This window comes from Hippopotamus amphibius, chromosome 1 (assembly GCF_030028045.1).
Source record: "Hippopotamus amphibius kiboko isolate mHipAmp2 chromosome 1, mHipAmp2.hap2, whole genome shotgun sequence".
Lineage (NCBI taxonomy): Eukaryota > Metazoa > Chordata > Mammalia > Artiodactyla > Hippopotamidae > Hippopotamus > Hippopotamus amphibius.
This window is the reverse complement of record NC_080186.1, coordinates 56,326,843-56,471,021: the sequence shown is the minus strand read 5'-3', so window position 1 is coordinate 56,471,021 and position 144,179 is coordinate 56,326,843. Positions and strand designations below refer to the sequence as shown.

The 144,179-nt window shown below is 38.7% G+C and overlaps 2 protein-coding genes across 15 annotated transcripts; both read left to right on the top strand.

Annotated features, from left to right (window-relative positions):
• The first annotated feature begins 6,876 nt into the window (after window positions 1-6,876).
• On the top strand, window positions 6,877-9,303 carry LOC130839486 (proline-rich nuclear receptor coactivator 2-like). The gene has a single exon (XM_057713697.1). It carries the CDS (start codon window positions 7,249-7,251, stop codon window positions 7,666-7,668), a length of 420 nt encoding a protein of 139 aa, XP_057569680.1. The 5' UTR covers window positions 6,877-7,248; the 3' UTR covers window positions 7,669-9,303.
• Window positions 9,304-72,680: 63,377 nt separating this feature from the next.
• Window positions 72,681-139,138, top strand: LRRC8B (leucine rich repeat containing 8 VRAC subunit B). 14 transcript variants are annotated; one of them, XM_057713665.1, is made up of 8 exons: window positions 72,681-72,823; window positions 99,579-99,779; window positions 107,157-107,265; window positions 112,104-112,158; window positions 117,239-118,451; window positions 122,137-122,239; window positions 124,766-126,930; window positions 134,288-139,138. In XM_057713665.1, exons 7-8 carry the CDS (start codon window positions 124,792-124,794, stop codon window positions 134,558-134,560), a joined length of 2,412 nt encoding a protein of 803 aa, XP_057569648.1. In that variant the 5' UTR covers window positions 72,681-72,823; window positions 99,579-99,779; window positions 107,157-107,265; window positions 112,104-112,158; window positions 117,239-118,451; window positions 122,137-122,239; window positions 124,766-124,791; the 3' UTR covers window positions 134,561-139,138. The 14 variants fall into 14 exon arrangements, with proteins under 14 accessions (XP_057569648.1, XP_057569639.1, XP_057569611.1 ...); XM_057713656.1 differs by lacking the exon at window positions 107,157-107,265; XM_057713628.1 differs by lacking the exon at window positions 117,239-118,451 and having other exon boundaries at window positions 107,157-107,252.
• Window positions 139,139-144,179: the final 5,041 nt, after the last annotated feature.

Here is a 144,179-nt window from a genome sequence, read left to right as displayed (position 1 = left end):
TATGCATGGCCACACAGGAAAGCATGAAGGTCAGTCAGGAGCACAGGGAGCAAGGTGAAACATAGGCAAGAACTTTATTGTGATTTTTGCAGGAAGGAATAGGTACGGCAAGCAGGGTTAGGATTGGCTAGTTGGAATAATATCAGTGAGCTCTAGCGTATGGGGGTATCTACAGTTATTTGATATCTGACCTTCAGGAGATTAGGGCTGTTTGATACTGGCCAGAGTGCAAGGGCTGATAGAGGAGATGGTTGGAATATGGGCTATGGATTGGTTGGTTTGTATGTAAAAGTTACACTTGCAAGGGAGTCAGGTCCTTTCTAGCTCTAAGAATTGGCTACTCTGGGATGGTCAGTCTCTCTAGGAACAGCAAATTCCCAAGACGCCAAATCATTAAATACAGAAGCTAGAAAATGTAGTTATTATAGGGTTTCATCTCTTCAATTGTCCAGAAACTCAAGCCAAGATCCTGGTTTAAGACAATTCTGAACTAGTAATATTCACAGGGACCTAAAAATAAAACTTAAATCCACCACAAATGAAGATAACTTTACCCTATTCATTATACAATCCTGACAAGGAATTTTAAAAGAAATTAAACATAAGTAAAGAGAAAAATAATCAAAAAGAAACAATGAGCAAGCACTCCACTCCCTCCTCAAAAACCTGCAAAGAATAAAAGGAGATTAGAAAATTTTAAATATTGGAAATATTGAATACAGATTACAAACTCATAGGGTTTCCCTATTTATGCAAATAAAAGACAACCTTTAAAATATTTACAGGTAATAGGAAACTATAGAAAGTGACATCAAAGATTTCAAAAGGAATGGAAGTTTATTTAAATGAAAAATGGAATAGTTGAAATTTAAAACCCAAAATATATCATTTAAAGCAGATTAGAGACATGTGAAGAAAGAATTGGTGCACTGGAAAACAGGTCAGAATAAAATATCCTGAGTGCAGCACCAAGAATAAGGAAGAGGAAGCAGAACAGAAGGAAGAGGAGGGGGAGGGGAGGAGACAGAGAAGAAGAGGAGGAGCAGGAGAAGAAAGAAGAAGGAGAAGGAGAAGGAGAAGAAGAAGGAGGAGGATGAGGAAGAGGAGGAGGGGGAGAAGGAGAAAGAGGAGAAGGAGAAGGGAAAGAGGAAGAGGGAGAAGGAGAAGGAAAAGAAGGAGAAGAAGCAGAGGGAGAAGTGAAAGGACAAGGAAAAGGAAAAGGAGAAAAAATATAGAAGAAAAGAATAGAAGTGAGGAGTCTTGGAGGATAAGGCAAGAAAACCTAAACTATATTAAATGGGTGTTCCAGAACAAAAGCAAAGTAATGCAGAGGCAATATTAAACAAATATTAACAAACAGAAAACAAATAACAAGTAGCAATAACTACATACCTATCAATAATTACTTTAAATGTAAATGAACTAAATGCTCCAAACAGAAGACATAGGGCAACTGAATGTATAAAAAACAAGATCTGTCACTTTGGCTCAAGACACACACATACTGAAAGTGAAGGGATAGGAAAAGATATTCCATGCAAATGGAAACAAAAGATACCTGGGTGGCAGCACTTGTATCACACAAAATAGATTTAAAACAAAGACTGTAAAAAGAGACAAAAAAGTAAACTTCATAATTATAAAGGGATCAATTCAATGAGAGGATTTAACATTTGCAAATATCTATGTACCCAACATAGGAGCACATAAATACATATAGCAAATATTAACAAATATAAAGGCAGATATTTACGATAATACAAAAATAGTCAAGTATTTTAACACCTCACTTTCATTAATGGATAGATCATCTAAGCAAAAAATCAATAAGGAAACATTGGCCTTAAACAACACTTTAGACTAGATGAACACATTAAACCAGATGTACATAGAACATTCCACTCCAAAACAGAAGAATACATACTCTTTTGAAGTGCACATGGAGCATTCTCCAGGATAGATCATGTTAGGTCACAAAACAAATCACAATAAATTTAAGAAACTTGAAATTATATCAAGCATCTTTTATGACCACAATGGTACGAGACTAGAAATCAATTACAAAAAGAAAAATGGAAAAAAATACAAACACGTGGAATTTAAATAGCATGCTTCTAAAAACTCAAAGGCTTAACAAAGAAATCAAAGAGAAAATTAAAAAGTACCTGAGACAAATGAAAATGGAAGCACATTCCAAAATCTATGGGCTATGGCAAAAGCAGTTCTAAGAGAAAAGTTTATACTGATACAGGTCTACCTCAGGAAACAAAAAAATCTCAAATAAACAATCTAACCTCACACCTAAAGGAACTCTAAAAAGTAGAGAACAACAAAGCCCAAAGTTAGTAGAAGGGAGGAAATAACATTACATGATGATATATATAGAAAACTCTAGACTCCACAAAAAAATATTAGAATTGATAAATGAACTCAGTGAAGTTGCAGGATACAAACTCAATATACAGAAATCTCTTGTGTTTCTCTACACTAACAACAAACTAGAAGAAAGAAAATTTAAGAAATACAACCCTATTTACAACTGCACCCAAAAGAATAATATACTTAGGGATAAATCTAACTAAGGAGGTAAAAGATCTGTACTCTGAAAAATGTAAGATATTGATGAAAAAATTGAAGACAATATAAATAAATGGAAAGATATACCATGATCATGGATTGGAAGAATTAATATTGTTGAAATATCCATACTACCCAAAGCAATCTACAAATTCAATGTAATCCTTATCAAAGTGCCTATAGCATTTTTCATAGATCTGGAACAAATAATCCTAAAATTTGCATGGAACCACAAAAGACATCAATAGCCAAAGCAATCTTAAGAAAAAACAAAACTGAGGTATCACATATCCTGTTATCAAACTATACTAACAAGATATAGTAATCAAAACTGTATGGTACTGGCACAAAAACATACATATATGTCAATGGAACAGAATAGAAAGCCCAGAAATAAACACACATATATGGTCAATTGATTTACAACCAAGGAATCAAGAATATACAGTAGGGAAAAGAGTTTCTTCAATAAATGTCATTGAGAAAACTGAACAGCTACATGCAAAAAAAATTAAAATGGACCACTTTTCTTTTAAAATATATAAAAATAAACTCAAAATGTATTAAATACTTAAATGTAAAACCTGAAAGCGTAAAATTCCTAGAAGAAAATGTCAGGAGTGTGCTCTCTGACATTAGTGTTAGAGATTTGGGGGGGCAGGGGAGAGTCTGTCTTCTCAGGTGAGGGAAACAAAAGCAAAAAAAAAATGAGACTACATCAAACTAAAAAGCTTTTGCACAGCAAAGGAAAGGAAACCATCAACAAAAGGAAAAAGCAATCTGCTCAAGGGGAGAAAATATTTACAGATTATATATTTAATTAGTGGTTAATATCAAAAATATATAAAGAACTCATGCAACTCAATACCAAAAAAATAAACAATCCAATTGAAAAATGATCAGAGGATCAAATACGCATTTTTCATAGGAAGACATAGAGATAGCTAACAGACATATGAGAAGATGCTCAAAATCACTAATCATCAGGGAAATGCAAATCAAAACCATGATGAGATATTACCTCACAACTGTCAGAGTGGCTCTTCATGACTATTATCAAAAAGACAACAAATAACAAGTGTTAGTGAGGATGTGGAAAAAAGGAACATTCATGCACTGTTGATGGGAATGTAAATTGGTGCAGCTATTGTGGAAAACAGAATGGAGTTTTCTCAAAAAAATTAAAAATAGAACTACCATACTATCTAGAAATTCCATTTCTGGGTATCTACCCAAATAAGACAAAAACACTAATTTGAAAAGATATGTGCACCCCTATGTTCATTTCAGCATTATTTACAGCAGCCAAGATATGGAAGCAACAGAAGTGTCCATCAACAGATGAATGGACAAAGAAGATGTGGTACACATATACAATGCAATATTTCCCAACCATTAAAAAAGAATGAAATGTTACATTTGAGACAACATGGATGGACTAAAGCCTATGATGCTCAGTGAAATAAGTCAGGTGGAGAAAGACAAATGCCATATGATTTCACTTATATGTGAAATCTAAAACGTAAATGAACACATAAAACAAAACTGAAACAGACTCATAGATACAATGAACAAACTGCTGGTCACTAGAGGTGAGGGAAGTATGGGTTGGGCCAAATAGGTGAAGGGGATTAACAGGTACAAACTTCCAGTTATAAAATAAATGTCACAGGGATGTAACATGCAGCATAGTGAATATAGCCAATAATATTGTAATCACTTTGTATGGTGACAAATGATTAATAGACATCCTAGTGATTAACCTGTAATGTATATAAATGTTGTATTACGATGTTGTGCAACTGAAACTAATAAAATATTTTATGTAAATTATACTTGTTTTTTTTAATAAAAAAAAAAGTACTAGTGGATATTTTCCAGAAATATTGAAAGAAAACCAAACCACAGATGAAAGACCAATTAATCAAAGAATATTATTTCCAAAAATATCCATATAGACACAACATGGTGAAACTGCAGAACCACAAGGACAAAAGTAAATCTTTAAATTAGGTGGTAGAACAACTAAACATAAAATCAACAAGGATGTAAAGGACTCGGCATCACTATCAAACCTACCAGACATTTGTAGAGCACTCTTCCCAACAACAGCACAACATACACTCTTCTAAAACACACCTGAAACATTTTTCAAGACAGACCATATACAAGGCCATAAAACAAACCTCAATAAATTTTAAAGCATTGAAATCATGTAAACTATATTCCCCAAACACAGTAGAATTAAATTAGAAATCAATAACAGAAAGAAATTTGGGGATTTACAAATATGTGGAAATTAAACAACATACACCTAAATAATGAATTTGTCAAAGAAGAAATCACAAAAGAAATTAGAAAATACTTTGAAATGAATAAAAACATAAACACAACACATCAGAATGTACAAATGTGGCAAAAACAGAGCTTAGCAGGAAATTTACAGCTGTAACACCTCCATCAATGACTAACTAGCATAGAGGAATTTTTAAAGACTCCCTTATTTCAAATGAGAAGTAAATATGAGGGCAGCACAAAAAGGGGGGGAGGGGTTGCTCTCAGCCATTGGCATGGCTCTGTAAGATTGGGAGATGACACACAACTCTGAGACTTCTACTTCATGAGGCAAAGAGAGAACGGGAGCTTGCACTCAATGACCAGGCTTTTCAATGCATTGCCCTAGTAAAAGGGACAGGTGGTTTATGGAAGTCACACACCTCTGTGAGTTTGGGAAAAGAAACACAACCTTGAGAATTCTCCATCAAATGAGAGGGAGAGGAATGGGGCTTGAATCCAATATCCTGGCCTTTCATTACACCACCCTCAATAAAAGGAGATGGCAGCTCACGGTGGGCAGCACAACTCTGCAAGATTAGAGGAAGACACACAACCCTGAAACCTCTCGCCTAGGAGGAAGATGAGGAGTGGATTGTGCACGTTAATAGAAAATGTTTGAGAGTCTAGCCAAGCCAATTGCTGAAAGTCTTTTCCTGCCACAGCCAGTCCATAAAGACTGGAAGAGGTAGTTACTTCTGTGAATCACAGACTCCAAAGCAAAGCTACGGGATCACTAGTTTCAGGGAAATATGACACAAAGTAAATCTCCAGTAACTTATCCTAAAGAATTTGAGATTTGTGGATCACCTGACAAAGAATTCAAAATAATCATTTTAAAGAAGCTCAGTGAGCTACAAGAGAACAGACAGAAAGCTAAAAATCAGGAAAATGATACATGAAAAAATGAAAAAGAAAACATAACAAAAAGCTGAAGAATAAAATACTGAACTGAAAAATTCAGTAGAGAGCTTCAACAACAAATTTGATCAAGTAAAAAAAAAAAAAGAATCAATGAACTCAAAGACACTCATTTGAAATACTCCCACCAGAGGAGCAAAAAGAAAATAGAATGAAAAAGAGTTAAGAAAGCCTATGAGATTTATGAGAGAGCATCAAGAAAACCAATGTACACAGAATAAGAGGAGAAGTGAGAAAGGGACAGAAAGCTTATTTAAAGAAATAATGGTTTAAAACTTCCCAAATCTGGGGAGGGAAATGAACATCCAGATTCACTGAGCCTAAAGAACCCAATGAGGATGAATTTAAAGACGTCTACACTGAGATACATTATAATCAAATTGTCACATCAAAGACAGAGAAAGTTTTGAATGCTGCAGGAAAAAACTAGCATACAAGGGAACCCATAAGACCATGAGTGAATTTCTCAGCAGAAATTTTACAGGCTAGAAGGGAACAGGATGATACACTCAAAGAGTTGATAGAACTAAGAATACTACACCAACAAAACTGCTATTCAAAAATGAAAGAGCAATAAAGACTTTCTCAGACAAACAAAAGCTGAGGGAGTTCATCACCAGTAGACCCACCCTACAAGAAACACTAAAGGGAGTTTTTCAAGCTGAATTGAAGACACTAAACAGCAACAGGAAAGTATATCAAAGTGTAAAACTCGCGGCTCAATGTAAATATATAGACAAATACAGAATATTGTAACACTGTGAGAATGGTATATAAATCACTGTTAACTTTGGTATAAGAATTAAAAGACAAGTTTTATGAATAAAAACTACAAAACGTTATTAGTGGATTTACAATATAAAAAATATAAAGGGTGACATCAAACATAAAGTGTGGAGGGAGTTTTTGTATGCGATTGATGTTAAGTTATTGTCAGCTTAAAAAGAGACTTACAATTATAAGATATTATGTCTTATGTGAGCCTCATGGTAACCACAAAGCAAATGCCAGCAGAGGATACAAAACGAAGAAGAGGGAAGGAGGAGGTCAGTCGGGACGCTGAGGTGGCCAGCATCTGGCTCTTCGGTGCTCGGGGGCTTCGCTCATTCCTTGCCACATCTTTCCCTGGAAGGGGAGGGGGCTTCGACCCGGAGCAGGAGCCACCGCGGCCATAGTCCCGGGCTTGAAGCCGCTAAGACTTCTCTCAAACTTGTGTGCTGAGGAGACTCAGATGTTGGCCTCAGCTCTCAGGCTCAACTCAGCAGATCAGCCCATGAAAACTTCTGTATCGAGACAAAGGAAAGGATCTGTCAGGAAGCAACATCTGTTATCCCAGGCGTGGCAGTAAGGAAGAGGACAGGTAACGGAAATCCTGCAATCTGAAAAGCAGACTGAAAGGTGACAAAGAAGCTGAAGATGGGTGGTGGAGAGAGGTATAACATTCCAGCCCCTCAATCTAGAAGCGTTAGTAAGAACCAACCGCAGCTCGGTAGACAGGAGACCAAGGATCAGAATTCCCAGATGAAGACTGTTCATAAGAAAAAGGAAAGAGGAGATACTTATAATTCATCAGCAGCTGCATGGCATGCCATGCAGAATGGGGGGAAGAACAAAAGTTTTCTAAATAATCAAAACTGGAACTCTAGCTTCTCAAGTCCCACCTTACTTTTTAAGTCTCAAACGGATCAGAACTATGCTGGAGCCAAGTTTAGTGAGCCGCCATCACCAAGTGTTCTTCCTAAACCACCAAGCCACTGGGTTCCTGCTTCCTTTAATCCTTCTGATAAAGAAATAATGGCATTTCAACTTAAAACCTTACTTAAAGTACAGGTGTAAAATGAGATAAACTACTAATGTTTAAATTTAGTCATAGTTAAGGATAATTGGCAATTGTTTCAGACCAAATTGACTAGGGAATTAATCTGTAAAACTGCTAATTAACCTAGAAAATATAATTAGACTTCATGTTGTTTTATGTTATGTGCACTGTGATGGTAGAATCAGCGCAAGTTAACTAAATTATTGATAATTGTACTTGATATTGATACAAAGTGTTCTCAATTGAGTAACCATTCAAGTGAAACCTTTCAAGTTTAGATTTGGGGAATGGTAAAGGAATCAACTTTTTCTGTTGCCTGTTAGGGGAAAATAAGAACTTAAGATTGTCATTCATGGATCAGCAGGTTGACTTGTTGAGATCTGGTAAATGTTATTATAAGCATCCAGCTAAGACATACAGGGTTGAAAACTGGTTGAATATTTGAAAGTGTAGTGTCCTAGTAAAGTAATATGCCAACAACCTGATGCACTGCCAAAAGGAAATGTGAATTTTTAGAGAATAGTTGTCTTTTAGTGAACTGTATGGTGGTGAACATGGAAAGGGCACTACGGGCTATTTAGAATGAAACCGTATACCCCATTGGCCCTGTTACGTGCAGTGGATAGGTGTCTACCAACAAGTGCACCAAAACCATTTTTTATAGAAACAGTATTTGGTGTTCACCAAGTAGCTTTCAAAATACATTCTTGTATTATGGCACTGCATAAGCTATTCTGACCGTGATCTGGCTTCAAATCATCCCTGCAAAGCTCGTTTAAAGTGGGGAGCTGTATAATGTGAAAGTTCTATGTACCTAGGAAAGAGCCATGGAAATATATGTAATAAACTTGTAGCATATGTAAAGTTTTGTTGGCATTTATCCTACAAAAATAGAGTATTTTAGTATGAATTTGCTGAATGTAAGACATGGACTCTTTTTTTTATACTATGGCCTGATTTTAAAGGTCCAAGAAAACCTTGTTTTTAAAGTTTGCCCTTGTGCTAAAGTGCCAGTGTTTGTATGTTAGAATTGATCTTGCTGTAAACTGTATTTCAAAGTAAATCCTAGTGTAAGAAGTTTTATATAACTGAAAAGGTTTTAAGCTGCTAAAACACTTTCCTATTTTTGAGAGATGTGAAATGCAGTATGGGATTATTTTTTCTTTCTTAAATGCAAAAATTAACTATTAAGGGGTCCCTCCAACCTTAGTTTCATTTTGGCTTTCAAGAATTCATGTAACCTAAGAGTACAGTGTACGATGGCAGTGTATTTTATTTTTTTTGTCAACAGGTGCAACCCAAGGAACCACTTATTGCAAAAGATGTAATTTCTTGCATAATACAACGATAACATGTTTTGCTTACCTTAAAGATAAGTGCTAATTATAGCAGCCAACCCAGTAGTAAATTAAAAGAAAATGTGTGTAGGGGGGAGGTCTATTTAAAATTTGATTGTAGGTGCCCTATTTTCTAATTTGGCAGCTTTTTTGATACCTTTAAGCAGAATGGCTAAGTTGTATTTCTCCAAATAAATGCAGATGAGATAATATTGCCCAAGTCAAATAATGATATCCTAAAGACAAGTTTACAAAGTACTTAATGTACATATATGAATTTGAAGCATGAAATTAAAAAATAAAATTGTTTCCCCCTCCCCCCAAAAAAAAGAAGAAGAAGAGAAAACAGGGAGTTCCCTGGTGGCCTAGTGGTTAGTTAGGATTCCAAGCTTTCACTGACATGGCCCAGGTTCAGTCCCTTGCTGGGAAACTGAGATCCCACAAGCCACGTGGCGTGGCCAAAAAAAAGAGAGGGAGAGAGACAGAAAAAGAAAACAATCAAAGAATATTGAAACCATTCACAAGCCTCTGTGTTCTTGTCTTTTGAAGTAAACGGCTGACTCAAGAGTTGATGATTGGGAAATGTGAAGATGTAGAAACAAAGAATAGCTGTTGGGCTGGGGAACTGATAAAAATTTAGCCTATAAATCTGCCACATAGTAGGATCACTGAACTCACAGTTCCCTGAAAGGTATAAAGGCCTCACACACATTCCTAAGTTGTTTTTACAAGAATCAGATCCCCACCAGATGCAAACTGCCGAGCATAAGAACATAGACCCTAGACTGGTTGAAACTAGAAGGTTGATGATGCTTGAAACTTCACCTTGTTGCCAACTAATCCGAGAATGGTCCACAAGTGGATCACATCCTGCTCCTTGAGCATGACAAAACTCCTCACTACCCCCTCCAGGGTGGGTCACACAGTCTTGAGGGCATTAGCCTGCTGGGCCTCCTCTGTCTGGCAAAGCAATAAAAGCTACTCTTTTCTAATTCACCCAAAACTCTATCTCCACATTTCTATACAGCAACCAGTGAACAGAGGCCGAGTTTCAGCAACAATATCACAACAACAAAAAATCAACAAAAAGTCAACAAAACACAAAGGAGGACAGTAAGAGAGGAAAAGAGGAACAAAATAACTACAAAGCAGATCAAGCCAACAATAACAATGTCCAAAGACTGATGAATAGATTAAGAAAATGTGATATATTCATACAACAAAATATTACTCAGCCTTAAAAAGGAAGGAAATCCTACTATTTGTGACATGAATGAACTTGGAAGACATTATGTAAGTGAAGTAAGCCAGTCATGGGAGGACAAATACTACATGATTCCACTTATATGAAGTACCTAAAATAGTCAAACTCATAGAAGCTGTGAATCAAGTGGTGGTTGTGGGGCGCCACAGGGAGGAGGCAATGGACACTGGTTGTTTAATGGGTTTAAAATTTTACTTATGCAAGATGAACAAGTTCTGCTGTACAACATAGAACCTATAGTCAACAATACTGTATTGTGCACTTAAAATTCTGTTGAGTGTAAATCCCTTGTTAAGTGTTCTCACCAAAAAACAAAAAAACAAAACAAAACAACAAAAAAAAGCAGCACAAGGAAACTTTTGGAGGCAATGAATATGTCTATCATCTTGACCATGGTGATGGTTTTGTAGTTGTCTGCACATGTCCAAACTCATCACTTGTAGACACTGCATAGGTACAGTTTTCATACATCAACTCTACTTCAATAAAACTGTTTTTGAAAATATAACCCTGATGGCAGCTAGGTCAAGAGGAGGGAACTGGTAATTGAAACAAAAACTACAACTTAGATAACCACGCTATAGCTCACAAAATATATAAAATATACCAAATCATAATATGCAAGACAAACTGTCTAAGCTCAAGTACTACCTGATTCAGCCCATAGTCCTTTTTTAGAAGATACCATATTCTTTTTTTTTTTTTTTAGGCTCTTTATTGGAATATAATTGCTTTACACTCTTCTACCAGTTTTTGAGGTACACCAAAGTCAATCAGCTATATTTATACACATATCCCCATATTCCCTCCCTCCCGCGACTCCCCCGCACCCTCCCCATCCCAGTCCTCTAAGGCATCACCCATCATCAAGTTGATCTCCCTTTGTTATACAGCAACTTCCCACTGGCTGTCTATTTTACAGTTGGTAGTATATATATGTCTATACTACTCTCTCACTTCATCCCAGCTTCCCCTTCGCCCCCCGCCCCACAACCTTGTGTCCTCCAGTCCATTCTCTGCATCTACATCTTTATTTTTGTCTTGTCACTGGGTTCATCAGCACCATTTTTTTTTTTAGATTCCATATATATGAGTTATCATATAAAAATTTTTTTTCTCTTTCTGGCTTACTTTACTCTGTATGACAGACTCTAGGTCTATCCACCTCATTATACATAGCTCCATTTCATTCCTTTTTATAGCTGAGTAATATTCCATCGTATATATAAGAAGAGACCATATTCTTAACAATAACTCATAGGGACCTCTGTGTTCTAAAAATAAAACTACAAAAGATAGCAGCAACTCAGACTTTACAAATTCTAAATAATTCCTGCTGAGACTATCATATGTTTAACTCCCATCCCCTGCACCCTTCTTTTTTTTTAAGCTCTTTATTGCAATATAATTGCTTTACACTGTTGTGCCAGTTTTTGCTGTACAACAAAGTGAATCAGCTGTATTTATACATATATCCTCAAATCCCCTCCATCCCTCGACTCCTTCCCACTCTCCCTATCCCAGCCCTCTAAGTCCTCACCCATCCTCGAGTTGATCTCCCTGTTTTATGCAGCAGCTTCCCACTAGCTATCTATTTTACATTTGGTAGTGTATGTATGTCAGTGCTACTCTCTCACTTCTTCCTAGCTTCCCCTTCACCCCCCACCCCGTGTCCTTAAGTCCATTCTCTACATCTGCATCTTTATTCTTGCCCTGTCACTGGGTTCATCAGTACCATTTTTTTAGATTCTATATATATGAGTTAGCATACAGTATTTGTTTTTCTTTTTTTGGCTTACTTCACTCTGTATGACAGACTCTAGGTCCATCCACCTCACTAAAAATATCTCAATTTCATTCCTTTTTTATGGCTAAGTAGTTGTATATATGTGCCACATCTTCTTTATCCATTCACCTGTTGATGGGCATTTCAGGTGCTTCCATGTCCTGGCTATTGTGAATAGTGCTGCAATGAACATTGTGGTACATGTTTCTTTTTGGAATCTTGTTTTCTCAGGGCATATGCCCAGGAGTGGGATTGCTGGGTCATATGGTAGTTCTATTTTTAGTTTTTTAAGGAACCTCCATAGTATTTTCCATTTCCATGCTGTACTAATTTACATTCCCACCAACAGCTACAACCTTCTTAATTTCCCAAATTTAAGATGCCCCCTGTTTCGCTATGGTGTGCATTTTCCCTTGCTACAACAAGCTAAATAAATCTAACTTTTTACTTGGTGAGCTTTGGTTGGTGAGTGTTTAGAATAAAAATATAAAATAAAAGAAGTTAAAAATCTTTATAATATAAATTTAAACTGAAAAATTAAAAAGTACATATATAACAGTTTGGCCCACTAAAAGATTCTTGAATCAGTAGAAACACCCAGATTTTTGTTTTTAATTAACTCTTGTTCATTTTTTACAAAATAACAGTAAACAGTGCTCCTTGGAGAAATCACAGATTGCAGGTGTAGGGGAAAAACACAGTGTGTGGCTATGACATCTTTCTATGCCAGAATGCAAAAGCACATTCAAAGATTAATGTGGTCATATCAAGGATAGAGATGCTGGCCAAATGGACATCTCATGGACAAATCTGGGACAGTTTTAACATCAAAAAGAGTCATGACTGGGCTTCCTAGGTGGCGCAGTGGTTAAGAATCTGCCTGCCAATGCAGGGGACATGGGTTTGATCCCTGCTCCAGGAAGATCCCACATGCCGTGGAGTAACTGAGCCCGTGTGCCACAGCTATTGAGCCTGTGCTTTAGAGCCCATAAGCCACAACTATTGAGCCCATTTGCTGCACCTACTGAAGCCCATGCACCTAGAGCCTGTGCTCTGCAACAAGAGAAGCCACAACAATGAGGAGCCCATGCACCACAACAAAGAGTAGCCCCCACTCACTGCAACTAAAAGAAAGCCTGCACACATCAAAAAAGACCCAACACAGCCAATAAAATAAATAAATAAATTTATTTAAAAAAAAAAGGAATCATGACTATGAGTGATTATAATCATATGATCCAAGCCAGTATCCAGAGCTAACTTCAGTGATAGTAAATACGGGGGAAAGAAAAACAAGATAAATGACACTGAGAAAATAGGCAGATTATCTGGGATAGTCTGTAAGAAAATTAACCTAGTTCTTTAATAATTCAATGTCATTTAAAAAGTGAATAATGAATTGAAAACACAAGATGACACTTCTAGATTGATCTAAACAGATATAATGTAAATAAATATAGGGAATGAAATTTAGTTTACCATGATTCAAAAATATAAATAAATAAATAAAACAGCTATAAAAGTATTTTTAGACACAGTTGGGTAGATTTGAATATAGGATGACTATCAGGTTATGTTAGAGAATTATTAATTATTATTGGGAGTGACCAAGATGGCAGAGGAGTAGGAGGAAGGGGAAGGACACTGAAAGCTGAGACCCCAGGAAAACATAATTATTACTGTTTTTTTTTATGTTTTGTTTGCTCTGTTGTTTTTTATTATTTGTTTTTATTTTTATTTAGTTATTTTTTAAATCTTTTTAATATATTTTTATTTGTATATATTTCTATCTCTACACTACTTTTTTGTTATTCTGTGTTTTTTCCTTTTTTTCTTTTTTCTTTCCTTCGTTCAATTTTGTTTTTATCTTTTTTTTTCTTTGTTCTATTTGTTCTTAGCTTTTTTGTCTTTTTTTTTATCACTTTTGTGTGTTTGGTTTGGTTTGATTTTTCCTTCAGTCTACATTCTGCTTTTGTTTTGTTTTTTATTTTTTGTTTTTGTTACTTTTGTTTTTAATTGTTTGAGTTCATTTTGGGGTTCTTCTGATTGCCTGCTTGTTCTTTTGGTTTTTGTTTTTGTTTCTTTCTTGTATGTGTTTCTGTTACCTTGTTCTTTCTTGGTTTTGTTTGGCTTTGTTTCTATCATTTGTCTGGGTTTTGTTTGTTTGCCTGTTTATTTCTTTTGAATTGTTGTTGCTGTTCTTTGTTTGTTTCTGTCTTTGCTATTCGTTGTGGGGTTTTTTGTCAGTTTCTTTTCATTTATTTTTTCCCACCCTTTATTTTGTTTATTCAATTTGCTTTGTTTCTCTTTTCTTTTTTTCCCTTTTTTTTCACTAGCCATGTGGCTTGTGGGATCTTGGTTCCTAGGCTGGAGGTCAGGCCTGAGCATCTGGGGTAGGAGTGCCAAGTCCAGGACACTGAAACACCAGAGAATTCCCAGCACCAGGGCATATTTAATAGCAAGAGCTCTCCTGGAGGTCTCCACCTCAACTCCAAGACCTGGCTCCACCCAACAGCCTGTGGGCTCCAGTGCTGCACACCCCATGCCAAACAACAGCAAGACATGAACACAAACCCACCCATCAGCAGACAGGCTGCCTAAAGTCTACTAAGCCCACAGACACCCTAAAGCAAACCACATGATGTTGCCCTGCCCATCAAATGGATAAGATCCAGCTCCACCCACCAGAACACAGGCACTAATGCCTCCTACCAGAAAGCCTACACAAGCCACTGGACGAACATCACCCATCAGGGGCAGACAACAGAAGCAAGAGGAACTAAGACCCTACACTCTGTGGAAAGGAGACCAAACACAGTAAGTTAGACAATGTGAGAAGAAAGAGAAATATGTTGCAGATGAAGGAGCAAGATAAAAACCCACAAGACCAACTAAATGAAGAGGAAATAGGCAAACTACCTGAAAAAGCATTCAGAGTAATGATAGTAAAGATGATACAAAATCTTGGAAAATACAAGAATGGAGAAAATACAAGAAACATTTAACAAGGAGCTAGAAGAACTAAAGAACAAACAAATGGTGATGAACAACACAATAACTGAAATGAAAAATACACTAGAAGGAACCAATAGCAGATTAACTGAGGCAGAAGGGCAAATAAGTGACCTGGAAGACAGAATGGTGATAATCACTGATGTGGAAAAGAAAAAAGAATGAAAAGAACTGAAGACGGCCTAAGAGACCTCTGGGACAATGTTAAACGCACCAACATTCACATTATAGGGGTCCCAGAAGGAGACGAGAGAGAGAAAGGACCTGAGAAAATATTGGAAGAAATTCTAGTTGAAAACTTCCCTAACATGGGAAAGGAAATAGCCATCCAAGTCCAGGAAGTGAAGAGAGTCCCAGGCAGGAAAAATCCAAGGAGAAACACGCCAAGACATATAGTAGTCAAACTGACAAAAATTAAAGACAGAAATATTATTAAAAGCAACAAGGGAAAAATGACAAATAACATTCAAGGAACTTGCATAAGGTTAACAGCTGATTTCTCAGCAGAAACTCTGCAAGCCAGAAGGGAGTGGCATGATATATTTCAAGTGATGAAAGGGAAGAACCTACAACCAAGAATACTCTACCCAGCAAGGATCTCATTCAGATTCAATGGGGGAATCAAAAGCTTTACAGACAAGCAACAGCTAAGAGAATTCAGCACCACCAAACCAGCCCTACAACAGATGCTAAAGGAACTTCTCTAAGCGGGAAACATAAGAGAAGAAAAGGACCTACAAAAACAAACCCAAAACAATTAAGAAAATGGTACTAGGAACATACATATCAATAATTACCTTGAATGTAAATGGACTAAATGCACCAACCAGAAGACACAGACTGACTGAATGGATACAAAAACAGGACCCATATATATGCTGTCTACAAGAGACCCACTTCAGACCTAGGGACACATACAGACTGAAAGTGAGGGGATGGAAAAAGATATTTCACGCAAATGAAAACCAAAAGAAAGCTGGAGTAGCAATACTCATATCAGATAAAATAGACTTTAAAATAAAGAATGTTGGAAGAGACAAGAAAGGACATTACATAAAGATCAAGGGATCCATCCAAGAAGAGGAGATAACAATTATAAATATATATGCACCCAATATAGGAGCACCTCAGTACATAAGGCAAATGCTAGCAACTATGAAAGAGGAAATGCAAGGCAGAAATAGAGACACAGGTGTAGAGAACAAACACATGGACACCAAGTGGGGAAAGCAGGAGGGTTGGGGGGGAATGAATTGGGAGATTGGGATACCAAATTGTACACTCTAAATATATGCTGTTTACTGTCTGTTAACTGTATCTCAATAAAAGTTCTTTAAAAAAAATCATATGATCATCTCAATAGATGTGGAAAAAGATTTTCACAAAATTCAACACCCATTTATGATATAAAAAACTCTCCAGAAAGTGGGCATAGAGGAAACCTACCTCAGCATAATAAAGGCCATATATGACAAACCCACAACAAACATTCTCAATGGTGAAAAAAATGAAGGCGTTTCCTCTAAGACCAGGAACAAGACAAGGATATCCACTCTTGACACTATTATTCAACACAGTTTTGGAAGTCCTATCACAGCAATCAGAGAAGAAAAAGAAATAAAAAGAATCCAAATTGGAAAAGAAGTAAAACTGTCACTGTTTGCAGATGCCATGATAGTATACACAGAAAATCCTAAAGATGCCACCAGAAAACTACTAGAGCTAATCAATAAACTTAGTAAAGTCACAAGATACAATATTAACACACAGAAATCTCTTGCATTCCTATATGCTAACAACAAAGGATCAGAAAGAGAAATTAAGGAAACAATCCCATTTATCATTGCAACAAAAAGAATACAATATCTAGAAATAAACCTACCTAAGGAGGCAAAAGACCTGTACGCAGAAAACTATAAGGTGCTGATGAAAGAAATCAAAAATGACACAGATGAAGAGATATACCATGTTCTTGGATTGGAAGAATCAATATTGTCAAAATGAGTGTGCTACCCAAAACAATCTACAGATTCAATGCAATCCCTATCAAATTACCAATGGCATTTTTCACAGGACTAGAGAAAAAATTTTTACAATTTGTATGGAAACACAAAAGACCCCAAATAGCCAAAGCAATCTTGAGAAAAAAGAAAAAAGCTGGAGGAATCAGACTCCCTGACTTCAGACTATACTACAAAGCTATAGTAATCAAGACAATATGGTACTGGCACAAAAATAGAAATATAGATCAATGGAACAGGATAGAAAGCCCAGAGATAAACTATGTCAACTACTCTATGACAAAGGAGGCAAGGATATACAATGGAGACAAGACAGCCTCTTCAATAAGCGGTTCTGGGCAAAGTGGACAGCTACATGTAAAAGAATGAAATTAGAACACTCCCAAACACCACACACAAAAATAAACTCAAAATGGATTAAAGACCTAAACTTAAGGCTGGACACTATAAAACTCATAGAGGAAAACATAGGCAGCACACTCTTTGATATAAATAGCAGCAAGATTTTTTTTGACACACCTCCTAGAGTAATGAGAATAAAAACAAAAATAAACAAATGGAATCTAATTAAACAAAAGCTTTTGCACAGCAAAAGAAACCATAAACAAGAAGAAAAGACAACCCTCAGAATGGGAAAAAACATTTGCAAATGAAGAGACTGACAAAGGATTAATCTCCAAAATATACAAACAGCTCATGAAGCTCAATATCAAAAAACCAGAAACAAACAAACAACCTAATCAAAAAGTGGGAAGAAGACCTAAATAGACATTTCTTAAAAGAAGACATGCAGAGGGCCAACAAACACAGGAAAAAATGCTTAACATCACTAATTATTAGAGAAATGCAAAACAAAATCACAATGATGTATCACTTCACACCAGTCAGAATGACCATTATCAAAAAATCCACAAACAATAAATGCTGGAGAGGGCGTGGAGAAAAGGGAACCCCCATGTGTTGTTGGTGGGATTGTAGATTGATACAGCCACTATGGAAAACAGTATGGAGGTTCCTTGAAAAACTAAAAATAGAACTATCATATGACCCAGCAATCCCACTACTAGGCATATACCCAGAGAAAACCATAATTCAAAAAGACACATGCACCCCAATGTTCATTGCAGCACTGTTTACAATAGCCAGGACATGGAAGCAACCTAAATGTCAATCAACAGATGAATGGATAAAGAAGATGTGGTACCTATATACAATGGAATATTACTTAGCCATAGAAAGGAACAAAATTGGGTCATTTGTAGAGACATGGATGGACCTAGAGACTGTCATACAGAGTGAAGTAAATCAGAAAGAGAAAAACAAATATATTAACACATGTATGTAGAATCTGAAAAAAATGGTATAGACGATTTTATTTACAAAGCAGCAATAGAGACACAGACATACAGAACAAACCTGTGGATACGAAGGGGGAAAGGGGGAGAGGGGATGAATTGAAAGATTAGAATTGATGTACATACACTATTGATACTTTGTATAAAATAAGTAACTGATGAGAACATACTTTATAGTACAGGAAACTCTACTGAATGCTCTGTGGTGACCTAAATGGGAAGGAAATCAAAAAAAGAGGGGATATATGTATATGGATTGCTGATTTACTTTGCTGTACAGTAGGAATTAATACAATATTGTAAAACAACTATACTCCAATAAAAATTTTTAAAAATTATTATTAACTCTCCTAGGTGTGCTGATAGCATGTGTTTATTTGGGAGAAGAAACTTATTCTTGGGAGGTGTATGCTTGGGTATGAAGTGTTTAGGGGTGAAGTATCATAAAATCTGTAACTTAAAATGTTCATCAAAAAAAAGTATGCAGAGATAGAAAATAAATGTGGCAAAATATTAGGAAATTTTTAATCTTGAGGAAGGTATATGGTTGTTTGTTGCATCATTCTTTCTACTTTTCTGTATGTTTAAAATGTTTCAATTTAATGTTAAGAGGGAGAAAAGAAGTGTCCAAGTACACAAGGACATTCTTGCAGTGCTGTTAAAAATATTAAAACACAGGGTACCATCTAAATGCTCTGCAAGAAGAAATCACTTAAATGCATTTGGTATAGTCGGTCCAGCCATAGAATGAATTCACAGGTCACTCAGCAATTATTGACTAAGGAAATTCTTTGCATCAAATACTACCCTAAGCCCTGAGAATAGAGTGATATAAAAGATAGAAAAGGCCTCGGCTCTTGGGAAAAGTCAAAAATAAGCAAATAAATGAAGTATACCCTTCCCTATACTGAAGGGTAGGGAAGACCACATGGGGGTGGCAGTATTTGAACTGAGGCTTGAGTGAAAAGAAGGAACTGACAAGGGGGACACCTTGTAAATCTTTCATCCTCACAAGGGAAAGCCTAGTGCAAAGGCACTAATGCAAGTATGAGCAGAGCTACACAGTGTGAAAAGAATGATGTAAATTACATAGCACAGCAGAGAAAAATGACTGCAATATGGTGTTATGTGAGAAGAGGGATATCGAACCACTTCTATAATAGGATACAACTCTTCAGAGAGATACATACACACATAGGATGATGCAATGAAAATCGCCAACAGCTTCTCAGTGTGTGGACATTACAGGTGACTTCTACTGTCTTTCTTTCACTATCTGATTTTTCTAATGTATAAATGAACACATTACTTTTATTTAAAAAAAAAAAAAAAAAGACATGTCCCTCCCTGGAGATAAAGGAAAACAGCGACATAAGTAGCCCATGGTAACACGCTGGTGCCCAGAATGAAGATCAGTCTGGACACCTGAGAAGGACCATTCTGATCACTCTTAGTAACAACCCAGGGAATGTCAGGCTGCCCGTCCAAAGGAGGCATCCACTCTCCACAGGGGGCAGCTTCAAACATTTTTGAAATGCTTTGCTTTCTTCCTTGACTGCAAACCTTGGAACTGAGACAGAAAATTAGGGGAAACTACTCATAAGCTGCCAATAACAGGAAACTGAGTCCACCCTATTTAATTAAAAAAAAAAAAAAAAAAAAAACGAGTGTAGCTGTGACCTGGCTGCTGCCAGAGAGGAAAGCAACGTACAAAAAGCTGATTGGTGGGAAGCCAAGTGATTGTCCCCCGCCCCATTTCCTTAGCCAGTTAGCCAGCCATAGCAGCCTTGGGGAGCATGCCTGCTTGTCTGCAGATGTCCACAAGAGGGCAGCAGAGGGGTTTTTTTTCCAAAAGCGCTGGCACGCACTAGGACTTGAGACAGGACAGAGGGAGAAGGCAAGGAAGAGGGAGAAAGATGAGGAGACTTTAAATAAGTTTTGTAAAGAATCAAGTTTGTAAGAAATTTAAGAGCTTTAAGTAAAGTCTGTAAAATTTCTTAGAAGGGATTCAGGGGAAATAAGCTTAAATCCCTGAATCCCTGAAATTTGGTAGAAGGAAAACGTAAGGAAATCTGACCCACCAGAACCTGCCAATAGTAAAACAAAAAAGGGAAGAAGTCAAGAAAAAAGAGACCAACTTTTTGGGAGATGGCAGGAAATATTAGTCAGCAAACCAGATATTCCAGGATATTGTACTCAGGGGAGTTTTATATTCACTTGGGGGAAACTGCATAATGTAGTGGCATTTGTGGGGACCCCATAGGTCCTATCTGTCTATAAATATCTCCTCTTCAAGTATGGAAAGGTTTGTTTCTTTATGTTGTTATGATTATTTGGGATCAGAGCACCTACAAATACTTGAATATTCTTAAAATATAATTGAAAAATATGTTTTAAGACTTTAGGAATTTCTCCCCCCCCCCCCCCCACCACCACCCCACCACCACATATTTTCTCCCTTCTTCTTCCTCTTTCAAACAAGTAGCTGGCTCTGTGTTTCATTGCTTTTGGAGAGGTCTGTAGCAGAGCCAACAGCAACAATTTCCAGGTTATATTTCACAAAGCCTAAACTAAACCCATGGGAGAATTTAGAAGGTTTATGGAGGAGATAAAAAAAGGAAAAGAGAATTTACAAGTTATTCATCTCCACAATCAACCTTCTGAGATGTTCACCATAAGCAAGCAGTGCATGTCCAGAATCTGCTGTGAAGTATGGTCATTCTTCTCTTGACCCATGGTTGAGAAATTCATTCTGGTCAATTAGGGCATTTTTGAAATGGCTGACTGTGTCCCCAATACACAAACAATTTTGTTAATCATTTTGCCCTGCTTAATCCGTGTTCAGCCTGGAAAGGCAGAGTTTGGGAAAGCACGTCCCAGATCCTGAGCTATCTCAGCATGACCCTTGCTTCTTTTTTCCCATTGGTTCTTTCCAACCCCAGCACAACTTTGGAAAATTCATTCCGCGTTTGGCAGAAACTAGGTGATGACTAATTGTTGACCTAAGCTTTTTTCAAAGGTTAAGTTAGATCCTTTTGAGTAAAATTCAGCCAAAACAACCATCATATTCCTTACAGATGAACTGCTATAGTAGTCAAGTGATATTTCTTTTGAATTTACTAACCTGGCTGGAAGGAGCCTCTTCTGTGACAGGTTACTTCTCAGGAAGGCTGACTAAGACTATATTTTCCTTCAAGAATGCTAAACACCTTCCAGATGAAGTATCTTTGTAGGCAGTTGTAATTGTCTAGAACAAATCCAAGGACATGACCCTTGGAGTCCCATATCTTAGATGCACTTTGAGCCAATAAAGGAAGGCTGTATAGGGGAGGGTCATGCAGCCTTCCTGGAACTCCCCTCTGTGCTGGATTGCCCCCTCACTCTCCTACAGAAGGCCCAGAGGAGAGGAGAGTGGAGGCAAGTGACAACCTTTACACCCTTCGCCAAGAGGCTCACAGCAAATCTAGCTCTTTGGGGCTGGAGGAACAGGATAGCAATTGCATGGAGTTTTATAGTCACTACAGGTGACCTGGTAATGGTACATGTTAAAAAAATGAATGACAAGTCTAAGTTTTTGTTTTTGCTGGCATCCTTTCCTTAGTTCTAAAGGTGAGATTGTGCATAAATGGATTGATTGCCAACTATAATATCAGGAGCTTCAGAAGGGATTACTGCCTACCTTGCAGACCCATATCTTTAGTTTGAGACTGAGATTTCTGTTCTAATGCAGATATAACTGGGAGAGCAGGACATTATGTCTTCGGGACCATTTTATGCCTTGATCTGGATGAGCTTCAGATTACTTCCTAAGAACGAACTGACAAGGGCAAGAAAAACCAAGAATATAAGGAGTGGGAGAATGAGCACCTAAATGGGAAATGGACACAGATCTATACATAAGATGGGTAATGAAGCAAATGGGGCTATTGCCAGGCCAACTCTATTTACAATAGAGCAAAATATTTTCTGGCCAGCACCTCTCCAATTGTCACATTTTTCAGAATTTTTGCTTCTGAAGACAGAGATCTGGTTTTGTGTTATAGTCAGAGAGCTTATGTACCATGGTAATATTTAAATAACTGTGCTTCCAGAGTAAAATAAATGTTTAGATAATTGTAGATACACCACCCCAAAAGTGTACATTTAATCTCTTGCTCCAGAATTAAGGCCTTGTACTAAAAGCACAACAGAAGGAACTTGATAGCCCACAGGGTTCACGTTATGTACAAATGATCAGTGACCACAGAATCTCTTAAGTTGGGAGATTCTGTTTGCAATTGTGTCTGTACATGTAAGGACTTCATAAAATGTTATTCAAGTGCTATAATTATATGACTATAGAAACATTCTCACAACACTGCACCTTTTGCTGTAATTGCAAGTTAAACAAAAAGCCACAGTTTATATTTCAAAGATACTCCCCAGTCCCTATGCGTAAATGCACTTTTTATCCCTCAAAAATTTGTAGTAAATGTTAGAAATAGCTCTCTAGTATAAATAGACATTTCTCTCCATGTCTCATCCAGTGCCAAAAATCAAAAATTATACTTGTCATTTTAATTAAATTCCCATCAAAATTTCAGTAGAAATTTTAGGGGACCTCAGCACATTTAGGATGTGGAAGAATAAAAATTCATGAATACCAAAAATTGTTCTTCACGTATAGAAAAAGGGAGGAACTCTGCCTACCAGAAATTAGGACACACTACATATCCATAGTAATTTTTTAAAACACATGATATTCACATAGGGACAAACAGACCATGGAGTTAAGTGTTGAGTTCAGAAATAGGTCCATGTGCATATGGAAACTTGCCATATGATGGATACAGTACTAAAGACAAGAGGAGAAAGGATGTGTTGTATGTGTGATGGTATTTATTAAGAAACTGGTCATAACCTGGGAGACAATTAAGTTGGATCTCTACCACATTCCATACACAAAAGTGAGTCTTGAAGGTTTAAGGAACCAAAAGTATGAAGGAATATATAAAGCTAGAAGAAAATATAAGAGAGCATCTTTGTTATCTTGAGGTGGGGAGGAAATTTTTAATAAGACCCCAAAATCATGCATCATATCATAAGGGAGAAAATAGTTGAGTTTCTTTTCATCAAAGAAACCCTCCCAATCTTAAAATATGTGTGATTGGGCAAAGTTAGTTACAACATTTATAACTGACACAATACCTGTGTCTGTGTATATCTAAAATATATATTATGGATAGAGTTAACAGAAGAATGAAGATTTGGGCAAGAAATTTGAAATGTCTAACCCCAACAAAGAAGTAGCATCTAGAACATTCAAGTGATACCAATAAATTAACAAACAAGAACAACAAAAAGCTAGTTAAGCCAAGAAAGAAATGAGCAAAGAATTAATATCCACATAAATTATGTATACTATTTGCATCCATAGAACAAAGAAACCTGTAAAACCAGCAAGTATATAAAACTTTGCTTAAGTCCAATAGTGCTTAAAGGAATTAAAAAACAAATAATAGTTTTTTATACCCCTCAGATGGCAAAAATTAAAGTCACAAAACACCAAGTGAACAGGAAAACTTGTTCAAGTGGTAGAAGAAGAAATGGTATAGCCTTTCTATAGGGCAATCTGTCTATACTTATCCCATAACCTTTCTTCTAATTATCATGTGTATATCCCAGAGAAACTTTTGCACTAGTCTGTAAAGATGCATATAAACAGATATTCACCTGTAATGGGGGTAGATGCCCATCAATATGGAGTAGATAAATAACATGGGCTGGGACAGACAAATCCTGAACAATGCAACTGTAAGTGAAAAAAAAGTAAGAAATAAACATACTCTAGAGTACAATACATAACATTTACTTAAAAACATGTACATGTATTATACCATACTGTATATTTTAAAAGAATATATGAATCCGAAGATGCATTGCTAGCACATTAGAGAGGGTTTATTGAGAAGGCAGTGGTGGAAATGGGAATAAGAACCAGAGGAAGAAATAAGAGTATTGAAACCTGACTAAATGAAAATTAAACAAAAGTGATACCTTACCCAGACGAACATTGAGGAGCAGAATGATCTCAACTCTGCACCCAAGGTCCAAATTAAAAAAAAAAAAAATGGAGAATTTTCCTGAGGTCACACACTGAATTAGAAGCAAGACCTGGGCTTTAGTAGTGTTGACAGCCTCATTTGCTGAGACCTTGACCTGTACTAATTATTATCTAATAGCTTGACGTTCTGTGCATTATCTCATTCAACACTCAGTTTTTTAAAAATCCATATTATTATTCCCATTTTACAGATGAGGAGGCAGAGACTCAGAGAGGCTATGTTATTTGCCAAAGGTCACACAGCAAGTAAGTGGCACAGCTGGAATTTGAATCTAGGTCTCAGTGACTCTGAAGTTCATATACTATATTTCCTGCCATAGCTCACAATTTTAAGAAATAAATAAAGTTACCAAAACCAAGTTCATTCTTTCCTGCTCCATTCCCCAGTCCTCTATCATTGACTACTTTGGTTACTGTGGTAAACTGAATAATACCCCCAACCCAGATATGCCCACATCCTAATATCTAAAACCTCTGAATGTTTCCTTATGTGGCAAAAGGGATTTTGTGTATATGACCAGTCAAGGATTTTGAGATAGGAAGAGTATCCTGGATTATTCAGGTGAGCCCAGTGTAATCACAGGGCTACTTATAAGGACACTGGAGGAGTCAGAGAGAGGATAGAGGAGGAGAAGATATGGTCATGGAAGCAGGAGATAGAAGTGATGCCAGGAAGGGGCCATGAGCCAGGGAATATAGGCAGCCTCTAGAAGCTGAAAACAGCAAAGAAATGGATTCTCCTGTTAAACTTCAGAAAGAATCAACATCTTGATTTTAGCCCCATAAGACCCATTTCCAACTTCTGACCTCCAGAACTATAAGAATATAAACCTATGTTGTTTAAAGCCACTGTTTGTGGTAATTTGTTACAACAACAATAGAAATATTCCAGACTCACTTCAGGACGTTTAGAGCCATCAGAGAGATAGTAAACATATTACCAACAAGGTTTAACAACTAGTTAATACCAAGTGTGGAACTAGAATAAGAGTTTCTTGATGCATCCATTCTGGGCTCTTTCTACTACATCTTTCATTGGACACACACAAGTCTCTGGAGTAATAGCAACAGGGAATTTGAAATAGAATAAGTAGGCATTGAAAGCGTGTGACTTGTTTCCAAGGTGGCACAGGTTTAAACACCAGGCACAGAGACCAAATAATCCCTGTGGTCTGTTACAGAGAATATTTCAAGATATGAAAGGAAACATTTCTATGCTTAAAGTCCTGCGCCTGGCTATTTGTGAAGTAGAACAATTCAGGTTTGATTCAACTGCTCTAGCAGTGCTATCTACACATGTTAATTAGTTCTTAATAAAAATCACTTTCACAAGGCAAGGGAGGTATAAGTAATGCTATTATTATATTACTGTAATATTTTAAAAAGAAAAAAAAAGACTACTGGAGTTGAAATCAGAATTGGGTTTTAACTTCCAACTCTGACATTAGCTCTGAAATCTTGGTAAGTCAGTTTGCCCCTCCAGGTCTCAGATTCCTCACCCATGGGATGACCTGCATAGCCCACCATGGCTCATCCATGCTAGATGAAATCATTCAGTGCTCTTTATGGAGCCAGTGCTGTCCTGACACCAGCACTGGGCTGGGAGCCAGAGAGAGAAGCCCTGATGTTCACTGAGTGCCTCCTGAGAGCCTGGTGCTGTGCTCTGAGCTTCACCTGTGTCACATTGATCAATGCTCACAGCTCTATAGGATTATATTATGATACATATTTCACAACAAAAGACACAGAGACCCAGAGAGTTTCAAATAACACACTCAAGTTCATGCAGCACATGTTAGTTAGAACTAGTTCTGACTTTGAACTGTTGTGGTCTAGACTCCCTCATGCAAGCACTGGAATCACAGCTAACTGCTGAACAGTCATCAACAGGAAGACACTGAAACTCACCAAAAAAGATACCCCACATCCAAAGACAAAGGAAAAGATGCAATGAGATGGTTGGAGGGGCACAATCATGATAAAATCAAATCCCATAACCACTGGGTAGGCAATTCATAAACTGGAGAACAATTATACCACAGAACTCCATCCACTGGAGTGAGGGTTTTGAGCCCCATGCCAGACTTCCCAACCTGGGGGCCTGGTAACAGGAGGAGGAGTCCCCAGAGAATCAGATTTTGAAGGTCAGCAGGATTTGATTGCAAGATTTCCACAGGACTGGGGGAAACAGAGACTCCACTCTTGGAATGCACATACACAGTAGTGTGCACACCAGGACCCAGAATGAAGATGTGGTGACCCCATAGAAGAGGGAACCAGACCTACCTGCTAGGTTGGAGGGTCTCCTTCAGAAGCAGGGGGTGCCTGTGGCTCACTATGGGGACAAGGACACTGGCAGCAGAAGTTCTGGGAAGTACTCATTGATGTGAGCCCTCTTGGAGTCCTCCATTAGCCCCACCAAAGAGCCTGTAAGCCCCAGTGCTGGGTCACCTCAGGCCAAACAACCAACAGGGAGGGAACTCAGCCCCATCCATCAGCAGACAAGCAGATTAAAGTTTTACTGAGCTCTACCCACCAGAGCAACACCCAGCTCTACCCACCACCAGTTCCTCCCATCACAAAGTGTGCACAAGCCTCTTAGATAGCTTCATCCACCAAAGGGCAGACAACAGTAGTAAGAAGAACTATAATCCTGCAGCCTGCAGAATGAAAACCACAGCCACAGAAAGACAGACAGAATGAAAAGGCAGAGGATTTGTACCAGATGAAGGAACAAGATAAAACCCCAGAAAAAAAACTAAATGAAGTGGAGATAGGCAACCTTCCAGAAAAACAATTCAGAATAATGATCGTGAAGATGATCCAGGACCTTAGAAAAAGAATGGAGAAAATGCAAGAAATGATTGACAAAGACCTGGAAGAATTAGAGAACACACAAACAGAGATGAACAATACAATAACTGAAATGAAAACACACTAGAAGGAATCAATAGCAGAATTACTGAGGCATAAGAACAGATAAATGACCTGGAAGACAGAATGGTAGAAATCACTGTTGTGGAAAAGAATAAAGAAAAAAGAATGAAAAGAAATGAGGACAGTCTAAGGGATCTCTTAAACAACATTAAATGCACAAACATTCACATTATAACAGTCCCAGAAAAAGGAGAGAGACAGAAAGAACCCAAGAAAATACTTGAAGAGATTATAGCCAAAAACTTCTCCAACATGGAAAAGGAAATAGCCACCCAAGTCCAGGAAGTGCAGAGTCCCAGGCAGGATAAACCCAAGGAGAAGCATGCCACGTAACATAGTAATCAAATCGACAAAAATTAAAGACAAAGAAAAATTATTAAAAGAAACAAATGAAAAACGACAAATAACATTCAAGGAACTTGCATAAGGTTAACAGCTGATTTCTCAGCAGAAACTCTGCAAGCCAGAAGGGAGTGGCATGATATATTTCAAGTGATGAAAGGGAAGAACCTACAACCAAGAATACTCTACCCAGCAAGGATCTCATTCAGATTCAATGGGGGAATCAAAAGCTTTACAGACAAGCAACAGCTAAGAGAATTCAGCACCACCAAACCAGCCCTACAACAAATGCTAAAGGAATTTCCCTAAGTGGGAAACACAAGAGAAGAAAAGGACCTACAACAACAAACCCAAAACAATTAAGAAAATGCTAATAGGAACATACATATCTATAATTACCTTGAATGTAAATGGATTAAATGCACCAACCAAAAGACACAGACTGACTGAATGGATACAAAAACAAGACCCATATATATGCTGTTTACAAGAGACCACTTCAGACCTAGGGACACAAACAGACTGAAAGTAAGGGGATGGAAAAAGATATTTCACGCAAATGAAAATCAAAAGAAAGCTGGAGTAGCAATACTCATATTAGATAAAATAGACTTTAAAATAAAGAATGTTGGAAGAGACAAGGAAGGGCACTATACAATGATCAAGGGATCAAACCAAGAAGATATAACAATTATAAATATATATGCACCCAATATAGGAACACCTCAATGCATAAGGCAAATGCTAACAGCTATAAAAGAGGAAATTGACAGGTACACAATAACAGTGAGGGACACTAACACCACACTTACACCAAAGGACAAATCATCCAGGCATAAAATTAAGGAAACACAAGATTTAAGTGACACAACAGACCATATGGGTTTAATTGATATTTATAGGACATTCCATCTGAAAACAGCAGAATACACTTTCTTCTCAAGTGCACATGGAACATTCTCCAGGATAGATCACATCTTGGGTCAAAAATCAAGCCTCTGTAAATTGAAGAAAACTGAAATCATATCAAGCATCTTTTCTGACCACAACACTATGAGATTAGAAATAAGTTACAGGGGAAAAAAACTAAAAAACACAAACACACAGAAGCTAAATAATACACTACTAAATAACCAAGAGGTCATTGAAGACATCAAAGAGGAAAACAAAAAGTACCTAGAGACAAATGACAATGAAAACGCAATGACCCAAATCCTATGGGATGCAGCAAAGGCAGTTCTAAGAGGGAAGTTTATAGCAATACAATCCTACCTCAAGAAACAAGAAAAATCCCAAATAAATAATCTAACCTTACACCTAAAGAAACTAGAGAAAGAAGAGCAAACAAAACCCAAAGTTAGTAGAAGGAAAGAAGTCATAAAGATCAGAGCAGAAATAAATGAAATAGAAACAAAGAAAACAATAACAAAAATCAATAAAGCTAAAAGCTGGTTCTTTGAGAAGATAAACAAAGTGCATAAACCTTTAGCCAGACTCATCAAGAAAAAGAGGGAGAGGACTCAAATCAATAAAATTAGAAATGAAACAGAAGTTACAATGGACACTGCAGAAATACAAAGCATCATAAGAGACTACTACAAGCAACTATATGCCAATAAAATGGACAACCTGGAAGAAATGAACAAATTCTTAGAAAGGTATAATCTTCCAAGACTGAACCAGGAAGGAATAGAAAATATGAACAGACCAATCACAAGTAAGGGAATTGAAACTGTGATTAAAAATATTCCAACAAACAAAAGTCCAGGACCTGATGGATTCACAGGTGAATTTTATCAAACATTTAGAGAGGCACTAACACCCATCCTTCTCAAACTCTTCCAAAAAATTGCAGAGGAAGGAACACTCCCATACTCATTTCATGAGGCCACCATCACCCTGATACCAAAACCAGACAAAGATACTACAAAAAAATAAAATTACAGGCCAATATCACTGATGAATTTAGATGCAAAAATCCTCAACAAAATACTGGCCAACAGAATCCAACAACACATTTAAAGGATCATACACCATGATCAGGTGGGGTTTGTCCCAGGGATGCAAGGATTATTCAATATATGCAAATCAATCAATGTGATTGATTAACACATACTAACAAATTGAAGGATAAAAACCATATGATAATCTCAATAGATGCAGGGAAAGCTTTTGACAAAATTCAACCCCCTTTTATGATAAATACTCTCCAGAAGGTGGACATAGAGGGAACCTACTTCAACATAATAAAGGCCATATATGAGAAACCCATAGCAAACATCATTCTCAATGGTGAAAAACTGAAAGCACTTCCTCTAAGATCAAGAACAAGACAAGGATGTCCACTCTCACCACTACTCTTCAACATAGTTTTGGAAGTCCCTGCCACAGCAATCAGAGAAGAAAAATAAATAAAAGTATCCAAATTGGAAAAGAAGTAAAACTGTCACTGTCTGCAGATGGTATGATACTATATATAGAAAATCCTAAAGATGTCACCACAAAACTACTAGAGCTAATCAATGAATTTGGCCAAGTTTCAGGATACAAAATTAACACACAGAAATCTCTTGCATTCCTATACACTAACAACAAAAGATTAGAAAGAGAAGTTAAGGAAACAATCCCATTCACCACTGCAACAAAAAGAATAAAATACCTAGGAATAAATCTACATAACAAGGTAAAAGACCTATACTCAGAAAACTATAAGGTACTGATGAGAGAAATCAAATATGACACAAACAGAGGGAGAGATATACCATGTTCTTGAATTGGAAGAATCAATATTGTGAAAGCAATCTACAGATTCAATGCAATCCCTATCAAATTACCAATGGCATTTTTTACAGAACTAGAACAAAAAATCTTAAATTTGTATGAAGACACAAAAGACCCTGAATAGCCAAAGCAATCTTGAGGAAAAAGAACAGAGCTGGAGGATTCAGACTCCCTGACTCCAGACTATAGTACAAAGCTACAGTAATCAAGGCAATATGGTACTGTCACAAAAACAGAAATATAGATCAAGGGAACAGGATAGAAAGCCCAGAGATAAACTATAGTCAACTAATCTATAACAAAGAGGAAAAGGATATACAATGGAGAAAAGACAGCTTCTTCAATAAATGGTGCTGGGAAAACTGGACAGCTACATGTAAAAGAATGAAATTAGAACAGTCCCTCACACCATACACAAAAATAAACTCAAAATGGATTAAAGACCTAAATGGAAGGCCAGACACTATAAAACTCTTAGAGTAAAACAAAGGAAGAACACTCTTTGACATAAATGACAGAAAAATCTTTTTTGACCCACCTCCTGGAGTAATGGAAATAAAAACAAAAATAAACAAGTGGGACCTAATGAAACTTAAAAGCTTTTGCATAGCAAAGGAAACTATAAATAAGATGAGAAGACAACCCTCAGAGTGGGAGAAAATATTTGCAAACAAATCAGCAAAGGATTAATCTCCAAAATATACAAACAGCTCGTGCAGCTCAATATCAAAAGAACAAACAACCTAACCAAAACATGGGATGAAGATCTAAATAGGCATTTCTCCAACAAAAAAATACAGATGGCCAAGAGGCACATGAAAAGCTGCTAAACATCACTAATTATTAGAGAAATGCAAAACAAAACCACAATGAGGTATCACCTCACACCAGTTAGAATGGGCATCATGAGAAAATCTACAAACAATAAATGCTGGAGAGGGTGTGGAGAAAAGGGAACCCTCTTGCATTGTTGGTGGGATTGTAAATTGATATAGCCACTATGGAAAACAGTATGGAGGTTCCTTGAAAAACTAAAAATGGAATTACCATATGACCCAGCAATCCCACTACTGGGCATGTACTCAGAGAACACCATAATTCAAAAAGACACATGCACCCCAGTGTTCATTGCAGCACTATTTACAATAGCCAGGTCATGGAAGCAACCTAAATGTCCATCAACAGAGGAATGGGTAAAAAAGATGTGGTACATATATACAATGGAATATTACTCACCCATAAAAAGGAACAAAATTGGGTCATTTATAGAGACATGGATGGACCTAGAGTCTGTTATACAGACTGAAGTAAGTCAGAAGAGGAAAAACAAATATCCTATGTTAACACATATATGTGCAATCTAGAAAAATGGTACAAATCAACAAGTTTGCAAGAAAGAAATAGACACACAGATGTAGAGAACAAACATATAGACACCAAGGGGGTAAAGTGGGGGTGGAGTGTTGGGGGTTGGGGTGGGAAGAATTGGCATATTGGGATTACCATATAGACATTACTAACAAGAAAAAAAAAATCAAATTATACACTTTAAATATATGCAGTTTATTGTATGTCGATTATATCTCAATAAAATTCTTTTTAAAAATTTTTTTAAAAAGTAGGGAATCAGCTGACGTGTTGTGGTCTACAGTGCTGTGTCATCTCCCATCTCCTCCCCAAGGGTTAGATAATGTAATTAACACACACTCACTTTTCAAGTGTCAGACACTTCCACATTCATCAGTTCACTCAGTCCTATCAGCAATCCTCTGGCAAAGCCCAGGCAGATAAGGAAACTAGCTCAGATATTTTTAAGGAACGTGTCCAAGATTACAGAGCTAAGAAATGGCAAAGATGGTGGAACTTGGATTCAAGTCTCTCGGACTTCTTGCTCTTTCCATGATGCCCAGGACTCTCTGCCACCACCAAAGGCGTCTTGGATAAGTCAGTGAACCTCTCTAAACTTCAATTCCTTCTACTGTAAGATTTCAACTATAATATCTGCCCCTGAAGCCATCTTGAGGATTAGAGAAGTCTAAGAAAGTGTTTTGCAAGTTTTTAAGAATATACAAACGACAAGAGTGTTTCAGCTTCCCTTGGGCACTGGCTATTTGTGTCATCTAATTTAGCTCTTTTCTTGACAGCTTAGACAAAACTATCCTAACATGTCAGGAACTAAATAACTCTATGAAATATAATTCTACAATGCCTGGCACAGGCTGAAGGCTCATGTGTTTGCTATTGTAAGAGAAGAGACTTAATCAGTAGCTGTTCAAAAAGGCAATCCTAGTAAATGCTCAGATCATCAATAACAGCATCTAGGGCAGTAGGCAGTCCATAAACAGAATCCATTTGCTGTGGATTCTGCCCTAGTAGAATAATATATACCATATATTATTATATATAATGTAATATAATATAATATAATATAATATAATATAATACTGAACCTGCTGTGGGATGGAAAAACCTAGAATGAGTAACAGTTTGCTATAACTGGAATAATTTTAATTTCAAAAACCTTACTCATAACTAACCAAAAAAACAGCTTTTTAAAATCCTTTTTAATGATAGATTTATCATCATTTCTGGTGAATTTCTTTGGCTAGCCTTGTGTTCACTTTAATTATGAATTAATAACCTACATATTTAAAATAAACCACAGATCCACCATGAAACGCTGCTGAAGAATCACAGATGGTGCATTTTAAAAAGATGTTACTATAATTTAATTAGAAATTTTGAAATACAAAATATCATTTCAAATTAGTGATAGTAATAGGAATCAGGAATAATTTAAACTCATATACATCCCCAAAGATGATTCTTCTACCCAAACTTTTATTGTTGCATAGATTCTGGAGTTGAAAGACATGGACTTGAGTCTTAGCTCTGCCACTCACTGGCTCACTCTTAAACTCTCTGAGCATTTCCTTATCTGTCATATGGGCAAAACAATGATACCCCAAGGGTTTATTTCATCAAGTTCTGTAATGACTGTGAAAACGTTATATGAATCTTAAATGTTAATTAGTATTGACTGTTAATAAATTGCAAGACATATATTTTGTTCAAATTATAGTAGAAGTTATCGGCCTTAGAAAACAAAGAGAATACTAACATTTTAAGTTCTTCCTTGTTCTATTACAATATTGAGAAAGCAAAGAAAGGTATTTCAAAGACCCAGCAAATCAAAGACATAACTGGGTATAACTGAATCTGTGGAATACTGAGGAGCTCTAAAAATTGTTGCCAGATTATTTCTCAAGCTAACTCTATAAGGAATGTGTTAATACAATTCAGAGAAAAATTGTATGAATACTAAACCACATGGAGGTGATAGGTAGTGGTATGTGTTATAGAAACTGGAAAGATGAATAAGGTAAAATCTCTGCCTTTGAGAGCAAAGAGTAATAAATAGTCCTTAGTCATTCATCCTCATTTGGGATCATTGTTTCCAAAATTTATTATTTTCTTTCTCTCTCTCTCTCTTCCTCCTTCTCTTCCTCCCCCAGCCCCTCTCTGGGTCTGCATATCTTGCTGTGTGTCTGCATACATTTACATGTACGCATTTATATAAGAATATATGTGCACAATTGAGTATATGCTCATATATTATCTAATAGCCTCTGGGATAATTTCTTATCAAGAAAATTACTTATCCCAAAACATACTCTTGTCTCAGTCTTTCCCAGCTCAGTAAATGGCACTACCATTCCCCTGGTTACTCAAACTACAGAGATCCTTGAAAAATAAGAGTGAAAATAAACAATTTTATAAATGGTCTTAAAGTCATAAGAGAAGATATAATAGTTGATAATGACTGAAGGCTTATGTATTGGAAATTTCCCATCTCATTCAAATCTCAGAACTATGCTATAAAATAGGTGTTTCTATCAATCTGATTTGCAGGTGAGGAAACTGAGAATCATAGAGTATAAGTAACTTGTCCAAGGCCATACAGTTAATGTGTGGTAAAACCTGGGACTAAAACCTAAATCTGTCTTATTGTAGAAATCATTTTTTTGCATGTTTTCTGTGTATGTGTATGAGTGTGTGTATTTCATAAAAGTCTGTGTAGTTGTTACCAAAAAAAAGGAATAAGGAAGGCAAATTTACACATCTAATCTGTAATGTGAAAAGTACAAAAAACCTTCTGTGCGTATTGATGATAATCAGATAAAGATTAAAAGACTAGATTCCATAAAAGGACACATTTTAGGGAAATGAACTAATTCTTTTTAGGAGTAAAGGGACTCATCAAAGAGATATTTTAATAGACTGATCTTACTGTCTTGACATGCTAAATTGTTTCCAAAGATGGCCACCTTCCTCTCATTTCTGTATACCCATGACACTTCATCCTGAGGAGGTAGAGTCTATATTCCTCCCTTTGAATCTGGGTTGTCCTTGTGACTTGTTTTGTTAAAAAGTATATGGCAGAAGTGATGTTTTAACAGTTCCAGGCCTAGGCCTTAAGAAATATGGTAGGTCCTGGTTTAATTCCCTTAGAAGGCAGCAGTCATATAAAGAAGTTCAACTGCCATGTTAGAGAGAGAAGCCGCTTGGATGGATGGATGGATGCGTGCATGGATGAATGGGTGGGTGGGTGGATGAATACACAAGTAAATAGATAGTGATTGATAGATGGATAGATGCTGGCTGGCTAGATAAATAGAGATGATAGATAGATAGATAGATGATAGATAGATAGATAGATAGATAGATAGATAGATAGATAGATAATAGATAGATGATAGATAGATAGATAGATAGATAGATAGATAGATAGATAGATAGATAGATAGATGATAGGTAGGTAGATGATAGATAGATAATCATGTATGTAGAGAGAAGCCCTGGATAATAAGACAGTTTGAAAGAAAAGAGAGAAGACCAGCCAGCCCGCAGCTGATCCAGCCACCGCAGGTGAGGCACCAGACATGTAAGTAAAGCCTGAACTCCCCCAGCCAACACCACATGGCCCAAAGACAATACAGCCCCACCAAGCCCTCCTCAAATCACAGAATAAGGAGAAAAAAAGTAGTTGTTATTACCTGTTGTTTTGGTTACCTGTAGCTCCAAAACAAACCACCTTAAATCATAAGCAATACATAAGTGAAACACCTAGAAAACTGGTTCATACTACACTTCATGTTGAGCAACAGAACCAAAAATCATGACCGTATAATGACTTCCTCAATTTTTTAATCAATGGTTGATTAAGGTGATTGAGGGCCCCATCCCCTCTCATCCCCTTGTTGTTGAAGCCAAACAAGCTCTTATTACTTGCAGATTAGTGGTGACTGTAAAAAAATTGTTAATATAATGCCAGTAGTGACTTATTTTTGATGTTCAAATTTGGAAATTACAAGGCTCTTGGCAAACATCTCACTTACCCCTCAAGGGAAATGTAACAGCTTTTAAAAGATAAAAATCCTGAGTCTTTTTGAAAGATTGAAAAAAAAAACCCTGAGTCTTTTGATAGATATGATTAAGATCTGGGATACCGATACAAATTACAAATAGAAAATATTCCTCTCAAAGTCTTTTTCATTTTATTTAGTTTAAAAACATCCTAAACTGAATTTAGTGAAGCTAGAGAGTTTGAAAAGGAGGATAATAAAAGTTTTTAATAAATCAGAAATCATTTTACAATAGCTGCAGACAGAGTGAGGTCAAGTGTTTCTTTATTCCCCAGCCTGGGAGACAGAGGTGAACAAGCTCCAGAGCCAACCTTATCCTCAGACTAGACATTAGTTTCAACCCCCTCCTCCACTGAAGTTCAACAAGAACTGTTTCAGGAAAACAGTATTTCCTTAGATTGGATTTCATATCCCTAGTCATCTAGTGCAATTGAAAATGGCCGGATCATAGACAAATCCAAATGTTAGGAAGGGTTCCTGGACATCAAAAAATATTTTAAATGACTGAAAAGTTGACTCAGAAAACCTCTGCAGAAATTCGGAAGGTAAAGGCATTAGTCTGCCACAGGTGTCACTCCATTTATCACTAAGGTTGGTGGTTGATTAAGGTGATTGAGGGCCCCATCCCCTCTCATTAAGTCACATGTATCCCTACCCATGCTGCCAGGTCAGCCCATAAGGACAATATTCATCACCAAGTATACATGAGTAGGTATACTTCTGTGCTCGATGCCCTAAAAAGTTCTCTTTATTTGTGGCAGGGTATTCAGGAAACATTTCTAAATTATACTAAATGACAAGGAAACTCACATTCCAGAAATCTCTAGTTTTTTGACCTTTCCAAATTTAGTTATGTGATAATGTAACAAACCTAAAGTACATAATGAATTTAAGAAATAATAAATATATGCTTCAGCCTCTGAGCTAAAGTACGAATATCAAAAGCAAGAACTTCCTAATAATAAAAGCAAAGTAGTTAATTCACAAATTCTTTAAACTTCTATCTATAAAGTTCATTTGTTTACATAATGATCTCAATTTTGGCTATTACTATTGGCACAAAAATTATTTTTTGCTGAGCCAAGTTCTCTGACACAAAATGCAATAACAACACATTATATTTTTCTTAAATTCTATTTGTTTTTTTCTTAGTAGTTAAAATATTCCTATGGAATATTAAAAAGAATGTATATATGTTAAAAAAAAATCATATGGTCCAAAATTCAAATGCTAAAAGTCAAATTCCTATCCTGTCTCCTCACCACCGAGTTCCCCTGCCTAGAGTTTCTTGTGTATCTGTCTAAAGATGTTTTATGCTTTTGCAGGCATATATTTTCCCCTTCCCACGTTTTTAAAATACAAATGGCCACCTTATATTTGTATATTGTTCCACAATACACATTAAGATAAATTATGTTAAGCATCAAAACTCCTTGAGGTAAGCATTTGTTCCGATTTTACAAATGAGGACATTGAGAAAGCATTTGAAACACTTGCCCAAGGGAGAGTTGGCACATAAACCTAAATCTGCTTGTTTCCATCCACATTCCTTTCGCTGCAATCCAGCATTCTTGTTTATTCATTCATCCTTCCAGTTATTTTGCAAATATATATTAAGCTTCCATTACATTCAAAATATGTGTTAGACAGTTTGGAGTGTATATATTTTGGTAAGACACAATTTCTTCTTCCCAATAGCTTTAATTGTACAGTAGAAATAAAATCAACTTAGATAAGATAGAATGTTGCAGTGTAATTTTACAACTGTACAGTTAATATGAGGTCCTAAAGAGGAAGAATATTTTACCTGGAGGTATCAAAAATGGTTTCATGGTAGAAATGGCATTTGTGTCAAGCCTTGAACTACAAGTAGAATAGAAATAATTCAAACATATCTGTACAATTAAAATACATGTATTTTAAAAGTGTAATGAACAAGTTATGAGGCATTTAGTTAAGCAAGTAAAGAATTTTCCATAGTAATAAATGTGGAACCCCTCCAATCTATTAATTTATTTCTTTTATAGCATTTCTATAGGTAAAGAGAGCTATTTAATGATGAAATTTCAATTCACCAAGAAATTATAATCCTAAATCTGTATGCATCTAATAATAATAGAGTCTCAAATGATATAGAGCAAAAATTGACCAAACTTCAAGGAAAAATACATAAATCCAATATGCATAGTGGTAAATTTTGCCATGCCTCTCTCAACTAGAGCAAAGGGACAAAAATATTAATAAGTCTAGAACAGTTTTAACAACATAGCAATAATGACTTCACTGATATATGAAACACTGCACCAAACAACTAAGTTATCCTTTTTTTGAACACTTTCTGGGTCATAAAACAAGTCAGAAATTTAAAAAATTGCACTCATACAGAGCATATTATCTTATTACAATGGAATTAAGCTAGAAATCAACAATGCAAAGATAAAATAAAAATCCTCACACATTTTGAATTTTTAAAATACACTTTGTAAATTACTCATGAGCCAATAAGGAAATTGCAATGAAAATCATAAAATATTTTGAACTAAATGATAATGAAAACTCAACACCAAAACTTTTAGGATGTGGTTAAAGCCAAACTTTTATAGTCTTAAAATACATATGTTAGGGGAAGAAAAAGGTCAAAAATCAATGAGTTAAGCTCAATTACAAAACTGAAAAAAAGAATAGCAAATTAAACCCAAAGAAAGAACAAAGAAATGTAAAAGCAACTAACAAAGTGGAAAAATAAACATAGAATAAAGAAGATCAACAATGCCTAAAACTTATTATTTGAAATGCATAAAAATACTGATTGATCACTGGCAATCAAGAAAAGAGAGAAAGAAGTTACAAAATAAATAATATTGGGAATTTACAAAGTGACATCAGTAGGAATCATAAAGACATTGGATACATCATAAGAGGATACCATGAAAAACAGTATTCAAATACATTTGAAAATTTAGGTGCAAATCAATAAATTTCTTTAGAAAAACATTAACTTTCTAGAACTCACACAAAAAGAAATAAAAAATCTAAATATTGCTACAGTAATTAAAGAATCAAGTGTGTAATTTAAACATTTACCATAAAGAAATCTCCAGGCCCAAAGGATTATGTGAGAAAAAAGTTAAACATTTTGTAGACTTAAATGTGAACAGTGAAACAATAAAGCTTCCAGAAGATATCATGGGTGATATCAGGATTTGGGGCTAGGAAAAGATATCTAGAATAGGACTCAAAAATCATAAAGGAAAAGATTAAGTAATTAGACTAAATTGAAACTATAAATTTAAGTTTATAAAAAGACTCTATTAAGGTAAAAACAAGTGAGAGAAGAAATTTTCATCCCAGACAATCTACGAGTGCATGTCCAGAATATATGAAGAATCCTACTAATTGATACAAAAAGGACGAATAAAGCAGTTAGAAAATGGTTCTCTTTAAAAGATTCTTTACAAAAGACAAGGACCAAATGGCCAATAAACAAATGAAAAGGCTCTCAATCTCACTGATCATCAGAGAAATACAACATGCCCATCAGAATATTAAATCTAAATATCAAGTGCTGACAAACTTATCACACAACAGGAACTTTTGTCCCCCTTTAGGTGGAGTGTAAATTAGCACACCACTTTGAAAAACCATTTTCTGAAATGGTCATGCACATCCTATGGCCCTATGTAGCAGGTCTGGCTGCATAATTTTTGGATCCAGTACAAATTAAAAATATAGGACCTGTTGTTCAAACAGTGGGGGGAAAGTACTGCAAAAGGTACTAAAACATAAAAAATTTTCCTTTCTTGGACAGTCTCTCTGGCAACATGTCATGATGTTGTTTATTTGCTCTTTAATGCCATTCTAAATAAAGAAAAATTAAAAATTTAAATTATTAGCCTGAATTTTACAACTAATCTCTGTATTGTGCAATGCCAGCTTTAAGTGCACATATAAAGGCATTTGACTCAGATGTGGAATCACCAATATTACACAATTTGTATTTTATAGCCCATACATGCAGATGTACTTTTCTGCAAAAACAGTGGAAACTGCACAAAACTAACTCTGCTATTTTTATTTCACCTCTTGGTATGCTCACATTCTATTTACATTCTCTACCTTTGGCTTACTTTAGCCCTTACTAAGAAAGGACTAAAAGGAAATGAAAATAGGGTTTGTTCTATCTTTCCCTTTCTTTCTCTGTCATCAGAGTTCAGTGGTTGGCTAATAAAGGGAAGTCGTTTTTCTTAGAATGCATTAACTTCTCCCTGCATTTGATGCAAATTCTGATTCGAACGATAGAACAGCCTCTCAAGGCTGTCAGTGCCCTACTTACTTAGTCCAATCTGTAGATGTAACACAGTTATCTTTTTTTTATTTTAAAAAAATTATTTATTTATTTTTATGACTATATTTTGGCTGTGTTGGGTCTTCATTGCTCTGCGTGGGCTTTCTCTAGTTGTGGAGAGCAGAGGCTACTCTTTGTTGCAGTGTGCGGGCTTCTCATTGAGATGGCTTCTCTTGTTGCAGAGCATGAGCTCTAGGCACTTGGGCTTCAGTAGTTGTGGCATGCCGGCTCAGTGTTTGGCTCACGGGCTTCGTGGAATCTTCCTGGACCAGGGATTGAACCCGTGTCCCCTGTATTGGCAGGTGGATTCTAAACCACTGCACTACTAGGGAAGTCCCTAACACAGTTCTCTTAAATTTGTTTTGAATCTTGTTGAACTTCCACGAATAGTAGCTCCACCAGAATTCTATGCTTGCAGGCATTCGGTCACAGGCAAATGAAATCACCAGGAACTGCATACATGGACTTTGTGCCTTTCTCCTCTGCTATGAATATGCTCATTATTCCATCAGGCTTCAATTACAAAACACAGATTTCAAGATGAAATAACTAAGAATTTCAAGACAGGAAAAGATGAAAGCTCTAATTCAAAAAGATACATGAACCCCAATGTTTATAGCATCATTATTTACAATAGCTAAGACATGAAAGCAACATAGATGAATGGATAAAGAAGATTTGGTGTATATATATATATATATACAATCGAATATTAGCCATAAAAAAGAATGAAATAAGGACATTTGCAGCACCATGGATGGACCTCGAGAATATCATACTAAGTGAAGTCAGACAAATATTATATGATATCACTTATATGTGGAATCGTAAAAACACTACAAATGAACTTATTTATAAAACATAAACATAGAAAATAAACTGATGGTTACTAAAGGGGAAGGGGGGGAAGGCTAAATTAGGAATATGAGATTAACAGATACACACTACCATATATAAAAATAAACAGCAAGGGCCTACTGTATAGCATAGGTAACTATATTCAGTATCTTATAATAAACTATAATAGAAAAGAATCAAAACAATAGATATATACCTATATATGTATAACTGAATCACTTTGCTGCACACATGAAATTAACACAATATTGTAAATCAAATATACTTCAATAATGAAAAAGAATTTCCAGGCAGCAATAACAGAGCATTAAACCAAGTACCGAGCTCTTGTGAGCACAAGTTGCACACCCATGAAGCCAACCCTGCCCAGCAGACCCACTCCTAGATTTATAGCCAACAGAAATGCTGCATGTGCACCAAAAGACATGCTCAAGAATATTCCTAATATCATTATTTCTAGTAGCCCTAAGGTGGAAATAATTCAATTGTCTGCCAACATTAAGTGAATAATTGCATAGTAATATTTATAAAATGGGATACTATATAACAAGCAAAGCTGAAGAACTCTAGCTCACCACAATATTGATGATTCTTGCAAATATAATATTGAGCAAAAGCAATCAAACACTGAAGAATACATTCTTTGTGATTACTTTCATGTAAAGTCTTAAAACAGCCAAAGTGATGCTAGAAGTCAGGATAATGTACGCTCCTGGGAAAGAAGGAATGAGGCATTGATTGAGAGAGGAATGAAGACAATATTCAGTCTCTTGGCCTGGATGGTGATTACCCAGTGAGTTTACTTCGTGATAGTTTATTGAGCTGAACACTTATAATTTGTTCATTTTTCTGAATTATCGTACTTAATTCTATTTTTTAATTTAAAAATGGAAAATGTATTCCTTTACTTTTGTTTATTATAGTTCTACAGTGGAACGTATGAGTTCATTTTAAAAAATTTTTATCTGATGAAACATTAATGATGATACGAAGCACCTGCTATGATAATCACAGAAATCTATTAGAAAATGAGCACACTACAGCCTTTTAAGCCTGATGCTTAGGAAGTTACTCTTTCATTACTATTACAGATTGCCATCAGATGTCTGTGCTAATGATTTTCTAATTTACTTTTCTAATGACATTATCTATTTCTGGTAGCTGTAGTTTGTTCCATATACCCAAATATCATAATCATGGGGATTATTGATTTTATTCATTCATTTATTTATTTATTTGGCAGCGCCATGTGATCAGGGGTGGAACCCACACCCCCTGCATTAGCAGCGGGGAGTCTTAACCACTGGACCGCCAGGGAAGTCCCGAGATTTTATACATTTTATTATTCCCTATAAGATTATGACTCTGTCAATGTACATAGAGGGATTTCTTAAATTTCTGCTTATAATTATCATGCATTGAGGAAACAAAAACAGAACAAGCCTTGAAGTCTTGTATGAACTCCAGGTACAAGAGGGCAACAGTAACAATCCAACCAGTCAGTGTTGACAAGGATGTCTTGATTTCTACAACTGTTGAACACATAAAGCAGGTGAATTCATAATAATTATGTTCCCACTTTTAATGAGTTGGCTGTAGAAGAAAGTAAACAGTAAGAAATAATCCTCTGTTTTTGATGTAACTCTGGGAGAGGGATGCGTGAGGAAGGAGAGAAATTATACTAGAAGATTAAGCTTTGGCCACAAGAGGGAGCTGCGAGGTGCAGAATGCGCTGATTCCAAGTCTTTGCGATGCACGGCCATTCCGGGCTACAAGAGAAATCACTAACATCGTCTTAATCACTAGCTCCAGCCATTCCAAATCCTGGACAGTTTTCTGTCCACTCCCAAGGAGGGTAAATTAAGAAAAAGAGGTAATGAATAGTAGTATTTCTCCTGTTTGCCAACTCTACTTAATATTTAGGCCTCTTGTCCATTTTCAGGACCTGATGTTGAATACTTAATTAACTCAGACAGCTCATGTGGTTATATTCAGGAAGAGTGCAATAAGTTTCTTTCTCCTGTCTTCAGTTCTCCTAGTGAACTCCAGTTCCTACCAGAACAATGTATGAAAATATAACTGTTCGAGAACCGTTCCAACCTTTTATAAACATTGAATGTGACCTATATTTATTGAATTGACACTACCCTGGTCTGCATCTATGTAAGACAAAGTAAAAGGTGAATGAAAATTACAATTAGCAAAGTTCTATACCTCTCTAAGAGGTACGACTATCCTATATCTATTCCATATCTGTAATAATATTTAATTGTTGCTTTTATATCATTTATTATATATTTTTTCAAAGTCATGAATTTTCTCTAAAAAAGACATTTAGATTGGAATGGATTGATTGTTCAGAGTTAACTAGAAGTCAACAAAGAGGAAGTATAGGTAACGACAAGATAGGCGCTGAAAACCCTCTGACCATGTATTACATAACCACAAAGCTGAACCACAAGATAAAGCCATCAGAAGGAGTTGCCCATTTTTTTCACTGCTAATACAAGAATATGCTCAATTCATTGATGTCAGTGCTTTATAAACTAGCCACACATGCAAGATTTCTTTCTCCTTCTCTTTTTGCCTCAACTAGGTCGTGAAATTTAATGACCGATTCCTTTAATGCCTTTGTATAGCTAATATTACTTGTCTTCTTTTTTTAGGGAATGGGGCTATTTTAAGATATTTTATACCTTAAAATCAGACTACTGGGAATCAAAGAAATTAAAACCATCTAAAACTGTCTTCCCCAGTAGAATGTTGCCTGTAGTGGTTTTGAAAGTATGCTCACAAATTCTTTGAACCCTCTCCCTTCAGGAGGTAAAACTTAATTCCCTTCTCCTTGAGGGTAGGTTAGCTTTAATGACTAATTTCTAATGATTCGGATACAGCATACATGATAGTATTCACTTCTGAGATTAGAGTATAGGAAATCTGCAGCCTCCTCCTTGTGAATGTGCTTGTTCTCCCTGGATCACTTACTCTGCGAGAAGCCGTGTTACCAGGAGCCCTGTGAAGAGGCCCATGTAAGAAGGAACGGAAGCGTCTTGCTGAAAGCCTTTGGAATGAGCTTAGAAATGGAACCCCAATCCCACCCAAGCCTCCATAGGCTGCAGGCCAGTCGATAGCTCAACTACAACAACTTGAGAGATCCTGAGTCAGAACCATCCAGCTAAGCTGCTCCAAGCTTCCTTTGAAAACTGTGAGATAATAAATATTTGTTGTTTAAAGTTGTTGTGTTTGAGAGTAATTTATTACATGATAGAGAAATAGTATAGATTTTGGTATCTGGAAATGGGATGCTGCAATAACAAAAATCTAAAATGTGGGAGAGGCTTAGGAACTGGGCAATGGGCATTGAAGAGAGCATTAACAAAAGCCTAAAGTGCCTTAAAGTAGCTACTATAGGTGACTTGCAGTGTTTGACAAGGTAGTGAGTGAAGGCTTACAAAAGAGTGAAGCAACTGTTACTGGAACCCAGAATCAAGAAGAGATTTGCATTTTAATAGCAGAAAGCTCAGCAACAGTGTTGCATGTAGTTGTATGAAAAATATAAAATGTAACTAATGAACTGGGTGACATAGAGATTTCCAACAACAGTGTTAAAAGTACTACCTGCCTTCTTTTTGCTGCTTACAGTAGAATGCAAGAGGAGAGAAATAAACTTAAGGAAGAATTATTAAACAAGAAGGAGCCAGGAATCAATATTTTGAAAATTCTTAGCTTTTCAGGATGGCAAGTGATTCTAAAATTAAAAAATGGCTTCTACACAAAGAACAAATCAGGGCACTGCTGGAAGGAGGGTGGGGGATGGTTAGAAATGGGTCAAATATCACAATAAATCAGCTTGACTTAATACATATCTAAGGGACATTACATCCAAAAACAGCAGATTACACTTTCTTCTCAAGTGCACATGGAACATTCTCCAGGATAGATCACATTTTAGGTCATAAATCAAGTCTTGGTAAATTCAAAAAATTGAAATCATATGAAGCATCTTTTCTGACCACAACACTATGGGATTAGAAATCAATTACAGGAAAAAAACTGTAAAAAACACAAACACATGGAGGCCAAACAATATATTACTAAATAACCAAGAGATCACTGAAGAAATCAAAGAGGAAATCAAAAAGTACCTAGAGACAAATGACAATGAAAACACAATGATCCAAAACCTATGGTATGCAGCAAAGGCAGTTCTAAGAGGGAAGTTTATAGCAATACAATCCTACCTCAAGAAACAAGAAAAATCCCAAATAAACAATTTAACCTTACACCTAAAGAAACTAGAGAAAGAAGAGCAAACAAAACCCAAAGTTAGTAGACAGAGAGAAATCATAAAGATCAGAGCAGAAATAAGTGAAGTAGAAACAAAGAAAACAATAGCAAAAATCAATAAAACTAAAAGCTGGTTCTTTGTGAAGATAAATAAAATTGATAAACTTCTAGCAAGACTCATCAAGAAAAAGAGGGAGAGGACTCAAATCAATAAAATTAGAAATGAAACAGGAGAAGTTACAACAGACACCACAGAAATAAAAAGCACCATAAGAGATTACTACAAGCAACTATATGCCAATAAAATAGACAATCTGGATGAAATGGACAGATTCTTAGAAAGGTATAATCTTCCAAGACTGAACCAGGAGACATAGAAAATATGAACAGACCAATCACAGTAATGAAATTGAAACTGTGATTAAAAATCTTCCAACAAATAAAAGTCCAGGGCCAGATGGATTCACAGGTGAATTTTATCAAACATTTAGAGAGGCACTAACACCCATCCTTCTCAAACTCTTCCAAAAAATTGCAGAGGAAGGAACACTTCCAAATTCATTCTATGAGGCCACCATCACCCTGATACCAAAACTAGACAAAGATACTGCAAAAAAGGAAAATACAGACCAATATCACTGATGACTTTAGATGCAAAAATCCTCAACAAAATACTAGCCAACAGAATCCAACAACACATTAAAAGGCTCACACACCATGGTCAAATGGGGTTTATCCCTGGAATGCAAGGATTCTTCAATATTCGCAAATCAATCAATGTGATATGCCATATTAACTAACTGAAGGATAAAAACCACATGATCATCTCAATAGATGCAGAAAAAGCTTTTGACAAAATTCAACACCCATTTATGATAAAAACTCTCCGGAAGGTGGGCATAATAAAGGCCATATCTGACAAACCCACAGCAAACATTATTCTCAATGGTGAAAAACTGAAAGCATTCCCTCTAAGATCAGGAACAAGACAAGGATATCTACTCCCTCCCCTACTATTCAACATAGTTTTGGAAGTCCTTGCCACAGCAATCAGAGAAGAAAAAGAAATAAAAGGAATCCAAATTGGAAAAGAAGTCAGACTGTCACTGTTTGCAGATGACATGATACTATACATAGAAAATCCTAAAGATGTCACTAGAAAACTACTTGAGCTGATCAATGAATTTGGTAAATTTGCAGGATACAAAATTAACACACAGAAATCTCTTGCATTTTTATACACTAACAATGAAAGATCAGGAGGAGAAGTTAAGGAAACTCTCCCATTCACCATTGCAACAAAAAGAATAAAATACCTAGAAATAAACCAAACCAAGGAGGTAAAAGACCTGTACTCAGAAAACTATAAGACACTGATGAAAGAAATCAAAGATGATACAAACAGATGGAGGGACATACCATGTTCTTGGATTGGAAGAATCAACACTGTGAAAATGACTATAGTACCCAAAGCAATTTACAGATTCAATGCAATCCCTATGAAATTACCAATGAAATTTTTCACAGAATAGAACAAGAAATTTTACGATTTGTGTAGAAACACAAAGACCCCGAATAGCAAAAGCAATCTCGAGAAGGAAAGACAGAGTTGGTAGAATCAGGCTTCCTGACTTCAGGCTATACTACAAGGCTACAGTGATCAAGACAGTATGGTACTGGCACAAAAACAGAAATATAGATCAGTGGAACAGGATAGAAAGCCCAGAGATAAACTACGGTCAACTAATCTATGACAAAGGAGGCAACGATATACAATGGAGAAAAGGCAGCCTGTTCAATAAGTGGTGCTGGGAAAATTGGACAGATACATGTACAAGAATGAAATTAGAACACTCCTTAACACCATACACAAAAATAGATTCCAAATGGATTAAAGGCCTAAATGTAAGGGCAGACACTATAAAACCCCTAGAGGAAAACATAGGAAGAATATTCTTTGACGTAAATTACAGCAAGATCTTTTTTGATCCACCCCCTAGAGTAATGGAAATGAAAACAAAAATAAATAAGTGGGACCTAATGAAACTTCAAAGCTTCTGCACAGCAAAGGAAACTATAAGCGAGATGAAAAGACAACCCTCAGAATGGGAGAAAATATTTGCAAACGAATCAACAGACAAAGGATTCATCTCCAAAATATATAAACAGTTCCTCCAGCTCAATATCAAAAAAACAAACAAGCCAATAAAAAAATGGGCAGAACACCTAAATAGACATTTCTCCAAAGAAGACATACAGATGGCCAAGAGGCACATGAAAAGCTGCTCAACATCACTAGTTATTAGAGAAATGCAAATCAAAACTACAATGAGGTATCACCTCACACTGGTGAGAATGGGCATCATCAGAAAATCTACAAACAGTAAATGCTGGAGAGGGTGTGGAGAAAAGGGAACCCTCTTGCACTGTTGGTGGGAATGTAAATTGATACAGCCACTATGGAGAACAGTATGGAGGTTCCTTGCAAAACTAAGAATAGAACTACCATATGACCCAGCAATCCCACTGCTGAACGTACACCGCGAGAACACCATAATTCAAAAAGACACATGCACCCCAGTGTTCATTGCAGCACTATTTACAATAGCCAGGACATGGAAGCAACCTAAATGTCCATCAACAGATGAGTGGATAAAAAAGATGTGGTACATATATACAACGGAATATTACTCAGGTGTAAAAAGCAACAAAACTGGGACATTTGTAGAGACATGGATGGACCTAGAGACTGTCATACAGAGTGAAGTGAGTCAGAAAGAGAAAAGCAAATATCATATATTAACATGTATATGCAGACTAGAGAAAAATGGCACAAATCAACCAGTTTGCAAGGCAGAAACAGAGACCCAGATGTAGAGAACATACATATGGACACCAAGTGGGGAAAGCAGGGAGGGTTGGGGGTGGAATGAATTGGGAGATTGGGATACCAAACTGTACACTCTAGATATATGCAGTTTATTGTATGTTAACTGTATCTCAATAAAAGTTCTTTAAAAAAAAAAGAAAAGGGTCAAATATGAAACTAAGGACTAAACAGTCTTTTGTTTAGACCTCAGGATCATCAAGGTAGTTCCTCAGAGTGTGATCTAATCAGAAAGACTGAGGAGATTTATAATGTGCATCACAGATGCTCTCAAACAATAGGAGTAACAGTAACAGAAACATCAGCTTGGCCTGAGAGCGACAGAAAGAGTACAATATGAAAAATGTCCTTTGGACTACAAAATTTTACTGGAAGGAAGCAGACTGAGAAAACTGCTCAATTGTAAATACATGCTATCTTTTATGAAAACGGAAGGATTATTTAGAGGCCCAGGCATGGAGAGCAGTGACGATGTATTTCCTGGCCTGGAGACCTAATCAAGGAACTTCCTACATATCTGACTGGGTTTTATCATCGCTCTGAGCAGTGCCTCCCAGTTCCCCTCTTTGTATAGGAATGCCTAGAACAGTTATGCTATGCTTTCACGCCAGTGATCACTGGGTGTTTTGAGAGGTACAGATTCCTTTTTTTTTCCTTTTTTTAATTTTTATTGGAGTATAGTTGATTTACAATGTTGTATTACTTTCTTCTGTACAGCAAAGTGAATCAGTTACACATATACATATATCCCCTCTTCTTTAGATTCTTTTCCATATAGGTCATTACAGAGTATTGAGTAGAGACCCCTGTGCTACATAGTAGGTTCTTAGTAGTTATCTATTTGATATATAGTAGTGTATAAATGTCAATCCAAATCTCCCAATTTATCCCCGCCCCCCAAGCCCCTTTTACCCCTGGTAACCATAAGATTGTTTTCTACATCTGTAACTCTATTTCTGTTTTGTAAATAAGTTCATTTGTACCATTTTTTTAGATTCCACATATAAGTGATATCATAGTTGTCTTTGTCTGATTTACTTCACTCAGTATGACAACCTCGAGGTCCATTCAAGTTACTGCAAATAGCATTATTTCATTCTTTTTTTATGGCTGAGTAATATTCAGAGGGACAGATCCTTGTCTCTTTAGTTCACAAATGTACAGATCTCAGTTACTATACCTAAGAAAATATACCCAAGGAGCCTCATCCACACCTGGACCTGATTTGAATGATAAGGTTCTGGATGCTGCAATGGGGGCCATAGGAGGAGGTAAGAGTAGGAGAAGAGGTGAATCAGTGGCGGCCAGAGGACACATTGCCTTAACCAGCTTCCTAGAATCCCAGTGATGCCCACCTCCTGGTATCAAACCTTTGTGTAGTCCACTCCCACTCTGTGCCAGGGTTGGTCTGTGTGACCAAGAGCATGTGGCAGAAGTGATGGTATGTTACCTCCAAAATTAGATTATAAAGAATTAAAGCTTCTGTTTTGGGAGTTGTTTTCTGTCCTCCGTCTCCCTGCCCCACCCCCACTCCCTGCCTCTCTTAGACCACTCACTGTGGGGGAAGCCGTGTCGTGAGCAATCCTGTGGAGGACCCACAAGGAGAGTAGCTGAAGCCTTTTGCCGACAGCTGCAGCTGTCAGCCGAGCACATTCTCCAGACCCAGTTAAGACGCAGATGACGCCAGCCCTGGCAGACACCTAAACTGAAGCCACCTGAGAGACTTTGAATACCACCACCCAACCTAAGCCTTCCACGGACTTCTGACCCACAGAACCTGAGAAACAATAAATATGTTTGCTGTTTTAGGCTGGTAAGTTTTGAGGTGGCTTTTTATATAACACTAAATGAGAAACACATTGACGTATGCTAAATTGGATGGGCCTATTTCACAGAAGTGTAAGTGAACAACAGACTGCGACTCTCTTGGTTTTCCAGGTTTGTTTTTTTCTTTCTTTTTCTCTTTTTTCTAAAAAAGATGTTTCAAAAAATGACTATGTGCTTTTCCTACCACTTCTGATGTAACTCTATTACCTTTCATGGTTAGTGAAACAAAAAGTATAATTCAGTTCAAAAGTCCCCTTAGCTTCTTTCATTTTATTCACAATAAATAAAGATGTATCAAGGACTGTGAAATAAGAAACCCTATAGAGGAACACAGAGTTCATCCCTTTGATCAACAGGCTGGGCAAAATCTGTGACTCTAGGTCATTTTTTTTTTCTAGGTCATTTTGAAAGCACTTATGTGGCAATGGTGCAGCAAGCGATGGGCATAATAGAAGTAATTACTAGCATTTGTAAATCACTTTTTCAGAATGGTTTTTAAGTCATTTTTAATAGCTTTCATCTTTATTAATTAGTATAACAGCAGTTTCCCCATTTTACTGATAAGGAGCCTGGGAAACAGGAATACTGCATTCCTATGCCAGTCACCCACTTAGCATCAGAACCCAAGTAGAAATCCATGTCTCTGTAAGTTAGTTTAATAAATATTTATTGAGCTTCCTCAAAATTCCAAATACTATGCTAGGCACCAAAAATACATGGAAAAATAGGTACATGTCCTTATTCTCCAGGATCTTAAAATCTAATAAGTGTAAAAGTAAAATGGTGAGAACAAGGATAGTGGTGATATACCAAGTACAGTGGAAGCAAAGGGAAAGGGTACTAACCCTGTGGTCTTATGATCAGGAGATACTTGGACTTGGAACTCTAAGAATAAGTAAGGATTCTTATTTTTCCCAGTGATTCTATAGCCCAATGAACTCTAAATTCCCTGTACCCTAAACATAACTAGTTAAGAAGCTTTTTTGACTGATACATTTTTGTTTATATAATAGGATATCAAATTGGAAATTTTGTCTTATGCATCACAACACAATAGATATTGAATTCCAAAGTAAGATGCCAGACCATGTATACATTTTCACACAAAGTTATGAAAACCAGTTTTGGCACCTTTAAAACCCCTAACTCACTTATATGATATAAAAGGTTGAGAGCAGACTGAGAGGGTGGAATTATAAAGGAGTTTTATCTATTGAAAAGAACTTTGTCCTTCTTCAAATGAGGAAGGAAATCCTGAAGGAGACTCTGGGAGACTGAATCTGTGTTCACCACAGTTGTGGGAGCAAGCTGGGCTGGGGTGTGATGAGTCTGAGGACTGTGGCTGGGTGTTATGGCTACTGGTAATCAGGACAGAGACATCCAAGAGACTGGCTGCTGTTGGCTCACCAACAGAGACTGACTGCTGGTAGACTCTCATCCTGGAATCATTTTAAAAGTGGTCCCATCTGTTCAAACATGGCTTTGACCTGATGGCAAGAGATCCCAACAGAATCTGGGCTTGGGCGGACTGCTGCAAACCTAGAAGCTAAAAGGGGGCCAGTGGTCAGCAAACAGCAGGGCACGGCCCGCATTGTGGGAGTTGAGGTCAGAGGGGCCCGGCAGGTAAGCTGTCAAATAATCCAGAATGGCCCTAGAGAGAGAAAGTCAGCTTTAAACATCAACCAGGCCCAGAACGTAGAGAGACAGAATGAAAATACCAGTTAGGTAACTTTCTGGTACTTTTCTCCTTGTCCATCCCTGCGGCTGCTTAGGTGGGACAAGCAACCCATAGTCCCTCCCTGACAAGGTTGCGAGGAGACAGCTAGGGATGGGAGGGGGGAAGAAGAGGGGAAGGAAGCCTTACCTATAAATGAAAACTAAAATGTAGCCTAGACATTCTAATTTCTGAATCAAGCTCTGTTTTGCAAGTTAAAGCAACCATGAGACTTTCTGTCATTAAGTCCCCTTGAGCTGTTATCCAGCAGCAGGAAAAACATTTATCTTGCTGAATATACTTTAAAGTGTCAGTGGGAGGCAAAACTAAAATTGCTTTTCTTACTATATCCCTCAAACCATGCTTATCCACTATACCGGTTGTATTTATTTTAATGGCAATATTTTTCAGGCAAGATTATGAAGAAGACAAGAATTTAAATAGGAAGTTGCATTGCTATCATGAAAAAGTATGATTATAAATACAGCCACAATACCTTACATTTAAAACACTTTAAAAAAAAAAAAAAAACTTAGGAATCACCTTTGCAGCTTCCTTGGTGGCGCGGTGGTTAAGAATCCGACGGCCAATGCAAAGAACACAGTTTGATCCCTGGTCCGGGAAGATCCCACATGCCGTGGAGCAACTAAGCCCATGTGCCACAACTGCTGAAGCCCACATGCCTAGAGCCTGTGCTCTGCAACAAGAGAAGCCACCACAGAAGCCTATGCACCACAATAAGGAGTAGCCCCTGTTCTCCGCAAATACAGAAAGCCAGCATGCAGCAACGAAGATCCAACGCAGCCAATAAATAAAAAATAAATAAAATAAGTAAATAAATTTTAAAGAAAAGAATCACCTTTACATCTTTGTTCATTATCTCTACTATACTTTGCAGTAGTAGCACAATAAGATATTAATTAACACCACATCAAGATACCTATATATACATAGCTATATAAACTATCAGAGTTTATAAATCTAATATAGACTGATAAAATATTAGATTTACAAAGAATCCAGCTCAGCCTGGTTTCTCATCACTACATCTTTCCCCACCCAGAATCATAGGGTCTGGATCTAAGTCCTCACTAGCTGGCTGAATCCCTAGTTCTGGCCTGAGACTGCCCCAGTCCCATGTCCCAGAACTCCATGTTGCTCTATTCTGTTCTATCCTATCCTATCCTATCCTATCCTATCCTATCCTATCCTATCCTATCCTATCCTATCCTATCCTATCCTATCCTATTCTGAATCTGACTCTGGCACAAGGCCCTACTTCTGATATCTGGACCTTCACTGCATTCCCAAGTTTTGGCATCTACCCTTGCAGCTTACAGTTGGCTTCTGCCCATCTCCAAGTTCTTGATTACTCGCCTATAGTCCAGTTCCTTACCAGGACTTCTTCCAAAGGTCCCTTCCAAAGGATTGGAAGCCTGCCCTGGAAATCAGCCTAGGGAACCAAGTCTTCATATCCTTTGACAAATCCTCAAGTCTTCACAGCTGTATTTTGCTCAAATGCCAGAACTCCCTGCTACATCATTGTCAATTCTGTTACCAACTGTTTGCCTGACTGACTCTGACTGAGCCCTTAGAAAGTCAGAAAGCATGCTTACCCCACTGTCTAAACCTTTAGCCCAGCACATGAATCAGGTGCCAGCTCCCCTGTGGGTGGGTTTATTGCCAGGTCTTAGCCCCTCCTATGGGCCTATTCTGATGAAAAGAATTGACATGCTCTACTAAATCTCAATAATAATAACAGTTAACATTTATGAGTAAGTCACAGTCATTGTGTGAAGTATTATATTATTTAATTTATTTCTTACAACAACTCTATGAGGTAGGTATTATTGCCTTGTACAAATCAGGAAATTGAGGCACATACTAGTAAGACAACTTGACCAGTTAAGTAAGATTGCAAGGAAGCAGCATGGGTTAGGAGGGGGAAGAATTGATAATTGGATGCATACACATTCACCAGGAAATACAGCATTAAATACATCTAGAAAATGACACAGAAAAACTCTAACCACGTGTAGGAGAAGACAAAGTGCATTTTAGAAAAAGGAAAGACTAGTGAGAACAAATGACTTTAACTTTGTTGATACACAGGTGAGAAGAGCTATAAAGAGGAAAATAAAAGTTGAATCTGCTAACTGGGCAACTGGACAACCATTGGCAAGAGACACAAAAGAAAAAGACTGGTTTCGGGAGAAGAACCCCTGGCTGCCAAAACCCTGGAAAGGGAAGGAAGCCTGAACTTAGTCCTGGTTGGACAAGAGCTGGAACTGCTCCAAAGTGCTGCGGGAACTGTCGGGGCTGGCACACTGAGCACTTTAACTCTCAGTCCAGGAGGGTTTTCTACTGCCTATTGGGAAAAAGAGCTGTAGTACAGCTGTTTGGAGTCCAACCAAACTAGGGTTCTTGGATCCTAGGCTCCACCACTTACTTTGAGAAGATAACTAGTCTTTCTGAGTCTCAGTTTCCTTAGTTATAAAATGGGAATATTACTATCTGCCATGAAAGATCATGACGATAATGAGAGATACCACATAAATCACCACACAGTGCCTAGCACAGAACAGATGCTTGGCAAATACTTAACAATGGTACCATTGTGATTTGTGGGGAGAGGAGTGAAAATACCACCACGATGCCAAGAAAAGCACTGTGAGTTGTATTCCTAGCAGAGTTCTGGCACATAGTAGGCAATCAATAAACATTTGTGTGAATAAAAGGGTAAAACAAGGAACAAATGAATCTTAGAGTTTCCATCTCAAGACCCAGAATACAGTTGCTTGCATAGATAGGGCAGCATAGGTACTGACATCTGATATGTCATCAAACTTCTGTCATTCTCTGTATCTCATAGGGCTTCTAGGTCTTGCAGGCTCTGAGGCAGGGTCCAGTATGCTGCCACACTGGTGTGCTATAGGATACTCTGATGCTTTTAATATATATGATTCATTCAAAGTAATAGATGCCACTTCAGAATTTTCATGAATCTAATTTGAGTATTTTTCCAGGCTTTACTCTTACTCTGGAGGTAGGGTGGGTCAAGAAACAGATAAATCAGTCACTTCATAGCCTAGATCCCTCAGTTGCCTGAGTAACTTCTTGGTCCGTATTCATATAGTAGCATAAAGGTGATGAAGGGCATTACTTGAATATGGATACATGAAAGTTCCGAAGTAGCATAGATGTGACATCTATCACTTTGAAAAAGAATAGAAAGTTGGAGAGAGGCAATAGGAGTTCCAAGAGTAGGCAGGGTGGGTTAAAGGAAAGTCAGTATGGAATGAGATCATACAAGAAAAATGTTTTTGTTGTGCAGCAAAAATCTTTCACCACATTCTGAGAGATTGGCTATGCTCACTCCATATCAAGAATGAAATAAAATACAGCATCATAATGGGCCAGAGATTTTGAACCCTGTGATTTTTTTTCACAAAGAAGGAACAAGGGATTATTTATACTGATGGCATTTGAAGAGTATTTCAAACTAGTAAATCATGCCAACTCGCACTGCAATTAATAAAATATCCAAAGCCAGTGATATGGGAGGGGGAAACCAGATGCTTTTAGGGACCCACCCTTAGTGTGAGAGCCGAATCCCCAGAGCAAAAATGAACACTAGTGAAGAGAACTGACTATCAAAATAGATGACTGGAGTTGTCATATGGTAGTTGGTTCAGTTCCAACTCAAACAGCAGACCAATCTGTGGTACTCTAAGATCTCTCTACAGCCTGGCACAAAGCAACAAATAGTCCATCTGTATTGCTGGGATGGCACCAATGAGAGCAGACATCTATTTACATGAAGACAGACTTCAAAAGCTAAAATTACCCTATATTTGGCATGGCTTGCTCATAAAAACTGAGCATTTAATATGCCAGTAGGCTATAATTGGTCCAATGAATTGTTATCTTCATGCATGGTAAATTTTCAGTATTTTTCAAGAGGCTAAATCCACAATTTGCAAGGGCCTAAATTGTTTTACCTTAAAAGCAAGCTAACTAGAAAAGTTATTTTACATGTTTTTGGAGTATAACAATGTGGCCCTTTGTACTCAAAAAATATTTATTTACTGTTTCCTTCCAAAATCAATGATATTTTTTAAGTTGCTTTTTTTATGACTGACGAACTGGTCTTTTTGGTTTTGTTTTTAAGGCATGCACTATGGAGTCCTGTAGAGCTGGATTATAAATTTCTTTTCAGTCCTTACTAGCTGTGTTACTGTGGTTATCTGTGGGCCTCTCTTTCTGATTTACAAAGTAAGAGTAGGAACACTCACCTCAAAAACTGTTGGTGCTAAATAGGACACAGAGCAGTTTGTAAAGAGTTTGGAAAAAATAATATTAAATAAATATTAGTTACCTCTGCTGCTTCTCTACCCTCAATGTTCCAACACAATCAAATACAATGGTTTTAAATTTTAAAAAGTAATCTGACTTAAATTTAGGTCTCTGTCCAGATGGATGTAATTTTTAGGAAGTAGCTCAGAGAGGTAAATCTATGCAGCTGTAATGATTACGGGTAAAGCTAGTACACAAATCAAATTTTGTATATTGAATTATTAACAATGATTTTTAAATTAGAGTTCACACTTTAAAAGAATCATGTGAGGTGGTATCCTTGCTTGGAAAAAATAACCACCCCTAATTAATCTGTTTTATAATTCTGGGTTTCTGCTTCCTATATGAAGACCTTGCCTAAAATGGGATATGTCTCTTCTTAGTTCTTTGTAAGCCTAAAATTACATATTTGCTCATCAATGTCAATAGACTTTGAAAAAGAGTATTGCATAATGTATATTATATTTTGTATATTTATTTTGTATTTAAAAATATATTCTTGTCAGGAATAATGTTTGATCTTTTTTTTTTTTGAATAATAGGGCCATTGTTACATTTCAGCCTTCCATGGAAAGGGCCTGCCTGATGTGTGTATTTGTGGGTGCATGTGCGTGTGTGTTATAACATGGAATATAAGCATATACTTCACTTAGTACCTAGTAGATGCTTAATGACTTTTTGTGACTGTTGATTTTAGCAAATATTAAGCTATTGTCAGCCACTGACACTTCTTGAATTGATTTAACTGGAGCAGAGTTTTAAGGGTTAGCAAAAGGAGAAATAAGATTGAAAGCATAGAGAAGGTCTTATCCCCTCCACTCAGAGTCTGGAGTTGTGGGACATTGAAGGGGAATATATGACCATTGAAGATAGAAATTCACTGCAAATGGAATACATCTGTGAGAAAACACCTAGAAATATTAAAAATTGGTATATGCAGAGTACAGGTTATTTTCCTCTTGGATTATATATTAAAGTACTGTCCATTGTTCTAGTTGCATCATAAAATCAAAATAACAATAAAAAATAATAGTGAATCACAGATCAGTCTGATTTTGTAAGGAATTAAACATCAGAAGTGGTCATCTAGCAACAGATATCAATCATTAGTATCTTTGCTTCACTTGTTCTGTCTAATCCAGCTGTGAATTCTGAATCTATATCTACTGGTAAGGATAAGGAATCATTTTTCCTAAGGAAAATTTAGTTTTAAGCTCTCTTAGAAACTGCTGTAAGAAACCTTAAAAAATATTGAAATGCCATATGCTAAAAAATATTCTTGCATGACAAATTTAAATGATGTGAAACCCAAGAGGTTAGAAATATGGTTCAATCATGTTACCAATCTTGGCTGGCATTGAAAAAGCAGATGTTAGACCAAACTTTAGAAAAGTATTTTGTTCGAATATAATAGATCTAAATTTTTCTCAAATGTCTTTGTTATAACTTCCACACTATTCATATGCCAATGAAGTCTTTGTAATTTTGTTGTTGGAGTTATTAACTTGTCAGATTGCATTGGTATTTCTAGGTCTGAAAGCATAACTTCTGTTTTAGGAGATGAGGAGAGTTTTGTGATAAAAATCATCACTTTCAAATACTTCTGTGATATTCAAATGGCACACCATTTGGAGTCACAGGTGCTATTGAGAGAGTTACTTATATGCTAATATGTTTTAAATTAGCAAGACAAAGTGAGAAAATGATTTCTAACTTCAACTGCAGTTCACTGGCATAGATCACTTTAGTTAGGTGTCTAACTTATCATTTAAGTAGAATTGTACTCTTGCTGAATGGCAATTTTTCTTTAACCTAATCTAAAAAAGCAAATGCTTTGAAATGATCTCTACGATCTACTTCACAAAACATTTTCATTGTAAAAACAAAGCATTTATTGCAACTAACAAGTATGGCTCAATCCATAAGTCCTTCTTTACATTACTCTTATTAAGTATCACATTGTCACTTATTGAAGAGAGACCAGGTGCACATATCCTCTATTTACAAAAATCTGGCTCCTTCAGAATAAATCGCTGCAGGATGCTCTTTAAGTAGATGTTCATGGAGCACCTAAATGTTTAGCACTTGAACCACAATGAGGCTTAGGGGGTATGTAGCGTCACTTGAAGGCTCTCCACTGCCAATTAATTTGAAGGAAAATATTGCCATGTGGGGTTCTTGCTTTGGAAAAATAGCTCTGCTCCTTGCTAAACCAAATAATTTAAGCATGTTGGGTGGGAATTGGGCCCACGAGCATTTTCCCCCAAATTCTCACTCCTTGGATGATATGAACCAAGAGATTTCAGCATTGTTGAGCCCTGACAAGGCTGACCCCAGAAGGCTTAGGCCAAAACCAAGGGTATTTGTGCTAATGAATAGCTACTGAGGCAAGTGTTGGTATGCACTCCCATGCATGCCTCTGCTTTTTTGCTTGTTATTTTATTCCCTTCTCTGCTTTTTCCCCTTTATTTTTCTTTCATTTCTCATTTCTTTACCTCTTCTTGGACAGTTTTGTGTAGATAATGGACAGAGGACAGGCTTAGTGACCTAGAACAGGTCAGGTCTAATCTCTTCATCTGTAGAAATGAAAAAGTAATATCTAATTTACTCTCTTGTTATGAGAATTAGAGATAGTAAGTGTAAAGTTATTTAAAAGATAGAAAGTGGTCAATAAAAGTAGCTGTTGTATTATTTTTATTACTATTACTACAATTATTTTTACAAGGTTGATTTAGATTCTTATAGCTGCTGCTATTGAACTCTACTCTGAGTCTCTTTACTACAGAGTATCCATCCCTAGATGCCATGAGGTTGGCTGCTAAAGAGGCTCACAACACCTCCCTTGAGAGATGCCTGGGAATTAACATCCTCCCATGTCATCACTTCTCTAAAGATTTCTTCTAAGAGGACTCAATTAACCAATCATCTACAGGAACTTCTATCTTAGGCTTTGCCTCTGGGATACTAACTTAAGAAAAGTAGTAGTAGTGGTAGTAGTAGTAGTACTTCAATAGCAACCACAAATACTTCAAGCGCTCAGCTAAAGACAATGCTAATCTATACTTAATCAGTTTCTCCTTCCCAGTTCTACTTCTAGCATGACAGTGTGCAACTCAGACTCACTCCTCAGCAAAACTGATGAAAATTATTTTTTAAAAATAGCCGATCATATGAGCATACAAAAATAGAAATGGCCTTATAGGCATACAGCAAACGAGGAAATATTTTCTCAAGAATATTTACTAAAACTCCGTAAAACTACAAAAGTCTGTGGTATTTGAATCAAGACCCATACTGTCCCTCCCCATTCCCAGCTCAATGAGATGGGAACTCCACCCTGACTGGTACAGCCAAGAACACAAGGTTCTGACTCCCCCCAGCTCCCAGTTGGAGGGCTATCTTCCTGGGGGGGACAAGACATCAGCATTTCTCATGCTGCCCCCAGCTACTTGTTGCTGAGGCAAAGTTCTGGGTAAGTACAGCCTAGATGTGGGAGCTCCATTCTCCCAAACATGAGACAAAGGTTCTACGTTGGGCATGGTAGGACACCAAGGTCCCAACTGCTCTTGCCTCAGCTCAAAGGACAGGGGATTTAAGCCGAGGGATTCAAGCCAAGGACATCTGGGGCTATGCCACCACATAAAATGAGCGCTTAGTTCTTCAGGCTGGGGTGTCACTTAGAGACAATTGAGCTATTGTTCCTTAGTCCAGCACCAGAGTTGTCGCTCAGAGATTTTGCCTAGGAGGAAAGGCAGGCCATAGAACAAAGAGCTCAAATTCTCTCCCCAAAGGAGTCAACTTTATTTGAAACAGCACGTGAAGTTCAAGCCTAAGGGTGCTTTCAAAAACAACAGAAGTGTTGGTTAGAGGCAATTGGGAGGATACTGATAAATTAATTGAGTATATAGGCTAAATGATAAGACAACTAGTTGCTGGAGAAAAATGAGAAAACAGTTGCAAGAACTCTCCTAGAATCTGAAGAAACCTCAAACACTGACTATCAGGAACTATCACTTCAAAGGAGCCTGAATTTGATTGGATTAATGTGTAAAGCAATTTATTCACCAGGGCATTGTTACAAACAATAGAGTAATTAACCAGCGATTAGTTGTTTCATAGACGGGTGTGGTCAAGTAATTTGACAAACAGTCCTGCTAAAACCCTGTTATCCCAGAGTGACTGGGCATATCCAAGGACAAACCCCTGAGGAAAAACATCAGAGACTATGCGTGTTTAGGGGGCAGAGGAGAAGGGGCAGGGAATAGACTTCACTAAAATAACCCAGTCAGTCCCTAAACAACTAAACAAGCTAATAACAACAACAAACCCCAGAGGAGGAGAGAGGTGGAGCCAGTATCCAAAATTGCTACAATATGTTATCTACAATGTTCATTTTCTAAAACATACTATGACACATGAAAAATAAGCAGGAAAATATGACCCATATACCAGAAGAAAAGCAGGCAATAAAACTGCCTGTAAGAGTGACGAGATGTCAGATTTATCAGAAAAAGACTTCAAAGAAGCCATTATAAATATAATCAAAGAGCTAAAGGAAACAATTTTAGAAGAAAGGAAAGCATGATGACAATGTCACATTACATACAGAACATTAATAAAGATATAGCAATTATTTAAAAGAACCTAATGGAAATTTTGGAGTTGAAAAGTAACATAATTGAAATTTAAAAATTCACTACTTGGGCTCAGTAGTAAATTTAAACTGGCAGAAGACAAAATTAAAGAACTTGAAAACAGATCACTAGGGACTTCCCTGGTGGTGCAGTGGTTAAGAATCCGCCTGCCAATGTAGGGGACATGGGTTCTATCCCTGGTCCGGGAAGATCCCACATGCCACAGAGCAACTAAGCCTGTGCACCGCAACCACTGAGGCTGCTCTAGAGTCCACAAGCCACAAATACTGAGCCCATGTGCCGCAGTTACTGAAGCCCGCTCGCCTAGAGCCCATGCTCCACAAGAGAAGCCACCACAATGAGAAGCCCATACACGGAACAAAGAGTAGCTCCCACTCGCCCCCACTAGAGAAAGCCGGCATGCAGCAGTGAAGACCCAACGCAGCCAATAAACTAATTTTTTTAAAAAGGTTTAAAAATCATTTTTTAAAAAAAGAAAATAGATCAATCGAAGTTATGTAATTCAAAGAACAGAGTGGAAAAAAATAAAGAAAATCAACAAAACCTCAGAGGAATGTGGTTCACTATTAAGTATACCAACAGACATGTAATGATAGTACCAGAAAAAGAAGAGAGAAAGGAGCAAAATTAATGGCTGAAATTAATGGTTGGGTTTATAACATGTTCAGTACAAACTGAAAACTTCCCAAATTTACTGAAAAAAATACAAACCTACATACACAGGAAGTTCAAAAAACTACAAATAGGATAAACTAAAAAAGACCCATGGATAGACACGTCATAGTAAAAATGCCAAAGAAAATGTTGAAAGCAGCAACAGAAAAATGACTCCTCACTTATAAGGAAACTCCAATAAGATTAACAGTTGACTTATCAGAAACAATAGAGGGCCGAAGGCAATGGGATCACATATTCTAAAAGAGCTCATATTTAAAAAACTGTTAATCAAGAATCTCAGAGCCAGTGAATTTCTCATTCGAAAAAATGAAGATGAAATAAAGACATTAGGATAAACAACAACTGAAAGAATCTGTTGCTAGCAGACCTGCCTTACAAGAAATACTAAAGCAAGTTCTTCAAGCTGAAAGGTAGTGACCTCAGACACTTATTTGAATACACACACACATAACAAAAAGCACTGATAAAGGTAATGATGTAATTATAAAAGAGTACAAACACATGTATCTTATCATTTCTTCTCTTAACTTATTTAAAAAGTATGAAGCAATGTATATTTAATTGTATTATTGGGTCTATAACATACAGAAATTTAATATATTTGCCAATAACAGCACAAGGAGATTGGTGAGAATAAAGTCATATTGGGTTAAGAACTGACATCAGATGTTCAACTTGAATCCACAGGAACAAATGCAGAGAACCTAAAAATGATAAATAAGAAGGCTAATCAATATAACAAAAGCTATACATATATACTTGCTCTCCTTTCTTCTCTCAGCTTCTTTAAAAGACATAAAATTATGTAAAGTAATAATAATTATAATAATGTATTGTTGGGTTTATAACATGTTTGGAGTTAACACCTATAACAGTAATACCACAGTAAGAGAGAAAAGAGAATAGAGCTATATGGGAATGATGTTTCTACATTGCCCTAGAATTGCTGGTATAATTCTGAAGCTTTTTTTTTTTGATAAGTTAAGGTGTATATGGTAAGCCCTAAAGGAAATAACTAAAAATACATAGCAATACAATCATTAAACAAATTAAAATGCAATATTAGAAGATATTCAATTAATGAAAAAGAAGGCAATAATGCAAAAAAAAAAAAAAAACAGTGAGGCACAGAAAAACAAGAACTTAAATGGGAAGGGTAAATTCAATTGTATTAATAAAAAATGTGAATGGACAAAACAATCCAACCAAAAGACAGAGAAAAAAAAGGATCCAAATATATGCTGTCTACAGGAGACACAGGTTATTGTCAAAATTACAAATAGATTGAAAGTAAAGTAATGGAAAAAGATGCATCATGCAAACCACAACGGTAAAGCTGGAGGGACATTTGATGATGCTAAAACTATCAATACATCAGGAAGATATAACAACTGTAAACATATCTGTACCTCAACAGATCACCAAATATATGAAACAAAAACTGACAGAAATGAAAAGAGAAATATATAGTCGTCCTTCAGCATCCACAGGGTATTGGTTCCAGGACTCCCCGTGAGTACCAAAATCTACGGATGCTCAAGTCCCTTATATAAAATGGTATAGTACACTCGATCCTCTATATCTGCAGGTTCTGCATTTGTAAATTCAATCAATGGCCAATTGAAACTCAATCCACAGATGTAGAACCTGTGGATACGGAGGGTGACTGTGCTTACATAAAGCTCACCCTATAGTATCATCCTTAAGCCCTGGTTAGCATTTATTATAAGACCCCAAATGCACAGTTTGGGAATACTTGATAGAGGATTCATTCTTTTATGTTTTTAATTTGAATAATTAATATACCTAATAGTTTGCCTAATAAAAGGCAAAAAGTTTTAATTTGATAAAACCAAAATAACCTGCTAGATTGCTTTTATCACTTCTTAATCAGTCCTTTGGGGCATTAAAAAGACACAATCTCAGATTATTTCTTTCGCTAAAAAAAGCAAACAAACAAAATAGAAATTACTTGACAGGCGTAACTCTACAGGAAAACTTTATAGGGCAATGTCCAGATTCAAAAGATCCACCGAAGCCTGAAACTTTGTCCTATGGTTATTAGAATTGGGTATATTTGGAGGACATTGATTTTGTTTAATAGCAGCTATACTATGCTATAGAGATGCAATTCACAAAATTCACCTTTTAAAGTGTACAATTCACTGTTTTTTAGCATAGTCACAGAGTTATGCAACAATCATAACTGTCTAATGTCAGACCATTTTTATCACCCCCAAAAGAAACCCTGTACCCATTAGCAGTCACTCTCTGTCCCTTTTCCCTCAACCTCTGGCAACTACTAATCTACCTTTGTGTGTGTGTGGATTTACCTATACTGAATATTTCATATAAATGAATCACATATTATGTAACATTTCATGACTGCTTTCTTTCATTTAGCACAATGTTTCCAAGGTTCATTTATGTTGTAGCAGATATCAATATTTCATTATTTTTATGGCCACAAAATATTCCATTATATGGATATACCACAATTTGTTTATCAGTTCATCGGATAGTAGACATTCGGGCTGTTTCTACCTTTTGGTTATTATGAATAATGCTACTATGAACATTCATGTACAGGTTTTTGTGTGGCCATGTGTTTTCAGTTCTCTTGAATTATATTCCTAGCAGTAGAATTGCTGGGTCATGTAGTAATTCTGTGTTCAACACTTTGAGAAACTGCCAGGATGTTTTTCAAAGTGGATACACCAATTTACAATTCCGCCAGTAATGTTATAAGGGTTGCCATATCTCTACATCCTTACTGAGATTTGTCCTTTTCTTTTTATTTTAGTCATCCTGATGAATTTGAAGTAGTACCGCCTTGTGATTTTAATTTGCATTCCCCTAACAATGAATGATATTGAGCGTCTTTTCATGTGCTTATTGTCCATCAGTTTCTCTTTTTTTTCCCAAGAAACATTGATTCAAATACTTTGCCATTTTAAAATTGGGTTATTTTTCTTTTTATTGTTGCTTTGCTTTTATATACTCTGAATACAATCGCCTATCAAATATATGGTTTGTGAATATTTTCTACCATTCTGTGGGTTGTCTTTTCACTTTCTTAATATTAATATTTTATTTAATGCTACCCCTCTCTCTTTATTTAAAAATGAATGAGAAAGAACACAACATTTGTACAAATGTGTAGATACAAGTACTCTGGAGGAAGGGCAGAAATACAAGGCAAGGAAATGAGACTTGGATTTTAGGGCAAATCATGCCATTCTGAATGCCATAACACCAAATCTGTACTTGCAACACAGCAAAGTACATCTATCTGCCATATTCCTTTTCTAAAACCCAAGACTTTTGAACTCAAATCAGAATCTGCCATCAAAAAACTAATCTATCATGAATTTCTGCACTGTGAATATCTCCAGTAGAGAGCACTAATGTTTCTTGAATATTTTCTGTAAGTAGCTTTAAGCTAGAAAAGGCATGGGAAGCAGTTATGACTCTTTTCCATTCCCACACACCTGAGAATATAAGACACAGGCATTTATTCCACATTCCTTAACAGTTTATAGAGCTCTCACTATCGAGCCTCAGGTACAATTTAGGCCTTGGGATCCTGAAGAAGAAAAGATATACTTCCTTACCCTTAAGGAATTTAAAATCTGGTGAAGAAGCTTATCTCAATCTCTCAATAGCCTCCTTTCCATCAATCAAGGAGAGCATTTACTAACTAATCATGCACTTCCCTATTTCTAACTACATACATATATGTTAGAAAAATGCATGGACTAACTGTCTTTGCTTGAAAACAGTAGGTCCAGGGGGGCCTCAGAGATAATCTAGTCAAAGCCTCTCACTTTATACACGCAAACTCTAAACCCAGTAAGCGACTTACCCAAGATCATGTTAATATGGGACTTACTATGTGCTTGGAGCTACTCTAACCACACTATTCATTTAATCCTCACAATCCATTTTCCAAATCGAAAACTAAGGCGCAGAGAAATTAAATAATGACAAAAATCAAGCAGTTCGTAAGTCCAAAGCCAGGATTTGAATCCAAGTAGTCTTGCTCCAGAATCCATGCTTTTACACTATGCTATACTCAAGTAGCTATTTCTAAAGGTAGGCACGATTTTATGACTCGTGTCTTTACACTGTCTTGTTACTTTATGCTAACAAGATGGTTTCCAGCATCTCTAAAGCCAATCCTTTGGTCAAATATTATCTAAGAAATCTCAAGATATTATGGCACTTCAAAGTCACAAGACACTCAAGTTGGAAAAAACAGCCCAATCCAATGTATATGTTGCCGAAGAGATGAAGACATACGTAGCCATGAGAGAAATGATAAGTAATCTTATAATAAGTAAGTTTTTTAGCTAACTTTGACAAATGTGGCAACCTGTATATCATTCCCTTGACTTCTTGACTCACCCCTGTGTACTCCTTCCCACTTCCAAATCCCAGTCTTTTAAATCTGTTGTTCCTTCAATCAAGTAAGAACATGTTAAACTATGAGAACTAAAGTGCACAGAGCTAGGGGTTAATTCCTGAGATGACCCTAGAATACACAAGATAGAGAAGATGTGCATTTCAGAAGTCTCAGACTTCATTTCATTTCACTCTTTTATCATCCAACAAATATTTGTTTTGTGCCTACTACATGCAAAACACTGCACTTGTTTCTGAGGATGCACTAGTCCATGTGATGGATGTGACCTTTGCCAATCTAAGGTCCACAGTCTCGCAGAATTCCTCCAGAAGATGTTCGGGATCTGTAGTTAAAGAGCTGTCAACTTTCAATCTATTGGGCCTCTGAATGATGGCTGAGCTGCAGGAGGATTAACAGAGTGACTCAGCAAGGCTAGAGACTGCTAATAGATGACATCACTCTTAGGTATACAGACTGTAGACATAAGAGCATATTGTTCAGAAATGCCTATAATACATTACTTGAGTGATTTGTGTAAAGTATAAAATAGTCCATGAATAGAAATTAGGAGACCCTAGAGAACAAGATACTATATCTGTTTATTGAATTGGTAAGTAAATTAAGTAAATCCAGGAATTTTATTTAACAGTCATGTTCACTCAAAGAAGATAGAATTATAAATTTCCACCCACGTATATATCTGTTTTCATCCTTCAGTTTGCTTTTGCCTCATCGTTACTTGTAATCAAGCTGTCTGTAACTCCCCCACCCACACAGAGGCCTTTGTCAGCCACCAAAAGCTGTTCAGTTCACCAAAACAAGAGGCTTCCTTTAAGCCCTAAATAATTTACCCATTAGGTCTGAAGTTCTCTGAGAAGTCTTCTCTACTTTAACGCACTCTTTCCTCTACCAGTGTAAGACCTGACTACATTTGCCCTTCGAATTTTGTAATGAGATAAAGGACACCTAGTTCATTATCATACTGTTCTTTTTCATAAGGTAACCTGGTTATATACAGCTATCGTAAAGTGTATTTGAGTTGTAGGTTCTGAACCATAATATCCTGTGTTAGGAGATTCCACTTGGCCCCATATCCACTAATATAACCAGCTACAAGTTTGCCTTTATTTTTTAAGTTTTAAAAATATTAAGCTTCTTGAAAGCACATGTCTTATTGCACTATTATGTTCCAAAAACAACAATTTCGTGCAGATCGTGAATTGGATGTAAAGAAGTCTGCAGAGATAAGTTAGTAGTAGAATAAGCAGATCATTCAAAGGTGTGTCTGCATTTGGCTACACAGAATTCAGCAGACAAAGCCAGAGTATGGTGTTGTGGAGAAACACTAGAGTTTGGTTACTTAGTCCTCACTGATTTGTCACGTCCAGCCCGACATTCCCTGGAGAAATGCTGGGAGACTATAGACACCAGGAGGGCAAAGGTCAATCTATCACATAAACCAGTATATCCGCCAAAACCAGTATAGTGTTTTGCATGTAGCAGTTACAGAATAAATATTGGTTGAATGGTAAATGATTAAAATGAAATGAAATCTGGGATATCTGAAACATGAACTATACCTATTTTCTTTTCTTATATAGTCCAGGATAGATATATTAAAAGCATTGGAAATTAGAAACTCCTGCCTAGACTGTTAGTGGCTTGCCCTAGGTCTCATGACCAGAAGAACCACCAGTAGAACCCAAGACACCAGGTCCTGTGCTCTTTCTGGCATATATCTCTTTCTCCTCCATCTCTAAAATGTCCTGAATCTTGTTTTTTTACAATTTATTTTCATTTTTAAAAATTCTTATTAAACCACAGATATATATATATATATATATATATATATATATATACACACATTAGCTCCTACTCCCAGAGAATCACTTTATATGAGAATCAAAGTCTAGTATTTGATGTGTATTATAATTAACAGATGGCCTTATATTAGGCCAAGAAGTACACACACACGGAAGTACATACACAGACAGCTGTCGAGAAAAAAGAGGCGGGGTTGGTGCAGAGATTCACGGTCTGGCTGGAGTTAGACCTCTATTACTTCAAACCAAAGAAATGGAAGTGTCTACTATGAGAACCCTCAGAAACCAGCTGCTTTTACAGTACCAGGAAACTTTTTGTCCAGATTTCAACACGGTGCAGGGAACACAGATTGAATCCTCACAGGGATCTCAGCAAGTGCTGTCTCAGTCACTAGCAGAACTCATCAGGGCTTTTTTTTAGACCACTTTTCAGGAGCTGAAGGGTACCAGCTTTGCTTTAACTCTAAACTTTCAATCTGGCTTCACTTGCAAATACTTTCTTAGAAGTCTTCTTTTTGTGGATGGGAAAGGGACAAGAGTCAATAATTGGCTGGCTGCTGCATGGTGAATTCCAATATGTGACCCAGATGACAGTATGTAGTTTTTAAATGGGATGCATGGGAAACTTTCAAAGAAATATTTGGACATCTTCCCAGAAGACAGATCAACTGGGAATGTCGGGCATCCTGCTGCAGGAATTCATGTTTTTCCTTTGGAGAAGAGGCTGGAGGGTCACCTTCCTAGCACCTGTCTCATAAGGAAAGGGCAATCAGCACAATCAGTGGGTGGTGAGAAAACAGAGTAACTAGTCATGAATATTCCATACTGGGACCATGATAAAAGATCAACTCACACAGAAGTGCAGAGCTGGCCCTGCACAATTAGTTTCTAGCCAAGCTACCTTATTCCAAAAACATGCGTAATGCTCCATTCATCCTATCTACCTTATTCCAAAAACATGTGTAATGCTCCATTCATCCTATCTACCTTATTCCAAAAACATGTGTAATGCTCCATTCATCCTATCTTTGAATTCTCACCATTGAGCTCACTCTCAGGGGTCATTTTCAGAATTTTTCCCAGGCCCAAGGAAAGATCATGTTAAACCTCTGCAACCAGGAGGTTGAAAAGGTCAGGAAAACAATATGCCCAGTCACACATAGCTGAACCAGGGGGATTCTGGAAAACTTTCTCAGAATGCAAAACCATGAATGCCTTCTAGCTCCTGTACTTTTCTTCTGACTTGATGTCTTGGTGGAACTAACAAACTTGAACTATGATGCTCAGACAATATTTAAAAGTACTATTTCAATTTAGAACCTTAAAGCTAGCCAAAGTTCTTCAGACCCATGTTCATATGATTCTTCTCCAGCTCTGCATAGCCCACCAACCTCATCTCCCCTTTAAGATGTTATATGCTATCTGGATAACCCTTCTCCACTACAGTAAATAGCTTTAAGAAAAGGAATTATTGTATTTATCTTGGTATTCTCCCTCACCTCTGTCAGATCACCAGTGCTTTCTTTTCTGTACTGTAGACATTCAATGTTCAATTAATTCAAAGAAATAGAGGATTTTTCATTATCATAAATAATTTTAGAATTAGAGAAGAACTGTTAATACTGGATAATATTCTGTCTTCCATTAATCATAAAAATTCTCAAGACACAGAGAAAACTGAACTCTTATCAAGGCAGCCACATGGAGCATAGCTTAATGCTGAGGTCACAGATTTTTTTTTCAGGGAATCAGCTCAAAAGGGACCCACCAAACCCAGGAATTAGTTGATCACTTCATGTGGTTCACGCAATTCAACAACTAGATGACCAAATTGTAGTGATCCTTTTATTTCTATTATTTGTGTCATTGGGCAGAGGAATCGGCCACACTTGCTGTCCATAGTCGTCCCCTTTGTCATATGAATGTGATGAACCTACCATTAGGTATTCTACTCAATGGGATGTTGTACAAAACAGAGTATTTCTATTTCTGCTTCTTCTAGAGAGTCTCAGTTTACCAGAAAAAGATTGACTGAGCCCTGAAAGTGGATTGGTCATTTTAATACAATATTTGGGGTAGATAAGACAAAGATATAGGATTTAGTCTTTCTAAATTTGGCTTCTCTTTCAATATTTAAAGTTCCCCTTTCTTCATGAGACTTTGTCTATTACCATGTGCACTGATCCATCTCTTCATTGGAGTGTAGTACTTGATTGTTTCCTATGTGTTCATTTAGGTTATGAGCTGCTGAGGTCAGGGACCAAGTTTGATGTTTTTTTGGTATTGCTCACGATGTCTAGCATACCGATGGGCGTATAATAAGTGCTTACTATCTATACTGGGACTTTTAAACACTATTTTAGACTTCGATGAATTTGGCTGTGGAAATGGTGACCGAGTCTTTTAGGATTTTCTTTGATCAGAATAATTGATTGAGTTTCTTTGATCAAAATAATTGATCAGAGTCCCTTAGAAAATTTCAGATACTCCTCTAAGGACTGAGCATACTTCAAGCCTCCACCGTCCTGTTGTCAAAGAGATTACAATATAGTAGAAAAACGGCACAGGCATAAAAAGTCAAACAGTGTTTGTATTTCTCATTATTAGGCCTACCCTAGGATGCCAATAATTTCTAGTTACTACTAAATACTCTTTTTTATGAGCTTGAATCACGTGCATAGTATTAAAGTTCTTTGAGAACAGCATTTGAGGTCATTCATTTTTCTCCTGTGATGTAAGCAGGAGCTTTATGAAGTAAAACAAAAGGAAGAAGAAACAAGAGAAACATGTTTGATGCTACAGCGTCAGAGGATTCCCAGAAGCAATATTGCAAATTCAGAAGCCCAGTTTCTTCAGTGTCAGTAATAAATGTTGTCACCATGGAGGGTGATTTTGTTAATGAGAATTGGAATAAATACATTCATAAGCCACATATCTGAGATGAACCCAGAGCTAATATAGTTTTAATGATCTTGAGCACTTTAACTTCCTGATAACAGTGACTTGGGTTACCAAGCATGGGAGTTACTATTTTATTCATACCCTCATTGGAATTTGAATCTTAACAGATCATCTAGTTTATAATCTCTTATTTTATGGATAAAGAGGTTGACTCCCAAGGATGTTAAGTAACTACTCCAAGTCACACAAGTAGCGATATTGCTGTGATAGAAGAATGGATTTTCTGTTCGTGGTTTTGGAAGGGGAGAGAATAATCCTTTACAAACATTCAAAGACACATATGGAAAATTAGACATTTAAAATTTTTAATGTCATGACTTTACATAATCAGTATTTCTTATAACACTCATTTTTTTCCTTGTTTCACATTTAATTCTGAATACTTTTTATCTTCCTTTCCAGGTTGTAAGCAGTCTGATCCAAATTTAAATTAGCTTAACACATCTGTACGTACACAATATTTCACTCTCATAAGCTTGATTAAAAACTCTATCAATGACTGAAGGAATGCTCTTTCGGCCTTTCCTTCAAGACAGCTGCCAACTCAGAATGGAGTAGACAAGGAGAGAATAGAGCAGTGTCATAAAGACAACCCTCTTATTCCCTTTTGGAGTAATTCAATTTGCAGTCCTAATCTCAGCAGTCTCTGTCTGATACCGCTTGGTCTCATATAACTCAGTTGTTCCATTTTCTTTACTCGCATTTATACAAACCAATCGGATATGCTCCAAATGCTGTCTTTTATAGTCTTTATTTTATCCCTTTTGGAGGTTCCTGTACATTTTTTTTAAAATGGGAATGTGATTGCTATAGCAACTTAAAGATATAAATGTTGCCTAATTGAATTGCAGCGTTGAGGATGATAGTCTCCAAAAAGACTGAGTTAAATCTGGGGTGGGGATGAGAGTAGGGGGCAAATGAGGGTGATAAAAATTTTGTCCCCCTTTATTCCTGGGTTTGGATTAATTTTTTGTTCTGTAAGGCACATTTTAACGTTTCCCACTTAACTGTAGAGGGAAAGGAGCGGGGTAGTCGATAGGGTGGACAGGCAGTTTGTTAGGAGTAAAACCCTGGTTATGAGTAAAGCAAGACCCCTCTACCACTTTGTTCCCTCCCCATGCCGAGGATAACGACATATGAGAGAGACGGATGCTATTGGAGGCCCAGAATCTTAACTTAAGCCTCTTAGTTTGGTACAACTGTAAACTGCCACACAGGGGCTCGGCCCTGCAGCCTTTCCAAGTAGCAGCATAAGGAAAGGTTAAGGGATTTCTCGCATGCTCCACCCGAGCCTCCTCTTAAGGTTCAAAACACATTATGTAAATAAGTTACTCGGGGTGCACGCGTGAGAAGGCGGTGGTCTGACACACGTACTGTACTTCCAAAGTCCCTTGCATGTGCACCTGGATAGCCCTAGGTTCCTCTGCAGTCTCTTGAAAACAGCCCCTCGCTTTTCGAGCCCCCGCGAGATGTGAACTGTGCGCTGCTGCCTGCGCACCGGAGGATGTGCCCAGCCGGCCGGGCGGCCACATGGCGCGCTCCCGGGTGATGGCAGCCGCGCTTTGTTTCCATCAGCAAGGGGTGAGTCACAGGCCTCCGCAGTCCCTAAGCTGGGCAAACATTCGGGCCAAGGCAGCTGCAAATTTAACAGCAGGAGCAACTACCGAAGCAGCCGCATCCCGTTTCTCCTCTTCCTCCTCCTCCGCCGCCGCCGCCGCCGCCGCCGAGCGGCCACTGCCTCCGCCTCCTCCCGCCTCCGCCCAGTCCCCTCCTCCTCCCCCCGTGAACTTAGTCAGCGGTTCGCGCCGCGGCGCCGCGATTGGCCGGCGGAACGCGCCGCGTCACAATGGAGCCGGTTGGAGGCGGCGAGCCGGGCAGCGCTGGGGCTTCCCGGTGAGCCCGCAGCAGCCGGCAGCGGCGAAGTGCGGGCGCGGGGCAGCGGCCGGCGCGCCCGGAGCGGCGCGGGGCGCACGCCGCGGGGAGCGCCGGCGCTCGGGACCGGAGGCGTGCAGGTCGGTCTGGGCGGGACGCCCCGGGTCATGGAGGAGGAGCGGAGCCGAACCAGGTGGTGGAGGCGGAGGACCGGGTGAGGGGACGCAGCAGGTGGGGTTGGTCGGGCAGGTGCGGTTACCTGTCCGCGCCTCACCTGCGAGCCGGGCCTGCGGGCAGGTGGCTGGGCCAGAGAGATGAGGCGCGGTATTGCCACTCCCTTGTCTCCGGGAGAAGGGGAGCGATGCCCCCGAGGAGACTTCTCCGGGTTGCTGGGATGATTCGGGGCGGGAGGAGTGGGCAGCGCGACGGGGCGGTCCCCTGTCTCGCCCAGCTGTCACGGCGCCGCACCTGAGTGCGGGAACCGGGTTCTGGTTTCCCGGGCTGGAGTCTCGCCCTCCCTAAGTGAGCAGACTTCTCTGGAGGGCGTCCGCGCTTGGGTCCTCTCCTTTGCCCACCTGCCCTGGCGCTGTTTGTTGCCAAACAGTTTCTACTCGTGGGAAACCTACCGTTGTTCGCCTGCAGTTTGATGGTGGTGTTGGCATTCGTTTGTTTGAGGGAGAAGGGAGCAACCGGTACCCATTTCGAGAGAGAAGCTGAGCTTCCCCTTCCTGGGCTGCCTGCAGTTGAGCAGGTGCTGAGAGGTCAGAAGGGAGGAGGCCCATCACTCTGTGTCCTCAACTGACTTCCCAGAGTCCATAGGTTGCCTTTAGTCAGATGACGTTTGTGGAAGACTTCTCTGTGGTCAGAAAGACTCCCTCTCAGCAGCCCCCTCTCCACCTCCCCAAAAAAGGTCAAACCTGAATTTAAACACCAAAGCTACCTGTGAACTTTCTTGAATAAATTCACCTTGCCAAAAACTTCTTTTTAAAGTCCATAAAAAGACATTGGTATGAAAATTTTAAATTGCAAATAGGTAGCCAACATAAAATAGGCAACGTGTACACTGCTTTCTCAGAGGACATGAAATGGTATGGTCCTTATCAGACTGTTAGGTCTCCTAAACCTAAGTGTTAGGTTGTAGTACACAGAAGCAACCGCACTGCAGTATAATTGTTTAAAGATTCCAGTATCCTCCATGTGCTGAACTTCCACCTGCTGAGAACCCAAAATGCTCTTTGATTTGTGAGTGCCTAGGTGACTTTCTTTTGCCCCTGGCTTCGCTAGTCAACAGCTTCACCCTTGAAGGAATATGAAATGACAGCTGATCCCACAAGTGACTGGGCCTGTGTGATTTAAGAATATAAGCCCTAACATGTCAGATGTTACTCTTAGTTCAGGTAATGAGGGGGACAAAGTTGTCACTGAGTGTACAGTTGAGTCATGATACCAACTATCCATTTACTACATGTTAGAATTAAATTTACTATTCTTTGAAACTTGTTCTTTCTTCTTAAATTGGAAAGGTGTACCAACATGTCCAGACTAACATGAAGATTCTCACATTGAGAGTGATTTCATTTGACTAGTTAAGATTTGCTTTTTAAAGACCTTTCCCCTCCCCAGTGTTTGATTCCTCCCAATCCTCAGAATGAAAGCACTGTTAATTAAAATGAAAAGGGCCCTAATCAGTATCACTGGAAAAGGGTACCAGGTCTTCTAAGGTGTTTTTGTTTGTTTGTTTTTAATAGAATTTATTTTTTAGAGCAGTTTTAGGTTCACAGCAAGGTCGAGAGTAACTGCAGAGAGTTCCCATAGACCCCCATCCCCATTCACGCCTTGCCTTCCCTTTATCAACATGCCCCCACCAGACTTGATACAATAAAAGAACCTCCATTGAGACATCATTAGCACCCAGAGACCATAGTTTAGATTAGGGTTCACTCTTGGTGTCATACATTCTGTGGGCTTGGCCATTATAATATCATCAGAGTATGATACTACTCTGATATTATATTATGATATAATACTATGTCATATTATCACTGCCCTAAAAATCCTGTGATCTTCCTATTCAGCCCTCCTGCCCCCCTAACATATTTTCACTATGTCCACAGTTTTCCCTTTTCCACAATGTCTTACAGTTGGAATCAGTCTGTAGCCTTTTCACATTGGCTCCTTGCACTTATTATTACACGTTTGTTTCCTCCAGATCTTTTCATGGCTTGATAACTTATTTCCTTTTTAGTACTGAATGATATTCCATTATCCCTCCAAATTTTTTTAGACTGTGCAGGTATTTTCCTGCAGTGGCTTGAAATCTGTGATTTTTTTTGTTTTGTTTTCTGGAGTTGAAGGTTGGAAATGTTTTAATATGTAGAAGATCCTTGCTTGAGCCAAATATTTTATTTATAAACAAGTTTTTGTAATTTTAAAATCCTTTTTGATGGTATCTGAGTATTTTTATGTTCCTTTTTTATTTTTTACTGCCCATAAAAAATAGCCTATTTAATCTCTTGTAGTATTTGATGTTCCTTTAGTGTCTCTCAAGTTGAATTTCCAAATTTTATTTTTGTTTCCCTTTCCAGCATTCTTCCAGCATACACTGATATAATCAGAAACAAATGTATACTGAATCTGTCGTGTTACTCCAGACTTGGTGGCATGGTTTTCGCTGCCTTCTGCATAGCATGTCCCTCACTGCTTTCCTGACTCAGGGAGTACTGCTTGCTCTGTTGACAGTACAGACCTGTGACCACTCATAAGGAATTTGGGAGGCCCAATTAGAGTGTAGAATTTCTTTAACCAATTGTAAAATGAGTTCTAATCTCTGTCATGCCTGTTTTCATATTGCTGCCTTTCCTTTTATTGCTATTGTCCACTTACATTTTATTTCACATCTATATTTTTAAACTTCCTGCATACCTTTATTATAACTTAGGTTTTTTTCTGGTGTTTAAAATAATGTCTTTGGCAGAAATAACAACTTATTTGTCTTTTTCTGGATCATTAAGATTGATCTTACATAAAATTAGGCCTAACTCCAATCACTGAATCTCTCTGCTAAGTTCTTATCAGTGCTGTTCATTTAGAAATTGAACAAAGGGTAATAATAAACTCCCTGTTCTATGACTTCCTCTTATTTAGGATTCTGCTCAATTGCAACACAATTTAAATTCACTTCTTCAATGCTGTTGTGAACTCGTGTAAAGGAAATGAATAAAAATGAGTTGTCAGAGCTTCAACCTTGACCTTTCCTTTTGCTTTTTTGGCCCTTATGCCTTGATATGGGTCATGTGATTCTGCTTGTTTCTTTCCAGACTGTGTGTCTTTGAACTTCATCTCCTGCTTCTTCAATTTCAGGATTCCTTGTAATTCTTTGTTGTTTGTTTCATCCTATGGCCATTTTCAAGGCTCTAGTCTACAATGCCTACTCCTTAGTCAGCAGCATCTTTCAAAGACATTACCAGCTACACAGCTTCTATTTCTCTTTTCTTTCCAGCTCCATGCAGGTGACTGAGATCTTCCTCTGCCCATCTCTGATGGAGACCAAATTCTTTATTGTTGAATAGCATACTTCTTTTGTCTCTAAGGTGTGCAGATTTGAGAGCATGTTCGAACCTTCCTTCCTTTCTTCTATCAGTTTTTTTCAGCATTTTTACACCCCCCCCCCCCAAATCTATTGCAAATTATAATCAGGAGTTCTTCAGGCTTCTGCCTAAGAGCATGAACTGTGCAGACTGATGCACCTGGGTTTGAACTCTAAACTATCACTTTGGATGAGTTGATGGATTGGTTAAGATTAGCTGTGAGTTACAGAGACCGCAAAGAAAAATGGCTTGAACAAAGTGATGTTTGTTTCTTTTTCACATTAAAAAAAAAGTTTATAGAGAGAAAATCCACAGCTGGTATTATGATTTTACAAACCTTCTGAGACCTAGGCTGTTTCCACCTTTTAGATCTACCAAACCTCAAATGAGGTCCTTATCCTCATGGTTCTAAATGGAGCTTCAGCCATCACATCCAGGTTCCAAGTGTAGAAAGGAGGACGGGAGGAAGGGAAGAAAACAGGGGAAAGGCAAGAGTCCAGGGTCTCTTAAGGAAATTTCCTGAAGGCTGTCATACACTTCTTCTTTTTTTCTTTAAATTTATTTATTTATTTAATTTATTTATTGGCTGTGTTGGGTTCTTTGTTGCTTCACACAGGCTTTCTCTAGTTGCTGCGAGAAGGGGCTGCTCTTCATTGTGGTGCGCGGACTCCTCATTGTAGTGGCTTCTCTTGTTGTGAAGCACGGGCTCTACGTGTGTGGGCTTCAATAGTTGCAGCACATGGGCTCAATAGTTGTGGCTCACAGGCTCTAGAGCACAGGCTCAGTAGTTGTGGCGCACGGGCTTAGTTGCTCCGTGCCGTGTGGAATCTTCCCAGAACAGGGCTCGAACCCATGTCCCCTGCATTGGCAGGCGGCTTCTTAACCACTGCGCCACCTAGGAAGTCCTGTCATACACTTCTTGTTACATCTCATTGACAGGACTTTAGCAACATGACCTCATGTAGCTGGAATAGAGACTGGGGAATATTGTCCTTACTCTAGACAGCCTTATGCCCAGCTAAAACATGGGAGTTTTATCCTTAGTAAGATGGGGGAAAGGAGCATTGGAGTAGTCAAACACCACTGTTATTCTACACCTTTTTTTTTTTTCTTGACTTGTATTACCCATCTCACAGGTTCTTAGGATTAAAAGAAATATTAACATGAAAGCATCCAATAGAGTAGCCGGCATAAAACAAGCTTTCAGTAAATGTTAGTTCATATTCCTCCTTATTCCTTTTTCATGAATTGTCTCATTTCTCTGCCACCATGCTGTTGGCATCCAAATCCTGTTTTAGATACTGGCCTCAGTTGATGATACTAGACTGTAATCTTGTACCTTGTCACGGGAGGGAGCAACACTTTATTACTCAATTTCAATGTCTGTTTTTTAGCTTAAAGGGTGGCTTAGATTTAAGATATAGCTCTTGATCAGATAGATCTAGATGTGAATCCTGGCTCTGTCACTTACTCAGTATGTAACCTCAGCCTCTTGCACCCTCAGTTTCCTCATCTGTAACCTGGGGTAAGATTCAGATTCGAGGAGTAAATGAAAGAAATGTATATAGAGTGCCTGATAAACTGTACCTAATAAAGTAAGTGGTAGCCTTTCTTTTTTTAAATTGGCCTAATCTAGCTGAACCTTTTTGAAAATGAACTCTTATTCCATTGTAAAAAATGTTTTAAATTTGGTCATCTCCATACATATCCAAATGAGTGTTGTTAAATTGTTAGTCACACTTTTTGAGAATTGTCTCCAAAATCAGTTTAATCCCAAATAGCAGCAAAGTCTTCCCTGTATTTTTTTTTTTTTTTTTAATAAAAACCAGAATAACTCTGCTTTAACCTTCTTCAGCCTTGATTTGAATGATTTTTGATAGATCCAGTCTCAGGAGCAGAAACATTCCTACCAATGAGTATATTTCATAGTATTTTTTTTCAGCAGCTATTTGTTAAGCACCTACTGTGTGCCAGACATTTGTGCCAGGTTCTAGGGACACAGTGGTAAGCAAAACTGCACATGGTTCCTGCTACCATGGAGGTCGCAGGTTCCTGGGGAAGACAGGAGAATCAATCACTGCAAATAAATGAAAAATTGCCACTACCAACATTTTTAGGAAGGAGACATACAGGTGCTGTGAAAGTAGATGCAAGCATCGTATGGTTGGAGGTTGAATGCTGACTTGAGGAACAAAAAATTGGCCAGTGAGCAGAAGGAAAGAGATGTGGGAGTGTCATTTATGCGCTTGGACACGAGACGAGCCTGCTCTAGGCACGGATCAGAATGTGCTGCAGGTTTCCAGCACCATTCCAAAAGGCGTAATGTTTGGAGCCATCTTTAAGTGTACGTAATATATAGCTTCTCCATGTGATGCTCTGAAAGGGGTTGCATAATTCAGGAACAGTTTAATTCTTTTATAATTTATTCATGCTATATTGAGAAACTTTAAGTTCAGATACTTTTTTTTTTTTTTTGGGTACACCAAGCAGATGCTTCTGAGAAAACTGGCTCTAAAGTAGGATCTTTTCAGAGAGGGTCAGAGACGTGATCTGCATCAGCCTTAGCAAGTGGAATTTGAAGCCATCTGGCTGAATGGGGGCACATGAGAGAATACTGGCAGAATAGGTAGCCCACAAAGCAGCAGTGAGAGAGGACCACAGGAGGGGAGATGTGGGCAGTGTGTTCCAGAGAGCGGGCTGGACTGCTGTGCTTGGGATGGTCCCTCTCAGGGCCGGCAAGCAGCCCGACATCCAGTCTCTCCAAGGCTTTTAGGCTCGTATTGACAGGGCCCAGCTTGGCACCTTGGCAGTGGAATACCATTTCTCTTTATCCTTGTCCAGCTGAGATAATGGCGCATCATTTGGGGGAAACATTGCCTGTCTAGTCCCTTTGAGGGCCTTGGAGGGTGGCTGGGAGGCTCTGCTCCCGTGTAACATGTTAGGGCATAACTGAGCCTCGGGGGCAGAGCCACCTGCCATTGGACTGCAGGTTGTTTCTCGCTCTGAGCAGATAAATTTAAGATGAATTCTGTTCATCTAAAGATTTTAAAGATCACCTCTCTAGGCAAAACTAAGTGAGTTTGTTCCTGGCCCTATTTCAGTGCCGAAATAGGCAACTGAGCAATGACTTGTTTTCGAGAGGTGCCTGTGAGTCATGATGCAGTTTCTAGATGCACAGTGCCGTACTTGGTGGGCAGGTTCCCGGAGTGTTCATGCTCTGCTAGCACTGCCCTGAGGCTTTCACCTTCATCCTCCTAGGAGTGCCTTTGGACCTGGGACTTCCGTTGGCTCACCACCTGCCCAGTATTTGGAATTCCTCCCTCAGGGCACACCAGCCTTGTTCCCACCTCAGGGACTTCCCAGCTGCTGCTCTGCCTGGACCACTCTTCTCTGTGACTCTGCATAGCTGCTTCCTTCTCAGTGGAAGCTCAGCTCTAATGACTTCAGGGATACTTTCCCTGATCACCTCAGATAAAGTACCCCTGCCTGCCCCCATCATAGTTTTTCAGGCTTTGGTTTATTGTTTGCTTGCTTGTTTATCTTCTATTCCCCTCCCCACCCCCACCAGAATATAAGTTCTGTGAAAGCATGGATCTTATCTCCCTTGTATGTACGCCTGGTATATAGTAAACTCCCTAAACTGGTACATGTGATTTTAGGCAAAAAAATTACTCCTTTGAACATAAAATGGGGATAATATCACCTGTGCTACCTGCCTCATAGAACAAATGAGGGTCTGGAGTTAGTGTACCAGAGATACTCCCCTACCCCAAAATTGCTGTTCATCTTTAGATTTCATAATTGTGCAAATAGCAATACCATTTACCCAATTACATAACCTTTGAATACTTAGAACTCATTCTGGGCTTCTCTTTGCTTTGTTCTCCCCTTAACTGCTTCTTAAATGATGGTAACCAATTTGTTCAGAGGCCACATCCTTAAGGTTCCTCCCATCAGTGCCCTTCCTTCACAGCCTCTTGACTGCGTTGAGCCTTTTCCAGGACTGCTGCTAATTGCCTCCAACCAGTAATTCAGTTTGTAGTCTCTTCTATCTTCCACCCCCAAATTTGTTGTCCACACAACAGGAAAATAATCATTGTGAAAGGCAAATTTCATACCACCGCTTCCTTTAATGACGTGCTTTGCCAAAGGATCAAGTCCACATGCCTTGGAGACCCATGTAATAGTCTTCCTCCATCTGCTTCTACAACTCTCCAGCTTCACCTCTAGCCCCCGGCTGTCATTTCTAAAGCACCAGTGCGTGTGCCTGTGGACACAGTGAGCACAATCACACCCCCATGCATGAGCCATCCTAAACATTTGCAGTGCAGGGAGGAAGGTGCGAGGTAGCCAGATGGCTTCACTCCATGGCTTTTTTTCCTTTTCTCTGTGTGTGGTGTTCATGTCCCCTTGTCAAACACCTCCCCATCTTTCAGGAGTCAGTTCAAGCATACTTATTCTGAAAGACCATTCCAGACCCTTCCCTCTGGCCTACCACTTCCAAGAGCTCCTGAATCCCTTCTCTGTGTTGCTTCTGAGCCTTGTACATCTATTATAATACCTATGCCAGGGAATATCTCTGCCTTCTCCTAGGAGCTCCTTCATGATAATGATTTTGTTCATCTCCCGAGTGAGCTTCCTGAGTCAGGCATTATACATGGCATGTAAATTGATATCTGGGAAAGAATTAGGCAATAAAATTCAGTATGCTTATTATCTAGTTCAGGACTTTGTTTCAATAACATACTTTTGACTGGTATTTGAAAATATGAATGATCTCCTTGAAGGTTAGAAATAGGAAGAAGAGTTATTGTGTGTATGCCGTTAATGGATAGTTAAATGACCAAAATATTTTGTCAGTGAGCTAGTGTTTGCTGAACATTTACTGTGTTCAGAATTCTGGATTTGGCCTTTTGCAGGGGATGCTTGAGTCAGCTTTCGGACTTTTCTGAAATAACTTTGGCTTTATCTTTCTGTTAGAAGTCAAAATTTTAGATGGTCAGCACAAGTTCTTGGCTAACAGGCAGTTTAGAACAAAGTATCTGAATGTTTTTTATTTAGTACCCCCTAAAAGGGTTTGAAACACTGTGTCCTTTCCTCATACATTTTAAAAGTTAGTATCTAAAATTTTTTATAGTTGTAAAAGATGGTACTTCTGGTATTATAAATATTGATTTAAAAAAAAAACCTCTTTTTAATGTGCCCAAAGGAAGCTAAATTAAATACCAAAGTGATATCATATCTACCGTGTCATCCATTTAAAAAAACACATAAACAAGCTTGTCTAGAAAAGCTGGGAATTTTACATAGTTGTTTCCCTTGTGGAACTCATTTCATTCTTCTCCTGTAAAACTTAATCCCCATGGAACATTCTTATGTTTGAAAATCTTTCATTGATTACCTTATCATATTCTTGTGACACACATATACACACACTATTTTTTTAAGTTCTTGTGACAAAAAAGCTCTAAATGTTAAATAAAATTTCATTTGGATTGAATTTTTATGATTTTAACTAATATACAATTGACCAGAACAAGTATATTAGAATTTTGATGGATAATCATTAAGCATAGGTTAAAATTTTATGGAAAATAACTTCTCAATGAGAGGCCTGGGGCTTAAAAATAGTTTGTTTATGCGTAAGTAAATACTACTTATTGCTAAAATAAGATAGGCTTCATAATCAAGGCAAGTGTTTCTTTTCAAATGTAAATGCTCAAGACACATTACCACATAAATAAGTGTATGGGAATGAAGGCAGTATAATTCCACTCTGTTTTTTAAACTCCTGAGGTAGATGAGGTCTATGCCAAAAATTACCTGGTGATTGATCACAAAAATGATTTTCCATGTTCTATTGTCTAACAACTTGATTGGGTTTCCCTCTAGTATTGTTTGAAGCAAAGAAATGGATACTTTCCCCTGACTCCCAAAAGGATTTCTCAGTCTTGAAAGTCATTCACTTTCTTAAACATCCATAACCCTACAGGTATTTCAAATGACCCTGCGCTTGGGGCCCTGGAGATTTTTACTCCCCAAGGCAACACACCATAAGCAGACTCCTGAGAAGTGAGATGTTTACCTTTCTTGTGGAGTGTGGGGAGAGGATGACTGCGAAAAGGGAAAATGGGAGATGGCCAGAAGGAACCAGCTAGACATCAGGTGGTCTGAAGCAGATACTTTCAGACAAGGGTTAATTGGTGATCTGGAAGTAGATTCTACCAGCGTACCCTTCCTTTCAAAAACAGAAAGACCCCCAAACCCCCTACCCCACTATGAAGATAACTAGTTTGGGTGCTAAAAGAAAACTTTTCAGTTAAGTTAGTTATCAGCTCTAAGGGGAAAGGCCCCTAATAGGCCAATTTTAAGGTCTCTTCTTGGTGGACAAGAACATTCAATAGGGAAAGAACATGGTTAGAGCATATCACTCACTCTTTTAAAAAGACTTGATGGAAGCTAATTTGATACGAAAGTGATCAAATCCATTTTGAGAACGTATGCTCAAACTCTCCTAGAATATTTAGAAATAATACATAAATTTTTATACCCATCGTTAGATACAAATAGATTGATGGTAAGGATGGCCAGATGTTTGACTGATAGTCACGTAGGTCAGTGGGTGACTGATTTCTAAGAGCAAGTCTTACTCCCATTGAAACAAATTTTTCTGCAGTGTTTTATCAGGAATGCTAATTTCTTTCCAGGAGGAGGTTGTGAATTACATGCAAAAATGTTTGGTCCCAGGCTGTGTTTGGGACATTTTTTTCTTTACAGAGTAATGCATTCTGAAGGGAGGGGAGTTGAGCCTGGCCATCATCTCATTGATTAGGAAGTCTTTACTGGGGTCCTCCTGTATCCTGGGTGCTCTTGGCACCCTGTATGTAAGTACACTGTACAGATGTCCCCTGTGCTCTTGCCTTCTCCCAACAGCTTGTAGCAAATTTCTCCTGAAACACTTTACAGGAACTCCCACCACATTACTTACTATGTTATACATTTGTACATTGCTTCTAACATGCTAAAGCATTCATACTCACCTTTATTCTCCTGATGACCTATGGGAGATGGGGCAAGTATTATCCCCATGATACAAATGTGGAAACTGAGTTTGTAAGGGGATTGTGGCTTCTCTCCACAGACTCCACAAATTAGCTGTAGATTTGGTACCTGATGAAGCAACTTTTTTACATTCTATTGCCTGCCTCCTTTTCCCAGACGTGTTATTTTATTGAAGACTTTAAAGAATGAAAAACTTGATGTGATTATATGAAGATTAAGTAAGACAGATATGCTCACAAAATGCTTGGTAGAGTACATTGCTCTTAACAGGCCCCCAGATTTTTTAAAAAGAAAAATAATGTATTTGAATTTGGGGGTCTGCCATGCTTCATTTCGTGGATTAAGAAAAATTTATTCAATATTTTTTGAGCAGTTAATATTTGCCAGGCATCATGCCAGGCACTGGGAATAAATCCAGCAGTGAAGAAAATAGAAAAAACCCTTTGTGTGTGGAGCGTACATCCTAGAGGAGGGAAGATAGACAGTAAACAAATCCAACATATAATATCATGTACTGAGTGCTCTGAGGAACAGTGACGCAGGGTACAGGGCTAGAGAGTGGTTAGTGGGTCGTAGTGGTTGGTTACATAGGATGGTCAGGGACAGCATCCCTTGGGTGAGAACTTTTGAGAAGCCCTGAGTATTACGGTCACCTGAGTCTGAGCTCAAAGCCGTGAGTTTATTTGGGTAAGTTGATTCAAGTCATGGTATTCTAGAGTTGTGTGGAAGAGATCTTGGAGAGTGTCTTATGAATTTTTAACTTTTTTTATATCATAGGTATCCTTGAGAGTCTTTCCCAGAATAATACACACATTTGCATAACATTTTAACATGCCTTGAACTTCTCCTAGAACACCTCAAGTTCATATTCCTGTTCCATCTCAGTTTTTCTTTTTACTGGTAAGACTTTAAGGTTGAAAAAGGCAAAGTAAAAATCATCCAATGTCACAGGTAGTTAGCAGCAAAGTCAAGGACCTAAGATGCCCATAAAGTTGTACTTTGCTTTTTCTGCTAAACTCTGTACGTTGCTAGAGTGTTAAACTCTCTCAATTTAGTCTCTAAAGCATCTTCTGCTTTTTTTTAATGTATACACCATTTTTATTTATGTAGAAAACCTCCCCAAGTAGGTTATGTGGCTTGTGGCTCCTTTTCCTATTTCCTGACCAGTAACAACATAAATAATATCCCAAGTATTCCAAATGTCCTAGAAAATTATAAGCAAGGGGGACTCAGGCTGGCAGCAGAAAAGGAAAAAACAAACAAACAAAAAAACAAACAGAAACCAAAATGGAGATCTTGGAGTGGGAAGATTTTCTTACAGAGTTGATAGGGACTAATAGTGCCTTTGAAGATCTCTGTACAGACAGCAGAGGGGCTGGAGGTGGGAAAGACTTTGTCCCAGTTTGACAGGGACAGCGACTCCCTAGGGTGAAACAACAGTCATCCTCACCACTCCACCCAGTGATTTCCTCTTGGGACATTTTATACAAAAACTTGGAAGATAAACTTGTCACTTTCAGGAAAATATTCATTGCATCAACTTATCTTCCCAGCCACACTTCCTTAACAGATGTCTCAACTTTTAGTACTACAAAGTAACCAAAAATTTTAAGTAGTAATCCTCCACACTGCAGAACAAGTATGTAATTTCCAAAATTGGATGCTGTATAAAGATTTCAATTTGCGTACAAGATTTTCTAATAAAATACATCTAGCTTTAAAACCTCCAAAACTTAGCAACTCTAACTCCTACAAACACTGATATTTATTGAATTTTTAGGCTGCTTTCTATTGTTGCAAAGGAAACCTACTTTTTCCATTAGACGTGCCGCTTAGTGTTAAGTTGATAGAAGGATTCTAGCCTTTTCTCTCTTAACCAGTGAAAGGCCCTTTCTTCCATATTCCCCATCCCCACCCCCCATTTCTGGGTATTTCTAGCCTACTTTTCCATCTGTGTGCCTTGTTACTATGGTGATGGGCACCATAGAAATAGAGAACAAAGCAGATGTAATAAGCATCTCCTACATGGTTCACAATGCTAAAAAGGGATCTAGGTTTTTTCAGGCATGGCTTGTTCTTTATTGGTGGTAGAACTGGACCAACCCAACTGGGAGGGGCCACTGGGGTTGTGAGCTGATTCGGGCCCTACTTTTCCCATTGTTCCACATTTCACCAGCCCTTTCTTTACCCATAATCATGAAGGTGAGCAAAGAGCATTAGGAGCCAGTGGAGGGGCTGTAGTACAGAAATTAATGTCACAGAGTCACTCCACTGCAAAAGACAAATCTACTGAAGCGTGTTACATGGGAGGAATCTTGGGCTGGTTTTAAGGTTTACCACTATTAATGCTATTTCTTGAGTTAGTATTGTTCAACTTAACCTTTCAGTAGAGGAGATCTGCCAGCTTAGGTTTTCCTCCCTTCAACGTATTTAGCCAGTATCAGACTTTTTCAAAAAATTAAATAAAAATCTATCTTGATTACCGATAGCTTGCAGTATTTGCTCCCGTCCATTGAATTTTTAAACATAAGTGGTTAAACTAATGTGTGCTTATTTTGCGCTTGTTTTAGAATTACAACTAAATATCCTTTCTATATTATGGAAATTAATGTTTTCATAAGATCTGGGAGAAGGTGCCCATAGGTGGTTTTTAAAACCTTCCCACATGCATGTTCATTCTTTCATATATTACATCTTCATGTATCAGATTCTTAGACACCCATAATGAAAGACCCAAAGATTAAATAAAATATTCCAGTTAACCAGTTCCAATTTCCAGACAATTATTTTTAAATTGAATATTATGTTTTAAGTTTTGCATCACTTATATTTTGTGTTTATGTTTTATGTACAGGGAAAATAATGTAGCACAGTGTTTTAGTATGTAAAGTCATGGGACATGAATCAAATTTTTGGAGCTAAAGAAGGTGAACGTCTTATGTGTCTGTTGCATTGCAGCATGAGGGCCTGAGGTTCTTTTTGGCTCTCAGTTCTTGTTTCTTTGGCCATGTGGCTCCTTTCTTTTTACCTGATGAAATAGTATTTTGCCAGTTTTATCTGCTATAATGGCTCTTACACTGATGTGAAAATTTGCTTGGAATCAACCTCACACTTTGAGTTTTTTTAAGTATATATCCAGTATAGCCCTCCCTGCCAAAGTCAGCTGTTCCCCTTTGTGTCATGAGAGGAAGAACAAGAGCACGGGAGACTAGAGTGGGAGTTGGGACTCCCAGTGCTGATTCTGGCTAAGCTTCTTCCTGGGGTGGCCTTAGAGATGCATTTTTAACCCCATAAGCAGCACTCAGCTTCATCGGGAGGAGCCCAGGGGCCACAAGGAAGGTTTTGAAGCAGAAGGTAACATCAGCTTTGTTCTGGGAAGTGATGCTGGCAGCTCTGTGGAGGATGTGTTGGAGGTGTGAGACATCATATTGGGAGACCAAGTAGGGCAGTGGGGATGGAGCAGAGGAGGCTCATATGAGAAAAACTTGAGGACGAGATCATATGAGTACATATTCTCATTTCATCACAAGCACCCGTGGTGGTTACGTAAGCCCAGCTATGCTTACTGAAGTTTTATTATAAGTTCTAACTCAGTTGTTTTTCATAGAAGGAAGGGATTAAGTTCCTTCTGATTATTTGTGGGGTCCCCCAAATCCTCAAATATCAGGTTACCAGTGAATATACATTATATTAGCACAACTTTAAAAATCATGGCTTTGCTATAGACTGAATATGTCCCCCACAAAATTCATATGTTAAAAGGTGATGGTATTGGGGGGTTGTGCATTTGGGAGGTAATTAAGTCATGGGGGTAGAGCCTTCAAGAATGGGATTAGTGCCCTTATGAAAGAGACTCTGAGAGCTCCCTTGCCCTTCCAACCACGTGTGGATACAGTGAGAAGAGGTCCATCTGTGAACCATCAAGTGAGCTCTCTCCAGACACTGAATCTTCTGGCACCTTGATATCAGACTTCTCAGCTTCTAGAACTGTAAGAAATAAATGTTTGTTGATTAAGCTGTCCAGTCTATGGGAGTTTGTGATAGCAGCCCAAATGGATTAAGACAGCTCCTAAACACGTCTTCTGACTAGAAATAAGAGAAGACGTAGGAGAAGTAGCGTGTGCTCTGTGGGAAGAACAATGACTCTTTTTGCACAGAAGAGGTCTGTGGAAACCAGGTCGTCACTCTATGCAGGACAGCGCCTTATTTCCCAGAAGGCTTGAAAACTGTGGGCCCACTGGGTAGATTTTGTGGGAAGAACAGAGCTTGTATTTGCTAGGAGTTTTCTCCTTCATGGGGAATTGTTCTCTGATGCCACCTGGGCGAAGGGAGTATCCATTGCATTTGATGTTATCTATGTGAAGGTAGAAAGTAGGCCAGGTAGAATCATTTCTAATTTTACAGTTAAGCTGGGGTTCTGAAGATGTGTAGCTTGGCTCCAGTTAAGGTAGATGTTAGGCAGGATAAGAGTTCACTCTCTTTAGTCTTTTTGCTGACTTCTCCTACTACACTCATGACTGAAGGGGTGAGTGAATGAATGAATGCATGTTTAGTCCGCTGTTCATTTTATTGAGCTGAGCTCCCTTTTATTCCCTTTAAAGGTTTCTTTGAAGATTATTCACATTCTTGCTAGTCTTATGAGTTAACTGGTTGTGCAGGCATAGATAAATCCCATAACTCTGTTTCAGTTGCTCATCTGTAAAGGGGAGATAACCTCATGGAGTTGTTGGGAGCGTAAATAAGTTAATTGATATAAAGGACTTAGTAAAATATTTAACGTGGTTATCTTGTGGTGAGCATCAGCTTCCATGACTGAGTGTTAGAATATACTGAGCAAATTTGACTGCTTCAGCCTCACATCAGCTACTAATAAGGGCCTCAAAAAATACTGGGCTTCTTTTGTCCTATCTACCTAGGAAGAACTGTTAGGGCAGGTTCCACTTGATTTGTCTTTTAATGATTTATAATTCGTTGTTTCAGTTAACTAGGCTTAAATGGACTTTTCCCTGGTTATCTTTACAGTCAAATTACTTAATGCTGGAAAATTAGGCTTTTGTATAGTATTGATTGTACAGGAACACTACAAACAAATTGGAAGAAATTATAGCTGTCCCAGGACCAGATTGGAAAAACCTCTAAGTTTTTGTTATAGCCTGAAATTTGTTCAGTTTTCACATTCTCAGAAATTCAACCTTGAATTATTCAGCAAATGAACAAGTAAAAAAATTATGGTCCTTCACATTTTTAATGCATATTTTGAGATATGTAGACTTTAACTTTAGAAAGTCATGATAATTGATCAGCATGGGTAACAATACTCAAAGCCACTTAAGTCTAAGTGGTATAAAATTCTCACTTTTATTTGTAAGAAGCCTTGGAACTCCTTTGTTTCTTTTCCTGTTGTGCATGAAGGTGACTGAATCAGTGACTGGTAGTTTCCTTATCTGAAAGCAATCGAGACAAGGAAGTTTACTCCAACAACATGATCTCATTTTTGAAAAAATGATGATTTTTTTCAGTCTCTGTATCAGTGTGTGAATGGAGACTGAGTTGTAAGGATGCAGAGTTGCCTGGTGTGTGCAGTGGAGGATGATGAGAGGGGAAAGGGAATAGAGGAAGGAAACTTTTCTGTAGTTCACTCTTGATTCTGTGTTTTTCCTTTCTAGGGAAGTCCTCAGAGATGTTACACATGGTGCAGTCTTATTAAAAAAAGGTCTTTTTAAAAACATTTCCTTTCCTAATGAGATTTCACTTTGGTGCTCTGTTGTCAGTGTGCTGGGAGTTTTGAAATGTTCTCTGTGTATTTCTGTGATTTTTGACCTAATAATCTCATTTAGGTTTACCAAGCTTAGCAGCTGTTGTTTTTACCAACTATTGCTAAACCGTGTTAATGTCCAAAGTTGAAAAACCCTTTTTTCCACATTGGCCTAGATTATCCAGAGTTGTATAAAATTTAAGCCTTTTCCTCACCCCTTGTAAGTTTCATTTACTTGCAAGAAAACCTGTAATATTAATATTCTAATGGATGGTTTAGATAGGCTGAACCTGTCTCTCACAGGACTCCAATGACTGCTTGCAGTGTCTTTTGTAGAACAGTATTTTTTTGATAAAACCGTCTGTCCTCTTTTCTGCTGGAGGAAGCAGAGACCTCAATTCTATTGTAATTTAAGTAGTGTTTAGTGTAATATGATAAATGTTTGCAGTTTGATAGTAATGATTGTTCTTTGGCAAAGCAAAAGGAAAAGTTGAGAAGTCAAAGGCTTTGAAAATGTCCTAGGAGAAAATAAACTCAGAATTATAGTCATTTTATTGGATAATTCTGCAATTTTATTTGAAGGAGGGCATCAGATGTTGAATTTTGCCTTTTCATTTTATTGATGTAACAGGAATTTTTCTTAAACAGCTGGCAATATATCTTACTTCCTTTGCAGTCTCTTTTAGGGGTCCTTCAATTTGTCTTTTAATTATGAGACAGTGGTTTTTGAGCTAGAATCTAGGTATGCTCTTGAATTCCTCTAGGGTTAACTTTGTTGGTTCTGAATCCCATCTGATCTCTGCACAGTCTTTCACATTCCCATAGCAATAGTTTTCCTTGTTGTCAAATCAGATGGCCAGTTGTTTCCACATTTACAGGTAATGATGTGTATCAACAGCATGCTTTATAATTACAAGGCCATCTTTACATATATAATCGCATTTGACTCTGACAATCCAGTGAGGGAGAGAGAGAGAATGGCTACAGCTAATTCCTATTTTATAGGTGAACTTCCAGAAGTCACTCAATATATCCCAAAATAACACACAAACAGAAGGAGTAGGACAAGAACTAGTTCTTTTAACTCCATGGCTGCTGTTCTTTCTGGCCTGTCATACTTTGTGGGCACACCCTGTTATGTGCTGTGAGATGTTTGCCATAGAAGTAATTGAGTCAATTTGCTGTGTGAAATTGGTGTACCAAATTTTAATAAACTTTCTAAAACCAGGTTGTTATTCTTTAGTACTCTCCCTACTAAACATTATCATTGTACTCTCTGTACAGTGAGGGCAGTTTTCTGCTTTCCAGGCTAATGACATTGTGAGTGTACAGCTTAGAAGGTAAGGAACAACAGGACAGCAATAAGAGAGATGCAGAAGGAGATGTGTTACTAAGTGGCAAGTTCAGTGGAAACAATGTAGGAAGTGAGACCCAAGCTGAGCCTGGCAGCATGAGATGGACTTTGGAAAGGTGAAAGAAATGGAAGGGAAATATCCGAGCAGAGGTATGCAGGACAGCATGTATGCAGTACTGAAATAATTGTGGGTGAAATGATATGTCCAGGATTTGCTTCAAAATAATCCTGGGCATGGTGTGATATGAGTTGATAATTGTTGAAGCTGAGTGAAGGGTACATGGGGCTTCCTTATACTAACTTTAAAAAAAAAATTATTTATTTATTTATTTATTTATGTATGTATGTATGTATTGGCTGCATTGGGTCTTCATTGCTGCACACAGGCTTTCTCTAGTTGCGGAGAGCCGGGGGCTGCTCTTCTTTACGATATGCGGGCTTCTCTTATTGCAGAGCATGGGCTCTAGGCACTCAGCTTCAGTAGTTGTGGCACATGGGCTCAATAGTTGTGGCTTGTGGGCCCTAGAGCGCAGTCTCATTAGTTGTGGTTAGTTGCTTAGTTGCTCCACGGCACGTGGGATCTTCCTGGACCAGGGATCAAACCCGTGTCCCCTGCATTGGCAGGTAGATTCTTAACCACTGTGCCACCAGGGAAGCCCTATACTATTATTTATGCTTTTATATTAGGGATTTTTCATAATTTTTCAAATTTAAAATATAAAAATGGTATGTAATTTTGGACAGTGAGTAGGCTGGCCTATCTGGAATAAAGGATCTGTTCAAAGTCATGGTGGGAAATGATGTTGGAAAGGCGGTTTGGGAACAGATTAGGTGGTGGGAGGGAGTTCATGAATCTACACTCTGGAGTCTGGGTGGGTGCTTGGTAGATACTGGTTCATTTACTAGACTTGAGTTTCTCTTGGCTATGAGCTGAGGGTAGAGTCGTCGTGCAGCCTGGCATCCTCATCAAGGATGACAGCAGCCCCACTTGGCGGGGGCGGTTCGTAGGCCCCACCACATCTGACATGCCAGCTCTAGAAGGCACATTTAAAGAGGGCTTTTGCAAACTGAGTTTCAATGGTGGTGTGACAGAAGGTGTCACATCTTCGGAATCTTTCTTTTAGAACACTCCATCAATTTATGGTTGTTTACCTGGAAAGGACTTATTTTCCCATCTGCCAAGTTCCTCCTCTACTCCTTTTTAAACTGTCTGGTGTGCCTGAGAATGGGCAGTAAAAGCGAAATAAAAATACTACTGATCACCTAGTGAGAGGGAAGCACGTGTGCATCATGGCACCTAATTTAACCTCCCGGAGGCGGCCTTTAACAGCAGACTGAGTTACACACAGCAGCACCGAACCGTTTAGAAAGCCTAACTCTCTGGTGTAGCTTTCTGAAGCAAAGTTCCCTCTTCCTTCCTGCTTAAAATGTTTCTCTATTGCTGAGGAAAAAGAGGAGAGAGAGAAATTTGGATAGTTGGTAATATTAAGGAATTATTAATTATTCGGTTGTTATTCAGTGGTGTGCTACAGTTGAGAGCCGACTGTCGTTTTCAGGAATTTTGCAAGCCAGTTGTTAAACACAGCCATTAAAAGATTATGTGAACCTGAAGTACTAAAAGCAACACCCACAACTTATCACTTCCTATTTATTTTTCTATAATTTGCTGTTATCTATGCTTTTAAGGTTATTTATGTCTAATGTACCTGCATAGTGGAGGTACTGTATGTGTACTGCACATTTCTTATCAACCCCATGGAAATTGGCAAAGACTGCAAATCGGGGCCTTCCCCCTTCTCCCCTCCCCCGCTGCCCCACCTCTTCCCTGGGCCAGAGAACTGGTTGTTACCTACCAGCACACTACTTACTGCGTATGACTATGATATTGTGGTTATATATTTTTTTAAACTCTTTACCTTTTGAAGATTCATACTGAAATAAGCCAGATAAAATGCAATATCTAGAATTTGTTTCCAATAATCCAGTCAGAGCGGGTATCATGATTGTTGTATCAGTGATGGGCACATGGGCTTTATTATACTACTACTACTCTCTACTTTGGGGTATGTTTTAAATTTTCCATAATAAAAAGTTAATAATTAAGGAATATTACAATATAATTAAGTTGCCTATACCCAGGAGACGGTCTGGTACCTGTCTGTCCCTCAAACATTGATGCTAACATTGATAAAATATTATTCTTTAATTTTAAAGACCTTATTTGTAACTGGTTGACATAGATCATTGAGAAACATGTCTGTTTCTCGTTAAATAAAATCAAGAAATCGCTATGTCCAGTTTACCATACCTGTAAGTATAACGGAATCCAACAGAGCCTTCCTTCCCTAGGACACTGAAAAGCTCTCTCGTCATAGTGGGGCGAAAATGCATTGTTCGATTGCAATCCTGTTTGCAGAACCAGTTGTACAGATAGGGAAAAATGAATCACATTATTACTGAGGACTACTTTGGGTTGTATGACAGCTGTATACCCTCTAGATTTATTTTCAGTCTAACTAATTTGAGTCACTTCTCAAAGGAGTGCTGTCAAGTGAATTGTCTACTCTGCAGATGACGAGAGCCTTTCTAAACATTGCCTTGTTGATAAAATTGATGTGTTTGGAATTGTTGGCCTATGAATTAAATTAGACCTAATCCAATGATTTAAAACACATAGCCTAAATGGTACACTGACTACATCTCACACAGAGTACAGAAGCACAGTATTTTTTCTAGTATATATCTAGACATCAAATGGATAATTTATAGCATAAATTTGTAGCTTAAAATACATCTCTTTTTTTCCTAAGTTTGAAGTCCTTTTTAATTTCATTCATAATATGCATCTGGAGAATGGTAGTAGTTTTCTTCTTGTCTTTGACTGTATAATAATTCCTACTTACCAAATGCAGTTGACCAGAAAAAAATTTATATAGAATAAGGAATGCAAGTGGTCATTGTGATTATCCCATCAAACAGAGCGGTGAGGAAATTATTAGGTTTTATAAGGGGGACAGGGAAGGGCAATAAGAACCTTGAGGGGAAAGTAGTCTATAATATCTATCTTATAATTTTAAGTTATGTGAGAGTTTCTAGTCTGTGTAAGAAATACAGGCTGTGACCATTCTCTAGGTTTAACCACACACACACACACACACACACACACACACACGCACAGAAATCAAAATGTCAAGCAATGAAAATAACAGATATCAAACTCAGTTAACCTGGGGTGAGAGTACCAAAAGCAAGTCTAGCTTGAAACAGATGCTGAAAACAGGAACTGAGATCAGAAACCAGAAGTCAGACTAGGAGGGTAGAAGAATCATAACTCCTCCTTATACAGCAGAGCTAGGCAGAAGAATCACCTGGAGAACCTGGGAGGTTTTGACACTTGGCTACAGTTTTCCCCATGTTCATTTCTATGTACCAATAATCTTCAATGCTCTGCAGGATCTCACCATGATATAGGTCGTAAAAGAGTTTCTTTGGAGTATGTAAATAGAAATCATGGTTCAAGATGAAGATGGAACATGGAGATTGCGTCATGATTGCTAAGGAGAAACACATGTCAAGTTCTTGAAGTATAGTAATCACAGGAGTGTGATTTATTCACTTACTAATTATTTTTTGAGCTCCTACTATCTGAGTTAAAACCTGGGGATACATCATTGAACCTTTCAGATAAAAGCTCTGTGCTCTCGGAGCTTACTGCCTAGTGAGTAGACACAGAAAATAGACAAAATAATTATATAGTACATTAAACAGAGATACATTATACAGAGAAGAACAAAACAGGAAGTGTTCTTCAGAACTGGATACCCCAAGGATGCATTTCCCAATACTATCAAATCTAGCAAAGGAAAGATTTATATTTATAAAAATACAAAACATACCACATCTGAAATTCCTTTCTGTTTCTGTTAACTCTGTTGATAAGCTAAATATATTCACTATTTCTACAACCAACTAGTAGGTTTAAAGCACAAAATGAAGTTTAAGTAGTGTGGGAGAGAGCAGCTTTTTTTACACTGAAGTACAATGAAAAATATGTCCCTACACATTTTGTTAGAGAGTTGGCCATTCATAATCAGGAAGGCAGTGAGTACCTACATCTGGGAGGTTGGAAGTTATTTAAAATCTCCCAGTCCTGTTTACCTCCAGTTGGGCAGACAAGTAGAAGCCACACAAAGAAGTGTGTGTGTGTGTGTGTGTGTGTGTTTTATAACATACAGACTTTATATTTTAGTCAGCTTGATTGCCTTCATAAAAAATTAAATCGTCTCATCTTTAAATAGAAATATTCACAAAGGAAAGTATTAAGTGAATTCCTTTATAGAGGAGATGGACTCAATCTACATTTAGTTCTTTATTTTAAATAACTTATTTTTTCCAGATTACCAAGTGCAAGCCTTTAAATCCAGCATTGGCCAAGGTCAGTGGCAAAAATGAACAGTCTAACTCACTCATTCGTATGTTCTCCTCTCCCCAGGACTCTAGTTTATTTCCAACTGCCTACTGGACCTCACCACCTAAATGACCCACAGGTACTGCAAACTCAGTGTTTTAAAAACCACACTCATCACCCTTCTCCACTGACCAGTTTTCACCACTGACCCTGTGGCCAAAACCAGGATGGTCCCACGTTTTTGAGTCCTGGCTTTCCTTAATAGCTCATCTGCGACCAGTCCTGAGTAACCCTAGAATCCATGCCCATAAACTATTTAACAGAGTACCTGCTTGAAAGTACTGAAGAGTGATGGTACTTAAAAGTGCTTAAAAGTATTTGCTTTTATCCCCCCTTCTCTTCATGGCTAGTTACATCTTAGTTCAAGCCTTCTTTCTTGTTTCATCCCTTTGACTATTGATCTGGTCTCTTAACCTATATTGTACATTTCCCCTGTCTCGCGAATCCTCTATGCTGCTGCAAAAGCAGCAAATACTAAATTTCTAAATTTGACATTTGACACTGAGCAGATCATTTCACTTCCTTGTATAAAAACCTTCATGGACTCTATAGCACAGTACCCAAATCTCTTTATGATCTAAACCTTAATGGCCTTTTCGCTTCATCTTCTTCAACTTTTCCATGGGGTTCACTCCCAAGAGCAATACTTGGTAAAAACTTAGCTTCGCCAAACCCCTAATAAAAGTATCAGACCTTAATTATGTTAGTAAATTATCCTTGATTCAAAGTGAAAGAGCAGGGCTTCCTAGGTGATGCAGTGGTGGCGCAGTGGTTAAGAATCCGCCTGCCAATACAGGGGACACGGATTCAATCCCCGCTCCAGGAAGATCCCACATGCCGCGGAGCAACTAAGCCCGTGCGCCACAGCTATTGAGCCTGTGCTTTAGAGCCCGTGAGCCACAACTATTGAGCCCATGTGCTGCAACTACTGAAGCCCACACGCCTAGAGCCTGTGCTCCGCAACAAGAGCAGCCATGGCAATGAGGAGCCCGTGCACCACAACGGAGAGCAGCCCTCCACTCACTGCAACTGAAAGAAAGCCTGCGCACAGCAAAAAAGACCCAGCACAGCCAATAAACTAAATAAATAAATTTAATAATAATTTTTAAAAAAAGTGAAAGAGCAAATTCACCAGATTGCTCATTGGTCTTCCAATGAATATTGGAATATTAACTCACTTTATGATAAAGCCTTTTGCCTAACTTTATTCCTGTTTCCTTTCTTCATCTCTCCCATCAGCCAGTACTTGCCAGGTTTTTTCTGTTACTGCTGCTTAAATTCACTCCTGTCATTTTCCCTAACACTCCCCTGTTCGGGTCCTCACAGGGGAGGACTGAATTATTTATTGCTCAGTTATTGAATTACTGCAGTAGGATCCTACCTGATTCTCTTGCCTCCATTCTGCCTCCCCTCCGTTTTCCTGCCCCAGTGTATCTCCCGTGCCCCACTAGGTTAATTTTCCTAACACATTGCTGGCATTCTGTTTTAGAACCTATAACGGTTCTTTTCTGTGAGTCAAGTCAAGCCATTCCACTCTTCGTTGTGAAATCTTACGTCCTGACTGCCCGTACTGCCTCCCTTACTGTGAAGTCATCTCCCTCTGGCTGTGAAGATTCCCTCCTCCGTGGGACCTGCTGCTTCGTTGCTCTTCCTCACTTAAGACCTCTCTGCTCTTGCCCTTCCCCAGCTGGGGCTCTTCCCGGTCCAGCTCCTGTATATCCTCAAAGGCTCAGATGCACATCACTTGTGCTGCTTTCTCCATCCCCTCAACTATAGCTGTTGGCCTTTGTGAGAGGCAGCTTCCGACGGTGAGAACAACGATATTTGGTGTCAGTTATGGGATCAAGCTCTTGTTCACCAGACGTCTGGTGAACAGCTTAGGCATTAGGCAGCTTCTCTTTTTCTCTCTGAGCTGGTATCCTTATTATAAAGTCAAATGCGTGATTTAAATGACTTATGGGAAAAAAATACTCCATAAACTTTAAAGCATTATGCAGATGTAGCTGTTTCAACTATCCTGTTTAATCCTTGATTATATATATATATCCCCTGTTCCCTATTCATTTTGTGTATATTTCCCATCTCCACAACTTTGAGTGTTTTAAGGGTAAATATAAGGTGAAGTGCAAAAGGATAATGAGTTCTCATTTGGTGACTCTCCTTCCTCCTTGTCCTATTTAGCCCACACCACGGTAAATATTCGATAAGTTCTCCCCTGTCAGGAGGAATACAGTATCAGGCACTAGAGTGAAAGCACAGGGAGTAAGAGAGTAACAGGAGGAAAATGAGGTGACCAGAGAGAAGGAGACTGACTAGGCGATGGGCCCCATACTGACATTTTATGGGTCCACACACAAGCTCATTAGACCCCTCGGCAGTCCCTTCAACCTGTTTACAGGATAGCAATAGAATTGCCTCATCTCCTTAGGCGTAATACAGTTCTTGCATAGAGTAGGCTCGCAAATGTTTATTGAATTCACTACCCACATAATTGCATACTACTATGAACACACGCACATGTTTATACAGGCGCATATACCTGCTAATGGATGTCACTATTTACGTCGTAGTTTTTTTTTTTCCTTTAAATTTCATTCTCATGTGTAGCAGTAGTGTGTCGGCTTTGTCTGCAGAGTAGCACTGATATTCGTATTTGCATTGTGTTTGTGCAGTGTCTGATAAGGAGTACCTGCTTTCTTGCTGAAGTCATAGGTAGTGCAGGAACTACCTTGTTTAGATTGCTAAGAGATGCCCATACAAATATTGCATTATTTTTCATATTAAGCTTATTCAAATCCTGCTTAAAATTAAAAATAAGAACAAAAAATAATGATAAGTAAGTGAGAATTTATTCTGTTTTTGCACACGTATCTTCTAGCTGCCGCTTCCACAGGCAGTCCTCTAGGAATGAGAGATGTGGTGGTAGAGTGCAGGGATTTATGATTCTGCTTAGAAGGGAGGTATCAACTGTAATAAGTCTTGTTTGAGAACACTATCCTTGAACAATAAGAATAATCATTAGATACTTATAACTCTTGCTATGTCTGGGTCACAGAGTCTTCATACTCAGTTAAAAAACAAACTAGTCAAACAGTAAAATATGGTTCTTGTTTTTAAGGAGTTTATAATTTAAAGTAAAATACAGGGAATGACAGTAATCCCAGCAAAACAATTAGGAGAAATGGAATTTGCTTGTTACCTTAGAAGCAAAAGGTACATTTCTGCCAAGTAAGTCATTAAAGACTGTGATTGTTTTGTTGCAGGGCTGATTTAGTAGCATGAAAATGATAGTTTAACCCTGTTCTCCATTCACCAGGCAGGCGGGTGAGCGCTCGCATTTCAGATGAGCCAGCCTGCCTACAGGAAAAGGCATTTGCATAGAAGATTGAGGGAAATTGCCAGACGACAAAATAAAGACTTCTGCTTTTGCAATTCCTCTTATTACCGCTTTAATTAAATTAATGTTTCCAAGGGAATGAATTTTTAAATGAAATCTTAATAGTGCTTCAGCTAATTCCAAATATATTCTTTCATTTTACTCTGTTTTCACAACGTGATCATATTTGGTTTCACTTCCTGGTTTGTCCACACAAGCCTGTTGCTGGGAAATATTTAAAGTGTTTATGAGAGAAGGATATTGTTTTTTAATGGACGAACTTTGGTTTGATTTAGATTTAGTACATGCAGTAATTTTTACAGAAATAAGGTTTCTGATACCTAAACTGGTAAATCAGCTGCTTAAAGAAAACTAAAAAAACAAAAACAAAAAACCAAGCACACAAACAAAAAAACAACAAAAACAAACAAAAATTTTTGGTGCTGAATTTGACTGTTACCTTCTGTTGAAGTGTACAGAACTATTTGATTAGGCACCCGTTGTGAAGCAAATGAAATGTTGGCCCGTAATTAAAGTCATTGTAACTTGATTTTAAACAGAGGTTTGATTGCATGGTGAGTGACATAATGCCTGATGGTTTTACCAAAAGAAAGGCCCAGTGTACTCAGGCTGATGGTTTGCTCAGGGTGTATCTAACATGGTTACTAGTGTATCTGGCACCATTGTGTGTGTGTGTTTTAAATGACTGTTCTTATGTCTTATGTAACATTGTACGAAATATTTGGCTATTCATTCTAAAACTGATATTTTTATCCCAAAGCATCTAATTTCCACCAAAGTAATAAAGTACCATCTAGTGCAGAAAAACTAATCAAGTCCATTTCTCTTTTGAAAACATCAATTAAGACTTTTAGGAAAAGTCTGCTCCCTTAAAATCTAATTGTTTTGTCCAGTTGTATCATTTTACTGGCTAATCCGAAAGCTTAATTTTTTTAAGCATAACTACTTTTTCTACTTGATATTTTAATTTTGAAGTCCCTTCATGTTTTATTTTACAAGGTGATCTGATATATACCCTAATATAGAATTACGCTTCCTGCTCTTCTTCTACCCCTTATCCCTTCACCTCCCATTTATATAAATCCTATGCATTTTTCTTGGTCCAACTCATAACTCCTGTGCAATGACTGTTATTTCTTTGACATGTATTGCCTTAAAACACAACTGTGTAATCCATTTGATTGATCTTTCTTATATTCATGATTTATTTACTAAAGCATAATCACCTTTTGAAGTTCATGTTTGAGTTTGACATCTTTCTATCCCCTTCAGAATCTGGGATGACGCTTTGCACCCAACAGAAACAAGGTCATGATTGTTGAGGACACGTAGTGGATGCAAGATGTGACAATCCTCCTACATTCTCTCGGTACCAATCTCTGGCCATGACACAAGGGCCCTCTTCATTTCCATCTGTGTTCAACTAACAGTGACTAAGACTTTCCACAACAGAAACACAGGATGTTGTCAAATGTAAATAGAAAAATGTTATTTCTTGTGTATGGGTTCAGGGAAGCAAATGGAGACAGAAAAAAAAGACACCATTAGCTATCTTGGTGCAATCCTTCTACCTTCAGGTTTTTTGCTAAGAAATAACCGTAGATTCATTTGCTGTGCACAAAGGAGAAACCTAGGTCACTGACCAAAGATGAGGCATGTTGTGCAGCTGGATTTGTCACTGAAGCAGACAAAGCCCCACCCTGATTTAGAAGTCATGTGTTAAACTTCCAGAGAGGGAATATGGCTTTTGTTTCCTGGGAAGCCATCACAATTCCAGAGAGAACATGGTTTCTCTTCTTTGCTAACACCAAGTGAAGCTGCAGAGTCCTCTGATTTCCGAAGCCCAAAGCAACCCAATGTGCAGAAACCCCACTGCTCACCTTCTTTGGAATGTGGATGATCTATCTGATTCCTCTTAGTTCTCTGTGGGTTCTTTTAGAAGCCTGACCTTACTCTTATAACTTCGGTATCCCCGGAGCTGCCTCAAATTGTTCTTAAGGCCATGGCTAAGCTAAATCTCTTTTCTCTGCTGATAGGGCTGGAATAAAGACTTTATCTCCTAAAGAATTCAGGAGCCTTTGCATGTCATATGGAATTAGGTGATTTGAAGATAAGATGATGCAGTGATTATAGGAAGTTGTTCTGGTCTTTGCGCCAAACAAGGGGGGGAAGGAGGTTCTAATTTTAATTCTTTTAATGTTCATTTAATATTTAATGCCTGCTAAGCCCTGGGGATAAAATGATGAGCATGAAACATGTAGACCAGACCTCCTAGAGCTTATACTTTAGTGGGAGAGAAGTTAACCGTAATTGAACAATTACACAAAGGTGTGTGATAAGTGCTGTGAAAACAAGGAGGAGAGAACTAAAGGAGCACCTTGTGACGGGCCTGGTCAGAGTGGTCAAAGAAGGTGTCCCTTAAGATGTAACTTCTCTAAGTCATTAACTCAGGACATCCATGGCTTAAATGACTGCTGGCTCTGTTTGGGCCTTGAAGGTGAGCTTGACCTTCTAAGTGGACTGCTTGGCACTGTTTCAAATTGCAACTATTCTGAATAAGAATTAACCCTCCTGTAAGACTGTTCTCATGCAGGGTGATGCTATGAGTGGTATAATAAGAAATACATATGTATTTGATCTTTGCCCTCAGTTTCTGGCACAGAGCTCCTAAAACCCTTGGAATTTCCTTATAGGAGCATCTTTTGTTACTTATGAGCCTCTTTCAACCCTACCTGAGTTTATACTAATGGGGTGACTCTGGGTGTGTCCCTAGATAGCTTCAGGATGAGGGCTGGTTGCCAGAGGAACCAGCCAGGTGATTTCTAATCAGGGTTGGAACTTTCCAGTTTACCCACTGACCTCTGAGGAGGAGGAAAGGGCTAGAGATTTTCAGTCTCCAGTGGCCAGTGATTTAATCAATCATGCCCATGTAATGAAGCCTCCAGAAACATCCCTAAATGACAGAGTCTGGGAGCTTCTAGGTTAGTGAACATATCGAGGTTCTGGGAGGTGGCATACTCGGTGCATGAAAGCTCCACACCCACCACCCGCCCTCCCCACACACACCACCAAATACCTTTCCCTATGCATCTCTTCCATTTGGCTGTTGCAGAGTTGTATCCTTTACAATAAACCTGTAAACAGAAAATGTTTTCCTGAGTTCTGTGAGTCATTCTAGTGAATTATCAGCTTGAGGATGGGGTTGTGGGAACCCCTCAATTTGTAATCCAGTTGGACAAAAGTGTGGGTACTCTGAGTACCTGGGACTTGAGACTGGCATCTAAAGTAGGGGCAGTGTTGTGGGACTGAGCACTTAGACCTGTGGAATCTTACACTAACTTAAGTGTCAGAATAGGATTGCATCGCCGGACACCCAGTTGGTGTCAGAGAAGGTAATGTCAGAAAAAAAAGACAACTCACTATGTTTACTCCAAATGGACACCGGACATTTTTCTGCTCCAGTAGAGGAGCGAGTGGAAACCAGTGTTTTGACCACCAGCAGCCATTAACCAAGTTGCAGACATGAAGCACTGATGAAACACCAAGGTGAAAGTGAACTTTTTACCTGAAACATAGATGACACAAGAGCTTGTTTTTTCCAAACTGACCTATTACTCTCTTAATGTTCTTGCTCAATCCTTGACTTCCCACACCTTCTTCCAGGCAAAATAGGAGCCGGAAGAGATAAGCAGCCTTAGCTGACTGTAATGTTTTAAATAAAGGCCTCTCTGGGTTGGGCAGACAGGCACAGCTGCCCTTATTGGCACTGTGAGCCAGAGGTTGTGGGTGTTGTTTGTTTCCTTCTTTTATAAATCCCTAGTTGACAGTGTGAATGGTCCATTTTCAGTCCATTGTTGCAAGGCGGATTTGGACAAGAACTTTCTACTCAGTGAAGAGACTACCGCAGTTTTGTGTTTTGATCACATATTTCTACTTGGACCCCTGTGCCTTTTTAAAGACTTCTTTTTGACTTTGTAGTAGGACTTAAATGTGAGGGGGTGTCAGTAACCTTGTAACACTTGCTGTTTTGTTTCCTTGGAACCAAGGTGGTGTAAATAAGGCTGACTTCATAGGTTTTTGTTTTTATTTATTTATTTATTTTATTGGCTGTGTTGTGTCTTTTTCGCTGTGTGTGGGCTTTCTTTTAGTTGCGGTGAGTGGGGGCTACTCTTTGTTGTGGTGCGCAGGCTCCTCATTGCCGTGGCATCTCTTGTTGCAGAGCACGGGCTCTAGGTGCATGGGCTTCAGTAGTTGCAGCACGTGAGCTCAATAGTTGTGGCTCACGGGCTCTAAAGCGCAGGCTCAATAGCTGTGGCGCACGGGCTGCTCCGCGGCATGTGGGATCTTCCTGGCCCAGGGATCGAACCTGTGTCCCCTGCATTGGCAGGCAGATTCTTAACCACTGCGCCACCAGGGAAGCCTTCATGGGTTGTTTTGTTTCAATTTAGGATAATGCTCCAGGGCCAATAGCATCCTCTTCTAAAATTACTTTATTGGCAAAAAAAAAAAAAAAAAAAAAAAGGCTTTCTTTAATGAGTTCCCCTTCACATTTATGTGCACCCTTAATGGTTTCAGAGTGCTTCCACAGTATTTCCTTTACCACTGCTATAAACTCTTAGGGCCAATACGATCTTCCATATTTTGAAGGCAAGGACACTGCAGCCTGGATTGGGCTAGTGGTTTGCTTTTTAGCCCATGCAGGTGGCGGTGGAGGCAGGCCTGGGAAGTGTTCTAGTGCACCTTTTCCACACTGTGAGCAGAGAAAACCAGCTCCTACCTCTTACTCTCACTTGTAGGGGGAGTGGAGGGTTAGGGAAACAAAAGATATAAAAATAAATAAAAAGTGGGCACTTTGCAGTTACCTAAAGCAGCTCCAGAACATTCACAGAGCAACACCTGAGCAGGAGGAGTAATCACTGTGCTCCCAGAATTGACTGCCCTGGCAATGCCTGCTGCTGACCAGGAAGAGGAAGAAAACTTCTCTCAAAAGGCCTGATATCTGGGAGCATAGACACCAGTAACTTGTAGATAAAAACAGAGCTAGAGGCTTTAAAAATCCCTTCCCCTCACAGCAGTAGTCCAAACTGTATCAGAATCCATGACACGGGCAGTGTGAGTTGAAATTAACGGCGGCCATGGCCAACTTGTGAGGTTGTGTGCCTGCCCATGGTGCCATGTGGTAAAGGATCCTTCCTTCCTAGTCCAGCTGTTCTCAAGCGAGTGGTGATAACAGAATATGGCCCAGCCTTTTGGGGCCAGACCCTGGCATTCCTGGGAAGGCAATAGCAAGAGAAGCTGGATAGCACTCACTTCTATCATGTTCCGTTGCCAGCCACTGCCCCCTACCACCTCCCTGAGACACCGTCCTTATAATAACAAATAACCAGATCAGGAGGTGATGTGTTTTAGAAACAGCTCTCTGGCTGCAATATGGAAATGGGACTAAGGCAGGGAAGAGAAGAGGATATTTCAGCTGTCTTCCCCAAAGATGAGGCAGGCTCCACCCAACGCAGTGGTAGCAGGGATGCAGAAGAAGGGAGTCGTTTAAAAAAAGAACCAATTGATTTCAGAGAATAGAGGAAAGGAAGGTTTGGGGTTAGGTGCCTGATCTCTTGTTGCTGTCAACCCTCAACATCATTCAGCTATCAGTGTTCATGTTGCTTCCAACATTCAGGCACTCAGGAAGAGCAGGTTTGGTGCGGGTGTGAGAAGAAATGGCGGGTTCAGTTTGGGACATGCTGAGTTTAAATTTTCCACACATCTCAGTGTATAGCCAGAAAGATAATGGGGAGATGATGCTGCAGCTGAGGATTAGGGAACTGGGCTTGTCATATAATTTTTGGAAATCATCTACAGAGAGGTGGTGGATAATGCTTAACAATAGAGGATGTCACCCCAGGAGCAGAGAAGCTACTGGTCAGTGATTGAATCCTGGCAAAGCCCACTGCCTAAGGGATGGTAGTATTAGGACCCTTCCAAGGTTCCCACTTACTTTTTTACCTTCAGTTAAAATCACTGCTTTCATCACATGCTTGACTTGTTGACCTTCTTTTCTTGCTATGACCCACTTTTACTCTCTTTTTGGCAAGCCCAATTTATTAGTTTCCAATTGCAGGTCATTCAGTGTGCTCTCTAAGAAAACACACAGCATTCATCTTTGGGTTAATGCTTTTCCTGGTGCCGTCACTTTCTTCTTTTAAAGCCCTGCTCAGTTCTCACCACTCCAGAGGAGTGTCTTCAGATTAGGTCTCACCTAGCTCCAGCTGCAGTCAATCACCTCACAGGCTAGTGGAATACTGGAAGTGGAGGATCTATCCATCATTTGGCTCTCTCTCTAACATGACAAGTGAGGGAGGTCAGGTCAGATGAGGTGAGATGACTTGTCCAATCCTATACTGTCCATTAGATGTAAGGATGTTGGATGTAATGTTAGATGTAAAGGAGTCAGATGTTGGATGCTCGATGCAAAGTAGAGAGTAGAAATTGGGTCTCCAGGGGTTCTTTCCATTAGGGTGTGATGCCTTGTAGTTGGCTGTGTGCCATGGCGATGGCTACTTTCCTTCACTTAAACATCCTGTCTCATTAGGACCTTCCCCCATCCTTCTTCTATAGCCCTATAGAGAGGCAGAGCAGCTATTGCTCTTATTAAACTGGCTCTCATTTGATATGGATCACAACCTTTATTCATTCATGCCTTGAATGGACATGTCTACCACACATAATACAGAGACCAAGGAAGTAACACGGCAGTCCTACAAAAATGCGTGTTATTATGAAAGCCTCTGGGATTGATTGACTAGTTTAAGTGCCCAATAAGTATGTCTGCTATCACTAAGGCAAAGGATTGTGATGGCTTTTCTCTAACCACTTGCACACACACACGACACACACACACACACACACACACACACACACACACAGAGTCTCTCTGCCTTGCCACCAACCTCTCCCTCCACCCTGACTCACACCCTATAAGGCTGTCCTAGATACTTTCTGCTGAATTGACCTCTAAGTAAAGGAGGATTAACAAGAGGATCAAATACTCTTCAAATTCATCTCTAGTTATTATTATTAATGATTTTTGTAAACATGTGGGTGCTTCAATGGATATTTTAGAAGAAAGAAAAGATCTCATGTGTGTGTTTACCTAGCTAGTCACAGGAAGATTTTTGAATGTGTTAGCTTCACATATGGCTTTTTATCTAGTATAAAATAGACCCACACCTTTTCTGGGCAAATTAGTGAGATCATATCAAATCCTTCCAATTAAAGATAACAAAATATGATCCAGTAATCCCACTGCTGGGCATATACCCAAAGAAAACCATAATCCCAAAAGAAACTTGTACCATAATGTTTATTGCAGCACTATTTACAATAGCCAGGACATGGAAGCAACCTAAATGCCCATCAACAAATGAATGGATACAGAAGATGTGGCATATATATACAATGGAATATTACTCAGCTATAAAAAGGGATGAGATGGAGCTATATGTAATGAGGTGGATAGAACTACAATCTGTCATATATAGTGAAGTAAGTCAGAAAGAGAAGGACAAATATTGTATGCTAACTCACATATACGGAATCTAAAAATGGTACTGATGAACTCAGTGACAAGAATAAGGATGCAGATACAGAGAATGGACTGGAGAACTCGAGGTATGGGAGGGGGCGGGGGTGAAGGGGAAACTGAGACGAAGCGCGAGAGTAGCACAGACATATATATACTACCAACTGTAAAATAGTCAGTGGGAAGTTGTATAACAAAGGGAGTCCAACTCGAGGATGGAAGATGCCTTAGAGGACTGGGGCAGGGAGGGTGGGGGGGGACTTGAGGGGGGGGAGTCAAGGAAGGGAGGGAATATGGGGATATGTGTATAAAAACAGATGATTGAACCTGGTGTACCCCCAAAAAAATTTAAAAAAAATAAAAAATAAAAATTAAAAAAAGAACATACTTTCAACTTTTAAAAAGTTTTTTGAGAATAAATTTTTTTTAGCATTAAAAAAAATTAAAAAAATAAAGATAACAAAAAATTGATAATGAAATATTTAGGATTTATAATAACCTATGAATTATGGACAAAGCAAATTTGACAGAGATTATATTTTTATGTGTTGGTATGTTTTGTAGTACATGGGGCCTGCTATATGTTTAATTTGTGTAATCCATTTATGTTCATTTTAAAGCAGTCAGAACAGTTTTCCTGTTTTACATGGTAGATTTTTTTTGTGGTAAAATATATGTAATATAAAAATTACGATTGTAACCATTTTAAAGTGTACAGTTCTGTGGCATGAAGTACATTCACATTGTTGTACATCTGTGATTATAGATTTTAAAACATGGCCTTGGGTGTCATTGGCTGTATCTGACTTGTGTGCAGCACGAATCTTGATTGGGAAGACAGGCATTGCATCAAAAAGTGGAGGTTACTTGCACAGGTTAACTTTTTAAAAATGCATCACTCTGTATTGTTTGGGCGTTACAATACTTGGTCTTCCCTATGTGTCATATATTAAATAATCGAGGTAGATTACATTTATATTTATATTGCACAACCTTTTTAGTAACTGGAGTCATGTGATACATTACAGAGCGTGGCACAGAAATCACTAACTTGGGTGGAGAACCAAACCCCCTAATATCCAGTCTGGTTTCTCTTTACAGGATAATACTTTAAAGCCAGCCTGTAAAGAATTCATTTTAAATAAACCTACTACTCAGTTAATAAATTACAGTTTTTGAGCATTTACTTTGTACCTCCTGCTATGCTAAGCATTTGGTTTATAGTCACCTCATTTAATTCTGAAAACAGTTCCATTATTACCTCTGTTTTGCAGATGAGAAAATTGATACTTAGCTTATCTAAGATCAAGAGGGTGGTAAAGGACACAGTCAGAACTTGACCTTAACCATTCTGCTGCACTCCCTTCCTGGTAAGAGTGTCAGGTAAGAACTGGGCCTAACAAAGTAACTAACAGATTGAAGACATGCGATACTTCCTTATTAAGTCGTTCAGAAAGAAGGTCATATTTAGGTGATATGGCATAAATATACTTTAACCAGATTTTAATAGGAAGGCTAGGAAGACAAGCTATGTAAAACATCATTTGAATACAGATTAAAGTTGGGTTGTTCCTCTTGTCTTTACAGGGGTGGGTGAATGTTTCTCTGTGAGAGGCTGTGCCAGCAGGATGCACCCCTGCTCTGGCTGTCTATCGTGTTGATCTTAATTACTTAATAGAGGCAAGCAGGATGGAGGGGACAGTTGTTTCTGTTTCACTAGATGGAATACTGAGTAATGAGCAGGAAAAATATATAGATCTGATTTTTAGATTGTGTCTTTCAGTTTCTCTAAAAGATAGATTGGAGGTTTCTTTTTTTAAGTGATGTCACATTCTTTATAAAACCCCTTTTAACATAGCTTATTGGAGAGGCGGTATAGCAGATGGCTCTTAGTTAGAGCTGGCATGAATTCTGGGTTTGCTTTGTGAGCTTGAGCCTGAGCAAGCTTCTTAGTTCCTCGCATCCCCACCTTTCTCACCATTAGAGTTGAGACCATAATACCTACCTCACTAAGTACACAGTAAATGGTAGCCTTCCCCTTTCCACCTCTCACCACTTTTCTCCATTCAGCAGACAATTATTGAGAATCTCTTGTGTGTTAGCTCCTGTCTTGCACACTGAACTCTTCTAAGAGCGGACCAGCTATTTGTGATGCAGTTTAATAGAAACGGTAGAACACTCAGCACTCCCTCAGTGCTAAAGAAGCACCAGGTATGGAACAACTACTTGTTTTGGGGGGTGACTGAGAAGCAGTGTTTACTTTAAACATCTTTTGTGTTTAATGGTCATACGGTACTTGGTGAACCTTAAACTTTTGTATTTTGTGGTCAGAAATTAGCTTGATGTAGGCACTAGTCTGATTTGCAGTGCATGGCAATTTGATTTTTGTCTTTGAGTTAACAATATGGTAGAGCAGATATAGCATTCTTTACAGTGATCACTCTCAGAAGTTACTGGTTTCATGAGACTGAAACCATCCCAGGACATGAAATATGGTCCGCTTGCTTATAGCACACAGGGTCGCGGAACTACAATGCTTAGGGAACATTTAATATGTGGCAGGCGCTGGGCGACAAGGAAAGTCCTTGCCTTCCCAGAGCCTGTGGTTTGGGGGAGGGTGGACTGGGCAACAGATGGGCACAGAACGACATGGTACACGGTATCCTTGTTGGGTGGTATCTTGATACTTCTGCTGGTCCCAGCATCATTCCTGTTGCATTATACTGTTGATTCATACAGAAGAAGAATTGTGAGATCGTAGTTTGATAAGATATTAAGGTCGTTTAGGAATGCTGTGGCATTTTCCCAGTGATCCGTCACTGATTCAGATTGACTCACCGTCATTATAATGCAGCCATTCAGGCTGAATGTGACAGCACTTCTCCATTCAGATTTGTGAGATGTCATGTTTGGTGAGTAAGTTGGCAAATATGAGTTTTTCTCCTTCCTTTCTGAAGGGTGAAGGCTTAGCCTCTGCTTCTGAAACTCTGCACCTGTCATGAGCCGATGGAAATGCCTGAGGCTCTGTCCCCACTGCCTTGCTTATCACCCTTCCAGACCCACCGTGTCTGTGCCCCAGATGTGTGCACAGATCCTTCAGAGAGCCGAGCCTGCTCCGCCATACCCTTGGTTCCTAACTGGGTGGGGAAACCTAATCTGGCATTATTGGTTCACTCAGCAATTACTTACTCAGTATTTATGGTGAGGGCAGGGGCAGGACTGAGACATGGGACCCCCCCCCAGATGGGCTGTTAACTTGTTACCCTGGGCAGGCTAATAATTTGATGCCACTTCGGACTGCTATTCTTTAAATATTTGTTCATAACATTTTTCAGAGAAGCCTGGAGCTGCATGAGACGGAATAGGGTAGCCAAAGAACCCCTCTAGTTCCCCCTTCTGCCAGTTCCCAGGATCTCAACGGACTAGAAGAAAAGTATCAGACTCTTTGTTTTTCCTTCCAACCGCATTCTTTACATCCCTGCGAAAAGTTCTAATAGGTACTATTTTAGTTTAATTTAGCTAACTTTCCAAAGATGTTTTAACACCCCATTGATGAATTGATACAGGAAAGCTGCTGTAATATCCAAGCACTTACTCTAGCCTTGGAAAGAGACGCTGGGACAGGTCTTGAGAATATAGGTAAATAAGATTCTGCCCCAGTTCTCAATGAACTTGAGGCAATTTAAGTTCTTTATTGGAGTATAATTGCTTTACATTGTTGTGTCAGTTTCTGCTGTACAACAAAGTGAATCAGCTGTATTTATACATTTATCCCCATATCCCCTCCCTCCCGCAACTCCTTCCCACCCTCCTTATCCCACCCTTCTAAGTCATCACCAGTCATCGAACTGATCTCCCTCTGTTATGCAGCAGCTTCCCACTAGCCATCTATTTTACATTTGGTAGTGTATATATGTCAGTGCTACTCTCTCACTTCATCCCAGCTTCCCCTTTGCACCCCTACCCGCCCCCGCACCAGTGTCCTGAAGTCTGTTCTCTACATCTGCATCTTTATTCTTGAGGCAATAGCTTATTACATGTCATAAAACAGTGTGGGAGAAATATTAGTAAAGCGTTCTAGGAAAGCAGATAGAAGAACAATGAATGCAGCCTGTGGAGGTAAGAGGGGCTCATGGCAGTGATCCTAGGGTGGGACCGATGGTGAAGCGAAATGTCCCTCTCTTAAGTAAATCTGGTATTCAGAGTTTGAAGCTTTCAAATTGATGAAAATAGGATACTTTAATTTTAAACGACCTAAAGCCTTAAACTTACAGAATTACACAAGGCAGGTTGAATAAGTGTGACATTGCAGTGATTCTTGCCATACTGACCTGCAAAAATTCTTGACTTCTTGTTAAATCTTAAAAGGATTCTATCACTGAAAGACAGATTCTCCCAAATGGAAAGCCTTTCTCAGATTCTTAATTTTACAGCAGGCCTTTGCTTTACTACAAAGGAGTTTGTTTTGTCAACCTCAACTGTCTCCACTGACCAGAAGAAAATAAGAGCACCCAGACTTCTCAGTTTTCAAAGTAAAAGCCTTGAGGCCTTTTGTCTTTCTATCAGAATGCTGACTGCCCCCTATTGTTCCTTAATCCACAATCACTTAGGAGTATTCCCTTCTGTGTCCCTCACTGGGGACCTTCTGAAAGCAGCTCTTATTTGAGAAAGGGAGTTCTCAAGGTTAGGCTTGTCATCTCTAAATCTTCCAGAATATTTTTTTAGGTTATCTTGGAGTTGATTTTTTCGGTGAAAATACACATCTTGTGTCTTGCCTCTGGGGGAAGTAAATGTTTTTCAGGGGTAGGTAGAGCCAGTTTTATAACACTCATGCAGCACAGCAAGCTGGGAAAGCCACTGATGCTGTCTCAGCAGCTGGGTCTGTCCCAATTACTGTGACAGTCCAAGTCCTGTTTTGATCTGATCTGAAATGGACTACTTATTTCTATTCTTAGAAGCATTGCCATTTAGTACTTTCACATTTTATTCTTTCAACTTGTGATTTGGTTTGCTGCTAGGGAGGAACAGAGGTGCTAACTTTTGCTATAGTTTCTAAAGTTAGTTTGATTTGATTTTAGGCTGGATAAAGGAACTGAGCTACATTTTGTTGTTTTTTTACTTGACAGCTTCACTCTGAGATGACAAGTTGTCATTAGGAGAGAGCTTTCATTAAGTTCTACATTTATGTCTTCTCAGCAAAATATTCCCCTGGTTTAGGTAAAGGTGAAACAGACAAGAGGAATGAAATTCGTTGGTAAAACGTGTTGGAAATTATTTAACCCAACTCAGAAATGCACAATAAAGCAATGAGATCCTTTTCATATATGGGATTAGCAAAGACTTTTATTTTTAATGATGATTCCCACATCTGGTGAGGGTACTACTCATATCGTTTATAGGGAAGAAAATTAGTATAATCTTCTTGGGAAATAATTTGGTGTTATATATCAGAAGCCTTAAAATGTTCACGCTCTTTGATCTATTCTTACTTTTGGAGGTCTCTGCAAAGGAAATCATATGAGCAGAGTTAGAGATGTTTATAGCATTATTAGTGATAAAAAGGGAAAAATCTCAGATTCAGTAGGGAAATGATTTTGTAAACTATGGCATATCCATGTATATGAACTGTCACGCTTCAAAAATGATGTTTAGAGAAACGACAACATCGAGCCTATGAGAAATGATGAGACAGAAAGAGATCTCAATATTATACCACTGAATTTTATATTGGCATAATTGTGTAAAACTAGCAGGCTAGCAAAAACAAAAACAAAACTGAAAGGAGAAAACAATCCTAAATATTAAGCTGTTTTTTTGCCCATGCTTCCCTGTTTTCTGTAAGAAGCATAGATATTTTCAATGAGTTTTTCTGCCTTTTATTTATAAAGTGAATGGTGCCTCAGGTATACCAACGCTTATCTCATTCTTCATTAAAAATTTAAAGTTCATATTTTATTCCTCGTAAATTGCCATGGTGATGGGATTAAATGTATAGCTTGCGACAGTGATTTGTTTCTCTCCCTGAGTTCTAGTTGACACCTTTTGTAAGAGGTCAGAAAGTGATCTCCTTTAACAGCAGTCGCTTTTTTAAAAAGTTATCTTTTGCATGTTTCATAAAGTTACTATAGATGTTTGAAACTTTAGAACCACATAAGTGGACAAATTGTCTTGCAGTCCTGTGATGCATAAAATATAACAATATGTTTATGATTTCTCTTTAGGAATTTTTCAAAGAGAAACTAATTGCAGAGTTTCCGGTTGACAGGCATTCATAGGGTAAGATTAATATTCTGAATTGTGAACATATGGTAAAGATAATTACTGTTACATTGGTAGCTTGGGGCAAATAAGTACTAAATACTTAGTGTGCAAAAAGAGATTACTACTCTTACAGATGTTTTGAGTAAAATGCTTTTGATGTTTTTAAACCAATTAAACAGAAAATTAAATCTGTATACATTTTGGTAAAATGTCATCTTCTTATCCTTTGTTGATTTTGTAGGTAGGAAAGGGTATGTGTGTGTGTTTGATGTTTGTGATTTTTTTTAACATTAAAGATCTAAGGAATATAATAAATGTCTATGAGAGACTTAGACTCCGTGACTCCATGTCTGTATTTTTCTGATTTTTGTTTAAGGTAGCATTTTTTAACGTATAGAATTGGTTTGCCATGTTTCCATAATGAAAAGATGGCCTTGCTTTCCTAGAGTAGGTAAGTCAGAAATAAACAAGTCCTATATCCTGTTGCTTCCTGCAAACATCATTCATCTCTTATAGATGTGGAAGTTTAATCTTAAATTAGCTCTGTGGCAGAGCCTTTGACTTTGACATAATGAATGATTAATTTGTACACTGTATTAAATTACATGGCTCTCCAGTGTTGTGAATATGACATATGTCTTAAAGCTGTGTCACGCGGCTCTGAACATGTAGTCCAGGTAAAGCAGTGGTGAGGACAATGGATCTGTTTCCTGCTGTATCCCAAACATCCTTCTTTTTGCAGATGAAGGTAGATATTTGGACTTATTGAGTATATCCACGTTTCCCTGCTGATTCATTGAGTTAACTATGAATTCTTAAAAGCTAGTAACAAATCACTTACTTCTTTCCTTATGACTCTTCAGTGGCTTTTCCAGCACTCCTGTATGACCTATTATCCAAACTCTTTATATATATATTTTTTGGGGTGGGGGGAGTGGGCTGCATTGAGTCTTCATTGCTGCTGCGCGCAGGCTTTCTGTAGTTGTGGCGAGTGGGGGCTACTCTTTGTTGCGGTGCGCAGGCTTCTCAGTGCAGTGACTTCTCTTGTTGTGGAACATGGGCTTTAGGCACATAGGCTTCAGTGCGTGGGCTCAGTAGTTGTGGTGCATGGTCTTAGTTGCTCCGCGGCATGTGGGATCTTCCTGGACCAGGGCTCGAATCCATGTCCCCTGCATTGGCAGGCAGATTCTTAACCACTGCACCACATGGGAAGTCCCAGACTCTTTATCTCGACTACAGGCCCTGTGCTACTCTACTTTCTCCAGGCTTCTGACATTCCAGCCAAGTGTCCTTCTTTCTGATCTGCACACATCCTGAGGTTCTTGCCCCTTCTACCTGGAATGATCTTCCCCAGTATCATCACCTGGTAGGCTCCTTTTAGATCTCCGTTATAATGATAGTCCCTCTAAAGAGGCCTTTCCTGACTCCCCAGTCTAAAGTAGCTGTGTATTCTTCATAGCATTTCTTTCTTTCCTTTTTTTTTTTTTTATGAATTTATTTATTTATTGGCTGTGTTGAGTCTTTGCTGTTGCACGGAGGCTTTCTCTAGTTGTGGTGAGCGGGGGCTACTCTTTGTTGTGGTGCGTGGGCTCCTCATTGCCGTGGCTTCTCTTATTGCAGAGCACAGGCTTTAGGCGCATGGGCTTCAGTAGTTGCAGCACATGGGCTCAATAGTTGTGGCTCAGGGACTCTAAAGTGCAGGCTCAGTAGTTGTGGCACATGGGCTTAGTTGCTCCGTGGCATGTGGGATCTTCCTGGAGCAGGGATAGAACCCATGTCCCCTGCATTGGCAGGCGGGTTCTTAACCACTACTCCACCTAGGAAGCCCCTCTTCAAAGCATTTCTGATTTTACGTGTATGTATTTGGTTTTCTCTCTGTCCTTACTACACAGTAAGGTCCCTGAGTGCAAGAATATTGTCTGTCTTGCACATCTGTATTTCCCTCACACTCAGAACTCTGCCTGGCACATAGTAGACATTCTAAATATTTGTTACATGCACAGACTAAAATCCTGACCTCTCATCGACAAGTACTGCTTTACCATTCTCCGTAATGTTTCACCCATTCTCTTTGGGTATTTTGTGTGGAACCAAATGCTGTGCTTATTTTCGGCCATCATCCCACTCATTTTGGCACTGAAATGACAGTATAAGATGGTGCTGCTAACTCTCAACTATGCATGTCTCCTCTCCACAATAGGACTGTAAATCCCATGAAAGCAGAAACAAGGCCTCATATTTCCTTGGTATGCCTTTGTAGTCCTGACCTCCATAATTGAATGAATATAAATGTTAACTTTAGAGAAAGGGTTAAGACTAGTGGCTTCATCAAATTTTTAAGTATTTCTAGAATTCACTGATTTGTGTGTCCCAGAGCTTTAAAAAAAAAAAAAAAATCTCATTTTGATTTATAGTTTAAAAAAACTATAACATAGAAAAGTTCTGGACTATTTTTGCAACTTCATGTTCCAGAACCCTGTTTTATTTTATTAAGAAAGCCTATTATTACTTAGGCTAGGTGACCAGAAGCAATGCTCTCAGCCTCTCAGTTCTTTTCAAATTAGGCAAGTTGGCCATAAACCCATGTTCTACTACCCTATGACCCTAGAGAAGCTACTGGAACACCTCTGAAATTTAGTTTCCTCATTTGTAAAGAGTTAGACTCTGACCTCTGTGGTTTCTTCTTGGGTTAAATAGTCCATATGATTCTGTTCCTGTGAAAGGTAGGTCACCTGTGGGAGAATTAGAAGCACACGGACCGATGATCACTGCTATCAGCTAGTCATTTGAAAGGAGAGCATGTGTGATTTCCCAGGGGCTGCACAGGGAACTGGGTTTGACTCAACTTTATGGCTTATTGACTCTAGGGTAATGGGAGGGGGTCAGGAAAACAGCTTTATAAACAGCAAAGATGGTGGAGAAGGGTTTGAGGTTGCTGTCTGTTTACACATTCTAGGAATCCTGTAGCCACAGGTGGCTTATGCTCTCGTGTTAATACTGTAGTAATGGGACTGCAGCTTCTCTTCATTTTCAATGTATTCTAGGTAATTTGGTAGCTTACTTAAAGCATCAAAGAATTGAGGTCTTTTTATGAAAACACAGTTACCATCTAAATTAAATACATGATGTATTTCATAACCATCATAAACAAGGAGAAGTGAGGCAATATTCCTTAAAGTTCAACAGCTCCGATTTAATTAGGATTTCTAGAGTTGTTCACATGCTCTTAATTGTCATAGTCAGTAACTTTCTCCTGGGACTTCAGAGGATTAGGGTGATTTTTCTGATACTTAGCATACTATTTGATTGTTTCACAGATCCATTACCACTCTACAACTTTGGGTAAGAAGCTGCAGAGTGATAGTTGTACATTGCTGTTCTCCTTTGGTTTTTCTGTCTTGACTCTGATGTCAGATCCTTTGATTTCTGTGCTCCGAAAACACTGTACTGCTTTTTTACCTCACTGACCCTACTTCTCTATCCCAGTTTACTCTTCCTTGTCTGATATGTTATAAAGGGGAGGGAGATTCAGTTCTTCACTCACTAAATTCTTTCAGAGAATTAATTCATTTCTGTGGCCCTCGCTACTACTTAAATGCTCATGACTATGGTGGATTCAGGATGACTGCAAATATTTTGTGGTTTTCGCCATCAAGAGATGGAGTCTGTTTCCCCTCCTTTTGAATCTGGGCTCACCCTGTTATCTTTTTGACCCATCAAATGTGGAAGAACTGGTATGGAATAATTTCTGAGGCTGGGCCGTAAAGAGATTTGTAGCTTCTGCTTTTGTGTGCTTGTAACGTTCCTACTTAGAACTTAGCCACGTTGCTGTGAGGGAGCCTAAACAGTCATGTGGAGGAGTGGCAAAGCCCCTGGTCACTAGCTCAAGCTGAGCTCCAGGCCAGCCGCCAGCCAAAATGCCAGCCCTGTGACTGACGCATTTTAGACCTCCCAGCATCACAGCATTCCAACCAACACCATGTGAAACAGAACTGCCTCATCATCCCACGGAATCATCAAAAATGATGAATGGTTATTTCAGCTGCTAAGTTTGGGGATGGTTTGTTACATAGCAATCAAAAACAAAAACAAAAATTGGCACCTAGAAGTGAGGTGTTGCCACAACAAAACATCTGACTTTGACTTTGAGACCAGGTAGCAGTGAACCTGAAGGGGAAGTAAGAAGATTATTAATGGTGGCTGCATGGGCAGTGAGGAAATTGCTGTTGGAGGGTATAAAATGGTACACTTGTTATGTATTGACAGAAAAATTGACAAGACTGACAGTAACACGGAAGATAGAAAATGAACCTAATTGATTTGTAGATCCAGCTTAGATTTTCTAGCAGAATATTAGAATTGACATTTTTAAACCACTTGTGACCAAGTATTGTAAGAGAGAGATTAATTAAAGAGGAAGTGGTTCTTATTTTTAAGTAGACTTTAGAGGACATATTTCCAATCCAGAATTTTCTGGGATTGTGAATAAAACTGTTCCTTATTCCTAGCTTCTCCACCCAGCAAAAGGTACTCAAAGTAAGAAACGGCCTCGGGTTGAAAGATCAGATTCAGAGCAGTAGTGCAGTAAAACTTGGTCTTAAGATACAAATAAAAGCCAGGGCACAGGTATAGGACCTTGTATTAAGACTTCAAAAAGATTTAAGGCTGTGCCTCTTCTCAGCTTCTAAGAAGGGCTTAGAATGCTTAATAGAAGGGCTTCCAGGAATCTGGAGGGTGTTGTCCCATAGCATCCTGAACATGATTTAGATGACAAGATCCTAGTCTTCAAGCCTGAACTTGATGCCATAGCGAGATAAAACTTTTGGGAGGCTTGGGAGAAGGTGAGGCTTTCACGTGGGAGAAATGTAAATCATTTGTGGGCGGAGAGTAGACTGCGGTGGATTAAACACGGCTGCACATTCTCTGCCACTCTTCCCACTGAGAGGAGGCATTTGCTTCCCCTCCCCTTGAATCTGAGCTGGTACATGACTCCTTTGACCAACAGAGTATGGTGGACATGACACTGTGTAGCTTTGAGAGCTATGCCATAAAAGAATGACAGTTTTCCCTCTCTGCTTGGAATGCACCATCTTAGAACCCAACCACCGTGCTATGTGAGGACACACAAACAGCCACAAGAAGTGTCACATGAAGTTCCAGCCGGCAGTCAGCACCAACTACCAGCCTGTTGAATTTGAGGACATTTTGGACCTTTCAGCCATCTTTGTGCCAGCCAACACCAGGAAGTAAAAGAACCACCCACAGAATCACAAGAAATAAAACTATTGTTAAGCCATTAAGGTTTGACATATGCAAAATAGTTAGCCAAAATCCTTCCCATCTATATGCTTCCAAATTCTAGCCTCTCCAAAGAAAGGCTTAATCACCTTAGATACACCCTGCCTAACATGTGAATGTAATATTCTTCTGCCTTCTGCATTTTTGTGTGTTCAGTTATTTATTATACAAATACTTACTGTACACCACGTGCTTAGAAACTGTGGAAGATCCTGTAATACCATCAGGATCCTTTTGACCGTGCTTCTCCATGGACCTCTCTTAGGATATTTGATGTTGCTAAGCGGTGTTGAATTTTCATTTACAGTGACTATTTCACTCACTGCTTTCTTTTCATATATGTTACAAAAGTTTTCCATATTACTTCTGGCCCACATGATTGAAATAGCCTTTCAGCTGCCGCCTTGTTTCTAACCCTTCTCTTCAAATCCATCCTGCAAATATCTCTAGCTCAGTGACTCAGTATTCCCCTACCTTACACCTGGGTCTAAAGGATTCTATAGTTGATGGTAGCTGTTGCTTTGTAGTTTGTGGGGAGGGGAGCACTTTAGACATCTGAAACTTCAGGAAAACTTAAAAGATAGGCACTTTCCCCAGAGATTTCATTGCCAATATATCTTGTGAGCTTTCTCCTCCTGGGAGATTTGAAAAAAAATAAAATAAAAAAATGCTGACCTCACCTAGACCAACTGAAGTTCTTTAAGAGTAGCACCTGGGGGCTTCCCTGGTGGCGCAGTGGTTAAGAATCCACCTGCCAATGCAGGGGATGTGGGTTTGAGCCCTGATCCAGAAAGATCCCACATGCCACGGAGCAACTAAGCCCATGAGCCACAACTATTGAGCCCACGTGCTGCAACTGCTGAAGCCCGCGTGCCTAGAGCCCGTGCTCTACAACAAGAGAAGCCACCACAATAAGAAGCCCGTGCACTGCAATGAAGAGTAACCCTCACTCTCCGCAACTACAGAAAGCCAGCGCGCAACAACGAAGACCCCATGCAGCCAATAAATAGGTAATAAAATAAATTAAAAATATATATATTAAAAAATAAAGATAAGGAAATTCAAAGACAGAAATTAGAAAAAAAAAAAAAAAAAAGAGTGGCACCTGGGTATAAGTTTCTTGTAAAGGTGCCCTAGGTGATTCTAATGTGAAGCCAAAGTTGAGGACCACTGTCTTAAATTAGTGAGTCTCAAAAAGTGGTCTCTGCGCCAGCAACACCAGCATTAACTAGGAATTTGTTAGAAATACACATTCTTGGGGCTTACTGCAGACCTAATGAATGAGAAACTCCAAGGGTGGAACCTATCACGTGATTTCATAAGCTCTCCGGTGATTTATGAACATTGATGTTAGAGAAATGCTTTACTAGATAAATCCTAGTTCCCTTCTAGATCTCAAAACTAGTGTCTGGCTAGTGATCATTTAAGTGCTTGAGAAATGCTAAGTGATGGTCATCAGATTTCTGAAGAGTGGTTCAGGGGGTTATTTATAATAGTATAAAGCAAAGGAGCAAATTAATCCTGGATCCTAATGCATTGCTTCTCAGAGAGAGAAGTCAAACAGGTGAATTAAATTTCAGTTAGATATATGTTAGACCCAAGAAACATCTTGATGAGAAGTAGGACTAAGCATTTTGAAAGGACATAAGGTGATTTTTAAAACAATTTTCAGTGAGAGTAGTATAGAGAAACCCCATGTTGAATTGTTTGACAATATCCCTGCCTGGGGCCGGAGACAGAGATCTTTGAAGTAGTGTCCAGTGCTCAGCATATGATGACTCTAAATACCATCTGATCATCATTTGTTTATTTTTTCACTGGTTATTTTAGAAATGCTTTCAAAGTAAAATAAGGACTAGTGGGAAGTAAAGACTGGCTAACTTGAGTGTTGTTGTTCCAGTCTTAGAGACTTTGGGGTGAGGTTGTCAAATGAATTCATGTGCTTTGAAAAGCTTTTATGATTTTTTAATGAGGTTTAAAAGCTAAAGGAATAGGATTAAGACCATAAAATCCTTTACTTTTAACATTGTTTCTTTGAACTGATTTAGTGCATTTGTATATTAGAAATAGAGATCTGAATTGGATTGAATCCTCATTGTTTGCAAAAATATGTCTGGAAAAAATTTCCTGGACACACAAACAGTATTAAGTTTTGTAATGAGAAAGGACAGCTATGCTCTAACTCTCCAGTTAAGCACTTCAATTAGAGAAATTAACATCATTTAATATATGGGAATGCTTGAGACTTTTCATACATCATTAAATCCAGATGTTATATATTTATATAAAGTCTTAAATAGTTCAGTGGAAAATGTTTAGTAGAAAAAGTTAAGCTGAGAAAGCAGATTATTGTAGTATGTAACTGGAGACATCGCAGAAAGCTATGCATTTGTATCCTTGTCTTTCAAAGGATTAAAATGGAACCTAGTTAAAATGCGGATGTTGGGGTAAGTTGATGTCTTAGTCCCTTCAGGCTGCTATAGCAAACTACCACAGACTGGATGACTTAAACAGCAAACATTTATTTCTCACAGTTTCTGGAGACTGGGAAGTCTAAGGTCACAGCACCAGCAGATTCAGTGTGTGATGAAAGCTCACTTCATAGTTCGTAGATGTCCATATCCTTGCTGTTTCCTCACATAGTGGAAGGGGCAAGAGAACTCTCTTATATAAGAGCACTAATATCATTCATGAGGGCTTCACCCTCATGACCTAATCACCTCCAAGGCCCCACCTCCTAATACTATTACGTTGGGGCATTATGATTTCAAAATATATATTTTTCAGGGACACAAACATTCAGTCCATTGTAGTTAGGGGAGAGAGTTAAATATTCAACTTTTCCTTAGCTTTTGAAAGAACTCACACTGGCATAGTTAATTGGATTGAATGGTCTGGATACGGTGGTTTGGTATGGACAAGGCTTGAGATTTTAGCCTGAGGACCTGGGTCTAGTTGTAACTGCTTCTTGCCAGTTTTGTCACCTTGGACAAGATAACTCTTTTGGGCCTACCTTATTTTCCATGTTTATAAGATGTGAAGAATAATATTTATCTTAATGGTTTGTTGTAGGTATGAAAAAAATTAATGTAAATGAAAGTGCTTTGAAAGTAGGAAGACATATTACATTATGAATAATAGATTCTTATTCTGTTATTGACGAGGAACTCACCAAAGGAAATCTGAATTAGGTGATTAGAGGAAAACTTTATAATTCTGAAAAAGATGAAGAGGAAAAATTCTTTACAAATAATTTTCAGTTAGAATAAATGTGGCGAACTTGTAGTCCGTTGTGGTTCTCTAACAGGTTAGTTATAGTAGTTTCTCATTCTGATTATTTTAAAATATTACTGTAGCTGGAGGTTTGTGACTATTTTTTCTTTTTGTGTTTAAAGGAGAAAATACATTTGCAACCTCTAAAGGAAACTGTATTGTACAGGAAGTATCATGATGTCTGGGTAGCATTCTGGCATTATGCAATAAATTCTTCCTGGCACATTACAGATGCAGTGCAGTGGAAGAATATGTAAAATGTTTCACACATCGAATGTCTTTATCGTGCTTGCTATACATAAATGCAGTTGTGTATCATATGTTGTCGGTCTTTCAAAAATGAATTGTGAATAAGAAACTCATACTCCAGTGGTGCTAAGTATGAATTAATACACAGCTGGGTTGTCATACACTAACTGTGCTTTCTGGCCTGCAAAATAATTTGATCCTGGGTAGTAATTATAAAGAAGGCTTTTACGCATGGATTGGTAAGTCCAAAGTAAATTTCAGACATGCTAACTTTTTGATCTTTGAAAATGACAAGGTTACAAGAGTATTGCTAAAAATAAATACAATTTGGGGTCAGTACTCTGAGCTGGATTTTGAGTACCTAATAAACCAGAAAAGGATTGTATCTTCCAGGCAAATATATAAACCTTCTCAGCAAGTTTTCAGAGGAAACATAGGCACTAAGAAATACAATTTTCACACCCAGCTAAAAAAATTTTGTATGTTTTAGAATGTTCTCACATTTCAAACTAATCAGTATGTATGTAATTTAAGCTATTGCAAATTATTGAAGTAGATGCTAAGAATGGCTTTTATTAACCTATAAGGTAAGAAACAAAAACCTATTAACATGAAGAGTAGCTACATTTAATAATATCATAATCTCAGAGAATTTCAGTCATATTTCTGAGCTGTGTTTTAAAAAGTTATTAACTTGTAACTATATTTAATGAATCAGTAGGCTAAATTTTAAGAGCACTGAGTCTCATTTGGATAGATGTATGATAAAGTGCAGAAATTATATGGTTTGACAGGCCATGTGATGAATGCAAATAAGACCAACTGTGTATGAGGACTGCATGAGCAAAATCAGCACACCTAGACTACTTGGAAAAAGCTGTGTTCATCTAAGTATTGTAGACACAGCATTTTAAAATATGTTAACATCTAAATTTCTGTAGAAACTTCTCTGTAAATGAAGGAAGTTAGAGACTGAGTGTGATCTGGTATGTGGGTGGGGTCTTAAATAAATAGCTTTGCCAGAATGTCCCCCAGTGTGAAAAGTAAACTGGTCTTTGAAAATCCACTTGCCGTGTAATGCCTTATGATGAAGAGGGTCTCTAAAGACAGTATCTCCAATTTTGTTTGTTTGAATGACCACAGCTATTTCAAGATATCTATACTTTCTCATAGAATGAAGACAATCACAGAGATGGTGTGTCTAAGAAATTTCAAAAGGTGTAGGCCTCCTGATTGAAGCACAGTCAACTTATTGGATTCATTTTTTTTCATTATAGTAAGTATAAATATTTAAAGTATATTGTTTTGGCCAGCGTTGACTTGTGTTCTTTGTTGAATAAATGTTTGCTCTCTGTCAGATACCCTTATTGTTAGAGCTATTTGTGTTTACATCCTTCTACAATTTCAGCTGCGTATCTTAATTTAACGCTCAGGATCTTTGAGAGGGCAAATAAAGCCATAGACTTTGAGCTGGCAGAACCCTTAGAACCCTAGAGATGATCTCGTTCACTTTCTTCATCCATTACAAGAAATTCCTTTGCAACATCATTGACGGATGGTCATCTTATTCAGGTGGGCCCTGGTAGGGAGAAGGGCCTGAACTATTTCTGTGGGTGTTCCACGACAAAACACATCAAAATGTCACTTTCTAAAAGGTGCACCCACCTAGTTCTGCCTCTGGAACAAATCCACTTATTCTTGAATCCAAGAGGTAGTCCTGCAAAAATGTAAAGATAAATTCTCAGGTTCCCCAGTCATCTTTTACGTCAGCTGAATATCATCAGGTACCTGTGTTCCTCCATAGGAAATGGTTCATAGACAAGTAGCTCCTGAGTATTTTGTTGCCCAATTGGTCTTTAACCTATGACTGAAGGTTGGGTTCCAGGTGTGATCTCACCAGGCAGGCACAGAAGGACTGTTGTCCCTGTATCTGGGTTCATGAATTAATAAGGCCACAGGTCAGAAGGACTGTTGCCCCTTTATCTAGGTTAATGAATTAATATAGTCACAGGTTAGAAGGACTGTTGCCCCTTGATCTGGGCTCGTGAATTAATATGGCCAGAGATTATAGTCATATTATGGCTGTATTTAGCGTAAATATAGCATATAGCTATATTTTACATAACAGCTATGACACAGTTAGCTTAAACCATGCATTTATGTCAACTAAAATCTTTAGGTATTTTTCACATGTTCATCCCCCCCCCAACAATGTTTTCTGCCATACTTCCCTCCCATCATGTTTATGGTATTTTGTGGTCTAAGTCCAGGCCTTTCTGTCGGTCACATATAATCCTCTTATTTTTGGTTTTTGTCTTGTCTTGATACACAATTATGATTAACCTCAGTGAAGCGAGGCAGTAGGGGAGCAGTTGCGAGTTAGAAATAGACCCACTAAACTAAAGGAGGGAAGCCCTGGAGAGTTATTTAATCAAGTCATAGGTCCTAAGAGGAAGTTGAATCCATATAGCATGATGACGGCCAAAGAGGATGCAGGTGGAAAGTGGTGCTCCAGGCTAGTAGTTAAAATCCAGGATCTTGGGATGCCCTAGCAAGGGGGAGAGCCAGAAGGTATAGGGTTCAGGGTCAGATGGTCAGGAATATGTCAGGGCTGACCAGCAAAAGAAAAGACACTCGTTCATAGGTACCAGAGCCTCTGTAATGGGATTCTAGGGTTCAAGGCAGGATACCAGTCCCTTGAAGGAAGAGAAATGAGTGCAAAAAAGTTTTTCTTGAGGATGCTACCCGTACTAGGGTATCTAGAGAGAGAAATTCAGACACAGGAAAGATGATAAGACTTAAGACTCAAAAAAGTGCAAGAGAAGTCTGTCGATGAAGGTTTTACTCTGTACCATCTTATAGGTGGTCTGGATTTTACTAGTTAACAATTTTTTAAATGATTTATGTAAGGCAGAACACTACATAAATCATTTCTGTAAGGAGCATTGTCTGAATACTTTAAATATGAAAATGCAAAATCCACCTTGCTTTTCTGAAGGCAAAAATAATAATAGCATATGCCCTTAATCATTTATACTGTTAGTACTTTGCCATCAAAATGTTAAACATGAGAGAGAGTCCCCATGGTAGGGTGTTAGAACTGGGGCTTTCTTCCCCATCCATTTTTTAAGCCACTACCATTTTGTGTCAGCTTTTCAATATTCTAAGTTGGATATGAACTTCAGTTACAAAGCAAGAGCTTGGGAGAGAAGGAGATAATGTATTAAATCACAGTTTGTTCTGAACATAGAATTGGTAGATCCCTCTAATCCTAAGGGATAATTTTATAAAACAGTGCTTGCTGAAAGGAAGTTCCTTGTAGTGGTTGAAACACAACTCTTAGGCTGTAACCGACGCTCCAGACTTGGTAGTGGGATGTGTAGAAGAGCTTATTTAGACCGTTTGGAAGGTACAAAATGTGGCTGTTAGAAATTAGTAGCATAAGAACAGGTTTTCCTAACGTTGATTGAAAAAAACTCAGCTTCTGGTTTTGAATAGCTTAGCATGAAGTGGTGATGCAGGAGGAAACTAGATAGTTGCTTCACGTCCTGCCCCAAAAACCTTTACAGATCCAGTCTGGCTGTCACCAAATGGTCTCTCGCCTAAGGGACTTTATAGTGCTCAGTTGGTATAGCCTAAGGTTTCTAATGAAACCAGGAGACTTTGATACCTTTTGATCGTCAGCCCTGCCTCCCGGGTTTTGCCCCTGAGCTAAATCCTACTTGGATAGGTACAAGCATTAGAGTTTAAGCTTATTTGGGGTACTTGCTTCAGTGGTTTTTCTTTTATTTTCCTCATCCAGTTTCTGTCCTCCTACAAGGGAAAGTCATGATTACACTAACAGAGCTAAAATGTTTAGCAGACGCCCAGTCATCTTATCACATCCTAAAACCCTGGTGGGACGTCTTTTGGTATTACATCACCCTGATCATGCTGCTGGTGGCCGTGCTGGCTGGAGCCCTCCAGCTCACACAGAGCAGGGTTCTGTGCTGTCTTCCATGTAAGGTGGAATTTGACAATCACTGCGCCGTGCCTTGGGACATCCTGAAAGCCAGCGTGAACACGTCCTCCGATCCCGGGATGCCACTGCCTCTCCCCCTCAGAATCCAGAATGACCTCCACCGACAGCAGTACTCCTACATCGACGCCGTCTGTTACGAGAAGCAGCTCCACTGGTTCGCAAAGTTCTTCCCCTACCTGGTGCTCTTGCACACGCTCATCTTTGCAGCCTGCAGCAACTTTTGGCTTCATTACCCCAGTACCAGTTCCAGGCTCGAGCATTTTGTGGCCATCCTTCACAAGTGCTTCGATTCTCCGTGGACCACCCGAGCTCTGTCAGAGACAGTGGCCGAGCAGTCAGTGAGGCCCCTGACACTCTCCAAGTCCAAGGTCTTGCTTTCGTCCTCAGGGTGCTCAGCCGATGTTGATTCCAACAAGCAGTCATTGCCCTACCCACAGCCAGGCTTAGAGTCAGCTGGCATAGAAAGCCCGACTTCTAGCGTCCTGGACAAGAAGGAGGGCGAACAGGCCAAAGCCATCTTTGAAAAAGTGAAAAGGTTCCGCATGCACGTGGAGCAGAAGGACATCATTTATAGAGTGTATCTGAAGCAGATAATAGTCAAAGTCATTTTGTTTGTCCTCATCATAACTTACGTTCCGTATTTTTTAACCTACATCACCCTTGAAATTGACTGTTCAGTGGATGTGCAGGCTTTTACCGGATACAAGCGCTACCAGTGTGTCTACTCCTTGGCAGAAATCTTTAAGGTCCTGGCTTCATTTTACGTCATCTTGGTTATACTGTATGGTCTTACCTCCTCCTACAGCTTGTGGTGGATGCTACGGAGTTCTCTGAAGCAATATTCCTTTGAGGCTCTGAGAGAAAAAAGCAACTACAGCGACATCCCGGATGTCAAGAATGACTTTGCCTTCATCCTCCATCTGGCCGATCAGTATGATCCTCTTTACTCCAAACGCTTCTCCATCTTCCTGTCGGAGGTCAGTGAGAACAAGCTGAAACAGATCAACCTCAACAACGAATGGACGGTCGAGAAACTGAAGAGCAAGCTTGTGAAAAATTCCCAGGACAAAATAGAACTGCATCTTTTCATGCTAAACGGTCTTCCAGACAATGTCTTTGAGCTGACAGAAATCGAAGTGCTAAGCCTGGAGCTGATCCCTGAGGTGAAGCTGCCTTCTGCAGTCTCTCAGCTGGTCAACCTCAAGGAGCTCCACGTGTACCATTCGTCTCTGGTGGTCGACCATCCCGCCCTGGCCTTTCTAGAGGAGAATTTAAAAATCCTCCGTCTGAAATTTACTGAAATGGGGAAAATTCCACGCTGGGTATTTCACCTGAAGAATCTCAAGGAACTTTACCTGTCAGGCTGTGTTCTGCCTGAGCAGGTGAGTACCATGCAGTTGGAGGGCTTTCAGGACTTGAAAAACCTGAGGACCCTCTACTTGAAGAGCAGCCTCTCCCGGATCCCACAGGTCATTACAGACCTCCTGCCTTCGCTGCAGAAGTTGTCCCTCGATAACGAGGGGAGCAAGCTGGTTGTATTAAACAACTTGAAAAAGATGGTCAATCTGAAAAGCCTGGAGCTGATCAGCTGCGACCTGGAACGTATTCCACACTCCATTTTCAGCCTGAACAACTTGCATGAGTTAAACCTCAAAGAAAATAACCTTAAAACTGTGGAAGAGATCATTAGCTTTCAGCATCTCCAGAATCTTTCCTGCTTAAAGTTATGGCACAATAACATCGCTTATATTCCAGCCCAGATTGGGGCATTATCTAATCTAGAGCAGCTCTCTTTGGACCATAATAACATTGAGAATCTGCCCCTGCAGCTGTTCCTATGCACCAAACTACATTATTTGGATCTAAGCTATAACCACCTGACCTTCATTCCAGAAGAAATCCAGTATCTGAGTAATTTGCAGTACTTTGCTGTGACCAACAACAACGTAAGTAAATCCATTCTGCCCTTTATTTGGCCAGTCGTTTGAGCATCTGTGGTAGCAATGTGTGATGTAGGTAGAGACAGTGGACTTTAAGTCATACTAAACATTCTGAGCTTGGCATGACTACTGCTTCCTAGACATGTGACTACAGATGAATTATCAAAATACTGAGCATCAGTTTTTAATATAACTTACAAGTTGTCATGGAGATTTTATGAAAAAATATATAAGCATTTGGCACAGTTTTGCAGCATGTAATAAGTGCTCAAGAAATATTCTCTTTCCCTTTTTACATAAACATTACAGTTGAAGTATTTTAAACTAATTAATTAGTTATGGCAGTCTTACTTTCATTTTGAAAAAGTGTTAAGGATTTAGAAAATTTCATAAAACTTTTCAGCTTTCCAGATCTGTCATAGGAGAACTTTTTGTTAAAAATACTGCAATCATGAATTATTCATAAGTCCTTTTTGTGATACAGTAAGAAAGACTTGAAATCTCCATGCATGTCTAAGAAGACAATTCAAAATGAAAGGCCTGGTTCTATAATGCAACACTAGGGCTTCTTAGAAGCTTTTTCCAGCATCCATGCTTTAAAAATGAACCATAATTTGCAACAGGAACGCCAAGTTAAGGAAAACTTAACTTTGCTGAAACAAGAAAAAACAAAATAAATGAGTAGTTTCCTAGGTTAAAATGTGAAGGAGGAGGCAAAAGACAAAAAATCATGCTGGCTGAAAGGGCAAGAGAGTGATCGTAATATCCATACGGGAAGAAGAAAAAAACCCATAAGAAATCAGGTCTGCCAAAAGGTGAAAGTGATCCTCCTCTAGTTAAATATGAAAACTGTTTTCTTCTGCCCTACTCAGAAAGGTATTATCTCTTAGACTTTTTATAATTCACATTTTATGCTAAATAGAGCTACAAGCATGATGTTGGCTAATAAACATTAATCACCAGACAGTATTTTCAGAAACCATGGATTGTTGGGAAGATACCAGAGAGTTGGGGAATGAGGCAGAATATACGATGACTTTTAGAACTCTATGACTTTACTCATATGTAAAAGGATAGACCCCATTATAAGATAAACAAAAAATCTTCACGTCTTAAAGGATTGTGAGGTTTCAAACCTCCTTTAAGATTGATCTAGATTAGCAGTGTGCCTCAGAATTACCTGAAGGGCTTGTTAAAACACAGATTGCTGGGCCCCACTCCCAGGGTTTCTGGTTCAGTAAGTAGGTCTGGTGTAGAATCCAAGAGTTTGCAGTTCTGAAAACTTCACATGAAGCTGGTGCTGCTGGTCTGGTGACCGTACTTGGAAAACTACAGGTCTAAAGATTTATCATTAGGGTCACTAAAAATGCAGTTGATTGATATTAGTATTTTGGTCACACTTTTCCCATTGTTAAAGTTATAATAAAAGGTGTAAATAATTCTTTCGAAAGGCATCAGTTTCACCAAGTTGTTGTACAGTTAAATTACTCTTTGAGTTTTTGAAAGTCACAGCTGATTAAATTGTCAGCTGGCTGTGAATTATCTGAATGTATAAGTGGGTTAATGGTTTTTTCTAGTTTAACGTAATGAAACTTTAAGACCGTTGGTGCTTTTGACACCAAGTTTATTGATTTCTTGATTGTGGCTGAAAGAGAGACTAGGTGTTAGTATCAGACATATTCTGTCTTGAATAAGGGAGGGTACTTGGTAGCATATGAAAAGTCTTATGCTGAAGATAGTTTATGGCCAAAGTACAGTGGTGTCTTTGGCTGTGTGGTCTCAGACATCTGATAGCCAGCAGTGGTGGAGCATCCTCAGAGCCATACTGATGACCTTGGCACCTTTGAATGGGTGAGGAACACTCTCCTCAGACTGTGAAGAGACTTACCTACTTAGGATATGGAGAAACTGGAATTCAGAAGACAGCAACCAGAGAGATGTAAAGTTCCTCTCTGAAGGGACAGTGTAGCCTAATGATGGGAAGTATTGTGGAGCAAAGGGAGAGAGAATAGTCCACAATATTAATCTTCAAATATTTGGAAGACCTTACATAGGAAAGAAAGCTTATTGGGAGTAGCTGTAAGTATTAGAGCTTGGACAAGCAGGAGAAGATGTCTCATCTTTCCCAAGAAAGCTGTTCAGAGACTGAGTGAACATTTGAGAAGGGACACATGATTTACTTATTAATAAAACTGTCCAGATATAAGTTGTCAACCGCTTGGTAGGAATATTGTTAAAGGGAATTGAAGATTCATATTTCATGTAAGGATTTGACTAATTTCAAGGTTCTTTCTTGAAACCTTAAGATTCTCATGATTCTATGAAGCAGACCAAAATATTTATAAAAATTAGAAAATAGAACAAACCTGCTGCATGAATATTTAGATGTGCATATACTCAGAAACGTACGTTGATTCCTCCATTTGGAATAGAGGTTGGTAAAGATTCCTGAAAGAACAGGTCTTTTTTTGAAGACTTGGGCCGTGGGTCAGGTTTATAGATGGAGGCAACAAATAGTGATTCTGCGGTTAAGCAGAAAAGACATTTATTGAAAGGATGTCATGTATCTCATATTATCACTGAAAAGGCTGCAGAATCAAGCTTGGAAAACAGTCAAGCACAAAGTTAGATAGCAAAACAAAACAAAACCATAGCCAAAATCATAGTACAAACGTAAAATGAAGAGGATACCCTGACACTGACCATACCCGCACTGGACACCAATGCTGCCATGAAAGCCGTGCTGCTGCTGCTACGACGGCCCTTGCCTCCCACAGAATCAGTGCCTCCTGCTTTCTTCTTCTTTGTGACGTGAGGCCCTCATCTGAGCACCTGATGGAGCTCACGCATGTTCACACTCGAGCTGTAAGGTATCTGGGAACACGAGGATCTGGTGTGGTCAGTTCCTTTAGTTGGAATTGGGCCCTGCTTCCCACCAAGAGTCCCACCAAGGTAAGGAAGGGAGTTCTCAGGACATAGGAGATGTGGGGCAGCCCCCTAGATGACAGACATTCACTGAGAGAGCACTCCAGAGTGTACTCCATTGGATAGTAATAGGTCTTATGACAAAAAACAGTAAACATTTTTTAGCATATTTTTGCTGCAGGATTCCTCAGAGCCTTTACCATGTGAACATACATCGCACTTCTCCAAGAGGGACATATGGTGTGCAGCGTTTGCCACACGTATTTGAGCAAGGCGTTCTTTTTCATGGTAACTCTTGAGTGTTCCTGAGAACAGTGATTGGGGAGATGTGAAAGGATAGAGGTCATGCCCAGATGTAATAAGAGATGAGAGCCTTTCGAAGGTGGCTCAGCACAGAGAGTGCCTTGAATGCTGCCAGTCTAGTTCAAGTCGGAGTCATTGGATAGTAGCTGAGGTGAGGCTTGAGCCTGAAAGTGCTAGTTAGCCTGAATTGGTACTTTCAAAGGAGGCTCTGGTTGTAGCACACACAAGGGTTGGGAGAGGACAGTCAAGAAATAAAATTCCATGGAAAGGTTTAATCAGTTATGATTCACAAGTAGGAGTATAGATTAAAAAGAGACATATCTGAAAGGGTGTGGGTCATTGGTCCTGAAGTGAGCAAACTACAGCCTGGGAGCCAGTTCCACTCACAGCCTGACCTAAGAATGGTTCTTAAATTTTGAATGGTTGGGGGGAAAAAGATCAGAAGAATAATATTTCATCACATATGAAAATTACATGAAATTCAACTTTGTGTCCATGAATAAATTCCGTTGTTCTCCTTAGTGGTCCTGTATTACAAAAAAAATGTACTCAATTGTTGTTATATTTTTAATTACATCACTTAAAACTGTATGAAATTTTTTTCTCTCCTGTTATCTTAAGTACTTACATAATGTTTTCAGTTTTGCCACTTGTCCTGCAAAACATGTTTAGTATCTTGCTCCTTTAGAGAAAAATTTTGCTAACCTCTGTTCTAGTCCGCTGCCCTCACTTTACTGATACTGAAACTGAGGCTCAGAGCAATTTGCCTGAGGTCCAGAGCTTCCCAGTGATGGATCTGGGATGGTCCAGAGCTTCCCAGTGATGGATCTGGGATGGAACGCATGTTCCAGCTCCTGCTCTAGCGCTCTTTCTCCTACAGCTCAGATGCATTGGTCCAAATGATGTCCCATGGGAAGCAGTGGTGTGTGTGGATGATGGGAGATGAAGAGGCAGCATCCAGCTCTACCCAGTGCCAAGGCGTAATTGGATTATGATGGTGTTGAATGTGACAGAGAAGCATAGGAAAGGGGGAGGATTTAATAACTTGGCTCAAATCTTAAAAACCACTCCAGTTTATACCTAGGTTTTCCAATTTCTCCATTTCTGCATTTAATGCATGTCTTTTATTAACTCAAAAACTTTAGCCAGAAGGTGAAGAATGTGGAAATTCCTTCTGAAGATCATTTATGTGGCAGTGCTCCTTGTTGGTTTTGACATTACCACTTAGATATGGAAATATTCAGCTTTGCTTCTTGTAATGATTGGATTTTATAGATTTAGGTTGGCATGTTCCGAGATAGCATGTGTCAATGGCCAGAAAAATAGGAGATCTGACATTGAGAAGAATTCTGAAGTGAGGTCCCAGCCCCTGGGAAACAGTGGAATGTTTAATTATCAATGTCAGCCATGAATATAGGAAGAGAAGCATCCTTCCGTGGATGTTCTGGGGGCTTCAGTACATTTTGTTGTGCTGTCTGTAAAGTTTGTCATCTGATAGTCTGTAAACATTTCTTTTGATTTTTAAGAAGAAATCAGTGGTCCACTGCGGAAATTTTTTCCTTTCTGGTTCATGTATTATATGGCCTAAGAAAGAGCATGCTAAATAAATTCAGTATAAATAAATGCTATCTAAACATTTTTAAAAAATTTATTGGCTCAGGCAGAATTTGTAAGTAGGTGTTTCAAGATGAAACTGCTGCCTTGAGGGAAAGTCTTGAGTCTCTAACACAGCTCCCCAGCCTCTTTTAGCAAAATTGAATCCCAGTACGTGAGTTAAGGCCCTGTGCTTGAGCTGGTGCTGATGCTGAGAGAAAGCCTCTGAGACAGACACTTAGTACTCAGGAAATGTACCGCTAGCCAGACAGGGACACAACGGAGGGGCCAACCTCAGAGGCGCACTCTCGTCGCCTGGTGAAACCGCTCACCTGTAATGAGGGCTGAGAAGAAGCTAAAATCACAAATTCAGAGATCTGAAAGAAGATGGGTGAGACGTGGTAGTGTGGACAGCCAGACAGAAGGAGAATGAGGACAGTGGCTTTAGAGTCTTCGCCCAATAGGAAATCAGTGCAATCCAGCGAGGCAATGGCTGGGCTCTGGAAGCTGACTGAAGAAGGGAGATTGGGGTTCCGTGGTGCAGCCCTGGGTGAGGCACTCTTCTTCGTAGCAGCCATTGCAGACTAATGATTTCTATAATTGTTTAATATTTCTCTCCCCCATTAGACCAGTGCTTCTCAAATGGGGGCAATTTTACCCTGCAGATGACATTTGTCTAGAGACATTTTTCGCTGTCACAACTAGAGAGGGGAGTGGCACTGGCATCTAGTAGGTAGAGGCCAGGGATGCTGCTAAACGTTGTACAATGCACAGGGCACCCCCACAAAAAGAATTATCCCACTCCAAATGTCAACAGTGCCAAGGCTGATGAGAGACCCTGCATGGATCTGAAAGACCCATCTGTCTTGCTCAGCACTTTATCCCCAGCATCTAGCTGGGACGTTGGCACAAAAAGAGGCTCTCAGCAGGCACTCACTGAATAGAGGTGAGCCAAGTCTTCCCTCTTTTCAACCTGTTGGCCTGAGTCATTCCTTTTGCACCAATAGGCACTCTCAACCCTGAGCACATTGCACAGGACTGATCATTTCCTCTACTTGTACGTCACTGACGCTACTTCTGAGCTGCAGATAGTCTCTGATCAGAAGGAGGTTACGTTTCTTCTGTCTCTCATCTCTCTGCCATACTGAAATCGACATATCTGTGGTTTTGCGTCTGTATTCTTAAGAAGGAATGAAATTAAAGGGTAGATGTTTTCCTTTGCTTATTCCTAGTATTTTGGTGTAGAATGATGAGCTATATTGCATGGCTGTCTTAGCAACAGTGATCATTAGATTTATTTTCAAGGATAGCCAATACTGGGTGTATATGTGGGTGATAGAGGAGAAGGCAGTTTCCAACATAATGAGCATTTTTTAATGCAATTTGACCATTTTTTTATGTTGTATAGGGAATGTTTATCCTTTTGAAGAGACAGTTCTGGAAGGCCCTGGAAGTTCCAGCAGAGAACTGGCCAAGTGGGGCTACACTAGCCCATCAAGGGAGCAAGCAGACTGAACTCTGGAGTGCCCCTTTCATCCTTGTTTCTAACAAAGTCACTTCCTGAACAAAGGAGCCTACATTGTTTCATAGCTGCAAAGATGCCTGGTCCAGGCCTATTTAATATGTGGAGCTTCAGAGGATGGGATGTGTGCAGCCCAGCTCTGCCTGGAGCAAACTTGCCCCTTAGTGCAGGATGAGAATGAGGACATTGAGTGTGCTCAGCCCTTCTCTGGGTGTCTTTCCCTAATAAACCCTATTTCATATACACACTGTGGCTCCCTTAGAAACTCATATGCAACCTTCCCACGAAATAGGGGAGAAGTTCAGTTGAGCAGCTCTAGGAGTTGACCTAATTGCAGGCTATTTATCATATTTTAAATGATTTCTCTGTGTCATATGATTAATCGAAACTCTCAGGGAGCAGGAAGAAGAGTAAATACTTATGGGTATGTGTGTAGAGGGGAATGAAGTATACATGACAGATTATCATATCTTCTTGTCTCTGCTTCTGTCAACTTTTTTTTAACAGAATGAAGTTTTCAGTCTATGCTGTGAAACCCTAAGAAATAGCCTTGTATCTGTTCTCAGGATGTTTTTGAGGGTATAGCTCATTACCTCACACAGTAAACTTGTTATGAGGACTCTTGAGATCAGTTGATTTCTGATCTAGTACTCAAGAATAGCTATGCTTCTCCTGAGTTACTGGTTTGTTTTTTATCTTAGAGACAATGAGTATATAACTGACTAGGTTTCCTTTGAGAATTGAGAATTGCTTGTTAGAATGTTTAGAGCCAAATCTTTTGCCCACCCATACCTAGCAGGTGTTTAGAGGTTCATGGTGGCCTCAATCCTGACTCCATGTCAGGATGTCCTTATTTTTCTTTTATCTTTACCATCTACTTCAAATATATCATCATCATTATATGTACCCTGTAAAATGTCTAGAAATGTTTTGGGGGAAAGGTAGGGGTATAGATAAATACATGTATTATGGTAGGCCATCAAAAACCAGTTTTACTGGCTTCTTTTTTTCCCTTTCCAGATTGAGATGCTACCAGATGGGCTGTTTCAGTGCAAAAAGCTGCAGTGTTTACTTTTGGGGAAAAATAGCCTGATGAGCTTGTCCCCTCATGTGGGTGAGCTGTCGAACCTTACTCATCTGGAGCTCATTGGTAATTACCTGGAAACACTTCCTCCTGAACTGGAAGGATGTCAGTCCCTAAAACGGAGCTGTCTGATTGTCGAGGAGAATTTGCTCAATACTCTTCCTCCCCCTGTAACAGAACGTTTACAGACATGCTTAGATAAATGTTGACCTAAAGAGGAAAATAATTTTTTAAAGTACGCTCCAGGGCTTTAAATGAGAACTAAGTTATAAAGATGAACAATGGATAATTATGACTAACTATAACCAAATGTCTTATTAAAGCAACTCAGTGTCTACCCCTAAATTAAACAGGTAAAAAGTATTAACACTGAACTAAGGTTTGTGAATAATTGATCTTTAACTTATGGAAATATAAGAAGTACACTTGGAGAGTGGAATGGAGACATGAAATGATTGAATCTCTACATTGCGGTTTTTATCTTGAAGATGAGATATTGCTTATTTGCGTACTTGTTTTAATTGACTTCCCATTTTGATATTTATCACCTAGACCATAAACTCATCAACGTAAATTCCCTTGATGTACACTGAGCACTGTCTTTGATTTATGGTCTGGAATATGTTTAGGCAGGGTGCATTGCGCTTGGCAGAATTCCTTCTGGCTTAATTTTTATTTTCTGTCCCAGCTTGTTTGAGTCTTGCTTCATCTGATTTTCTCTCAACAACGATGATGAACCCTGAGAAAGTGCCTGCCTTTGGCCTTCGCATAGTACAGGAGCAGGGGTACTTAGGACACGTCACCCTTGGGGCATCCTAAAAATTAATGTATCCTCTGAAGTTTCTTCTTGTATATCATCAAAGCATTTTTTATTTGCTAATTTTTATATTAAATGTAAAACAAATATTTTCTATTGTATAATTTGGATTCAAAATCTGTGAGAGTAATTTTTGTAAGGTACAGAGAACACATCCTTTTCTTTCAGAATTTACTATTAATGTACTTGGTTTGGGCTGCTTACGATTCTCATATTTGTGTGCATTCTGCTCGAAAATGTTTTTGTACCCTGCAATTCATTTCTTTTGGATAACAAAAGCCTTGTGTTTCATGCCCTAAAATATTTGGGGGGTTTCCTTCTAAGAGGATGGACACATCATCTACCTCTCTTCCCTAGTTGCTGTGCTGTTGTACGGGTAAAATTCTTAATTACTTCAAAAACTGTGATGGAGGGGAGAGGTACAGATTTGGATCTTTAAAACTAATTTTAAAACACTCTGTAGAAATTAAGTAAGAGTTAAGCAAAATACTTTCTTCTCCATCTGCACGATCTCTAGATAGGATTATAATGTAAAACACTCAGCCTCTATTTAGTGTTTAAGATGAGTTCTCAAAGCTCACAAAGACATAGATCTAGTTAACTGAAATTCATCTCATGCTTTTGTCTAGCTTTTCTGGAACACATTTTGCTCATTTTTATAAAGAGCTTTGTGTTTAGCATTTTATTATCGTACATATTGTAAAGTGAATAAAATCGACTGACTCATTTTGGGGAAATGTACATTTTCAATGTGTTTTTCTCTAATGGGTCTAGCTATTGCGATGCCATCTCATTTTGGGTGTAGCTATGAAGTAATCTATTAACTGCACCTAGGCAAAACTGGAAAACACTATGGGTAAAGAGTACTGTAAGCATGAAATTGTGATGTATGGTATGTTTTTTCTTGCTTTGTCCCTTCCAGAAAGATGAAAGTGAGTCTTTAAATTATGGCAAAGTGTAGCTTCCTTCACCTGCCACACACCCCTGGACTAACATTCAGAGAAAAGAGTTGTTCACATCAAATGAAATTTGAGTAATAGATATAAAAAATATAAAACATCAAAAGCTGCCTAAAGCACTATTGTTTATTCTGAATGAGAAAGAACAGTGTAAAAATGCAATTCTTACCAAAACTTGCCTTTAGTCAGAACATTCAAGTTCTCAGGGAGCCAGGCATAACTGATGAAACTTTCTTCTAGGACTTCAGAAAACAGATTCTGACTATATCTAGGGTTTTGTATTATTATTTTCAGTCTTTTTAATGTTGAGTTCATTATCATTTTAATGTTTCACATCTGTGTTGCACAATGGAATTGTCATGTGTACCGATTCCAGAGTTGGATAGGATTATCTTATGTTTGGAACAAGAATATGATACATGGAAATGTGTTTAAATGTTTGAGGCCATATAAGTAGCCATAATGTGTATGAAAAATCCCACCCCCTTCTATAAAGAAGAGCTTTCAAAACAAATTTCAGATTTGCTACTATTCCCTCCACAAACTACAACTTCTCCCAGCTAAGCACCAGTTCTGTTCATCTGCAGAAGTTGCTAGCTAAACCGTCCTTATCACCTTTCTAAATTTCTGGAAGCAAGTTACTATCAAGATCAATAATGAGTTTTGTAAGCTGCTTTCCAAACACTAGGGTTTGGTTACTGGTGCAGACTCTGTTGTTCTTGATGCCATAGTTTTTAGGTTTACTTTTTTGTCTCAGTGCTGCACACCGATGTTTAGGTAGCTTTTGAAATGATGTAGCACTGATACCACCACCACTTAAAATACAAAACTGTGGTGTTTGATGCCACTACCTCCAACTGCAATGTTGGAGCAGATCTTCATTTTGGAAGAGGATATTAAATGAAGAAAATGAAGTTTATTCAATTATAATTTTGAGACTTTAGTTGACACTTGATTTCCAAAAATGTGTAGTGCATTTTCCAAGAAATAAATGTGGATGTTTTTCAGAACAAAGTTGAAGGCTTTTGCTAGCATTGATTCATTTTATTTACATACACACACATAGATACACAGTATTGAGTTTTCACACACACAGACACACACACCCCCCCCATGTATACAAAGTGTAATTTGTTAGTTTTGGACATGTTTAATATTTTCCAAAGTTGCAAGAGGTTGTAGGTTAATGCTAGGATATTGATTTGTTTTTATTCCTTACTCGTAATCATGGAGTGTTCTGTTCTCTTAGTTGTAATGTTAAAAGAAAACTAAATGCTCAGACTTGGTCAGCAACCTAAGTGGTTTTGAGCATTGCTGGTAAGGTGTAGTGTTCCTTCACTAATGCACATCAGGGTACATCTGTGTGGCACATAGGTACAGTGTTTTCATCCTTCATCCTCAGTCTTCATCCCCTCCCCCCCTCCCCAATATCACGTGTCTCACTGTCACTTAGTAAATGTTTGTGTTAAACAGGGTAAATAGAGATCCTCAAGGTCTCATCATTGTGGCATAGCTCTAATGTGTGTGCTTTGGGGAGCTGCAGTGAGTTATTTGCATAACATTATTGTTTGATAGTGAAAATATTTGTTTTTGTTCTTCAGGTGTGTCGATTCAAATTTTCTATGTTGAATTAAAATATTGCATAATATTGATGGGTTCAGAAACTATTAAAATAATCAAACAGTTATTCTGTGGATTTATAGCTTTATTTCCTTGTATTTTCAATCAAATGCTCTTTCCATCTTCACTATATTTTAGCATTGTCCCAACCACATAAGGCATTTTGTTTTCCTTCTCCATTCACCCACCTCCTTAAATTTATATAGTAACAAAATATATTTGTGCTAGAGAACTCACAATAATACTTGAGCATGTATTTATTTGGGGGAAAGCCAGAGCCTACAATTATGCCTAATAGAATAGTTCTACCTGACCCATCCCTGAAGTATGTAGAGTTGATTCAATGATCCCTCATCTGTACCAACAGCATGAGAATATAACTGTAAATCCACTTTCTTTTCAGGGACTGTATATTGCATGAGAATCTGTGTTTATTTCTTTCTGGAAACAAGAGGAAGGCTGGTGGGAGAGGGGAGGAGTTATTTTGCATACTGGTTTGAATTAGGAAGACATTATATACATGAAATGGCCTAAACTAATAACTGTTGCAGAATGCCCTGGATATAATTATTTCTTATCTTCAGCTGGATATAAAAACTGAAGCAGTGAAAAAGATGCAGTCCTGTCTATTTAATTGGTTTCTTCCTGTTTCTGGTCCATCACTCTACATCCACTGGGAACTATCTACTAAGTACCTTTGGTAATGGACTACATTATCTTCAACTTTATTTTTAGGTGAACAATTTCATCAACTCTAAAGCAAATAACATAGAATATATGAGCCAAAGTACTGAGTTAAGATGGCTTCTAGTTGATTTTAATTCATATTTAAATTTTGCATTTGACTTGTATAATACACTACTGCTGAGAAAAACAATTAGGAATGCTTCCTGCATGTTATATATTATCTCTAACAGAGATGGTACAATTTAAAAAATACAAAGGGGCATAGAATTAGAACGGATGTGTTTGTGCATATATGTGTTGTGTATAAACCTAAATATTTATACTTAAATATTTTTAAAACTCTTCAGATGTTTCACTCTCAGCAAAATAATGGGCCAGTCCTGAGGAGAGATGTTTTCTTTGGTTATCTAAACAGTGAAGGCTAGCATTTGTTTGGTTTTATTTTGTTTTGTTTTTCTGCCTTTGTCACATATTTTGAAACATGTACGTAATTGGTTTTTGTTTCCGCTAATGGATTACTAGAAAATGTAAGATTTTGTTTTAAGTTGAATGTTCTTGGCTCTCAGGTTTACCATGTAAATCTGCACTTTGGTGGTAAATCCATCTGCCTGAGATTCTGTAGTTTTTGGTAAACTTTACTGTTTTTAAAATAACTTTTGTGTAAAATAAAGATTCAATTTTTATAATAAATGGCAAATAAAAACAGATGCAGTGTTGGAAGAAGTCGACTGGACTGATTTTACCTGTGTGCACCTGTCAGTGCCCAAGTTCCAGAAGTGATTCCCTCCTCTTGCCAGAGTTCCCTGTGCATTTGTGCTATTATATTGTTCACCAAGTGATAGATTTTAGATTTACATATGAATCTCATAACAGTAGTATGAGTTTTCAAAGTATGCTACAAAGTCCACAAATTATCAAGGCCCTGAAAACTGTTAAACTGATCCTAGAATACACTGGGGGCGGGGAGGTATTGGGAGTATGGAAGCTGTCACTCTCCAAAGAAGTCCATCCATCCAATAGTGTTCATCCTTGGGGACTGATATTCACAAACCAGCCTGTCTCTCTCCCTCTCTTCTTCTTGGCTCCTGTTCCTCCATGTACTGTTAGTTTAGCACTAACATTGAATAGTGGACCAGAGAAATAAAAAGTAAAAAACAGCAAGAAATTTTGAGAAGGTTTAGTAAAGCGAGAAAAAAATTGAATTATCGAGTAACCTAGGCACATAATAGTTTGAACTTTCAGGTAGAAGACTTTCTCTCTCAACCACATACACACAGTTTCAGGAACACGTTAGAAAGCAGATACCAAGAACCTTTCTCTGCTGGAGGACAGAACTCGATATGGACTGAACCAGATTATGAAGGAAACCAGAAGGCCCTATTTTTCCCTGGAAATGCAAACTTCAAGCAAGGCTTTCCCTTACCTCTAAATGCCTTAGGAATGGGAATATGTTGAGGGAGTGGAGCCAGTGCTTGACCTGAGGCGTCCCTGCGAGGTGCTTTGGGCCGCTGGGTCCTGTGCTAATAACCCACAGGGCGGTCACCTGCCCCCAAGAGCAGGGTGACAAGGGGGGCTCTGCGTTCTAAAGCACTCCCTTCCACTTTGCAAAATCACATTCCAAGCATGCTGTGAAGGGGGCCTGGCTGTGCAGATAGAGGCTGTGTCGGTGCTGTTGAGGCCACAGTTTGATTCTTTGGAGCTGCAGCTCATGTTTGGGTTTCTGCCCTTTGTCTGGATTCTCTGAAATCCAGGTTCCCAGCTTGTTTACTGTGTCCTTCTCATCTCTGAGGTGCAGAGGAAAGCAGTTTATCCAAAGGCACAAAGCCAGGCCTTGACCTCAGCCCCGTATTTACAGAAGAATATCTATATGGCAAAGAAGGATCAGAAAAGTCATTTTTTGATATGCATAGTCTATTTTGGAAAATACAAGTCACTCTTCACCCTGTGCTGTCTCATCATGCTCTAGACGAGAGTTCTCAGACCTGCCTCCTGAATACCAATGACGTAGAACTGCCTGTGTGCTGCTAAGCAGCTTTTCAAATTACTTCTTATAACAAATACCTTAAATTTTGTGGGCCTTTTTACACAGGCCCATTGTTTGTTCCTGTAGGGCTCAGGCACATCATCTTTTACTCTCTGCCTCCCCCTGCTGCTGAGATGAGAATAAATCAGGTAGAAGCTTGCCCGTTTCCTTTTTCCTCCCCTTTTATTGTTCCTCCTTGCCCTGCGTTTATAAAATGCAACCCACCCCCACCGAGGTAAGATCTGGAGAATTCAGTGGCCCTCACTTAATCTCAGTGACTCCATCACAAACGCGGTGCACTTAGAAAGCCCCATGCAATGCCCAGCACCAGGACCAGGCTGGACACGTAGGTGCCCTGGGCAGGTAACAATCTGGCGGCCCTTTAAACATGCTTTGAATATTCATTCAATATGTATTTGGTAGAGATGGGGAAAACTGGCTTTCTGTTAGTAACAATCATGAACCTTTACGTCAGCTGTCTAATGATTTCCTTCTCCAAAAGCAAAACTCTCACAAGAGTGAGATAGAGCTTAAAGACGGTTAAGCCGAGAGACGGGGTGTGGGGGCTGTGGGGTTAAATGAGTCTTCATAGCATTTCTGTCAAATACCCGCCATAGACAGTCTCCTCTCCCAGGCCTCATGAGCAGGCCAGTCGGCTGCTGGGTCTCCCCTCTCTCGTTCTGCCTCAGAGCACCCTACTCTTTTGGCCCCAACTCTCTCCCTTCCCAGATCTCATGTTCTATGCGGTCCACTCCCTCGCTCGCTCGATCTCAGTCTGACTGGGCTGTTTAGTACTGTCCTAACCACATATTCCAAGCTTACATAAATCACCCTTTACTAAATCCCAACTTGAGAATATTAAATACTCATATCAAGGGAGATGCTTTAGTTTGTACTCATCAAAATAAATGGCTTTCAAATCACAATGTCCAGGGAAATGTGATCGTCAGCTGGCGAGGCCTGTTGCAACCTTAGGACCTGAGGCCAATGGGATTATAGTAGGGAAAGGATGTTTTCTCATGTACCTCAGGTTATGGTAAGCTTAGCAGAAGAGGAATAAGCCATTCGGACCATTGCGTATAACATGCTGAATAAAATCACAATGTATTTGAAAAAATAAACGTCTTTCAGTTATCAAGATTCTCCCTTCCTACAAGGTGATTTCCTGTCACCATTTTCAAATTCCAAATAATAGACTTTTTCACTGTGCTGAATAGAAGTAGGACCAATTTGCATTCCTTAGGCTGGTAACCTAACAAATGGCATGTGAAAACCTGAGTTAACTGGTCCCAGCCTATGACCAATTATTCCAGTAATATTTGGTGCTCCTCGAAAATTAGTATCCAGGCACATGTTTAAACACCGGGGGGACCAGATGCCACCTGTGTGAAGGGAGTTTCCTTCTCGTCTTTCCTTGAAGTGGATTAGGATTCACATCCTTGTCTTGTTGCCTCTATAGTATTTCATATAGAAACTATTCAGGCCATTATGGGGAGAGAAGAGCGGTTCTGTCACCCTTTTCATAATAGACTGAGCCAGTCTCAGGCAACAGCTCTGTGAAAAGGGAAATCCTGAAGAAGCAGCCAAGTGAAGGAGAACTGAGGAGAATTTCGCTGGACCTGTCATACCCAGGCAGAACAATACATCATGAACCTCATTAATGGCTTCAAACTGAGGAAAGATAAAAATCTAATCATTTCATCCCTGCTCCTTCAGCTTGGAGTCTGTCATCTCAGGGGAAACACCATATTAGGATACGACAGTAACATCCTTTACCTCCCGCCACTGGCCAGGTCCTCTGCAGGTTGTTCACGCTTGCTATCTCAGTGTGTCCAACAAGGTTTTATTTGGTGTGTTATTCTGACTTTACACATGAGAAAATAAATGAAAAAATGATAATTTTCTCAACGTCTCATGACTGTTCAGAAGCGGAATCCTATTTAACTACTACAGCTCTGCAAGGCTCTTTCTACAGAGGTTTAGGTAAACAGCACCCAAGGTCAGCACTTCACCCTCTTTCACACACCTGGGTGCTGGAAGACTCCCGGTGATCTGGTTTTCAGAGCTCACTGGCCTCCTGTCATCTTTACGCCCAGTGCTTCTTCCTGTTCCATATCTATCCTAGTTTGCCTTCTCCTGAGCCAACGAGTCACTTCCTAGCCATTTTATTTTTCCCCTTCATCTCCTAATGTAATTCTAGGATCATGGAAATTTCCAATTGGAAGAAACCACGGAGACTTTTCTGAAGAAGAAAGCCTAGGTGGCTTGTCCGAGATCACAACCCCTCAGACGTGCACCTAATCACAAACCCACTGTCTGAGGGAGGTGGCACCTAAGTCTGCATGCCCCCCTGTTGAGTGCTCTTTTCACTCTCTGGTCTGGCTCTCAGGAGAACAGGTAGTCTCTAAGCGAAGCCTAGTAGAAGAGCCAAGACTAGCACCCAGGCCTCCTCCCTAACTGCAGGCCCTGTGGCTTCTCTAACAAGCCGCATTCATTTTCGTTACGTCCTGCATCCTGATAATAACCCTTCCTGTGCACAGTGCAGTACTGGGCCCAAAGCACTTGAGGCTTCTTTCCCCATTCTTCTTCTTCCCTTACAAATAACTAGGCTGTGAAAGGAACCATCAGTAGTTACTGTTATTGAGAACTACTAAAGCATTTGCCATAACATCACACATGTTTAAAACGTGTTAAGACAGGCACTATCTCCATTTTATAGAAGAAAGAAATCGGTCCAGGATGGTTAAATGACATACTAGGTTGTATGTCAGATAATATAGCTAGGATGTGGCAGACTCAGTTTTGAACTCTGGGTTTTTGTATCATGCACACTGCCAAGGTCATATGACAAGGAAGTGACGGTGGTGTGACAATAGCCTAGGATTTCAACATCTAATCCAGTATTCTGTCTTTTAGACTGTGCAGACATTCTGGAAAAAGATTGATATGCATGCAGATATATACATATATACAAACACACAGTTTTAAACACCGTTTAGTATAAATATAACAATCTCATCCAAAGGACTAATGTAATTTTAAACTTTGTGGTTATTTTTGAAACTGCAGAGTTTTTATTTCAATGTCCTAACGTAAACTATGAGCACATGTGCTCTCATTAGAAGAACAGAGTGCCATTGAATTTCAGACCCTGGGGGAGACAACCAATGAAGACCTCATCCTGTTAAAAAGAGTGGTCAACATTTTGATTTTTGCTTCAAGGTACAAAGGGGGCTCCCAGACGGTTTGGGTTTTATACAGAATTTTAACTCCCTGAGAGTCTTGATTTATTATAGGGAAATGCTGGCAGACATTTTAGACTTGCAAAATGACTACTAATCTCAGTTCAGACTAAATTGGTTCTAAATTCGTTCTGCTGATGTAGACGTTTGGAGAGCGAGAAGGAGGGACGGGTGATGCTGTCCTTATTGAATTCCTGCTGCGCACCAGCTAGGAAGCTGTGTTCCTCCCTGGCTCTGCCTATCGGCTGAACACACTACTAAGCATGAAGAAAGCCTCACCTCAAGCTCTACGAACCTACTCCCTGGAGCACTGGTTCACTTGGCATCTCCCCTTGTTTTTTTCAAAACGCCTGCCCTTCAAGACAAGGGGCATATCAGACCCACTGTGAGCCGCCCAGATCAGCCGCCTCCAAGGCCCTTCACACAAGTGGGACTGCAGCTCTCACATGACTCTCCACCCCTTCCACTGAGCTCGGCTCA

What these genes read in the sequence shown, in the direction of transcription:
- LOC130839486 (XM_057713697.1), top strand. Translation starts at nt 7,249, where the DNA reads ATGGGTGGTGGAGAGAGGTATAACATTCCAGCCCCTCAATCTAGAAGC.
- LRRC8B (XM_057713690.1), top strand. Translation starts at nt 124,792, where the DNA reads ATGATTACACTAACAGAGCTAAAATGTTTAGCAGACGCCCAGTCATCT. An exon ending in TTGCTGTGACCAACAACAAC is followed by an intron (nt 126,931 to 134,287) that starts GTAAGTAAATCC and finishes TTCCCTTTCCAG; the next exon opens with ATTGAGATGCTACCAGATGG.